Here is a 120756-nt window from a genome sequence, read left to right as displayed (position 1 = left end):
ACTCTTTGGAGTGTTTATATGGTATAAAGGAAGGAAGGAAAAAGAAAGAGAAAGAAGGAAGGGAGGGAGGGAGGGAGGGAAGGAAGGAGAGAGAGAGGGACATTTCTATGGTAATTCTTGGGGAGAGAAATGCATCTCTCAGGCAGGAATGCATCCTTTTGCTTTCCTTTGGAGTATAGATGGTGCTTCTGTTTTTAAATGCCTAGTTTCTGAATTGCCTTTACCAGGCTTCATTTGCCCTAATTTATCCTGCCTCATTTTTTTTCTAAAATGACTTTGATCCCTTGATCTTAAGGGAAGTAGAAGAATGACTATCTTCTGTATTAGTGTTAAGGTTGAGTTGAATGCCTAGCAGCTGTTTACCGTGCCTCATTTTCCCTAGCCTATCCACTACAGTATCATAAGGGAGCCTTTAGCTTGTCTCTTCCCTCGGCAAGGACTGCACCATCTGTTGTTGCTGCTATGGTTTCTTGTTGTACTAAAGATCCCAGCCCAGCTCTCACCTCCACACCCAGACCTTCCTATCTCATTTAGAGTATCACACCCCACTCAAAGCATCCTCTCCTGTAGTTCAGTTTTTATTATCTTCATTCCCTAAAAAGTGACCCACAAGCTGCATGGTAGCTCGTGCCTGTAATCCTAACAACTTTGGAGGCAGAGAATGATCATGGATTGAGAACAGTCTAGACAAAAAGTTCTTAAGACCCCATATCAAGGAACAAAAAACACTGGGCACAGTGCTGCTTGTCTGCCATCCCAGCTATTCGGGAGGCATAGAGAATTGTGGTCAGGCCTGGCATAAATTAGGTATTTGGAAAATACTTAAAGCAGAAAAGACCAGAGGTGTGGCTCAAGTGGTACAATATGTTTCCGACAAGCACAAACCCCAATACCACCAAGGAGGAGGAGGAGGAGGAAGATGAAAGAGAGAAAGAAAAAGGAAAGAGAGAGATAGGGGAAGGAAGGAGGGAGGGAAGGAGGGAAGGAAGGAAGGAAGGAAGGAAGGAAGGAAGGAAGGAAGGAAGGAAGGAAGGAAGGAAGGAAAGAGGGAGGGAGGGAAGGAAGGAAGGAAGGAAGGAAGGAAGGAAGGAAGGAAGGAAGGAAGGAAGGAAGGAAGGAAGGAAGGAAAGAGGGAGGGAGGGAGGGAGGGAAGGAAGGAAGGAAGGAAACAGAAAAGTAGGAAAGAGGAGGAGGAAGTGATTCATGAAATGTTTCCATTTTCTGTTTTCTCATTAAGGGCCAACCTCTTATTTCCTGATTAAGTATCCCAATAAGTGATTAAATTTTGATTCCAGGTTATTTGAATGCAAGGCCTTGTGCTTATATGACAAGTGCTCTACCATTTGAAACATACCTCCTGCCTTTTTGCTTTTTTTGTTTTTCAGATAATGTCTTTTGTTTCTGCCCAGGCTAGCCTTGAGTCTCAGTCCTTCCAGCTCTGCTCCTGCATGTAAGGTTTGCTTAAAGGAGACTGCCACATGGTTCAGGCAGAAGTTTACTGGGAGAACCAAATTTCCAGGCTGCACATTAGGGTAGAGTATAGCAGCTTGAACTAATGGTGGGGAGATTATATAGGGAAAGCAAGAAGGAGGCAAGATTCTACTAGCAAAGGCAAGAAGGAGGTGTGACTGGAGCAGATGAGAAAGTGACCTCAGAGCCTGGGAGACCTTCCACTGACTCACAGGTGCCAATGACTAGTGACCTGGAGGCTAAAGAGGGCCACGCGCAGTTTTGCATGGAGAGAGAACAAAGGCTTTGCTGTTCCAGGAAGGTTTCAAACAATGACCAGAGATTTCCAGGCACTAATCACAATGAGGGGGACAGAGGGTTGTGAATGTCCTGCAAATCTTGAAAATGTTAGTTGCTCTTCAAGCTGCCCTGGACATTGAAGGGAAAGGAGTGCCGGCCTTATCTTTGAAGGATTAACATACCTGCCTATGTGCAAAGCTGAGCAGGATTCTGACCCAAGGTAAAGGAGATGGATACAAAGTGAAGATGGAGATGCCACCTTTTCCTGCCTTAAGTTACCCATCCGTCACGCATCTGCAGGCCCAAGTGAAGATGCTATTAGCAACAGCAGCCTGGAGGCCCCCATTATATAAAATATAAGTGGTTTAACGTTAGCAAAGCACTTCCAACACTCCACACCACTCATAAGTCCTATATAAATGTGTCCTGTTATTCGTATTCTTGTTCCAAGTTACTTTCACTTCATCACAGGTCCTGCCAGAAGCATGACACTTTAGGAAATGAAATATTTCAGTGTCACAGAATCGGGCCTTTCAGAGCTAGAAAGGATTTTACAGACAATTTAGTCTAGCACTTTGGTGTTACAAATGACATGAATAAGCTCAGAGCAGTACACTCAAGGTCAACTAGCACAATCTGTGATGGCTGGGATGAGAATCTAGGCCAACACTCTTTCTCATGTGCCACTTTGCTCCACGCTTATCAAATCAAGTCCCCAGCACCAGTAGCCCAGCCAAACCAAGGCTTAAGCTGCAGTGAGCAAGCATGAGTACAGAAGGCAACACAGAAGCATATGGAAGGATCCAGACATTCCTTCTCCACCCCCACCCCCACCCTATCATGCCAATGTGTTTGGCTTTGGAAACTATGTCATAGACACAGATTCTTTAGCCTCACAGCCTCAAGAAGTACAACTCTGATTTATTATATAAACCTTCTTCCAGTTCTTCCTAGGATTCTGGTAGACTCCCTCCAATTCCTCCTAGGAAATCTCTTGCCAGGAAGAATCTATCTTTCCTGCTGAGCTCCCAGCTGCTGGTTCTTTTTGGCAGTTGGATGTTAATTTGTCATTGATCTTTGAATTCTGCTTTTTCAAACTGCTGGGATGAGAAAAAATGAAAAGCATTTCTCCTTTAGAGTGCTTTCTGTTCCAAAAATATGATATATATTGTTGTCATTATGTTTAATGTACTAGGTGAATTTCCTTTGGTGTACCCCCTGTGGTCAACGTATATGATTTTGGTACACTGGATATTGTATATATGCTTATCTGAACTAGGGAAGGGAAAGAAAAATGAAGGAAGGTGTAACAAATAAGACAAGAAATGTACTCACTACTTTATTATGTAACGGTACCCCCTCTGTAATCACCTTGTCAATAAAATTTAATTTAAAAAATAAATAAACAGATCAAAAAAAGAAAAGAAAAGAAAAGAAAAAAGCCTGATGTGGTGGACCACGCCTGTAAGGCCAGCTATATCAGCTACTCTAGAGGCCTTAAAAGAAGATGGAGGCCAGAGAAGAGCCCTGGGGGAGGGGAGGGAAGGGGAAGGGAAGGGGATGGATGTTCCATCTGAAAAACAACTAAAAACATAACAGGACAGGAGTGGGGTAACAGTGATAGAGTGCCTGCCTTACAAGTGGGAGGCCCTGAGTTTAAATCCCAGTACTTCCTCCCCAGAAATCCAAAACCTTCTCTTATTCATCCTTTCCTTCATTTTCCCACAGCCCTCACCCAAAGGGGATTTTTTATTTATTTTTTTGCCTGCTGGATGACAACACAGAGGTGTTACTGCCAGCTGTAACCAGCACAATGGTGATGGTCATAATTCTCATTTGAAAAAATATATATATATGCACATTATTGGAGATTGAACTTGAGCCACATTCCCAATCTTTTGCTTTCAATTTGTTTTTACAGACATAGTTGAGGTATAGATATAGTTGAAGCCCTCACCTGAACTTCCTGACCTTGCTTTTGCTTTAAGCCTGGTGAACTTGATATCAAATCAAACTAAACAACCTAATCATTTTTAGGAAGCCCTTCCCCCCACCCCACCCCCACCCCCCACCAAGGCAGTTCAGTCTTCGGCTCACAAAGGCCCTCCTCCTTTGTTCTTCATCCACTGGCTCAGGGCATACAGCTCTAGGATGTCGCCCTCTTCCCATAGATCCTGCAAGGCAGGCCACCTGCCCTCCTTCTCCTGGGATGGATGAGTAATAAGTGTACTCTTTTCCCCATTCCAGTCTACACTCCCCCCCCACACACACACACACTCATGCCACACCTGACCACAATTCCTCTAACTTAAATACCTCACCTTAGCAAATCCCAACATTGATATTTTGACAGTTTCTTCCCCAAGCTGGTTGTTAAACATTTACCGGCACTTGGCTGTTGCCTTTGAGCCTTAGTTACCATCCAGATAACAGGCTGGGAGGAGTACTCACCCAATACAGTTGGACTGAGCATGCAGTGAGCCCTTGTGCGTACAGGACCCAGGAAGCACCTGGCACAGACTGTTCCATGCTATTATTGCCATTATCTAGAACACTAGTGTCTCTGCTATGTCACCCTAAAATTCAGATTATAAAATGAATCCCCAATATGATAGAAGCACACCTGTAATCCCAGTTAATTGGGAGACAGATTTGGGGAGGACTGCTGTTCAAAACCAACACAGCAAAAAGCTTAACAGAACCCAATTTCAACCAATAAAAAGCTGGGCTTAATGGTCATCTCAGCTACTGGAGAAGGTTAAATGGAGATTATGGTTCAGGACATACTGGGCATAAATGAAAGACTTTATTTGAAAAATAATGAAAACAAAAGGACTGGGGACATGGATCCATTGGTAAAGTGACTGTCTCGCAAATATTCTCCATGAGTTCAAATCCTAGTAGTGCTTTAAAAAAAAACAAAGAGGTAGGGCTCTTGGGAAGTGGTTAGGCCACAAAGGCCTTCATCCTGAATGGGATTCTGCTTTTATAAAAGAGGCTGAGGGAGACAGAATCTGATGAAGTCTTGATCGTTGACTTTCCAGCTTCTAGAACTGCAAGCAGTACATTTCTATGTCATATCTATTCTATGGTGTTTTGTTATAGCAGCACAAATATACTAAGACACTTTCTAGCTGCTCACAATCAAATCCCATCACTCTTTCATTCCAGAACCATTATAACTGGTTCCATCATTCTAGGCAGATCACCTTACGTCAATTTTCCCACACTTTCTAGCTGTCTATGATCATTGCTCCCACACATAGCAATACTTAGCTTCTATTCTGAATCACAGATCCTGTGAACAAGACTCGGGAGGAGAGAGGCTATCCCTGTGAGGCAGAGAATTATCAAGTAAACCTTCACACCACTGCACCCCTTTCAGAAATGAATTTTATTCCTGTTGCCTCCACGGACCCTTTGCTCCCCTATAATTTGTTGTTCTCTACATGCCTCTGTTTATCCATCAGCAAAACATAAGTAGCTGCACCTGCATGTGCCTGAGCACAGGTGTGCACGGCCCTTCCCCATGTGGGGAGGGTCTCCATGTCCAGGGTGTCTCTCATTCAATCCTTGCAGATGCTCACTGGATGTGTGCTGCCTTTCTCCTTCCTGTCTGGGTGTCCACTTTACTTCCATTTGGCAGTGCTGAGGATGAAACCCAGGGCCGTTCACATGTTGGACAACTCTCCCCCAGCCTGACTTTTAGGCTTTGTTGTTTGTTTGTTCTTGTCCATCACTGTGATCAGCTTTTGACAGAAGAAAGGAAAACCAGTCACACTGAGGCTGCCCGCCCCCCAGGATGCAGGACACTGATGAGCTGTGTGGTGTACAAATTCTCGCTTCCTGTTGACCAGCTCTTGATTTGGTTGCTGGCTTTAGAAAAATCTGCTCTGCCATTTGGAAAGAGTGGTAAGAAGAAAAGAGAAACTAGTCCCTGCCCTAACTTCTAAAGTTTGCAGGGTTAATTATTGACAATGTGTGTGACAATTATTGACTGTGTGTATGTGTGTGTGTGTGTCTGTGCATGTGCATACATGTGCTATTGGAAGGAAGGGAGGGAGATTGTTTGTCCATTTATTCTTTCCAGTTCTTTCTCTCTACCCACACCTTCACCACAGATTGACCACTCCCCCCGACTTTCTCACAGAAGGATCTACTAACTTGATAATGTCCCCTAGCTAACCTGCTCCAAAAATAGACAAATCCCTCACCTCTTGGATCAGTGCAGCAAGGATTGGAAAATTTGAGAGAGAGCTTAATCAAGAAGCTGCAAGTCTGGGCTGGCATTTAACTGGTATCCTTCAGGATGATTGATCCCACTCGTGGCAAAGATATGGAGACACCCTGTATCTGATGGGATTCTATAGCCTGAGCTCCCTGGGAGAGGCCTCATCCACACAACACAAACTTCTAGAAGGCTGAAACCAGATGCAAAAAGCACGTTTCCAACTTCTAGATTGGGCTTTGCCGAGCTCGGGTCGCCTCCCCTGGCGCGAGGGGTCAGGCTCTACTGTAATCGCTCCCTTTCTCACCCTCTCCCCTGGTCACCCAACCCGCAGGTAAGGCTAGAGTGGAGTGGGGGGCTCAGGAAAGACCTCAGGTGCACGCAGCCGTACGAGATCGCTTTGCCTCCCTCCTTACCCTTGAAAAAAGCCACGCGTACGCGGATCTCGGAGATGCTTCAAGAGCAAATCTGATTTAATAAGGGAGTGGCTAGCAGTTGATATAGCAGGGGGTGACGAGAAAAGGGGGTGATCAGCCAAGAGCTGGCGATAGGCTGGCGAGCTTGTCATAGGACCCCCTCATGAGCTAACGTCACTTGATTAGCACCACCCCAGGGGGAAAGCCTGCGAGAATGGGGGGCACATGGGCAGGCGAGAAAGTTGGGGGGCTGGTTGCAAAGCCAGTTCTTCTGGTTCCAGACCCAGAGAATTGTGGCCTGCTTCCGCATTCCCCTAGGGCTGGGGGGAAGGGCGGCATCTCGGGAGCGCTCTCCTCTGCCCTTCCTCCTCAAGGCCAAAGCTGAACCCCAACAGGCTTTTTGCTAGCTAATTGGAATTAAGGGTTTCAAAGTTTTGTGTGTCCAGGCTGGCTTCAAACTGTGCTCAGCCTCCTGAATGGCTAAGGTGGCAGGTGTGAACCACCAGAGTCCAGCTTTATTATTCAAGTTCTTGAGGAACCACCACACTGATTTCACATTCTCACTCCGCATGTACAGAGTTCTAGTATCTCCATATCCACACTGACACTTGCTATTTCCTTTTTTGCTCTTCCTTCCTTCCTTCCTTTCTTCTTTCTTTCTTTCTTTCTTTTTTTTTTTTTTTTGACCAGTCCTGGGCCTTGGACTCAGGGCCTGAGCACCATCCCTGGCTTCTTCCCGCTCAAGGCTAGCACTCTGCCACCTGAGCCACAGCGCCCCCTCTGGCCGTTTTCCATATATGCGGTGCTGGGGAATCGAACCGAAAGCGTCATGTGTAGGAGGCAAGCACTCTTGCCACTAGGCCATATTCCCAGCCCCTACTTTCTTTCTTAATTTCTTAATTTCTTTTTCTTTCCTTCTTCTTCTTTTTCTTTTTTGCTGGCCGTGGGGCTTAAACTCTGTGCCTGGGCAATGTCTGTGAGCTTCTTTTGCTCAAGGCAAGCACTGTACCAATTGAGCCACAGATTCACTTCCAGCTTTTTTGAACAGTTTACTGTAGATAATGCATCTCACAGTTTCCTGCCCGATACTCTTTCAAATTAAAAAAAAAAATTCAGGTCATGAAATTCAAATCTAAGAAAGCTACTGAACAAGTAAGAGCAGTAAATGCATGAGATCTGTATCAGACCAGACCAGAAATCTTTAAAAGCCAAAAACAAAGGAAAATAAGCCAACACCATCACAGACCAAATAATAGATCACTCAATTCAAAGCCAGTTCTCCCAGGTCTGACCTAGGATGGTAAGTAGCTGGATATCCAAGCAATGGGGCAGCCACCCCCAACCTACCCACCCCACTGCCAGGGAGAGCATGAAACACAAATGATCTATTCAGCTGACCATATTTTATATACTTCTTTAGACTTTTTCCACTTAAACAACTTACAAAAAACTTCATTCACCACATGGCTGACCACTAAATTTGAATTTGTTCTAGGTCATGGAAAATAAGGAGTGGGTGGAGGAACCACTACAGTAGGTACAACTGGAAACATCACCTCAAATAACATGCATTCTGCTTCTCTTTTCAAGGTTTGAGGTATTATTTCAGACGTCATTCTGTTATAAGCCTAATATCATTCAGGATTCTGCACCCTGATGATCACTGTTAATACCAGAAAAATAAGACATCATTGATTTCAAGTGACAGAAATTGTATAGGGGAATATGTCACAATTCCACTTAGATTAACCAACCTAGGGAAAATGAACATGATGATGGCTTATATTCATGCTGGGTTTTGGAGCAATAAAATGTGAAGAGATGTGTGTCCCTTTAAACACTATTATCTCAAAGGCTACTTGGAAATCTTAATGACTGGGGAACATGCTATTTTGAATGATTCCCTGAGTACAACATCACCAGGCATGCAGAGAGGATGTGATTTCTGAAAATAACCTTGAGAGCTACCGCTGGTCAGAAGGACTGGAATCACACAGGAAAATGTGACTTTCCTCAAAAACCATGATCTGATGGAGGCAGGATAGATGAGGGAAAATGAGGACTAGTAAGCTTATAGCAAATACAGGAGCTATTCATTCATCTGCTTCCCTGAAGATTAAGGGATCAAAGTCATTTGGGGGAAAATGAGGCAGTATAAATTGAGCAAAATGAGGACTGGTAAAGGCAACTCAGAAACATGGTGTTTAGAAACACAGAAACTGTAACCCCTCTGTACATCACCTTGACAATAAAATTAAATAAAAACACAGAGGCACTATCTTCCCTTCAAAGAGAGAAGACAGGATACATTTATTCCTGAGAAATGCATTTCTCACCCCAAGAATTAACATTTGTTGGACACAATGTATGCCTTCCCAATGCTCCCCCTAAACTTAAGCAACCTCCTACCCAAAATGCAGATAACAGGACACCTTCCATATTTCAAGGATAAGCATGTGCTTTATGGCACGATGCATTCTTACCTGGAAGAAATGCCCCATACATCCAGGAACTCAGAAAGTGTAACACCAGGAGTGATTAGAGCAAGGATAAAACACCTACCTTTGTGTATCTTTAAAGTCAGACCTCTCTCTCTAACCCCCCCCCACACTTGAGAGGACCTACACTCTACTAGAGCATGCCCCTGACTTTCTGCTTGTCTTCTTTTTGTCTGTGTCTGCTTGCCTGCTTGCTTACTCACTCAATAAAGCTTCATCAAGTTTTCTTACCATTTTGACATGTCCAGAAATTCTTATTCGGGGATCAAACTCAGGGACCCTATCCCTAGTTTTAGATAGAAGCTTCACAAAGCTTCACCTGCATCCGGCGAAAATACTACAAATCGATACAAGTGCTATGCAAACTTTTCTGAAAGCAATTCCAAATGAAGAATTCTTAAAGTATTTTTAAGCAAAGGGGACTTTATCTGAAAGTTTGGAGGTGTCCCAGCTTGACCATGTTAAAGGAAAAACCTACAAGGTTAAACACTGCTATAAATATTTGAGGGGAACAAAACATAAAAGCATTGCTGGATATCTCTTAAGTAATTCTTTTTTCTTTCTTTCTTCCTCCCTTCCTTCCTTCCTTTCAGAGCCCTCCCAGGGGAGGACCCTACACATTCCTTCTTTCCTTCCTTTTTCTTCCTTCCTTCCTTCCTTTGTTCTTCCCTTCCTTCCTTCCTTCCTTCCTTCCTTCCTTCCTTCCTTCCTTCCTTCCTTTCTTTCTTTCTTTTTCTTTTCTTTCTTTCTTTCTTTCTTTCTTTCTTCCTTCCTTCCTTCCTTTCTTTCTTTCTCTTTCTTTTCTTTCTTTCTTTCTTTCTCTCTCTCTTTCTCTCTTTCTTTCTTTTGGTATTGAATGGTCTTGACCTCAGAGCCTGGGCACTCTCCCTTAGCTTGAACTCAGGGCCTGGGTGCTGCCCTTGAACTTTTTCACTTAAGATTGGTGCTCTACTACTTGATCCACAGCTCCACTTCTGCCTTTTTGGTGGTTACCAAAATAAGATGAAAGTCTTGTTGATTTTCTTGCCTGGAGTAGCCTTGAACAGTGATCCTCAGATCTCAGCCTCCTGAGTAGCTAGGATTACAGGTGTGAGTCACCAGTACCCAACCCAATAATTCTCTTGAAACTCAAACATAAATTGGACTCTCCCTGGCTCACACTTTGTGCTTAAATTTGCAGTTTTATGTGTGTGTGTGTGTGTGTGTGTGTGTGTGTGTGTGTGTGTGTGTTTGTATCATTTATAGGGCTTGAACTCTGGGCCAGGAAGCTGTCCCTAAGCTCTTCAAGGCTAGTGCTCTACCACTTGAGCCACAGCACCACTTCCATTTTCTGTAAGAATCTCATGGACTTCCTGCCCGGCTGGCTTTGAACCGTGAGTCTCAGATCTCAGCCTCTTGAGTAGCTAGGATTACAGGCATGAGCCACTGGCACCTGGCTGAACAGTATTTTTTTTTTTTACTATTTTAAATCCAAATCTAATATTAAGAACATCTTAAGTTCTCAGTAAAGACAGGCTTTTGGAGGAGATTGCTGTTGGGATCAGGCCTGCTCTGAGACCAGGCTACCTGAATCCCAACCCAGCTCCCACATTTTCTACTTGTATGATGCTCAAGTTACCTAACCTCTGGGTGACTTGGGACTGAAAGTCTTCTCCCTCCTCTCTCTTCATCTGAAATAGGGAAGCTAACAGTGCCTCCTCAAGGAGCACTGTGAACTGGACATTATCTATTTCCTTCATACTTGACCTTGAGCCGCAGTTAGGCAGTGACTTCCTTGTGCACAGGAGATAAAGGTCTTCCAGATCATGAATGTTGCTGTTTGGTCTGCTTCACTCACTTATAAATGTGTCTAGTCCTCAAGGACATTTGTAGTTTGCAAACTCTGCCTTACAATCAATCAGAGATCTGGTTCAACAGACACATTCAAAGGGAAGAATTTCCTCCCATCACAAAGGAAGTAATGGGCTCAAACATGTGTGCTTGTCCATCCAGAGCCATCTGCAGTGCACCATCTTGTCTGTGATTGTGGCCCATGGTAGGTCTGCCTGGGGAAAATGGCCCCTTCCCTTTGTTCACTCTCTGAGCGGATGAGCATGTGGGCCTCCCTAGAAGTCCCTGCCCAGCCTGTAACCCAGGTAACTGATTCCCCTGGGGACAGTGGGAGGGCCCCAGTTCTGAGGTCACTTCCTCATCTGCCCCAGCCATACCTCCTCCCTGTCCTCCCCATATAATCTCTCACCCCACTATAAGTTTGATCTCTGTTCACCTACAGCTGTTGCAGGCCAGCAGTTGGGTTCGAATAAACTCTTTCTGCCTGAACAACCATGTGGGGATCTCCTTTGTCCAATCCTTACAGCCCACAGCAAAGGGTCCTAGTAGTTTAGTGAATTATAGTGGAATCACAGACATTCACAAGGAATGCAGACCAGCAGAATAATCACTGTTTCTTTCATCTATTTTGTCCTTGCTGGGCATCCATCATCCTGAGAACAGCAGAAATAATTCAGAATGACCAACAGGAAAACAGTCACATCTCTTCCAATCTGCATTGTTTTTTCAAAATGTTTTTAATTATGAATTAAAGTGTGTACCAGGACTGGCTTGCACCATCTCAGTAGAGACATTCATCTGTTTCCCACTCTTTCTCTTGAGCTGGTGTCTGAGTGTTGAGGGTCACACTCTGGGGAGCCTGGCAGGAAAGGGAACCACAGATCTGAGATTGTAACACATATCTTTCAGGACTGTTCCAGGGTTGTTCATTCTATTCTCACTCTGTGCTTTCAATCAATTGTCCCTTGTCCTGGATTACTCAAGGTCTGGGAACTTCCCCTGACTGACCTTCTGAGTCCTTTGCCAGTTGTCTGGGTCTGAACTGCCCCACCTTGGAGCAAAGGGCAGCTCTGGACAGCTCACTTCCAGTCCTCTCTCACCCTTACACCATTGTTCCTCTGGGTCTCTGGGCTCCTCTTTGCATAGGGAGGCTCTGAGAGGGTCACTCCCCACCCCCACAGGGTCCTAAGTGAGGCCTTCATGTTTGCCTGACCCCCTCTCTTCCCTCATCACCTCCCACAGTCCCTGCAGTTAGACAGCAGCAGGTTCCCAGCCTCCACTCCTGCTACTTCACATCCTCCTCTCTCAGCAGCAAGGCTTGGGCCTATCATGGTGGGAAAGGGATGTCCTGGTTCAATGGAAGTCACTTGGAGCGGCGTCCTGTGAGGCTGGGTCTGGACTGTGTTGGGAGAGGTGACTCTTGTGTGTTTCCTGCAAGTCCTTACCTGGTCCTTGCCAAGAAGGCAAGGCTCCTGTCCCTGTCCCAGGTGACTCCTTGGGGAGCAGCCTGAAGGATGAGGTGACATCTGAAAAATGTCAAAGAGAACAGAACAGATGTGTTGCAGACAAGGTAGCCTTTCATCTTCCTTGGGTAAGATACAAACCATTCTCTCCTTAGTCCAAGCTGTCTGGAGCAACTGGTGAGTGAAGACCGCACACACGGGTGCAGGTTGTGGAGCAGAGCCTCCTGAAGCTTCCATGTTATTCTGCTAGCTCACATCAGCCTTTGCACATCATTAAAATTGTAGTGGAATTCTTCTCACTTGTATTGCATCCAGGTGCAGCTGCCCCGGACAAAAAAGTGTTCCTGTCTTGTTCTTTCTCCATCCATGGATTTCAAGTTTACTGTTGGTCTTGCATCCCACACTCTGATATATTCAGGAATAATTGTGAATTCATATTTCTTTTTCCTGACATCTCATTCTTCATAAATAAGGGCCAAGGTTTTTAAGAACAAGACCATATTAAACTAATGGAGTAAAATGATATAATAGTAAACAGAGATAAGCTGGAAATAAGATCAATTAATACCAAGAGAAAGCTCTTAGATATTAAGAATATGACAGGTGCTGGGCACTGGTGGCTCATGCTTGTAACCCTAGCTACTTAGGAAGCTGAGATCTGAGGATCACAATTTGAAGCCAGCCTTGGGAAGAAAGTCCATGACACTCTTATCTCTAATTAATCACCAAAAAAGCAGGACATGGAGCTGTGACTCAAGTGTAGAAGTGAAAAAGTTTGGGGGCTGCACCCAAGCCTTGAACTCAAGCCCCAATGCCAGCAATAAAACAGAAAGGCAAAAAGAAAGATATGAGCAGTGATTTGCATTGAAAATATTCCTGCATTGCAAATTTCCATGTTAATATAATCATGTTCATACTACTTTGGCAAAAAAAAAAAGATTTTAAAGTTACACAAGAGATGTCAGTTGTATATTACTGATGATGGCTGCAGTTTAGAGACAGGGCTTTAAAGCAACAAAATCCCAAATGCTTCCATTACAAAATCTGAGTCACCTCCTTTTCCAGAAACAGAAAATTATAAGTCAAGGAAGTGATGGCCCCCTGTAAACTTGACATTTCTAAGCTTCTCCTGTATCTATTTGGTGACTTAAAAACAGAGTTGGTTGTGGTACCATGTTGGCGTCTAACAATATCCCTAAAATTAGTATTCATATAATTAAATCACACACAAGATGAGCCATAAGAAGCCAGTTTCACATGTTGAGATCAGTCTTGGGCAAGCAGGAACATAGAAATGCTTACAAGAATTCCCCTTGGCTTCCTTCAAGCTTCATTCCAGCAAACAAATGCTTAGCCATCTGCTGACACTCAACTGTTACCTGAGTTGGAAGCTAGTTCCCAGACAGCCGGGCACCCTGAGCAGTCTGCGCCAGCCTAGGGTTCTGTCTCCTCTCCCAGGATTTTCTGTACTCAAGCCTTTCCAGAAACACAGAATCTCAGAGAGCAGTGTGTCAAAACCATATGAAATGTTAATATTTTAGCTGTTAGCAAATTCCTTGGACATCCTCCATGTAGTTGCTTAGAACATAATTTGAAGAAGTTACTAGCTTTTTATTATGTGTGAGATGTGAAGTCAGATCAAGCAGAAATTTGAAACTCTGGAAATGCAGAATGATTCTAGTAACACCTTGGAGGGGGAAAAAGTGTTTCTCATGAGAGACCTAAAGTTTATCCTCATTTAAATTTCTTATATCCAAGTACACACAACAATAAGTACCAAGATGCTCTAAAACAAACAAAACCTAAATGGGGTCCCCCCATTTAGATTTGAAATGGGAAGGGTTTTGAGAAGATACTATGAGAAAAGGACTCTGTGTTGTTTGAATCTTTATTGTCCTCCTAAAGGCCATGTGCTAAAAAGACTGGGACTCACTGGGAAGTAGGACTGTGATGTCCCTGAGTGGTGGACCTTTAAGGGGTGGAGCCTAGTGAAAGGTCTTAGATCTTTGGGGGCCTGGCTTTGAAGGGGATACTAGCATCCCAAGCCCTTCCTCTCTTTCACTTCTGGTCCATGAATTCACAGCTTGGTTCTGACTTCAGACCCCACCATGAAGTACTACCTTGCCATAGCCCCAAAGGCATCAGCCTCAACAGATCCCACACCAAAACCTCTGAAACTGAGCCCTTTCTTTTCTCCAGGTGATTGTCCCAGGTTACAGTAATAAAAAATTGACTACCACTGGGATCCTGCTTCTTTCAGGAACTGACAGCTGCTGTGGTCATGCAGAGGCCGCCCCAAATCAGCAGCCTGAATTCCAAGTCTTGTCCTTGGCTAGGGCAGCGGAAAGATTTTCTGTTGTAAAACTGCCAACACAAAGGCTTTCTACATAAATGAGTTTGTAACCACACCAGCAGAGGAAATAATAATAGTATCTGGGCAGAAAGAACGTTCTTCCAGTGCATAAAATCTGTATTCCACAGAACTGGCTGAACAGCTATGCAAGAGCACTTGTAAGGTTCAAATGAGCCTGAGGAAGTTGAGTGGCAGAGAAGAATATGGCCTCTATAGGCACATTGCCTGAATTAAAATCTTGCTGTAGGACAATTCCTTGTCCCAATTGTAAGCTTATAGAATGTCCCCTGGTCCCAGACCTAAGATCTGCCCTTGGCTGATGATACCTGAGGGGCAGGCGGAGCACCTCCCACCTTAGTTGCATGAAGGTATAAAGACCGCCCTGAGAGAGAGATCAGGCACCAATTCCTTTACTCCTCTATGGAACTTGGTGCTGGCAATAAACACTTTTGCTCTACGTGTGACTTCGCCTATGGTCTGTGGTTTTCTGGGATAATTTTCCTTTCGCCAATCAGTGCTGATGACTCGCCCCCCCTGCCCTCCCCCGCCCAGTCTGGGTAATGGCAGTGGAAAGCTCCACTTACTTTCTGTGTAAATAGAACAGTAGTACCCAAACTACATTGTATTGATTGCACTGTATGGTACTGAGGACAAGTGCTTGGAACAGAGCCTGCCTCCTAGAAAACATGCAGCACATGTTAGCTACAATGAATTTGACGTCAAATTTTTCCTCTTAATTGTGATTGCGGAGGAGGGACAATTGAGATCATGTGGCTCAGTAGAGGCGGGAAGCTGAGAAGTTTCCAGGGTATTGGCTAATGGAGTCTTCATCAAAGTCCCTGACCCATAAAGGACTTTTCAAACTGCCCATTGCTGGTCTTTGAGGTCCCTGGCTGTTCTGTGACTTCTATGACAGCCAGCCCAAGGTCCATGTGGTTGTGTTACCAAAGTTCTAGAGGACACACACTGGCCTGATGTTTGGGCCACAGTAGGATTTATATACTCACAGGAGGAACCACTGCTTACAGAATAAGTACTGATAGTACTGATCATAGTTCTAGAATGACTCAAAGGTTTCAGAACTTCAGCATGATAGACAATTTCATAGGCTATCAGGCCACTGTAAATTCATTCATGAAAGTAGAGTTCATATACCAAAGAAAGCCCTTTTACAAACATGAAGCTGAATCACCCACGGATATCCATGAACATTCACGAATTATCATAAAGTGAAGCAACCTGTGTAACCATCACCCTAAGACAAACAAATCACTCTGAGTATCTTAGGAATCCAACCCATCCTCATTTCTCTCCTCACCCAGCCACCTCCCTCTTCCTCCAATGTAAGCTGTCTGGATTTCCAACACCATAAATTGCTTTCCCATTCTCAAACCATATGTAAGTGGGATCCTAAAGAATAATGTCTTGGTTCTTCCATTTGATTTTAGAATTGAGGTCATCATGGGAGCTGTTAAATGTATGTGCTCTGAACATTCATTTCATTGTAATTTAGAGCCCTTATGTTTGTAGTTCCAGTGAGGAACTAGAGAAAAATGATGAATCAGAGGGTATGTGTATTGTCCGTAGCATTTCTACCAAAATGCACCCATTCACACCACACGTAAGAGTTCGGGTTGCTCTATACCCTCACCCTCATACATGTACCAGTCATTTTCTTTTTTTTTTTTTTTGCCAGTCCTGGGGCTTGAACTCAGGGCCTGAGTACTGTCCCTGGCTTCTTGCTCAAGGCTAGCACTCTGCCACTAGAGCCACAGCGCCACTTCTGGCCATTTTCTGTATATGTGGTGCTGGGGAATCGAACCCAGGGGCTCATGTATACGAGGCAAGCACTCTTGCCACTAGGCCATATCCCCAGCCCAGTCATTTTCTTTTTTAACTTTACCAGAAGGAAGGGAATTACTGGAGATCTCATTTGTATTTCTCAAATGTTTGGATCTTTAATTGGATTTTAAAAATGTTTCTATCAATTGAGATCATTATGTAATTTTTTTAAATGTTGCAAATAGATTGCATTTCTTTTCAGACATTAAGCCAGTGTTTCATTCTTGGGACAAAGCCAATTGATGATCTTTATGTACGTTTTTGCTTCAGATTTTTGCACTTATGTTTTCAAAAGAAATTGGCTCGTGAAATTCTTTCATGTAAAGTTTTTAGGTTATGCTGACATTCTCTAGAAAGTTTCCCATGTTAGTGATATCCTTTCACTAAATGTTTGGGAGAACTCTGGTGAGGCCATCTGGACTTGATGTTCTGCTTTATTTTGTCAGAAGCTTTGGTGTTAACTTTTTTTTTCTTTTTTTGGCCAGTCCTGGGCCTTGGACTCAGGGCCTGAGCACTGTCCCTGGCTTCCTTTTGCTCAAGGCTCAAGGCTCAAGGCTCAAGGCTCTGCCACTTGAGCCACAGCGCCACTTCTGGCCATTTTCTGTATATGTGGTGCTGGGGAATCGAACCCAGGGCCTCATGTATACGAAGCAAGCTCTCTTGCCACTAGACTATATCCCCAGCCCGGTGTTAACTTTTTATTAAGCAGTACAGAAAAACATACAGAAATTTGTCCAGTGCAATACATTTATTTTTCCAAACTTAATATAGTTGTGTGAACAAATTGAGCAACAGAACATTATCGGCAAGCCAGTGATTTAAATTTTTTTAAAAACTTTTCTATTTGTTTATCTTGATTTCTTTTTTACATACAAATTTTATTGCTTTTAAATGCAATGTATTTTTCTCTTCAATTTTTAAATTTTTAAGTATATTTTTGTTATCATTAAGTAGTTATACAAAGGAGTTAGCATTCAACAAATCAGCTCATGAATACAATGCAGCTGGATCCAATGTCATTCTTTCCATCATTGCCTCCCCCGCCTAACCCCTCCCTTCAACTTTCTTAATTTCTTAGGATAAGCATTGAATGTTATGACTAGTTATCTGAACTAATTAAGGGAATATGACTATAGGGTGATTAGGTAATATGAAGGCCTAGTTAAGAGAACTAGTTAAGGGGGCTCATGGAAAAAATGAGTAATGTGAACACAAACATCAGAATGACTAGTTAACATCAATACCTATCAATACTAATGTCAGAATGACTAACACCAGTAACCAGTTGAGATCAATGCCTAAGATTAATTAACATAGTCTTTAAGTGAGAGGACTAGGAGGAAGGACTAGTTATAAGAGGAATAGTTAAGAAAACTAGTTGAATGAAGATGAAGAGAACTAATTAAAGGAAAACAATTAGAGGGGACTAATTAAGGGAAAATGACTAGTTTATGTGAGAACAAATGTCAGAATGGCTAGTAAACAATGCCTAAAACAAAAGAATGCAAACATTAACATCAGAATGGTTAACATCAGAATGTATGTCAAAATGACTAGTTAACATCAGTACCTAAGACAAAAATTAGTTCACACCAGCATTTAGATGAACTAGTTCAAAGCCTAAAACAAAGGGACTAGTTAACAGGAATATTTAAATGGGTAGGTGACTAGTTAATGTGAACACAAACATCAGAATGGCTAGGTAACATCAGCACCTAAGACAAAATGAAAATCACTAGTTAATCTCAATGCCTAAGACAAAACTCTAGATAATATGCATCTTTAAGTGAAACTAGTTAAAAGGACTAGGTAATATGAAATAGTTAAGGGAAGAGGACTAGTTAAAAGGGTTTATTAGTTAACATGGTGACTGGTTAGTATGATTGCAAATGTCAGAGTAACTAGTTAATATCAGCACCTAAGATAAAGGAACTAGTTAACAGGCATTGTAAAAAATAGCATGAATCTTTGAGTGAGACTAGTTAATATAAAGTTGTATAGATGACTAGTTAACAGTTCTAGTTAGGGGAATATGACTAGCTAATGTGAACACAAACATTAGCCCATTAACACCTCTAATTTGTAAAGGGGTTAGTTAATATCAGCACTTACGTGAAAACTAGTTATCAATTCCCAAGATCTAGTTAACATGAGTCTCTGAGACTAGCTAAGAGATCTAGTTATAGGCAGTGACTAGTTAAGATTAATAGTTAATTAAATGTGAATAGTTTAGTGGGCTAGTTAGCAGCATACTAGTTAAGCTGGCTAGTTAAGGGTAAATTCTAGTTATGATGACTTTTTACGGTTAAGTGATTAGTTATAATGAACATGTCGAGGGAAATCATCTAGTTAAAGTGAACACACATGTCTGTACCAGTTAGCAGCACCTAAGACAAAATACGTAGCATCAGCACTTCCATCAAAGTTAACATCAATGCCTAAGATAAAAACTAGTTAACATGAATCTAAGTGAGATGACTAGCTAGTATGACATGTTTTGTTTTGTTTTGGGGGGCTTTATTTGGCCAGTCCTGGAGCTTGAATTCAGGACCTGAGCACTGTCCCCGGCTTCTTTCTGCTGAAGGCTAGCACTCTACCACTTGAGCCACAGCGCCACTTCTGGCTTTTTCTGTTTATGTGGTGCTGAGAAATCAAACCCAGACAAGCACTCTAACACTAGGCCACATTCCTAGCCCACTATGACATGTTAATAGAAAACAACTAGTTAAGGGTACTAGTGAAGGGATGAAAACTCAATTAACATGACTAGTTGATGGAAGTACTAGTTAAGATTACTTAAGGATAGACAACTGTTAATGACTAGAGGAAGATGACTAACATGAACACAACTGTCAGAACAACTATAGCGCCTCAGACAAAAGGACTAGTTAACACCAGCACTTACATGAAAACAACCAAGCAAGCAATCCACCAAGGAGCTACACCCAACCTTGGTTTTATCTTTATTAATTTTTATTAGCATCAATTTGTTGTACAAAGAGGTTTCATCATTCTTTCCTCCCTCCTTCCAAAACCAGTTTCAACAAGCTTTACTGTTCAATTTTCACACATGTACATAATATATTTTCTCCATATTCACCCTCTTTCACCTTCTGGTTCACTTTTAGTGCACCCACTAGTACCCACACCTCAAACAGGACATGTTCTCTTCCTAATTTATTTCTGTGAATGTGTATATTCATTGTTTGGACTTTACTGTGATATTTTACACCTGTATATACCATACTTGAATTATGATGCTCTTCTGATCCATCACTTTTCCCAATCCATTCCACAGTTACAGGGCATAGCTTGGCTAGAGAATAGTAAGTACTACAATAAACAGTTGTGCAGGTGCTCTGTGGTAGCCAGACCTACATTCTGTTGGATAAATTGCCCCAAAGTGGTATTGCTGGGGTCATAGTGTAGTTCTATGTTTAGTTTTTTCGAGATGGCTCCATACTTTAGTTGTGGTTGTATTAGTTTACACTTCCGCCAACAGTGTGTAAGAGTTCCTTTTGCCCCTGTCCCCCCTCCCGTCATTGAAAAGCATATTTTAAATTGAGCATGCTATAAGAATGTGCCTACTAACTTCTGGTTTTCATTGGTTGCTTTTCTTGATTTTCCAGCCTAACAATAATGCACCAATACATAATTTTATTTGTTTAACCTGTTGTTTTTTAGTTTCTTAAATTTATAGACGTACACAGATCACCCACAATTCAAAGCTGAGGCAAAAGCATAAGACTATCTGAAAACCAAACGGAAACACTAAAAAACTAACTAACCCTACCAAGGGTCTCCAATCCTGTCAAAAATCAGTAATAATAAAATAGTGGCAGAGCACTAACAAGTGCAAGGGCATGAATTCGATCTCCAGAACCAAAATAAATCAGAGCAAAGACAGCTGGGAAGATGAGCTCAGGACCTGGCAATTTGGAAACGACAGCTGCCCCCCCCCCCTACTCCCAATCTCCTAGGAAACTGCACAAAATTCATACTTCTTGCTCTTGGATGATCAGTTTTTACTTCAGCCTAACATATAAATAAGATAAAATGTCAATCTGCCCTAAATTTTCATGACATTATAGATCTTGAAGCCACCTACTACCATCTGACTGATTCACTGTATCTTAATTTTTAATTTCTGAGAGAATATGAAAGGTCAGCCCAGCCTGTACATAGAAGATCCTAATTTTACAATAAAGTTATGCCTGGATATGCCCACCTAACATTGAAAAATGCATTTTTCAAATCCAGTGAAAAAACATTTAATGGGACAATTTTTTCAAACATCACAGCTTAACCACAGAATGTCCTATCATGTATCTGTGTTCCATGTGCCTAATTCTTTGTCTGTTCTCTCAGGAGTATTGTCCCAAACCAAAATTCAAAACTGAAAGTGTGGTTCACACTAGATGCAAAGTGCTTTTGCACTAATAAGTCAAAAAATCCTAGGTAAAGCAGTCATAAATTGTATTACGTTCCAATGGCAGAGGCATATACCTCCAAACATGGGCAAGGGTTTTGAAATCAGGCAGCACATTCGCAAATAAATCTCAGCAGACACCAAGGATAATCACATCTAGCACTGCATGAGAAAATTTATGTCGCTGTCATTAGATTTTGTATTTTCTTCATCTGTTTTATGAAAGATAAATTACATCCCTGATTTAAATTTGAATGATTTTCATGGGTAAATTCTGCCTTATAGATGTACCATTCATGGATTCACAGAGAACTTATTTCTGATTCCAGGAAAGCAGTTAGGGTAGGGATGGCCACCTTAGTCCATACGAGATTAAATTGGTCCTGCAAGTTTCTAACTCATCCTTTCATTTTGTCCTTTCTCGTTTTTCTGGGGGCCTAACCGATTGTCTTTGGCAGGCTCTGGACTCTAGCACTGTCACCCCATCATAAGGATGCTTTCCAAAGTCTTCTGAGCTCCCCAGTCTGTGTTCACTTTCAGAATTGATAGTTGTTTACACCCCCTTCTCTCCCAACAGACACCATATGGTGAAGGGCACACACAGGAGATTCAGGCCGCCTTGGGCAGAGAAGCAAGCTTTCAGCCAACTTCGGGGCTACAGACAAAAGCTATAGACTTAAATACACCAAGGACTGAGGGAAGAGAGAGAGAAGTATATGTAATGATTAAATCCCAGCCATAGTTTTGGCCTGGTCCACCATTATTTCATTGTTGTCTGAGTTCATGGTAAAATCAGTGGAGTCCAGCAGGTTATCTGTCCTGAGGTTTTGATGATTCCCTTCCTTTGGAGGCAGTTTCATCTTCTGCCACACGATGATGTTCACTGCTGAGTCTTGTCCTTTCTGAAGGTCATTGTGACGGTGGGGCAGGGGGAGAGAGACTGGGCAAAGATACAAAATGCAGGCAGGGCTGTCTAGCTTTTGTTCTAATTTTAGTTGATGTTATGGGTTCATGTAAGTAGTCAGTGCTTTTCAGCAAAAGCAGCTTAAGTACTCTCCTAGCCAAGTTAACATGTTTGTATTCACGTGATACTTCCTTTGCCATCATGGTAAAGTGCACAGCACTGCTTGTCATTGAAGTGTTCATATCCGCAATGGGCCCATGGAATTACCGATCGTATTGTGTTCTTGCCATCCTCAAGTCTGGTTCAATAAGCTGTGGAATGGCTCTTTGAAAACAGAAAAGGTAGCAGTACTTTCCACATGCCAAGGCAAGATTGTCCAGAAAGCTATGTATGCTCTGAACAAGCATCCAATATATGAAGTCACTGGCAAAATTTTTGCTTCTTGTCCCAGTGATCATCTTTGTTTTCTTGGCCAAGAGATCTTGGTGTCTAAGGAAGGAATACTCCCACAAAGAGACCGAACAATGATTCTACTGACCTGGAAGTTCAGATTGCTTCTGACCATTCTAGACTCCTCACGCATCTCAACTGACCAAAAGCACGCTAAGCACTGTAAATATGCTACAGTGATGGATTGGTCAAGGGGAAATTGTATTCATCTTCCACATTGGAGCTAAGAGAATGTCTGGAACACAGGAAGTCCTTTAGGAAGGGTATTAATGACCTAGGACTAGGTCAATAGAAAATGGCTATAGCTCAACCCGGGCAAGATTACTAGGGGCCAATTCTCTTTAGGAATGAAGGTCTGAGTCACTCTAGCCATAAAAAAAACCATGGTGAGCTGATGAACTTGGAAAGGCAAAGGAAATGAGAATGAGAAAAGTAGTTATAAATACCAGCAACATGACCAGTTATAGTAATAAAAAATGCAATCATTACAAGCATTTTCCCCTTTTTTTTTTTTTTTGGCCAGTCCTGGGCCTTGGACTCAGGGCCTGAGCACTGTCCCTGGCTTCTTCCCGCTCAAGGCTAGCACTCTGCCACTTGAGCCACAGCGCCCCTTCTGGCCGTTTTCTGTATTTGTGGTGCTGGGGAATCGAACCTAGGGCCTCATGTATCCGAGGCAGGCACTCTTGCCACTAGGCTATATCCCCAGCCCCCATTTTCCCTTTTATCATAAATCATATACATGCCAGTTTCAGCCACTGAAGGCTGCTGTAACTAAATGCCATCACCTGTGTGCTTTATAAAGATCTCTCACAGTTGAGGAGGCTGAAACTCCAAGCCCTGACGGTCATGGTCAGCCTGCTGAGGACCCTCTTCCAGACCTCAGACTGCTGGGAGAGAGTTCTCTGGGCGTCTCTTTTTATAAAAGCACTAATCCTTCCAAGTAGACTCAAACTCTACGACTTGATTATCTTCCAAAGGCCCCATGTCTTGGACTATCACATAGTTAGAATTCCAATATATGAATTTGGGGGTGGTCCCATTCCGTCCATACATCATTCCCTGTACATATAAAATGTTTTCTTTTTCTTATGCCCTTGTCTTATATGTTGAATGTTATGTATTATTAATTTTATAACATACAATTTCAGCTGTAAGATTCCAAGAGGAGTACACATCCTTCCAATACTTTACCTTTTTTCTGTCAGAATTAATGTGGTTTTGGTTGCATACAGGGTAGTTGTGCCTGGTTAGGTGGCATTGTGACATTGCTATTGTCTTTATTTGGAAGGTAACTATGGTTTAAGATGTGCATGAGTGTAAAAAGTGGGCTTAGGATGGGTAACTTTATGTGTCAACTTAATTGGGCCAAAGAGTACCCAGCTTTTTAATACCAGAATAATTTCTGGGAGTCTGTGGGGTATGTTTTTGATTGAGACCGTTTGAATTAGCAGAATAAAAAAGACTGCATTCCCTAATGAGGATGGGCCTCATCAACTAAACGAAAGAGAAATGCTGAGTAAAAATGAACTCTTCATCTGCTTCACTTAGGTCTTCCCTTCCTGTTGGCTCTTGGACTGGGTCTTACACCACTGGCCTCCCCAATTCTCAAGCCTTTACACCTGTGTTGGAACACATCTACTCTACCCAAGTCTCAAGCTTGCTGGCTCCAGATCTTAGACTGCTTAGCCTACCACCAATTGCTAATAAGTCAATGTGTATATGCTCCCCCACTCCATGTGTACATGTTCCTCCACTCCATTCTGCCTCTCTAGAGAATCCAAACACACCCATCTTTCTTCCTCAGCAACCTTTGCACATCTTAAATGTGTTTTTCCAGGGCATAATAATCTACAGGTCTCTTCTATGAGTCTAAGGGTGTGGATCAGATCTCATTCTTAGACTTTAATATCATGCCTGGCACATAATATTCAATACTATGTGTTTGGCAAGTGCAACATAGCTCAAGCCAAGAACCATTGACATAAACCATTGACATATTGCATTCTCTAAACCTCATTTTCCTCCATGTCTTGAAAGGTGTTCAGTAGAATCAGTACAAAAGCACATTGCCGAACCACCTTCTTTTCTAAAAAAGAGCTAATCTCATTGGGCTACCCTCTTGGCTACATCTCTAAACTTATTATCGACTAGCTTGCTAGCCAGCCTTCAGGTACCAACTCTTAAAGCAAGATCCCTGAATGTGCACCTGTACAGATTCTTTATTTACCCCTAAAATCCCTTATTCTCAAAAGGGAGCCTTCAGATAGAGCTGAGTGGTGCCATTCTGGTCTAACATTTCTAACTGGATTCCAATGGATTTGACCTTTTCAGAGGTTCCTCCTCATTGTTCAGCCTGCTGACTTTTAATTTTCTCAGTCCCCTCTATGCATTGTTATAAACTTAAATGCTTCTTACAATTTGACATAGGAAGTTGGTTGACACAGTGATTACATGCAAAGTGTGAAAATGAACCTTGATGTGGAGAAATGCAGAATAGATTGTTAAAAAGCATGTATTATTTAACCCACTGATTCTAGTAGTAACTGTGACAGGATGACAACTTTTCCCTATTCCCCAGATGGAAAACACAAGGAAAGGAGCAAAAATGAGGAAGTGGCCATTTTAATATGTGAAGATAGTCTCAAACTTTTTAATGATTAAGTTCACTGTTAAAGAATACCAATACCAACCAAGTCTTTATCCTCACACATTTATCCTGTCATTTCTAGAAAATACTAGAATTACTGCCATAAAGTATGAAAGAAAAAAAATTCTTGAGCTTACTTCCCTATCACCAGATTTCATAATAGCCCATTTTCTTCTAATTTCAAAGAAATTTCTTTAAAATTAAACTTTGAATTTTCTTTAAGAGATTTACATTTTATGTGTTAAGATGTTCACTTAATTGCAATTGTCATTTTTTTTTTTGTTCATTAGTTTCCAATTCTTAGCATAGCTTGTTTGGCATGATTTCTAAGCAAGCACTTGTACATATGTAATTATTTCATTGTTTGGGTCGTTAAGGTGACTGGGAGAAATGCTAGGAACAAATTTAGGCAAAGGGAAACAAGTTTTCTGCTGAATGTGCCCAAAGTGGTATTTTCTGGCTATCACAGAGTTCCAAAGATCTGACTAACAAACACTAACTTTCTGAATACAGGTTACTTTTCACACAGAATTTGGAGGCAACCTTTAAAAAAATGACCTTAGTATGATAGTACATGCTGCAAGAACCATGAAGCGTATGTCCTGTCTTTAAGTACAGACATATGAAGAAAGAGGCTGTCTGGAAATAACTAGCCTTTCCTTTAGAGTAAACTCTAATTTTCTTCCTTTATAGGTATGTATGTCTGTAATACTCCTCGGCTGGGTTTTTGTCCTGGGCAGACACTGGGATTTATTCTCTCCCAGGTCTATCACTCCAATTCCACCGCTGGAAAACGTGCAGTTCCTGTTAATTTCCGTGTGAACAATACTGTCCAATAGAGCCTGTGCCATTTCCTATTACTGGAGAAGCATTCTTTTCTGCTGTTGGCCTCGCCCTAGGCGGAAAATGTCCCAAAGCCTTGTCCAAACCCCAGTCTCCTCCCTTTTCCTTCCCATCAATCAGTGGCTAAGCTTTTTCCTTTGTTTCCACTCCCCACTCACCATGTTCTCTCTTTCTGGGTATCTGGAAGACCAGTCATTTTCTGTTTGGGTTTTCTGCCAGTCCTGGAGCTTGAACTCAGGGTCTGAGCACTGTCCCTGGCTTCTTTTTGCTCAAGACTAGCACTCTACCACTTGAGCCACAGCGCCACTTTGCAGATTTTTCTATATATGTGGTGCTGAGGAATCAAACCCAGGGCTTCATGCATATGAGGCGAGCACTTTACCACTAGGCCATATTCCCAGCCACAAGACCAGTCATTTGTTGTTTCATCCTCATCTTTAGACCAAGTTAATATAGTGTTAATTACAATATTCATTTTCTTTATGTAGTTTTAAATTTTCAGTGGAAAATATAAAAAAAAACACAGGAGTGGTGGCACGCATGTGGGTATGTGTGCACACACACACACATCACTCACACACAAGGAATCTCAACCTTTGGGAGATAGAAACTAGAAGATAGTAGTTTCATGCCAGCCTGGCCTCCAAAATCAAGTCCTGCGGATGTAGCTCAGTGTTTTGAGTGCTTGCCAATCAAACTCAAGGGCAGTGGTTCAATTCAAAAGCTGAATCATTTTTTAAAATCACTATGAATGTATTTTGAAGAGAAAACTAAAGAAAACACAATTTACAAGTCAGTTCTGAAACCAAACACAAATACTTTATTTATGGGATATCATTTTACATCAATTCAATTAGAACCTAAAACCAGTTTGCTGTTCTCAAGTTAGGTGGCATAACAGTATTGTAATTAAGCTGGGAGTCACAGGACTTGCACACTTGTATGATGTAATGCAAATACTGACGACATGAAGCATTCACAGTCACAGGCTAGCTACTGCTCATGTAACAGTAACCCCCAATAGAAATCATTTTATGAAAAAAAGCAACCACATTTTGGTCTCATTTACAGATATTCTATACATTTATTATACAACATATGAAAGAATAAAGGATAAGGCTTACAGAGGTATTTTAGCTGTTGTAAGAATAAAAACCAAGGGCAAAAACTAACTTTTAAAGCTTCCTGTATATAAACTTCAAAAGCACTGTTAAAATAGAGACCAAGAAGAAACAGAAATCTGTTGTTTTTAAACCAGAACCTAGCTAGATTTGTCTGGTCAGGTTTATAAAAAAACCTAACTCCGAGTGCATGCTTCAAAAAAGGTGCACGCAACACTATAATGAGTGTTACAACAATGAATTTTCTGACCTATAGCAGCAGTGAACAGATAATGACAGGGTACTGCAATGGGAACTCAAATACAAGGAAGAGAAAAAGAGTGTAGACTCAGGTACTAAAGAACCAAGAAGGCACCCTCATTTATTTACCATTAGCCATGAAGAAGTGCTCAATTACTGTTTCATTTTGTGAAACTTGGCAACTTTTTTTTTTAAAAAGCCTTGTGTATTACTACTCTGACTCTTTAACTTCCCCTTAAAAAGAACTACATGAAATCAAGAAAACCAAGAGCAATCAGTAGTCACAGAGGTTTATTTTTCATGACAGTTTAGAGATTGAGTTTTCTAAATGCTAGAGTACTCCTTTGAAATACTGTCACATCATTTCTCTATCACCAAAATGTTCACTGTGGATAAAATGTGACCATTTGGTATTATTGTAACAATTTTTATTTTGAGATTAACTGTCTTTAGTGCTTAAAAATTCTCCATTCTAACATAACCATTAAGATAATTTCATCTATGATTAACTTTTGAGCTGGTCAAATTTAAGAACGGTTCTCTGTAGTGTGATTTTTAAATTTTAGTTTTTACAACTTTATTGAAGTGAATATCTGAAAATGAATCAATTCTCCAAAGACCAGCCCTGTCTTTGGCCTGACTGACACTGTCTCTGTCTCTGACTCTCTCTCCCTCTCTCTCTCACACACACACACACACACACACACACACACACGCACACACATACACGCACACACGCACGCATACGCACACACGCTGGAACCTTGCTTATACAGCAATTTCAGTGGCTGTAGCTTGCTTGTAACTTTTTATGTTCTGTCCAGATAGTTATGTATGTAAATTGGCATTAATTTGTAAGTTATAAGTGAGACAAACAAGGAATAATTAAGTATTCTTAGTTGCTACTGAGTTGTTGTTTTTTTTTTAAACTTCTGGTTCATTACACAGCAAACCAAACCTTATTACTTGGTAGAAAAAGGGAGAAGGTACGTTCTACCACGTCATGATTTTGTATATGCATTATACATATACAATTTCTGTCTTTGGTGGCTTAGTTGGGGAAAACACAGGAAAATCGGAACAGTATCTGCAAAGAACTGTAAAACAGTGGTCAAGAGTAGTGTTGTCTGTGTGCTTTACTCATTTAATGCCATATTAAATCTATAAGATCTTTTGGCCAATCATCCAAGCATCTTCCAATCCCTACATGCTCACGCATGGATCTTACACTTCGAGCATTTGCTTGTTCAAATGCACGATTAGCTGTTTGCTTGGTTAAATTATTAGACAGCGTGTTTCCACAAAACTTTAGGGACTGAGTTAGTTATTCAATAGCACCAGATAGTCAGGGTGAAAACATATCTCTATACATTTCTTCAAAAAAAGCAAGGCAAAAAAAAAAAAAAAAGACAAAATATAAGACTAAATATACCATCCTGTTTACTCTGACTTCCTCCTCCATATAAATAATGGCTATCACCTTTCTGTACAAATCACTCAAGATAACAACAAGAGGCCCCTCAAGGAAAGGTCCTAGTGTCTAATAGCGCAATGCTGGTGGTTTTGTGTCCACTGCCTGCAATGGACATGCTGCCAGGAAAAGCCTAGCATGAGAGAAAGAAACAAACATGGAACACAAAACACCTGTCAGAGTACAATTCTTTAAAAAAAAAAATTAGGAAATCAGACACCAAGAAAACTTAACTAATATTTAAGCCATAAGTAAAAGTGCTTTGCAGTTGTAAGCTGCTAGCTAACAGGCTCTCACGATGGGGCAAAATATATTTCACTTGGAATGAGCCAGGAAGCATCAGCTGACAAACACTGGCTAGAAGAATGTAAAGGAGGAGGGGGAAAAATCATTGAAGAAAGTTCATGAGAACTTTAAATTCCATCTTTTTTTTTTAAAAAAAAGGTGCATCTTAAATTTGTTCATTTGTACCTATATTCAAGCTTACAACAGTTTTAATATAAATCAAAACCCTATACCTTGCAGTTGGAAGTGATTTGTGGCATGTGACATGTCAAAATGATCAATTATCACTTTCACCATTTTAAAATGCTAATGTTGTCAAGTAAACCAAATAATATTTGGCATAGGCCACCTAAAACTTATGACTCCGATCTCCTTCGAGAAGTTGGCCTCTTACGCAGTAAGGTGAATTCTGGCAATGTTTGCCCACAGTAACAGGTGTTTTGTCTGGTTTCCTGAAATGCTACATTTGAGACCAAATGAAGTATAATTGGTTCCTTTGATAAAAGGGACTAAAAATATGCCACAAAATTATTTTTACAATACATTTTTGCAGAAATAATCTCTAGGTGAAGCTTTTTCATTTTATACACATATACAAAATTTAAACAGCAATATACACATAATCACAGTGAGGACGTTGGCAAATTCACCAATCTGTAGTGTAAATACAAACTGCAAAGCAGCCTTCCAAGAGAACAATGCTACACAGCAAGCAGAGCTGGCCCATTCGATAGCAAACACCAAAACACCCCTGCAAAAGGGAGACAGTGCAAGAAAAGCAGCATGCGCTTTGATACAAACAGCAATTTATGGCTAATGGGTGACATAATTGTGGTAACAGTGACTCTCTCGCTGCTATGCATAAAATCCTAGGACATCTGTTTGTCTTTATACCATTCCACAAATTCGTCCAACAAAACTGGCCCTGGAAAGAGACAGAGAGAGAGAAAAAACAAACAATATGGCTCAGAGCAGTGCCCTAGGAGGAGGATGTACAGTGCACAAGGATGGACCAACCATTCAGCACCCAGTACTTACATGCTCCATCTTCATCGTAGTTGCTGAGATCAAGAGTAATTGTTCTGCTGAACTCCAGCACATTGCACCACTGGTCTTTGTTTATGACTTTATATTTTGATTGCTGATAGAGGAAAAAATAATATGAATTATTGGCACTGAACAAATGGGATGGCTTCCGTTCCTACATGAAACAAATTAGTAAAGTTCACGTAAAGGTTAACTCTTACCACTCAATATCAATCTAGGAGGACTGATGAACAAGAGATGACAATTTCACTACAAAATCATGTTGAGGACTCAACCCAAGATGGTGAGCATGTCAAAGAAACACAACTGCATGTCCTCCTAAATGAAGTGTCTAAACTCTAGAGCCTTTGCATGTAAAAGGGAAGAGCTACTTACTTCCTAAGAAAGTTGCACAGATTAAGAGGAACCCCTGGCCTGATGAGCACTGCTCGCCGCCCAGCTGTTGGCCTGAGCATCAGGTAGCAGTGAGTCATTTGGTGAGAACTGGTATAAGTGCCACCAGGGGCTTCTGTGCAGGATGCGCTTGCCATTGAAGAAAACGAAAAATCCAAAGCTAGTGACTCAAGGCTTGAGTCAAATCATGAAAGAAAAGACATGAAGTGCTCTAGTCTTCTTATGCAAAAAATAAACTAATAATATTTTAGTATAGAATATACCACATAAAGATTGGAAACTAAAATCCAGAACCAACAATGTTTAAGTCCTTATCATATGAGGATTTAAAAATACATCACTGAACAATACATAAAATGCAAAGAATTGAGCCAAGGGTTTTGAGGACACAAACACAAGAGAGGCTGTAGTAAAAGGACTATTGTTATCTTCAGATAGAAGAAAAATGTGAAGTAGCATAAGAGCAAGCACAGGCTATACAGCTAATTTTCTAGGTAACTAAAAGAAATGACCAGTCTTGGAACAGCTGATGATGTTCCTAGAACTGTGCAACCTCAAGTTTCCCTACAGAATGTCTATAAGCTGAGGGACCTTCACTCTCAAGCTCAAATCCTGTTAAGTTAAGCTCACTAAGCAAGAACCCACTTCCAGTTCTATTCTAAATCCTACTGGCTTATCTTATGGAAGTGTCAGAGAAATTAGACTATATGTAGTTGACCATTATGTCAACAAGTATTTCTTACGTTAAAACTAGTTTTCATAACTTTCTTTTGGAGTTCCAGTAAATCATGTTGCAAGCAGTTTTTAATAACAGACTTCAGAGTAATACTAGTTTAGTTTTCCTGGACAATTAGATAAAGATATACTATTTCAAAAGGGAAGTTAAGGTTAGGGTAAGAGAACGCTTTTTTTCAAAGCTTCAATCCCACCCACCGCCTCCCCCCCACACCCCCACTCCAATCCTTGCCAGCAAAGAGCCTTTTCTAAAATGACTTCGGGAAGACAGCCAAGGGGATGCCATGAGACAACCCAAGTACTCAAACCCATATCAGATAGCTGCAGATCCTGCAGTAGGACCCTCTGAGGAAACCCGCAGCCCAAAATATTTGCTCAACAAGCAAGCAACAATTGAGAAAGTGCTCATCTCTTTCTAACCAGATCTGAAGACGATTTACACTGAAGGAAATATTGTCAGTTCACACGTAGGGTACCTTTACTGTTGTAAGCAGTCCCCAAATTATTTGGAGATAACAGTAGAGAAGAATAGATCATAAAGCTAATTTTAGGAATAAGACAGAGGGCTGGGTTTTAACCTTGGCTTATTAAAAGTGTGAATTCATCTGCAACCATAAAAGCAAGTAAACCTGTTTTCTATTGTTACAAAAAACAGGAAAGCTGAACAGACGTGAAGCTTTTAGAATGGGCTGGGAAAGGAAAGGAGACGAGGCTGTGGCTGTTCTGAGACACTGGGATGCCTGTGACATGCGCACACTCAGATGCAATCCAAGAGGACAGGTAGGTGCTGACTAATGAAAATTCCTATTTGCACAGAAGTACAACAAACAAGAGTTTCATGAAATGGTTAAATAAAATATATTTGGTAGTTCTAAACAAGCAAGCATACAATTGATAAAATAACAACTTGGTACCTCTAAGAACTGGTGAAAAACTGGAAAGAGGGGCCAGATTTTTCCTAATAACAGTCCCAACATGCATTTGGCAGTGTTTATGTCTAGGCTGCGCTGGTCCTTTTCCTGTTTAACAAACAAAAACAAGCATGAGCCAGATGTCTCCAAATAAGAAAATCTCAATAATTCAAGTTTGTATTTTACTTCAGTGAGAAATTAGTGAACTTCTCATTTACCTATACACCATAAAAACTCTGAATGGAAACTAAGGAAAGCAGGTAGTCGAACACAATGGAAGGCTTGGTTATTATCAGTAGAACATATTTTTATTTGCAAAAAATCCATATCATTTGAATGATTACCCTCCTCATGCAAAGTCAATTATATAACAGCAGTATCTACAATCATTTCATGAGTGAAATAATAACTTACAACTCACTAACTTCTTTCTTTCATATTTATGATCATTATTAAAATCAAGGTTGTTGATTCTAAAGCTCATTAACTGGAGTTTAAAGGTTTTGATTTTCATGCTTAAAAATCAGGTTTCCTTGATAAAACAGATCTTTCCAACTCTGCATTTTATAGAAGCTTTCTTGTACTGAGAACATTCTAGAACTGAAGTCAGCTCACAGTAAAGGTGGAGGCTGTAGAGATTTTCTGAGGTGTGTTTCCCCATCCACCTGCTATGGAAAGCAGGACATTCTCCTACATAGTCCCTCTAACCTCCGTTTGGCTGAGACATGGCTCTCAACACAATAGCCCTCACTAGTCACCAAGCAAAAGGACAAAAGGAAAGAGATAAACATTAAAAAACAGATAAGTTCATATATTTGTAATTAGAGATCTCAATTTCTCATTCCAAGTTTCCATTCTAGAGAACTACAAGTGGACAGTTTCAATGGAAAGCAATAAAGGGGTCTGGGACTACAGGAAGTAACCTTACACAATTAAAGCTAGCCTCTACGTGCTATCTCAACTACACTGGACATTTTCTGTATAAGTACCGCGCGCTGACCGATTGCGCTACTGGAGCTCCTACACTGGACATTTTCTACAGAGAGAGAAAGTGCATGGCCATCCAGTGTAGTGGATGCTGTCAGTGACTGACTTAGTCAGCCACAAATGCAAACACACACACCTCTGACTTTAACTGTGAAGGAAGTACTCTTTGGTGCACAATGAACTTCTACCCATAACATTATTTGTAAAAGATAAAGAATGCAGTACAGAAAATGTTAAGGTCCTACTCAACAACAGCATACAAAGGAGATGAAGATATAGGAACTTGCTGCTTACAGAAGATGTACAGAGGTCTATCTTTTGGTTGCAGTTATCACGCATAATAGCTATTTACAAACAGACCGGATGAAATGGTACCACGCCACCCCTCTGTTGGAAGCCTGATGGTGATGGGGGCGTCCCAATTCCACAATTTTTGAAAACTAGTGAGGCCTCCTTCCCACAGCACTCTCAGCCTGTTCCTTGGCCAGGCACATGAGCCTGCTATGCCTAGGTGGCACTCACTCCCAAGCAGAAAAGCACAGCAGAGAGGATACCGAGAGACTGCCTGCCCTTTAAGAGCCAAGCCTTGCTGCCTTCTAGTGCTACAGTGCTATGACTCTGGGATGCACAGTGCAAGCAAATGGAACACAACCTTTTGGCCTGTGACATGGGCAAAAGGCAACAGTCCATCATACCATAACGCAATCCACAAGAAAAACGAGGGAAGTGTTGAGAAACACATGCAGCACCACAGGGATGCCCCAAAGTCCATTTGTCAAACAAAAGCTCATGTGCTTCTAGACTGACAACACTGGTGGCTCTAAGGCATTTGCCTTTGCAGAGTTTCTAACCTCTCAAATGTCTAGTCTGGCTTTGATATATATATATATATATATATATATATATATATATATATATATATATATATATATATATATATATATTGTGCCTTCTTTCACCACCAATGCCTATTCTCCATCACAAAGGACATACACTAAAGTGACAAGAAAAGAAAAAAGATACAAAAGACCTGGACAGACTCTTCGTAACAATATAGTCATCCGACAAACCGATGATCATGAAGGGTTTCAACGCATTTGGCAGTGATGCCAAAACATGGAGAAAAGGCATCAGACTCACAGGACCGGAGGGCTGAACAGCACTCACTCACTCCTGCTCTGCAGGGTGCAGCCAGCAGCTTGAAATCACTAACACCATCTTCTGCCTAGCAAATAAGAGAGAGATATTATGGACGCACTCACAATCTGAACAGTGGCACCTCATGGACAACCAACAGTGCTTGTGGGTGGACTTGTGGCTAAGTACGAATAACCATTCCTAGAAACGCTCAAAATTCTAGGAACAACTTGGTGGACAGAACCCACAGCAAACAGTCAGAATCAAAATGGAGACCTCCGGGGGGTCTGACAACAATGAGCTTGACAGGCCTTCGAGGCAAAGGGGTTCCCAATTAAAAGTGGAATAAATGTCCCAGGATGCTATCAGGCATTTAAATACCATGAATAGTAAAGTAAAAAGAAATCACATGGACAAATGCAAGGAGTACAGCACAGACATCCAAAAGCTCTTTGCATTAAGAGTCACTAACAATCTTGTTACCGTCTGCTTATGGGCTGTGATGGAACAAGGGGGAGGACTAGAGGATTTTGCGTCCCAAGGTCAGACTCTATCTGTTCCAGAATTGAAGTACCTTGAGACAGCCTGCCACAAGACAACTGGCATCCTTAGAATGCTCATTGGGTCAAAGCAGAAGGAAATAGAAACTTTTCTCCCTACCTAGCTACCACTTGACCCAAAGTATAGACACATGTAATTCATAAAAGTTAAATTGTTAATATGAATAGAAAAACAATGTTGTCATTGTTCAAATACAAATAAAAAAGATATAGATGTGCTAATCCCTCACAATATCCAAGTGGACTCTATATCTTGTGGTCTTTATTAATTGCAGGTTAAAAACAGCAGTTGCAAGGTATTGGTCCTCTAATAGGACAGCTGCAAAACCAAAGGGTCTCATTCAAAATACTCTATAGTAGCCAGGTACTCGTGGCTGACACCTGTAATCCTAGCTACTCAGAGGGCTGAGATCTGAAGATCACAGTTCAAAGACACCTTGGACAGGAAAGAAAGTCCCTGAGACTTCTATCTCCAATTAGCCACCAGAAAACTGGAAGTGGGACTGTGGCTCAAAGTAGTAGAGCACTAGCCTTCAGCAAAAGTAATTCAGGGACAGTGCCCAGTTCACAGCCCACAACCACCACCACCACCAAAAACCTCTATAGCACATACTACACTACATATGGAGTAAATGCTAAGATACTAAATGCTGATAACAGCTAATGCAGAGAATAATTAAGTTTTATTAAGGACTGATTATAGAGTTTAAATATTAAAAGAAAACATGTCTTTGTTTACAAAAGGCCACCCCACTGTAAATTCTCCTTTAAGATTGTGATAATTAGCTGGGTGCTGGTGGCTCACACCTGTAATCCTAGCTACTCAGGAATCTGAGATCTGAGGATTGTGGTTCCAAGCTAGCCCAGGCAGGAAAGTCCATGAGACTCTTATCTCCACTTAACCACCAGAAAACCAGAAGTGGCACTGTGGCTCAAGTGGAAGAGTGCTAGCCTTGAGCACAAGAGCTCAGGGACAGTGCCCAGGCCCCGAGTTCAAGCCCTACAAGACACCCTCCCCCGCAAAAAAAAAAAAAAAAAAAAGAGATTGTGGCAATTAAGCAATTTTTTCTCTCAAGTGGCAAATGAACAAAGAAACTAAAACTGGAACAACACAGTTAAATGATAAATATCTACAGGTAAGCATGATGCTACAGAAATAAATCTTTAAATATTTAGGTATCCATGTCTGCTATATTTGAGACCACTATCTATTCAAGATAATCTTTCCCAAGTTTCATGGTTTTAATAGCTTGAAATTTAAGTCCATAAAGAAACATAAAAATAATGGGGGGGGGGGGACTTCAACAGAAAAAAATAATCCCAAGGCTTTCTGAGAAATGATTTATCAGCAAGCACAACTCCAAACATGAACAGTAGAAACCAAGTTAGAAACTGGTATGTGGAATTAGAAGGCCTTCAGACCTATGTGCACCATGGCATTCTTCTTTGAGACTACAGGGATTATAAAACACAGAGAAAATGCAGCTCATCTTGACATCATTACCTGAGGTAAAAAAGCACAGGGCTCTGAAGAATTCAAATCTTAATACTGTGGAGTCCAGGTTAGGAAACTGAAGTTACAGCAAATCAGATTCATACATGTTTTTAAAGTACATAGTAAAAAGCAAAAAGTTATGTATATAACTGTAACCTCTCTGTACATCACCTAGACAATAAAAAAAGCAAAAGTAATAAAATTCAAGTGGCTGCCATCTATCTTACTGAGAAAATATGAATCTAAAATAGTTATGCTCTTAGAAATATAAGCCAACATTAGTTTATAAATAAAAATGTTTTTACCAGGCATTAAGCTCCACTCTACATTTCTTTGAAGTAGGGAGAAAAAGATTGAGTGTGGTGGTGCCTATCAGTAATTCCGAATACTTGGGAGGCAAAGACTGAGAAAATGATAGGCCAGTGGAGGTAAAAATTAGCAAGAAATAGTGAGGTGTGATGACTCCCATTTATGAAGAAGTGTAAATAGCCAGGTCCCAGTCCACCTAGGCCTGGGCATAAAGGCATGATCCTATGCTAAAAATATTAAAGCAAAAAGGGCCTGGCACAACTCAAATGGTAGAGTGCCTACCTAGCAACTGCCAGGCCCTGATTTCAGCTCCCAATACCTCCTCTCCCTTAAACATTTTTTTTTAAAGGTAAACCATCAATACTGTTTTGTTTGCTCCACTCAATTTCTATTACTGAAAATAATTTGTGCTGAAATACAGACATCTAGGGAACATCAGTGAAAACTCAACAGCTCCTTCCACGTTTATGATTACCTTTTACAGAAAACTTACTCCAAGCCTATGTTTGAACTCATTTAAAAGAACATAGTTAGCGCCATCATCATGTAAAATGTATAAATAAGGATAGAGGCATAACAGTCAACAGATAATGGGTGGAGCTAGGCCTTGAACCAGGAAGTCTGATTCCTATCCTAAACTCTTTACTATAGTCCCACATTCCTTGGAAAGTAATGAGGAAAAAATCCAGTCTATGTGTCTCTGCAGTAGTTATTAAAAAGGAACCTACAGAATTACTCAGATTTTCTGGGCAATTCAGAGGGCCTTGTACATTATTCCCATTCTTGCCCTCATTCAGGTCTACCTTCTCTTTTCTTCGTAATGTACAATGAAATATGAGGGGGAAAATACGTGTGAGAAATTAACTCTGATTAGTGGAGGAAATGGATCCAATGCTGATATGAGATTTCAGTTAAATAACAGGAGAAATTCTGTTGAACACAAGAGCTGTGCAAAACTTTCCTTAGCAAGTCCTGTGAGAAATAATCATTTCTGGGCTGGGGATATGGCCTAGTGGCAAGAGTGCTTGCCTCATATACATGAGGCCCTAGGTTCAATTCCCCAGCACCACATATACAGAAAATGGCCAGAAGTGGCACTGTGGCTCAAGTGGCAGAGTGCTAGCCTTGAGCAAAAAGAAGCCAGGGACAGTGCTCAGACCCTGAGTTCAAGCCCCAGGACTGGCCAAAAAAAAAAAAAATCATCATTTCTACTTTAACAGCTGTTTTACTGGGAAGAAGATACGTTGGCTTTAGTTTGTGGGACCTCATAGAGGTTAAACAAAAGCAGTCAGTACCTACTATTGAAGTAGTAATAAATACACCAAGGTCCTGACTAGCTTGATCTGGTAACTAACTTGTCACAAGATCATGTCTCAATAAAAGAGTTCCTCCACTGACCATCCAATTCAACTGCTTTAAGGTGTCCTGAAGGAGTGAGAAAGCAAGCCACATCCTATTCCCTCAACACCTTTCATATCCTTCTCGGCTCACTTGGCCTCACTCCCTCTTACACTTAAGACCTCTTTTTCTCCACTTAGCACGTGCCCTTCATCATGCTCCTTTAGCCATTCCAGCTTGCTTCACTTCACAATCATCCCACCAGGGTTCTTTCAACTTTAATGCTGGGAGCGAGCAAACTTCTCATTTAAAATCTGTCTGCTTTTATTATCAGGCAGGACTGCACTTTAGAAACAAGCTCTACTGCTGTGGACAATAACAACATTGTGAATTCGTGGTGAATTCATGGTCTTACCTGGCCCTGGATGTGCTCCGTTAATCAGCACATCAACCAGGATTTACCCCCAAATGCCAACAGCCAACTTTCTCTATGACTATTACAGTGGCTTGCCCCTACTATCAAGAAGGTCAAAAATCAAATGCACTGATACGCACCATTCACAGGTTAAAATAAAAACACTCGAGTTTTTAATCTCACTCTCTTTACCCTATGTCTTGTGGTTCTCATTAGGACCTTTTCAAAAATCAAACCACGGCCAGACATAGTTGCATATGCTTTGTCCCTCAGCTACTCAGGAGTCTGAAGCAGGAGGCTCTCTAGAGTTTGAGAAAAGCCAGCAAGATGTCGCCTCAAAAAACAAAACAAAAAAAATAAATAAAAAACCAGAACCAATGAAAAATAACTGCTTAAAAGAACTCCATACAGTACCCTGTTTAAGTAATACATTAACAATTTACTCAGTGAAGAGAAATGAACTCTACACATAACTATAGGAAGACAAAGCTCCAACTGTAGGAAAGAACTACTGTAGGCACTTGAAAGTTTTACCCCTCTATGGTCCTCCAACAAAACCCCAGAGATGCTGACAGTTTTGAGCTGAGGCAGCACAGCTCTGTGGAGGCGGCTGGCCTGCATGTCACTGGCAGAGCTCACGCCCTTCGAAGCCATTTCCTCTAAGGCTCGACTTAATCATCTGTGCACAGACAGCACTGGGTGGACCAAGTGACTGCTAGGTTCCTTTTGGTTCTGAAGTGTCACAGTTCTATTACATCTATAAAACTATAAGTCAAATAAAAATTAGTAGAAAAAGAAAGTAAGCTTATAACTATTCCTTTTACCTGGTGGCAAGGCGATTCCTTCCACAGGACTGCAATTTCCGTGGAGAAACAATTATTTCTAGACACTCAATCACATGCTAGCATCGTATCATAGTTTTGTTTTCAGCGGGAACATATGAAACCATCACTATGAGTATTTAATAGCATATACCAACGTTGCTTCCAATACAAATTAAAGATATTAAAACTATCAGGAAGTTCAATTTTTACTGAAGCTGAGATTTTTTTTTTTTTTGGAATTTTTTTTTTTTTTTTGGCCAGTCCTGGGCCTTGGACTCAGGGCCTGAGCACTGTCCCTGGCTTCTTCCCGCTCAAGGCTAGCACTCTGCCACTTGAGCCACAGCGCCGCTTCTGGCCGTTTTCTGCATATGTGGTGCTGGGGAATCGAACCTAGGGCCTCGTGTATCCGAGGCAGGCACTCTTGCCACTAGGCTATATCCCTAGCCCCTGAAGCTGTGATTTTTAAAAGATCTGCTGTGTTAATTATAGTTTATGACACCTAGGATTCATTTTAATAGTAGTAAAAAGGGCTGGAAATGTGGCCTAGTAGTAGATTGCTTGCTTTGTATACATGAAGTCCTGGGTTGGATTCCTCAGCACCACATATACAGAAAGAGCCAGAAGTGGCACTGTGGCTCAAGTGGTAGAGTACTAGCCTTGAGCAAAAAGAAGCCAGGGACAGTACTCAGGCCCTGAGTTCAGTTAAAAAAAAAAAAAGTGAGGGGGAAAGAGATTAAGTTCTGCTTCCAATCAAGATCAAATTTCAGGGCTGGGCATATGGCCTACTGGCAAGAGTGCTTGACTCATATACATGAAACCCTGGGTTTGATTCCTCAGCACCACATACATAGAAAAGGCCAGAAGAGGTGCTGTGGCTCAAGTGGCAGAGTGCTAGCCCTGAGCAAAAAGAAGTCAGGGACAGTGCTCAGGCCCTGAGTCCAAGTGCCAGGACAAGAGAGAGGAGATAGGAGAGAGGAGAGAGGAAGAAAGGGAGAGAGGGAGAGAGGGGGAGAGAGAAATGGGGGGCGGGGAGAGAAAGGGGGGGGAGAGAGGGAGGGAGAGAGAGAGAGAGAGAGAGAGAGAGAGAGAATAAAGATCAGATTTCACGTTCCATATAAAAATAGCTAGATTCCTATACAATAGCACCTTATTTTGGGAAGGCAGACTTCAGACCATAGCAAAGGAAAGAGAAACCCTACCAGAGCCCACATATTTTCCTGAGTTAGAGAAAACAGCTTGGATTTCAAGGAGCCCAAGGAACGTACTCTAGAAGTCTGGAGGTCTCCAGAGCAGTTTCCCCAAGTCTTTGGTCAAGTACTGTTGTGAGCACATGTGAGAAGAAGCAACCTGAGTGTGGAAAAAGTTGTGTTACAACTGCATAGAGATTCCCAGGACCTACATGAGGTTGTACCCCAGCCAGTATTGAAAGATCTTATAATATACTGGGAATAAGGGAATTCCTCAAAAGAAAACTTCCTTACTAGTAAGGCTTAATCACTGCTTGACTAAAAGGCTGCTTTGGACCAGCCCTTTCAAAGGATGAACCTGATTACAAGCAAGTTAACTATTCACCAGAAAGAAAAATTAAATAGGAAATCTACGCAAAGGGTCAGAGTGTAGCTCAATGTCAGAACAGTTACCTAACATGAACAAGTCTCTGGATTCAATCTCTGTTACCACAAAAACACACATAAACAGAAGAAGAAAAAAGTCAACACTATTTAAAGTAAAAATAAAAAGAACACAGTGATCAATGAAGAATATCTAGCAATATCAAGAAAGGCAGCACATAATAAAGAGAAAAACCAACGAATAGAATGATACCCAGAAATGACAAATGATGGAACCAACAGGCAGGTTTTTAAACATTTAAAGCAAATATGTTCAAGGAGAGATAAGGAAATATGATCATGATCAGGGAAACTAAAGATATAAAAAGACTCAAATGAAACTTCAGAAGATGAAAAATGTAGTATCTGAAACAAAAAATATCCTTGTTATGATAAACAGATTAGACATTGCCAAGATTAGTACTGGAATAAAAAATTATGCAAAATAAACATAGAAGAGGAAAAAAAGAGTAAACATGGTACCAGTGGCTTACAGGACATATTAAGTAATCTAACATAAATATCTTATAGGTCAAGAAATAAGAGAACAGAAAATATTTAAAGAAGTGACAGTCTTAAAAGACTTCCCAACTACCAAGTCACAGATCCAAAAGCCTCAACTAGAATAAACATAAAAAAAACTCTCTGTGACTCCCCTATCAACTAACCTACAGTCTAATATCAGGAATCTGGTAGGGTGGGAGAAAACAGTAATTTTCAATGTACATTTGTGAAAATGGAACCAGGCAATATGAAGGGATGGGGAGTTGGGAGAGATAGGGGAAATGATAGAAGGGGTGACAATGAGCAAGATACACTGTACTCATAAATTGGTACGTTGAATTGAAACACCTCTGTATAACTATCTAAAGATAATAATCACAACACCATAATCTACCTTCTGAAATTCACTAGAAACAGAATGAATGCAGTCAGAAAACACCACAAAAAAGTAAAAAGGAAGGGGGGTATGAGGGACAAGAAACAGTACAAGAAATGTATCCAATGCCTACCTAACATATGAAACTGTAACCTCTCTGTACATCAGTTTGATAATAAAATTTTTGAATAAAAAAAAAGTAAAAAGGAATAAAGAGTGATACCAGACTTACCACCAGGAACTACAAAATACATGAAGACAACACTGAAAGAATAAAGTATTTATCTTTTTATCCAGAGAAGTATCTTGTCAACTGAGGCAAAAATAAATTTTTTAGAGAATTCATCACTTCTGTAAATTAAAGGAAATTTTTAGGCAGAAAGAAAATTAATACTAGTTAAAATCTATATTAACACAAGGGAAATAAAGAACAAAGAAATAGGGTATATTGGGCAATTACAACAGACATATTTGCTTCTTAAGAACAAAAATAATAATGTATTATGAGAGTTACAATGTAAGTAAAATGTTCACGACAGCATAAAAATATGGTAAAACAAAATGAAAATATATTGTTATATACTTGAAGTGGTTCAACATTATTGAAAAGAGATTGTGAAAATTTAAAAATGCATATCATGAAGCCTACATACAGTGATAATAAAATACAGAGATAATAAAATACAGATAGGAAAATAAGGCAGTCGTGGACATAAAATAATCATTCAAAAACCCTCAATGAAAAAGGCACAAAAAAGAAGGGAAAATAAACATCAACAACAAAAACAATGATTGATAAATATGGGAAACATAGCAAAAAAAGACATAAAACTTAAACTACATTAAATGTAGTTTTAGCAATCTCAAGACAGTTATTGTTAGATTCAATTATTTGCTGTCTATAAGACATTCTATACCTCACTTAAAAACCTATTTTGTTAATTTAAACAGCTGAATTCATGTAGTTACTTTTTTATGTATAATCTGTTAATGAATTCTTGAGTTTTATATCTGCTACAGTAAATTAAAGCATTGTGCAGTATTTATCAGTTAAAACAAAAAAGAAAGAAATTCACTTTAAGAAAAGAAATTCACTTTAGCAGTAGGGATATAACTCAGTGAATGCTGAAGTGCTAGGATAGCATATGCAAGGCACCAGGTTTGATCCTAAGCATGAATGACAGGGGGCAGGGGAGAAAAAAGGAGAGAGACAGAGAGATGAGAGAGAGAGAGAGAGAGAGAGAGAGAGAGAGAGAGAGAGAGAGAGAGAGAGAGAGAGAGAGATTGAATATCCACTTCAATTAAAAGACAGAGGTAAGTTAAAAGTGAAGGAAGGAAAGTAACATATCATGAAGATTTTAATCAAATAAAAGCTCGAGTGGCTAAATTTGTTTGTATCTTACAAAGTAGACTACAGAACAAAGAACCAGACATAAAGAGATATTATTACAATTTCATAAAGAAAAATGGTCAATTCATCCAGAGGACATAACAAGTAACAGTACTAAATACGTCTAAACTCAAGCTTCAAATTGCATGGAAAAAAAATGACAGAAGTGACAGAAGAAATAATTAAGTGCAAAGGAACTCAATGTTCTTTTAGTAATGAATGGAACGAATAGACCCTTGTTACTTTCTAATCAATAAAGATACAGAAGATCTGAACATCACTATCAGCCAACTGGACATATCCTTTTTAAGTACATGCCAAGTACTCATCACCGCAGATTATAAATTAAATAGACCAGGTTACACGGAATAGTCTCTGACCACAACAGAATTAAACTAGGATTTCCATAATGGAAAGATTATCTAGAAAAGAACATACTTCTAAATAACCAATGTGCTCATAAAAGAAATGACCGGGCAAGCTGGAATACATTTCTAACTGAAGATAAATACAAATACACCTTAAACCTTATGGGATAAAGCTAAGCCAAGCAAAGCAAATTTTTTTAAAAAGCTCCATTAAATTTTTCAATGCCAAAATTGCTCTGGTAATTAAACAGCAATTAAGTATGAGTGGTTGTTATTCACCAATACATAAACAGATTTAATTCACCAATATAGATTTAGTGAGATGCTCCTTGAAAGTGAAGAACTGTCCTGGTTGGTTTGGGTGCATAAAGACAGAAAAAAACACAATTTCTCAATTTACCAGAAAGATTAAGGGTTAAATTTAAGCTCTAAAACCCACGAAGAATTCAGGGCTGCATAGGCAGGGGCTACCTGGCTCCTCCACGAAGGCAGATCCAGGAGGCTGAATGGAAGTGGAAGGAAGTAACTCAACTCAATGCCTGAAGATGGATAGAGCTGTGGGTTCTGGGCATGACCAGAGGCAGAAAGCAGAAAGGCTGAAAAGGCCAAGGGCAGGCTGTCATCCACAGCTAATACAATTTCACCGCAACACAGATCTGTACAGGGAAACACTTTAGGACGGATTGTAAGGTCCTGGAGTACACTACTGACTTGTCTTGAAGTCAGCAGACCTTGGTTTGAATGCTAGTTGTACAAATGAGCTGCTTCCATTTTTCTCCTCTCTGAGCAGATAAAACCAGCCTTGACTATTCCTGAGAGCTGCTGTGAGGCAACTGGACTGCACACACCAGGAAATACTGTGCTAACACAGGCAGTGCTGTGGAAGGTACTGAGTGAAGGCTTTGAGGAGTTCATATGGGCTGAAGGAAGAGGGATGACACCCTGCTGACACGGATGTTGGATAAGAAGTGAAAGGATGTGGAAGTAAGGCTAATTTACTAGTGCTGGCCACACTAAAGCTACCAGCACAACCATGTTCACTGCAGCAATATTTACCATAGCTAAGATAAGGAACCAACCCAGATGCACCTCAGTAGATGAATGGATAAACAAAATGTGGTAAATATACACAATGGAATTTATACTTCCATCAGAAAGAATGACATTAGAAAAGAATGACATGCACTGTATATGATTTTGGTACACTGGATATTGTATATGTGCTTACCTGAACTAGGGAAGGAAAAAAAAAAATGAGGGAGGGTGTAACAAACATGAAATGTACTCACTACCTTATTATGTAACTGTACCCCCTCTGTAAATCACCTTGTCAATAAAAGTTAATTTAAAAAAATGACACGGAAAGACTTGGAAAAAATAATATTAAGCGAAGCAAGCCAGACCCAAAGAAACATAGGCTGCATTGTTTCCCTCATACTATAAGATGTCTATGGGGGCTGGGAATATGGCCTAGTGGCAAGAGTGCTTGCCTCCTACACATGATTCCCCAGCACCACATATATGGAAAATGGCCAGAAGGGGCGATGTGGCTCAGGTGGCAGAGTGCTAGCCTTGAGCAAAAAAGAAGCCAGGGACTGTGCTCAGGCCCTGAGTCCAAGGCCCAGGACTGGCCAAAAAAAATATATATGTCTATGATATTCTTAGCAGAGGATCACAATAGCTAGGTGCATATGACCACAGAAAATGAAGCTTATCAAGATGAGCTCCAAGAAATGGAAACAAGATATTTTTACAATGTACTGCTTGCAATTATTTCTTTTTTCTTTCTTTGGTTTAGGAGCCCAGTAGTCACTGTTTCAGATTTCTGTAGTCTTTCTTTGTCTTGTATATAAGTTTATCTGATTTGCCTAAGGGAAGGGGAACCAGGACAAAGGGTGAACCAAGGCAACAGTGACACTTACTAGACACTATGTTGGAAATGAACTTTACAATGCTTGGGGGGAGAGGAGTCAGGAGGCGGGGAAAGCAGGAAAAAATAAGGAAAGGTGTAATACTATTCAAAAACAATGTACTTATTACCTTATGTAACTGTGTAGCCCCTCTGTACATCACCTTTACAATTAAAAAAAGAAAAAAGAAAAGAGTGCTGGTTCAGAGAAACAAGGGCTACAATACTGGCAATGCTGCAGCACTGGTGCCAATGAGGAGGCCAAAGGAGCTCCTGTGAATTCAGCCAGAGCCTAACCCACAAAGGGTTGAAGCCAGGCAGGAGTAAAATGTACAGAGGACTTCAGGACAATTCTAGCATTGAGCAAGGAAGTCAGAAAAGAGCTGATTTTTATGTATAAACTATGATGTTCTAAAGGGACTTTTACTCATACTATATATAGCAAATATAACTTGGGAGGAAAAAAAATCTCATGTAATTAACAGAGGCACCCTTTTTTTTTTTTTGTCATTTAACTCCTTTACAATTATATAGGCAACTAGGCTAACAGTTTATCAGAATTTCACCTTCTTTTTTGTTTCTTTTTGTTTTTTGAGATAGAGTCTCACCATGTAGCCCCAAATCCTCCTGCCTCAGCCTCCTGAGTTCTGGCCTTACAGGTAGGCATTATCATGACTCAATACCTTACAATTTCCAGTATCGATACATTTCCACGCATGCTATGATTTTACTAGAAGGCTGTCACAATGAAAAGATGCACAAATGAGGGCACAACAGGAAAACACCTAATGTGTTATTGCAGACATCAGGATATACCATGAAATTGGTGCTAACCTGGCAAAGGCTAAAAAAAGTGGAAACCAGTTCTGCATGATGATCAGGAAGAAATAATAATTTTTCACAAAATCTCTGCTTAAAAATTTTAAAAAAATCTTTAAAAATGTAGCCTAACCAACTGAAAAAGCCTAGTTATTTGAATCCACTAGACACAGAGACATGACAAAAACATCATTGTGGAATAAATGGTAACTGTAAGAACTGTGGATATTTGAATGAATACAAGGCTGCAATGTCAACTGGAATCCTGGAATCCACTAATCTGTGGTAAGCAGGCTACAATCTAAGAGCTTTAATTCCCACCCCACCCCACTCCTCAGACCCCAAAGAACTACTATCACATACTTGAGTTTGACTCACTATGCAACAAACAGGAAACTAGCTTAGATTTGAAAGTCACATGATTTACAAATATATTAATAACACCCAAAGTAAAACTGGATTAGATATGAATGTTTAGCTTATTCAAGTACCTCAGAGGGTAAAGGTTTGTTGTTCTATGAGAAGGAAAAGCTTTCCAAATTGTCTAAGTAACATTTGAAACAGTGTTCAATACACACCTTCATAGTACTTCTTTCTAAGCTAATCTTAAGCTAGTAAATGTTTGTTACTATACTTTTGCTAACAAACAGAATTTTTACCCAGAACTAGTCAATTAGTTTTGAAAAGTATACATACAGAAATATTAACACCCTAGGAGCTTTTTTGAATTCTTTGTTGTGGCATGTGAAAACAAACCTCAAAAATGTAATAAACAGAGAGGCAGGAGAGGGAAACATCTGGATAGATTCCAGAAAACTTACCCGTGCAAAGTCAAACGCATATCTGTAAATAAGCTTAAAGTTTGTAGAATCATTTAATAATGATCTTAAGTAATCCAAAGTATTTCTGAGTTTTTCTGTTGTATCACATCTGGGAAAACAAAATAAAGGAAATTATAATATGGATTCATCTTTCATTTTTTAAAAGTTGGGACAATAATATAAAACACACACTAAAGGAAAGACTAAAAACCCTGAAGTTGGGAACTAGCCATAATGACCACTATTTACTATACTTATTCATACATTTTGAATGTCCAGACAAGTTGAAAGAAGAACACATATGCTCTCATTTACCTCCCCCATTCCTTTAGCAATGAACACTTCACACAACGTACCCCCCTTTTGGTGTAATACTGTAAAGTATTGTAAAGCAAACATGACAATTCACCCATACACTTTGATATTGTCATCATTCAATTTCCTACCAATGGTAACTTCCTTAAGTTAATACATAGTTCATATGCTCAGGTCTCATTCTCCAAATTTTCTTTATAACTACTGTCACATTTGAAGAGATCAGACCAGTTGTTTTTGGAGCATATCAATTTTTCAGATAATTTCCCATGGCTTTATGTAGGCTGAATACCACTGACAGAAACTTCTGGTAGAAAGTGTATTTTTCCAAGGGCACCCCAAGAAGAGGCTTATCTCATCAGTCTATCCCAATATTGCTATAAATTCATTTCTATAGCTAAAGTGGGTTTTCCTCTTTTCAAAGTAGCAACTAATCCTTGGGTTGATACTTTGAAACTTCAACAATATTTTGAACAATATTATGATTTTTAACTCTATTTTCCTTATGCCTCAACATTCTCACAAATAGGCTGAGCAAACAAGAGACAAGTGTGCCAATCTGAAAGGATGGTCCCCAGATTGTGACCCAGTGACACTGCACGAATGAAACTGCCTTGTGATTTTTGCCTGTGTTCCCCCACTGGCCCTCAATGAAGGCTCTGACTATGGGACAAAGCCACTCCTGACGGTATCTCCAACACAGCCCCTGTGCCCATCCCTGTCATCCCCTATTCCTCTCCTAAACAACTCTGGTAGAATGCAGAATGATCCATTTATAACATATCCATAGACAATTCCTGCCTAAATCAACCTATTATCTCTACCAGTGCAAAATGTCATTCCTTCCATCATTACTGTCTACATCTATTAAGAAGGGTCTGTACGGCTGGGGATATGGCCTAGTGGCAAGAGTGCCTGCCTTATATACATGAGGCCCTGGGTTCGATTCCCCAGCACCACATATACAGAAAATGGCCAGAAGTGGCGCTGTGGCTCAAGTGGCAGAGTGCTAGCCTTGAGCAAAAAGAAGCCAGGGACAGTGCTCAGGCCCTGAGTCCAAGCCCCAGGACTGGCCAAAAAAAAAAAAAGAAGAAGGGTCTGTATGCTATCCTTCGTATTTCCTGGGTTTAGGGTCCTTTTTTGTGCTTTGAATTCAGTACTATAATCCATTACTATATTCTTTTTCATGTACAAACGGTCCCAATTTGGGCAATGGCTCCAACATGCTTGTGACATGTCCACACCAGTGTCTGAGCACTTCCTTGCTTTCTGGCACTGGATGTTCCCACCTTGCTCTTTCCCAGTCCCATACTTGAAACCAGACCTTTCTCAGGAAGCCTTGGTGATGATAACCTATTTTTACCACTAAGTGACATTGTTGACTATTCATAAGAAGTAGACTAATTGGTTATTTTTACAAATTATTTTTGTTCAAAATATATAGCCTTTAAAAATGAGAACCTAGAGTTGTTTTCAACAGCATTACTGTATTTTTTTAGTACAAAAGTCGCTTGTGTTTCTCTGTAGAGCTCCTAGCTATATATTCTAAAAATAGGTAATATATTTAAGAAGCATTATCTAAATAAAGTTCACCTACCGTATGAACCAAAATGTAGATCATTAAGGGCACACTAATTTATTTCTAACAAATTTGCAAAAATTCTTTTTTTTTGTAAACTACAAAAAAGAACTGTAATCTCTCTATGAAGACAATAACCTAAAAACCAAAAATTAAGAGTAAATACTTAATTTTTATAGTAAAACAAATTACAATGTCCTTTATTTCTTGCTGACATTGGAATTCAATAGATTCATCCAACAGATTAAAACAAGACTATTTTAGAAACTAGAAAAGGCTTCTTTAAGGAACTGCCATGTTAACTGATGGTTGAAGATACGCAGGAAATAGAAAGTGCCTTTGAGGAGGTGAGATGGGCTCTCCATATATACGTACGGAACAGCCTGTGAAAAGGCTCCAATGGCAGGACAGCATGGCAGATCCAAACAATTATAAGAAAGCTATAGTGATAGTGAGTAGATCGGAGTAGAAATGAAATAAAGGAAGGCAGACAGGGTCAGAAAATAAAGGGTGTTATGACCCACTGTGAACCCAAATGAGTGGTAAAGAAGACTAGAAAAACAGGTAAGGCAGTCAGTGGAGGCAAATCTAAGGCAGAAATGACAGGATTTACGAAGGATTGTATATGTTAAATATTATGACATTAAAATACCTGAATGAACAATAACTTCTGATTAACTTAATAATGGAGAAGGTCAAAGAGGAAAAAAAAAAAAAAAACAACCAATTCTAAAGTGTGTAAAGTCCAAGTCCCTGGTCTCCAAAGAGAAGAAAGGTCAATTACCAAAGCCACCAGGAACTGGCTAGACTGGGGCTGGTGGAATAGTTTATCATGTACAATGAGAAAGGAAGAAGAACAATTGCTTGTTTCCATGGGTTTGCACAGGAACCTCTTGTGGAGTCAAGTACTACTCTGCTATAAGAAAACAAAACCAGTCTCCCACACTTTGGAGAAACCTGCCGTATCAGCAGGCTACAGGTGACACAAAAACCACACAAAAATTTAAAGATGTTATAAAAGAACTAAGACAACCTGTAACCACATGGCTGAAAAATCACAAGAGCATCAAGGAAATGAATCCAGTATTCAAGAATGCAGACTCCTGCATTCTTTCCATCATACTCCCTTCCTTTAGATGTTAAATGAGATACAACTTCCCATGGTTGGGAATTTGGTCCAAGAATAGAAGATAACTTTTTGATCAGAAAGGAATGTTCAAGATCACAAGAAGAAAGATACCCAGTTCCAACACCCTTTGGTTGTGCACACTTATCTAGACCCATGTCTCCATGTTTTTGAATAGTAACACCAAAACATCAAATGTAGTAAAATGCTAAGTTACAGATTAGCACCTGTAAGGGAAGGTTCAAACTGTAATCCTCTAGTTCAGAGGGCTTAAGTACTGATAGAGAACTTCCACTTGAGTCTTCTTCATTCTGATCATCTCTATGTCAGAGTGTGCTAGGGGCTGCTTCTTTTTCCCCTTTCTATTTCTCATTGCTCTTTCCTCTTTTGTTAAACAAATCTTTGCTGGCTACCTACTTTGTGAATTTCCTTGAAATTTTTCTCATCATGGACTTCTAAGAACCTATGGGTGGCTAGGAATGTGGCTTAGTGGTACAGTGCTTACCTAATGTGCGTGAAGCCCTGGGTTCAATTCCTTAGCACCACATAAACAGAAAAAAGCCACATGTGGCACTGGCTCAAGTGATAGAGTGCTAGCCTTGAGCAAAAAGAAGCCATGGACAGTGCTCAGGCCTTGAGTCCAAGTCCCAGGACTGGCAAAAAAGAAAAAAGAAAAGAACCTAGGGGTCTGTCGGTAATTGAGAAGTTCAGTAAGAACCTTTTCTCTGGGATTTTCCTCACTTCAAAATCTCTCAAACAATATTCCTATTCTTGAAAGACATTCAGAGCTCTTGCCCCAAATATGGGAGAAGAGGTCTCACACTTTAAATATAAAAGGTCCAAAGCAAAAATTTCACTTCATGTACCCAGTAGGGAAAATATTGTCAATAGAGAGTTGATCTACTTTCAAGGGGCCTCATCCTGCAGTACAGCCGTGACAAGTTACCTGCCTAGAACTTTTAGCTTGCTATCTAATGGCCACTCAACAAGGACATTCAAAGGGCAGCAGTTCCAGAAAAAGCCAGCAAAGAAGCAAGCTTGAGAAGTTTTTTGTTGTTGTTGTTGTTGTTTTTGGCCAGTACGGGGCCTTGGACTCAGGGCCTGAGCACTGTCCCTGGCTTCTTTTTGCTCAAGGCTAGCACTCGGCCACTTGAGCCACAGCGCCACTTCTGGCCATTTTCTATATATGTGGTGCTGGGGAATCGAACCCAGGGCCTCATGTATACAAGGCAAGCTCTCTCGCCACTAGGCCATATCCCCAGCCCAAGCTTGAGAAGTTTTTAAGCAGCAATTGAAGATTTTCTAGAAAGTAACTACATTTTCAGCTAAGTTTCCCCAAGTTTTTCTATGTCTCATGAGGCATAACAGTCAGAGACATCAGAGCATGACAGTGCCAGTTTCCCATGTGGGGTCATTTCCTGTTTAAGTAGTAGAGCCATGATAAGTTACCTGCCTACAACTTATAGCTTGCTATCTAATGGCCACTCAACAAGGACATTCAGAGGGCGGCAGTTCCAGAAAAAGCCACTAAAGAAGTAGGCTTGAGAAGTTGTTAAGCAGCAATTAAAGATTTTCTAGAAAGAAACTGCATTTTCAGCCAAGTTTCCCCAAGTTGTTCTGCGTCTCATGAGGCATAATAGTTACAGACATCAGAGAATGACAGTGCCAGTTTCCCATGAGGGGTCATTTCCTGTTTAAGTATCACTGCTGTAAAGGTCAAGTAGAAAGAGAAACATCAGGATAATCCTCAGATACCCCAAGATCAGGGCTGGGAATATGGCCTAGTGGCAAGAGTGCTTGCCTCCTATACAGGAGGCACCACATTTATAGAAAACAGCCAGAAGTGGCGCTGTGGCTCAAGTGGCACAGTGCTAGCTTTGAGCAAAAAGAAGCCAGGGACAGTGCTCAGGCCCTGAGTTCAAGCCCCAGGACTGGCAAAAAAAAAAAAAAAAAAGATACCACAAGGTCAGAGGTAGCTTTCCCTACTACCCCCCACAGGACCTGTGCTACTTCACTTAAACCCAACGCTATTTTTGCAGACCTCACCAGTATTATACAAAAATGGCTACAGTTCTAGGTCCTGGGTTGGAGAGGAAGCAATGGAACTGATTCTAAAACACAGGGGCTTTTTATTTCGAGCTCATTCCCACTGTAGAGTAACGACCTTTTTTAACAAAACCTATCATTTTAACCAAATGTACAGCAATAGTTGGAACCTCTATTGTGTCCCTCCCCACTGCCATTTATATGTTGCAATCCTAACCCCTAAAGGGATGAGGTTAAGAGATGGAACACTGTAAAGCTAACTAGTGGAATTAGTGCCCTTAAGAAAGAGGCTGAAGGGGCTGGGGATATAGCCTAGTGGCAAGAGTGCCTGCCTCGGATACACGAGGCCCTAGGTTCGATTCCCCAGCACCACATATACAGAAAACGGCCAGAAGCGGCGCTGTGGCTCAAGTGGCAGAGTGCTAGCCTTGAGCGGGAAGAAGCCAGGGACAGTGCTCAGGCCCTGAGTCCAAGGCCCAGGACTGGCCAAAAAAAAAAAAAAAAAAAGAAAGAGGCTGAAGGCACTTGTTTGTCCTCTCTATGGTGTAAGGACACATCCAGAGGTATTATCTTATGAAGCAGGCAAGCCCTTATGAGACACCAAAACTGCTGTGTCTTTATCTAGGAGCCTCCAGTGCTATGAGAAGCAAACTTCTATTGTTTGTAAACCATAGTCTATGGTGCTTTGATGAACTAAGACATAGACTACTGTAAAATGGAGGCTTTCTCATATATACATTTTTTTTTCATTCTTTTTTTTTTTTTTTTTGGCCAGTCCTGGGCCTTGGACTCCGGGCCTGAGCACTGTCCCTGGCTTCTTCCCGCTCAAGGCTAGCCCTCTGCCACTTGAGCCACAGCGCCACTTCTGGCCGTTTTCTGTATATGTGGTGCTGGGGAATCGAACCTAGGGCCTCGTGTATCCGAGGCAGGCACTCTTGCCACTAGGCTATATCCCCAGCCCCTCATATATACATTAACACCGGCTTGAGTCCAAAACATTTCATGTATCTAAAGCCAAACAATTGCCAAACAAACATAAAAAGGTCTAGGACAGACCTAACAGAGGATTGCAGTAGCTCAACAGCTATGTGCATGATTGTATAAGATGAGGCTGAGCAAGGTGAACTCCAAGAGAAGGAAACAGGAAGACTATTGTTGTCGTTACGTTTAATGTACTAGGTGAATTTCCTTTGGCATACCCTATGTGGTATATGATTTTGGTACTCTGGATATTGTATATATGCTTATCTGAACTAGGGAAGGGAAAGAAAAATGAGGGAGGGTGTAACAAATATGACAAGAAATGTACTCACTCACTACCTTATTATGTAACTGTACCCCCTCTGCACATCACCTTGTCAATAAAATTTAATAAAAAAAAAAGTGGGGCTAGGACAGGTCTTATATCAGGAAGAGGAATGGAAGATGGACAGGCTGAAGCAACAATTGTCAACAAACCTGTCAAACAAATATTTATACAGTTGTTGATATTCATATGCATTTGACTGGCATACATAGGACTGACAGGAGTCAACTGATGTGTGGATCCACTAGGCTTGATCTATCCCTTATTGTGTGTTCTTGTAGGCTTTACTACAGTTTGCAATGTGACCCACCTACATTCTGCTTTTGCTTATAAATAAAATAATGATAAAAGATTTACTATGTGATGAAAAAAAAAACGATTTCATGGACTAGATTTAATAAAATAAAAATGAGAAAAAGGAGAAAAAAATTGACAGGTCATTTTAAAAAGGCATACCTATTTTAGTACATATAAACAACTTTTCCTAAGATTTCTTTTGTATTAGATATACCTTACAAATATAGGATTTATTTGATTCAATTTAAAGAAAAGTGACTATTATCTTTGGATCTTTTACCTGAATGTTCCTAAACCCCTATTCTCCTATCAAACTTTGTCTTCTCTGTGGGTGTTGCTGCTCCAAGTTCTAGAACAAACTACAGCGTCATAACTAGCATTAAAGTATTTGCTGTATAACCAATCTATGGAGGCCAGATTAATGTTCTTAAAACTTGAGGTTGGACTATATTTGAACTATAAAGAACCTTAAAGGTTATTCAAGGATCATTTCTACTTCATTCATAAGGAAACTAGAGTCTCACAAAAAGAAAGCAGACCCCTCCCCCCCTTATAGTAGAGTAGATTTACCACTTGAATTTCAAGAACTAAGTGGGAGCCACCTGTGAGATTTCACCTGCCATCACTATGACATCACATGGCAGTTCCAAACAGAGCCTGATGGAGTGCCTGATTCCCTTAGAATGGAGATACCCACCTCTTCCAGGCAACGAGGGCCTCAAATACATGGGCAAGGGCAGGCTTGTGCAATTCTTTTGTAAAATGAATGCTAAGATGAACCTAAAGCTATACTCTCTAAATACAAATGAAAATGGTGGTGTCTCCTCTGAGGCTTTGAAATAAAATCATGACATAGCCACACTTCCTTTATCACAAAGATACTTAGAAAATAGTCACGGGATGTTCTATTCAGAAAGCAACATAGAAAGGCAGTGAGACTAACATTATAGACACAATTATAGAGTGCAGAGAATTTAACCCCAAAGTGCTAGAGCATTTTCTTCTGTAAATATTGTTAGAGGAAGAATGTGACTTAAGAATCAACTGATGATCTTGGGTTTTCTTCCCATCTCTGCCACTTTTACAAGTCATTAATTACCCTTTTAGGCCTCAACATCCTGACTTGTAAATTGTCCAAGATAAAGTCTGACCTATCCTTCACAAGGTATTTGTGAGGCCCAAATGGGAAACGAATGAAAAAGTTAGACAAACTCTTAAAGCACAATGAAATATACTAAAATTAATTTCCCTTATTCCTTTCTACCTTTTTAATGTAGCTATTAAGAATTTTTACATGTTACACATGAAGTTCACATCTATGAGAAATGATTAGCCTATTTTTACCATATAGACCTATTATAGAAGAATGCTAACTTCCTCTCTCCTCTCCTGCTCACCCTTCTCTCTCTCTCTCTCTCTCAACCATCACAGTTCTGAAAATGGGTGACCTAGGCCTAGGGTTCCCAGACCGTAACTCAAATATTTCCTTAGGTCCCAGAACAGGGGCAGCCTCACCCCACCCCACCCTAGGACTTACTGTAAAGAAGTCATTCCTTTCAGCCATTCCTGTAGTGTAAAGTAGCCCATATTTTGTGCATCCAATTTCCAAGCAAGGACAAGCATAACTACCTGTTTAAAAAAAAAATGACAAATCAAATTCCCTACAATTAAATACATCAATAGCTTGCCAAATGCTTCTGTTGCCAGTCATTTAGGCACTAAAACATGAACAGAGATCTTCAATAGTTAGCTCTATTTTGTTAAACATGGAAAAAAATTGATAATAGAGTACCCAGTTACAAGTTAAAATATTTTTATTTAAAAAATTTTTTCAAGGTCATTAGAAATTTTAAATTACATAGTTTTAAAGTTCTTGCTTATAACAGCAAACAGGCTTTGGCACTATCTCATTTTACCACTTGATTTTCAAATGTTAATGTATCTGAAATTGATTGACCGCATAACAGTTTACTTAGCAATACTCTTTCTTAGGGACAATATAAAATACAATGTCTATTGATGTCATATTGGAACTGAAGTACAATAATCCATACTTGGAACAATATTGTGAATTTGGTCTTTACCCGAGAACAATGTCAATAACAGCTGTATTTTATTGACTCCTGTTATCGGGGATGGTGAACTCTGCGCAGCCAGGTCTACCTTTTTTAGTTAAAATCAGAGTCAGCACATTGAGATACTTGAAATGCTCAGCGAATCCCTGGCTTCTTCCAGCCTCCTTCTGATCGCTCACGATCGTCTGACTTTGGGTCTGGGTTCTGATGCCTATACCTCTAATCATATACCATCGCTGTCCTCTGAGTGGAACCTCTAATCCCCATTAGGAACACTTCATTGCCACTGCAACAGCTCTACTGGAAAACACAGTCCCAGCTCCCAACAGAAAATTGCCTTCTGGAAGTCAATGAAATATCCTTTTCCTGTTCATGGACTACATCAGGTGAAAAGCTGATTTTGTTGGCCCAAATCTGCACCAAAGTGAGTAATTTATGAAAATACTTGAGTTGCCTTGAGTGCAATGGCTCAGGTCTGTAACCCCAGCTACTGAAGAGATTGAGATCATAAGGACCATGGTTCAAGGCCAGTCCAGGGAACCGAGGCCCATCCCAACCAATAAGAATCTGGACATAATGGCATATGCACATCATCCCAGCTCTGGAGGAATTATAAGGAGGCGGATGGTGGTCCAGACTGGGCCAGGCATAAATGTAATAAGACTCTTCAAAAAATGGCACTACAAAGAACTGTGAGTATGGCTCACGTGGCAAAGCACTAGCTTAGAGCAAGGTTCAGAGTTCCAACCCCAGTTCAGAAAAAAAAAAACAACTAAAAATGAAAAATTAATTTTTAAAATAAAGACTATTTTTTAAAAATCCACATAATGAGTAAAAGAGATTCTAAAGGCAATTTACAAAAATTATGAGTTTGGGTTACGATAAAGACAACAGAGGCACAGAAAAGCTGAGGGTAATAAGAGTTTAAAGTATACAGTCTAATTTCCCAGTTTCCTTTAAAAGCAAGATGCATACCATAAGCACTAATGTCTCAGAAAATCATTCATTTAGGATTTACAATTGTTAAATTGGAAGCTGGTAAAAATTAAATTGAATCATTTATGTGCAAAGGCATTTGTAGAAGTATAATTTTTCATTTTCGTATAAGAGATGTAGGAAAAGAAAAAATATACAATAGCATGACTAAGAATTATGCAGAAATAATTACATAAAGTAACCAAAACTTTCAAAGGAAAGACTTAGTGCTTTTATGTTGAAAAGCAATGACATTCTGAGTTAATTCAACTGGAATGAAAGATCTGGGGAAAATTCATGATAATGACAACCTACTCAAAGCCCTTATGAATAATTATTCAACATCTAGGACTCACTCTAATTTAGACAGAAATGACTACTCCAAGGCTCAAAGGTACACAGCATGCAGGGACTCAGTACCTTAGTTGATCTGTCATTGTAGATGCCCACATAACTTTTTAAACATCTAGTTTAATTAATCACTACACCTTTTAGATACAAGAAATCAAGCCGGTGGGGAGGGGAGAGACTACAGTTACACCACGCCACTTGCAAGAAAAAAAAAGTCTGCTTACAAATCAAACTAAAATTAGATCTTGGTGGTAAGTGGTCTCACAAAATACAGCATAGTTACTTGTTGATTTACATTACTAAGTTAAGGGAGACTTACATTTTCTGGTTCAACACCAATGTCTTCACAAAACTTCTCCATGCCTTCAGGACCCACAATATCATCAGTACCTGTGATGCAGTATAGCCTTTTAAGTTAAATCTGACCATGTCCATCATCACACTGTAGCAATATTATGCAAGTAAGGCTAAGGGCCTAACCCCCCACCCCCTTTTGGAAGGAAAAGTATAAATTGAAACATGTTGTGGAATTTTAAATTTTTGAGGAATTCTATTGTGTACTATCATTTGAATCAATGTGCCACACTATGTCCTTTGACTTTTGAAATATGGTACATGTTATTTATATTTAAAGAAAAGACTACTTAAGTTTAATTCCAGTTCTTTAAAGTGTCTTAGAAGAAAACTTTACTCTTATTGTGCTAATAATTTCAATACATTTTACATCTACATTGATAATTTTTAGAGACATAAAGAATCACATATCAGTGTCTATAAAATTACTTGGAAAATAATATAAATGCTTCTTTCACATAGGGAAAAAAATCAAGTATAATATAGTTAGTCTTCTGTATTTTTTGGCTCCACATCTGTGAATGCAAACAACTGAGGATCAAAAATATTTAGGGAAAAAAAATCCACAAAAACCTGTGTCTATAGCAACATGTACAGTCTATTTTTTTCTTACCCCTTAAGCAACATAAGATAACCACTCTTTACACAGCACATATATTATATTAGATATAAATAATCTAGAGATGATTTAAAGTACACTACAGGATTTCTTCCTAAACTATATTGCAAATACTTTACCATTTTACATGAGCATTATGAATTCTGGCACTCCCAGGGGTTCTAGCAGCCAATGTTTAACAAATACTTATAGGATATCTCCTAGGCATCTATCCTGAACAACAGGTCTCAGGATATCAAAAAGACATCTTTACATCCATGTTTATCACTGCACAATTCACAATAGCCAAAATATGGAAACAACCCAGAGGCCCCTCTACAGATGAATGGATCCAAAAAATGTGGTATCTATACACAATGTAATACTACATAGCGATTAGAAATGATAAAATATTGGTATTCGCAAGGAAATGGTCAGAACTTGAACAAATAATGCTGAGTGAGACAAGCCTAGAACACAGAAAACAAATGGGCATGATCTCCCTGATATATGACTGTTAAGGTTGGGGGGGAGGAGGGAACACTACAGACCAGGTCTGTGAAACAAAAAACTTCTTGTCAAATGGTATTTCCCACAGGTGTGGGTCAGCGACCTTATATTATGTAACTAAAACCAAACAACTACTAAACATAAAAAGGTCTAAAATAGACCTCTCAGTGGATCACAATAGCTCAAAAGCTATATATGTACGATCATATAAAACAAGGATAAACAAACTCCATTGTTGACGTTATATTTAAAGTTCTAAGTGAATTTCCTTTGGCATATGCCACGTGGCTGTATATGTTTTTGGTACACTGTGTATTGTACATATGCCTACCTGATCTAAGGAAGGGAAAGAAAAACAAGGATGTGAGATATCACAAGAAATGTACTCACTGCCCTATTATGTAACTGTACCCCTTTTGCACAACACCTTGTCAACAAAATTTAATTAATAAAAAAAAAAGAAAAAAAAAAGGTTCTTTAAGAACTCCTCACCCATACTGACTTCATGTTCCAAAGGTCACCCAGGCATTTCTCTTTAGCTTTTCAGAAATAATAAAGTAACAATCATTTCTTCTTCAATAGATTATCATTTTGCTTCCTACTTTCCAGTATTTATGCCAATTGTTTCTTTTTCCTATCTAAAAGCACTCGTTAGTAACTTCTATATTAAATAAGAAAAAAAAAAAAAGAATGAGAGCAACACCCTTCACTCACTCATGACCCAAATGGGAAGACATTTAGCAGTTTGTTGTTTCATGTACTGGCAATTTGGGACTTGAGAGTACACATAGCCACGTGTGTGTGCTCCTGTATGTATGGTACATACTATACTTTTTACACAAACTGTTCTCTCTCTCTCCCTCTCCCTCCCCCTCTCTGTCATGGAATTCAGGGCCTGGGCACTGTCCCTCAGCTTTTATGCTCAAGGCCAGCACTCTACCACTTGAGCCACAGCACCACTTCTGGCCTTTTCTGTTTATGTGGTGCTGAGGAATTAAACCCAGGGCTTAATGCATGCTAGGCAAGCACTCTGCCACTAAGCCACATTTCCAGTCCTGATTGTAAAATGCTCTTTTATTGCAATCTATTCTTTATTATTACCTTTAAGTATATGTACAAAGGGGTTTCAACATGTCCCTTTATACATAAAAGGCAGCTTGATCAACCTTTCATTTCCTGCTCCCTCATCAATCCCTTTCTCACCTGTCCCCTCAAGTTTCCTTGTCCCATTTTCCTGTATGTACAGTAAACATTATGACTGTATTTGCCTACCATTCCTCTCTCCATTAGTCCACTCTCTTCTCTTAGCCTCTACCTCCCTCCGACAAAACACGTTTCAGATTTCTGGTATTCATTTTGTTAAATTGTCTGTTAATTAATTGTTCAAAGGCTCCCAGCATGAAATTCACTCTGTGTATACCAGTCAGTATGATCATGTACATGTCACTGCAGCCTACTCTTTAACTTATTATGCCACTTGCATCTCCCCACCACTGCATCTGGCCTAGGTGTCTCCCCGCTTGCACCCTCCGGCCAGGATACGACTCACTTTTTCTGCTTATACTCATTATAGAGATGATGCATCTCAACTTACTAGCCTGTTAGCCACACTAGAAAAAGAAATCTGAACACAGTACAGTAAGCCTTTAGGAAAGATTTGTTGTGGCACACTGCAGTGATAATGCACCTGTTCCTTGATTTTTTTTCTTTCTGATGCACAGTGTCACTGTAGTACTATGTACATATATCTATGTGTATTATAAAAGAATATAATTTTAGGCTGTGGTTTGCCAAAAGCATATCTGGTCCCAAATATATTAAAGTATAGCTTAATAAACATTATTTTAAATCTACCTGTAATCCTGCCACCAAATACTTTTTTTCTCACCATCTTTCCATGTATACATTTAAATCTACCTAGAATCATCCTGTTTGATGGGATCTTGATTGTAGCTTACAGTAAATTTATCAACTTACCTATAAAATTAAATAATTTTTGTTAAGCAAGCCAGGAACATGCAAATGGCTAACACAAAGTGGTTGAAAATCACGATTTGAGATAAGTGATTCTTGAAAAATTCTATTTATGGTAATGTGGCTTAGTGGCAGAGTGCTTGCGAGTGCCTGTATTGCATACATGAAGCCCTGGGCTCGATTCCTCAGAACCACATAAACAGAAAAAGCCAGAAATGACGCTTTGGCTCAAGTGGTAGAGCACTAGCCTTGAGCAAAAGAAACTCAGGGACAGAGCCCCAGGCCCTGAGTTCAAGCCCCAGGACTGGCAAAAAAAAAAAAAAAAGGAACCAAAAAGTACTAACAAAAATTAAAAAAAATCTGAAAATAAAAATAATGCTCCTATTCTTCTGTTACCTTAAGTAGGTGCTTAGTCTAACTAAACATTTTTAATCTTTTGTCATGGCCCAAGACTCACACTAAGTTTCAATAATTACCTCAAGCTGCATCACTGAGGCAGATGGGGATTCCAGAGCTGCTCTGGGAATTGTTAAACTTAAGCTTTTAAACTTAATCTTCCTTCACCATCAGAACATTTTGGCACTTTTTGAAACTGAACATGCCTGATACATTACCACCTATTCCTGGACCCTAATCTCACTTTGATAAACCAAAAGATAATTCTGCTATGAACTTAACCCAAAGTACACTAAAGACTTATGCACAGTCAGGGTTTACAGAATTAACAAAATCAGTACTGGCACTTATATATTTGACTTTGCTTCTTACTCTTCGATATATTTCAAAAAGTAGAAAGTATCTTATAGTAATTCATATAAAACTGGTTATTTGTATTCCACTGAAAAACAATGAAATGTCAGTGTCAGATGAAAGTTTAACACACTGTTCCCCACCCTCGCCATTCCATCAAGTCACAGAGAAGAAATAAACTTAGAACCACAGAAAACAGAAGGAAGAGGTCCCCAGTAGAGATGGCTTATTCATCAAACTTCTAAAAATCAGATATGTGTTAACAGGATTTTTTTTAAGGTGAGGAGTTGACTGTACAAAGCAGTCACCAAGAAGCTGTGAGGAGCTGGGCTCAGGCTGTAGGAGAGGCTGGGTGAGGAACAGGTAGGAGAAGCAAAGGTTGAAGAGGTGAAGCAATCACACACAAGGCCCCTAGTGCCCACCAACTTCACTCCAGATGAGAATGTATGAAATCACCCTCCATCCTCAGCCCAAACCACGTGTCTTGCTCCTAGGGCCTGGTCAGCAGGCTCAGGCCTCAATGCAGCCTCCAGGTCTGCCCTGACAGAAGTGGCCAGCTGCACACCTTATTGGTTATTGTGGTTCTTCTCAGATTGTTCTTGAGCAATTTTGACCTACAATTTCAATTCAGGTGGCTAGGATATTCAAAGTAAAAATGGGTGCCAACTGGGGCTTTCTATTATTCCCAATTTGAAGCCATTTACAAACTACATGAAAAGAATGGAGAAAAAGGGCAGAAAAGTGGGGGCTGGAGAACAAAAATAAGAGACAGCCACATAAACTCCTTGCAGGGAAGAATTATAAACAATCACTCCGCAGGGACCCCAAGAAATCTAAATAACATTGACTTCATTTTTATTCACCAAATGTCACCTTTCTGAAGCCAAAGAAAAGCAAACAAAAAGCCAACTTACCTTGCTCTCTTTTTAAAGGAAACAGAACTTGACATTTATTTAACACAAAACCAAAACAGCTGTGGTACTATGGTTGGGTTTTCTGTTTAAACTTTTCTTTTTATAATTCAATATCAAAAAAATAAATGTAGGGCTGGGGATATAGCCTAGTGGCAAGAGTGCCTGCCTCGTATGCACGAGGCCCTAGGTTCGATTCCCCAGCACCACGTGTACAGAGAACGGCCAGAAGCAGCGCTGTGGCTCAAGGGGCAGAGTGCTAGCCTTGAGCGGGGGGAAGCCAGGGACGGTGCTCAGGCCCTGAGTCCAAGGCCCGGGACTGGCCAAAAAAAATAAATAAATAAAAAAATAAATGCAAACTAAGATAGGAAAGCAAAAGACTCCGATGATCAGTTAACAGGAATATGGAAAAACTCATTCAGCCCCTATTCCTGAACCCTTGGCAATATGTCAACCACTTTTACTAGGATTACCAAATACCTTCAAGAGATTCATGTTTTAATGAGACACATCAATGCCAATACCAATACCAATGTTTTGGTATCTATACCCTGTCAACAAAATCTAGTTGACACTAATCAAAGTAATGAGAAGTATCTACTAGGAAGATGCTGAGTAACCCAAAAATCCAAGAAAAAACAAAGGAGTCAGGACTGCATTTTCAAGTCCACCAATGAAAGAAAAAAACTCTTCTCCCAGCTTAAATCTGAAAAACTGAGAAAATTTAAACCACTCTAGACCATCCTTGTGACAAAAATGGCAAAGTTCTTATCAGAAAAGGGCAGAATGCCAGTATGCAGAAAATGGCCAGATCAGGCCACAGAAGAAAATCCTAACTTTTGTTACTCAATTATAGTGGATTGAAACAAGTTTTGAACAGAATTCTATGGGAGTACTGAGACTATAAAGCTAATTTAAAAATTTGAAAGATATAGTCATAAAAATAGTCATACTTTAATATATAATTACACGAAAAACACTTTATACAAGTTTTGTATTCATCAACAAATAATCAGTGAGAACTAATAGAACAATTATTGCCAGATGGAAAAGTAGTGAAAAGCATTCTAATAAAGGGACAACAAGCAATCTGTCTTATCCTGTAAGTAGCAGGAGCCAGGGATATTGTTAGGGAATGATAAGCACAGTCTGCTTACATAAGTTTTTTAAGACCAGAGACACCTGGGAACTGGGTCTAGAACAGACTATGACAGCAAAACTGGCTTAAAAGGTAGTTGAAACCATCAAGTTGACAGGCTGTAAGTTCAACTTGGTTAAGTTGATAGGGTCTGAAATATGGAGAGAAAAAAGTTCAAAGAACCAAAAGCCCAAACTTGATCTGAAAACGTTTTTCTCTTTTTGTATCATACACAGTCACAAGTAAGGCTTTGATTGCAGCATCGTATTATCCAATCAACTACATATATACAGCAAAACAGACTGAACTTAAGACATTTTAAAAGACAAAATCAACATTTTCTGTCAAATGATCCTTCAAAATATTCTTTAAATAAGAAATTCCATTATACAACATGAGTGTTTAAAGCAGTAAAGCTTTTTTTTTAACTTCAATGATTAAGCCAAATAATCACCCATTATCAGCATTCTAAATAGTCTTCCTAGCAATCCAAAATATTTCTCCCAAGTGCATTTCAACTTTTCAGTTTCCTTCTAGTGTTCTGAATTCTTTGGCTTAGCTGCTGGCTATAAATAGGACATTTAGAGATTCATTTCAACTATGTCCCTCCCTTCTGCTCTCCCCCTCCAACAGGACACAAACACATAAGGCAAGCATGCACTAAATCTGAAAAGTACACATTTTGAAGTTCCTTAATCTCCCTTAAGGATCAGTCTTACAGAATGTGAGTGATTACCTACCTGCATATTCATAGAACCACTCTAAGCACCTCTTACTTGAGAAGGCTTCTTCTTCAGTCTTTATTCTGGTTGAGTCATATTTTCTGTACATACTGTAAGTTGAAAAAGCAATTTTAAATTATTATACTCTTTTATCTAAATCAGACATCTATTCAATCCATGTTTTAAATTTATTTTAAATATTCTGGCTTCCTGCATTTGCAAGCTTCCACTTTTGTAACTGCAGCACTGAATGCAGTCATGTTGTCATAGAGTCTAAGGTTAAGGAAATGCTATTAAGTAACATAGATCTTTCCTTGATTAACAAATAATCAGTAAGAGCTAAACACAATAGTTATTCGATGCTAGCCAGAACTAACTACAAAATAATAGTCAAGATATGGCACAATGTCTAAGATGTTTTCTTCAATTAATGATCCTAAAAATCTCTTGGTCTTTTCAGTAAGTTCTCCTGACTTCTGTGTCTTACAAGTCGAGCACACAGCATAGTCTCAGAAACAATTCATCAATAGTAGGCAATCCAAGAGGACATTAAACAAGAAACATCAATTCATGTCCAGGCTTCCAAGAAAAAAATTAATTCAGTTGTATGGTTGACAGATAAAGTCTTTTAGATGGTTCCTTGATTCATATATTCCTTAAAGCCTCAGCAGAAATGATAGAAAACCTTGGTTCCTGCAGACAAAGCTGGAGGAATGACCCAGAAAGCACAACCACCCCCCAGCCCCCACCCCACCTCCACTCCCCCCAACTCACAGGATTCCTTAGCCCATAACCAGGTGCAGAGGAAAGATAGCTTTACCTTACATGGACTCAAGAGGAAGCCAGAGCTTTAAATTCATGATTCAGAAATAAAAATTACAATATGTATGTATACACATATATACACATATATACACATATATAAGTGCAGCTTTTATTTATATCATGTTTTTTAGTGATTTTTTTCTTTTTACTTATGACCTACACATACACTCAAGTATCTATGCATATCTTTGGTTACAGATCTTTGGTTTTATTGCTCACTCACAAATAGACACACACACACACACACAAAACAATGGTTAGAAGGGAGTGTTAAGTTATTGAAACTGGAAAACACAAAGTTTTATAAGTCTTCTATAAAAGGTTGACATACTACAAAAAATGAAGGTGGATATGGATGTTGCCTCAGGATTCAAACAGATAAGCTTTAACTCTGAGTCCAGATAGTCCTACGTTAGCTCAAAGCCTGTAAATTAGTCAACAACCTGAATTCTTTGTATGGCATTATAATATTTGAATTACCTACAAGTATTCCACATAAAAATGGACAAATATTACAGAGTAGAATTCATTCAGAAAATAAGAGAAGTGCTACTGATATATGCCATTACATAAATGAGCATGAGAAACACACTAAATTCAGAGACTAAATTCAAAGACTATATGAAATGGCATAAAGAAGTAGATTTGTGGTTGCCTAGGATTGGGAATAGAGATGGAAGAGAGAGATTTGGACATCAGGGGCGTGTGGGGGATGATGACATGTTCTAATGACTGGTTTACATGACAATCTGTACAGATGAAAATAAACAAATTTAAAAATCAACTTTATAATAGGTAAAGTTGTGCTTTAAAAATGACTAAAACTGCAATCCAACTGCTTGTTTTAAATCTGGCTTTATTATTCAAAATGATATTAGGTTGTGATACAAATTAGTGCTATATAGGCACAAAATGCTAAGTGACTATTAGAATTTAGCAATTCCTTGATGATAGTTCTCACCAGTAAGGAAGTATCAAGTAACCTGGTGCTTTGTGAAACTGAGTATTGCTGGCCTCAAAATCTTCAAAACTACTCTGTTCTTTAGGTAATGTTTTCTATTCTGAGATATGAAAAGTGACATTTATTTACATATATCAGAGTTCATCATCACTCTACTTTTCCAACTGAACTGGTGCAAATGAAGTATCATGGAAAGAAATCTCTTTGATTTAGAGATATGGGAATTCCAGGTCATTAATAAGATAATCCACTGAGCCAGAATGGGGAAAGTTGAAAAAGGCAGAAAAGATTCGGTTGTGATTAATTTATTGCTTTCAAAAGAAAAAATAATAATAATAATAATAAAAATCAGGTTGAAAAAATAAATATATGCCTAAAATAAATACTTAACAAGTCTCTGAAATTACCAAGATTAACCACTGTCAGAAAGATAAGTGTTTTAAACTATTGTCTTTCACAGTTTTTATCTGAGACTAAGCCTTAAGATGGCTGCTACTCTAGAAATGTAAAGCTCACAAGAAAAGCGGGTCTCTCAGCCCTGTGGCAACAGTTAATGAGTGAGACTCTGAAAGATCAGGAACCAGTTTTGTGCTCCTCACCACGCATAGACAGAAAGGCTGCAAAGAAATAAACTAACACTAACTAAGAGGATCAATGGATTAAGACTTTAATTTCTTTTTTTTTTCCTGGTATCAGGGTTTAAACTCAGTGTTTCCCACGCTTAGTTTGCTTCCTTGGCTGTGGCTCTACCACTTGAGCCACACCTACAGTCTGACACTTTGCTGGTTAACTGGAGAAAAATCTCACAGGCTTTTCTGGTTTCTAACTACAATCAACAAACCACCAAAGCCCAGCTCAAAACTTTTATTTTTAAGAACTCAAATTGTCTGTTATTTTTATTTCTTCTAAACCCAAACACAAATTAAGTATTATTTAATAATCACACTTTAAGAGACCCCCACTGAACCATGACAATACTCTCACTGCCAAATGCAGGCTAAGACTATGGCAGACATGCAAATCCTTCCACATGCCTATCATACAGTGTCTTGGTACCATACCTATCATGTCTGCTCTTCTTGGCAGATAAGTCATCTCCGGAGGCAGGTCTTCTCTTTTTCCTTGGTGGCATCGCTTTACTAAAGCAGTCTGAAGAACTGCAAGACCGCAGACTTCCTACAGAACAAATTCAAAGAAGCACAAAGTTAAGTCACACCCACCTAGTAACTCTTTGAACCAGTATCTATTAAATAAAGTTTCCACAGCTTGTATTGTAAGGGGCTTAGATGTTATGAGTAAATTCAGAGAGACAAGTTTTAGTTCCTCTCTGAAAAAGATGTCAGAGCCAAAAACATAAATCTAGCCATGAGGTGAACAAGTGACTACTTCCCACCATCCCAGATCAAGCAGAAATAGAAGCGATCGATTTCAATTCACTCTCCAAACATACTGAAAGAAATCACCTAAATTTTCTTTTGTCTTTCTTTCCAGTGTTTTTCCCCCTGATATCAATGTAACTGATTTTAGTACCCTGGATATTGTATGTATGTGTATTGGAACTAGGGAAGGGGAAGGAAATACCTAAATCGAGAGACAAAGAATAAGAAGACAAACCAATGCAACAGCAATACTTACAAAACTATATGGTGTAAACCAACTGTACAACTCATGGGAGGGAGTGGGGAGCGGGGTGAGGAGGTAACAAGTTGGATAAGAAATGTACACACTGCCTTATGTATGAAACTGTAACCCCTCTTTTCTGCTTCTCTTACATGTCAAAGTCCCTTCAAGAGAAATGGCTCTGTTCTTCTATCTATGCACTTCATGAAGGAAAGCCAGCTCAAGCAGTAATTGGAGCTGAAACCCAACAAGCACATCAGTCCCCACACACACACTTCAAGGGATATCCCAAACAGGATTTGCATTTGGGTAAGAAGTCTAACATGACTCAAACAAAATTTCCACAGTAACTTTTCTTCTTTCTGCCACTTGGAGAAAATTCTGACACTTTCACACAAGGTTTAATCAGGAAGCAGAACTCTCATTTAGCAAAAAGTATTAAAATTTCACGGGGCTGGGGATATAGCCTAGCGGCAAGAGTGCCTGCCTCGGATACACGAGGCCCTAGGTTCGATTCCCCAGCACCACATATACAGAAAACGGCCAGAAGCGGCGCTGTGGCTCAAGTGGCAGAGTGCTAGCCTTGAGCGGGAAGAAGCCAGGGACAGTGCTCAGGCCCTGAGTCCAAGGCCCACGACTGGCAAAAAAAAAAAAAAATTTCACAGCAGAAGATAACAATACTGACAATGTACTGAGAACTTAGAGCCCAGGCCCTCAGCCTGGCATGTACTAACTATGAAGCTCAAGGAAGGCTATGTAGGAAGAGAGCACTCTCCTCATGCGGCTAATACTGTAGGGGTAGCAAAAGGTAAGGCAAGGGACAAAACTGGGATTCAAGCCCAGAAGTTTGGCTTCAGACTCTCTTAAACTATTAAAAATTACAAGGTAATTATAAGATAATTCTAATTCCCATTTTGGCACATATGTTATCAGATATGTCATTTAGTTCTCACAATAACCCCAAATGACAAGCCAGGTAAAGCAATGATCTCTATGGAACAGAAGGGAAAAACTAAGGTTCAGCATTTGGGTGACTTGCCGAGGTCTGTGGGTCTCTGAAATGAGAAGTGGTGAATTCTGGGCCCCACACCATTCTTTCTTCCTTTAGTCCTTAGATGAAGGTCCTGGACTCTCAGGGAGCTGTGTGGACAGGAGACCTGCTGAGATTTGGTGACCCTCATTCAATGAGTGGGCTCCAACTCTTAAGCTAACTCTGTGGTCTAGGCAATCGCTAACCTAGTCCAAGCCTCCTGTTTACTCACTGCATATTAAGAATGGGAACAGTGGTCTCTCTCAGGATTTTCATGAAGAAAAACATCCATTCAGTAAATGCTTAAGTGTCAAATATATGACGACTTAGGTTCATGGAGGGAACCCAGGTGGTCCGGCAGTCCAGCCAGTTCTCAGCCACTATCTTCTGCCAATCTACAGGTGATGAAAACCCACTGAGAAGCACAGAAATGGGGAGTGTGGATATCCCAGGGATATCCCAAGGAAAGCTAGGCTCTCCTATGCTTTGTGATAGCCTAGAAGACAAAGGTGAAGAGAGTCTGGAAGACAGAGTGATCCATGGCCACACATAGGCCCATCAGGTCAAGGCACTAAGCAGTGAAGGACAGTATAGATGGGCAGGGGGTCAGAGGCCAGACTGAAGAAGACTGGGTGAATGTAAGACAAGGTGAAAATTGCGAAGTGGGAAGCTTAAAGGACATGTGTAAGGCAAGGCTCAAGTCTCAACCCTGCTAAGTGCAACAAACAGAACTAGAACCTGAATCTTAGAACCCATTTAGACTTCTGCCATTGTGCTAAATTCCCGGGATGATACACTTTACGGGGCACATCAGGCAAGAGCAGCACCCTTACAAACTGGGAAACCATGCAACTGGGCTCCTGCCCATAGCTTGTCCTAGACAACTCCCTCATTCCAGAAGCAGATCCCCACCAAGCCTAACAGATAGCCCCAGTCACCTTGCCTGAGGACCCAACTAGACTTTCCTTCCAAGTGTGAGACGACTGGGCTCTACAGACCCACACGTACTTCAGTATCTCCTAACCTTGGTGAGAACAAGAATGGGAAGAGAAGGAAAGAGCCAGACACATTGCTGTTCCCAACCCACATACCTCATTCATCTTCCCTGTGAAACCTGTTTACACACAACACTAAAAAGCACACTAAAAGCTCCCAAGACTTTCAACAGACAAGATTTATTCTTTGTCAATTAATGACTCAGGGAGGGGTTGCAGCATAAAAAAGTGGACCTCACCTAGTAGTGAAGCATGTGAAATGACAAGAAATGAATATGTCCCTTCCACCTGTAGCTGTTCTCCTTCCCTAAATGTGTATGTGTGAAGGAAAGACATCTTCCAACACCATCACAGTTTGGCCCTTCCCCCAAGTATTTGGCGAACACAAAGAAAACATACTCATTTCCCTAGTCCATAGGAAATGAACACTTTAAATTAATGTCTTCTCTAATAAAAAGTTAATTCACTAGCTCCTTTACCATCTGCTTTTTCATAAACACTGGTATATGACTTCCTTTCGCTAAATCCTACTTGTCAACAGTAGAATGTTTTTGTAAACACTAAAATGTCAAATAACCAATTTTCTCAGCTTTCTCTTGTTTTGCTTTTCTTATTGTTTCTTATTCTTTTCTTCTGTTAAAAGAGGAAAAATTTTCTTGTGTTTACGAAAAATTTAGTCATATTTGTGACCCTATTAGCCCAGTTTATCCTTTGGTTTATTCAAAACTTTTATCTACTAGCTAACGTGGCAGGATTTTCTTTTAGATCTTTCTCCTCTAAACCTTAGTCTGAGTGACTATTGCAGGGCCTTTTCACAAAGAAATCAATCATATGTAGCCAATGGCTCACATCTGTACTCCCACCTACTTAGGGGCTAAGAATGGAAGGATCTCAGTCGTCTCACAGAAAGGATAAGTTAAACTCAATACTGAGAAGTAAGTTTCCAAAGACCACAACTCTCCAGGCACAATCACCCTTGAGCCCAAAACAAGAGTAAAAAGTTTCAGGCTACCAAAAAGGCCATGTTGCTGGGCATCAGTGCCTCACGCCTATAATCTTAGCTACTTCAAAAGGCTGAGATTTAAGAATCACAGGTAAAAGCCAGCCTGGGCAAGAAAGTCCATGACACTCTTCTCTCCAATTAACTACAGAAAGGGTCAGAAATGGAGCTGTGGCTCATGTAGTAAAGTGTTAGCCTTAAACAAAAAATTCGGGACAGAGCCCAGGTCCTGAGTTCAAGGCCCAGGACCAGCACAATAAAGCAAAAATAAGAAGTAGTTCGTTTTACTGAACTACTTGCTTGCTTATGGGAAACTATTATTTTCTAAATGTAGAGGCATTTTTTGCTTGTTTTCCCTGAAATCCTGCTACTTAAGACAAATTTTCCTCCCCTTCATCTCTAAATAATTGACTTCTGATACTTGTCATCATTTAGATGGATTTTTTGTCCTGTTTTAGTCTTTTAAAACACTTATTCTATTTGCTATTTTTCTAACTGCTCAAAGTCATTCATTCTCTTTCTGTCAGTCAGTCTCCCTTCCACTTGTTCCTTTCCTCCTATACCCCACCCCCTTTTCCTTCCAAGATTTTTGGAGACGTGTTAGAGAAGGACTTGCAGTCTTCTGTAGAGGCTTGGTTCTTTCATGTGCACTAGTTACATAACAGAGCACAGACTCCTGGAAGAGACAGTCAAAGAAGTGCCTCAGTTGATTATGGCTTGTTCAGATTTTCAAACATTACTGATTTTACATGGCTTCATTGTTCAATTATACTCTGTTGAGTACAGGAATCATCAAGCAACACTATAACTAGACAGGGAATGGACTACATCTAACATTGTTTCAGAAAGAGAAATGTGTTTTCCCCTTATCTATTAAAACTGGCCCTGAAAGTTTCATTGCAGTATTACTGAAAACAGCTCAAAGCTGAGCATACAAATATGAAATACAAGGTTAGAGAAACATACTTTGATACACCCATGCACTACAAGCTTATTGAGCCAGCACAACCTGAGTGGTTCACATCCATAATCCCAGGTAACTTAGAAGGCAGACAGAAAGGATCACAGTCATGAGATCAAGGTCATGAGAACTCATTTCGACCCCAGCTGCCACTGTGCCACTGTGCGGTATTCCCAACCACATAGGAGGCCCAGACAGGGATGAGCGCAACTCCAGGCTAGCCCAAGGGCATAAGAGAAAAAAGTTGTGAGATTCCATTTCCACAGAAAAGGCTGGGCATAGTGGGGTGCAGCTGGCATCCCAGGCACAGCAGAAAGGATAAACAGGAGGACTGCAATCCAGGCCAGTCTAGGCAAAAAACCAAAATCTTAAAATACCAAGAACAAAAAACACTAGGAGTATGACTTAAGCAGTAAAGTTCCTACCTAGCAAGTACAAAGCCCTAAGTTCAAACCATAATACCACCAACAAACACTTTTAAAAGGGGAAAAAATTATGCAATCATTAAAGAAGAGAGGTTCTTCATAAGTGTGTTACTATGAAAAAAACCTCAGCACCACAAATACAGAAAAAGCCAGAAGTGGCGCTGTGAATCAAGTGGTAAGAGTGCTAGCCTTGAGCAAAAAGAAGCCAGGGACAGTGCTCGGGCCCTGAGTTCAAGCCCCAGGACTGGCAAAAAAAAATAAATAAAGAGTACAAGCTAGACAGAGGCCAGCTCCTTGGAGCTCTGTTTCAGACCTGCCTGCATGGCCAAACAACAGGCAGAAAAAGTGGGAATCCTTTCAAGGCTCTAGCAGGGTTAAGGGGACAACCCACCTGTACTTGCTGAGCTGTGGCCATGATTCAGGTGAGACTCTAAAAAGCATGTACATTCTTGCTGCACAACTAATCTATGTTTTCCAAAAACACTGTTATTTCGATCTCCATCTAATATTAATTTAAATAGATTGTGAAGCAATTTCCAGCAAATAGTATTTAATGAAGAAAGAGCCAGATGTCAGTGGCTCTGGCCTATAATCCTAGCTACTCAGGAGACTGAGATCTGAGGATCATAGTTGGAAGCTAGCCTGGGCAGTGAGACTCTTATCTCCAATTAAACACCAAAAAGCACAAGCCTTAAGCAAAGAAAAGCTCAGGAATAGCACTCAGACCTAGTTCAAGCTTCAGGACCTACACTCACACTAAAAAAAGATGTGGTATAATATTTTTATCATGGATTCTAAAACAAGCACACACAAATGTACACATATGCATAAAAATAACTGAAAGAACCAACTTGAAGTTACATACTAGATTAAGCAGTGGAGTTGGGAGACATGAAGAGATCCATCACCTTTCACTTACTTTTGTCAAAATTCTCCAATTAAGATTGCTATGGCCTGAATGTCTGTGTCCCTTCAAATTTCTTATGTTGAAATCAAATCCCCAAGGTATTGAAATAAAGAGGTGGTGGTTTTAGGAGTGGTAAGGCCAAGTGGGTAGAGCCCTTGTGATGGAGAAGAGTACTCTGACAAAATAAGCCTAAAGCAATGTCTACCTCAACCCTCCTTACCTCTGTGTGAGGATGATGCAAAAAGATGCTATCAAGGAGAAGGAGAAATAGGCCCTATCCAGGCACTGAATCTGCTGGTGCCTTAATCTTAGACTTCTTAGCTTCCAGAAATATGAGTCATATATTTTTCTTGTCAATAAGTTATTCAGGCTAAGGTTTTTTGTTACAATAGCCTAAACAGACTAAGATAAGCATAGATTCACATATTACTGAGGGAATTTTCAAATTTTAAAAAGATATTTCCATCTTTTTATTTTCTTTTTTTTGCTAGAGGTTTAGTAAGTACCAATCAGATGCCAATATATAAACATTGAACATTTTAGAGAAATGATTCTCAAAATGTGGTCTCCTACTAGGTCCTAGTAGCTTATGCCTGCTATTCTTGCTATTCAGGAGCCCGAGATCTGGGCTAGGAATATGGCCTAGTGGTAAAGTGCTCAGTACATGAAGCCCTGGGTTCGATTCCTCAGCACCACATATATAGAAATAGCCAGAAGTGGAGCTGTGGCTCAAGTGGTAGAGTGCTAGCCTTGAGCAATAAAAGAAGCCAGGGACAGTGCTCAGGCCCTGATTTCAAGCCCCAGGACTAGCAAAAAACAAAACAAAACAAAAGCGGCAGAGGTCTGGAGGATCAAGATTCCAGTCTGGCCTGGCAGAAAAGTTCTTGAAACTCCATCTTCAAAATAACCAGCAAAGGGGGCTGGGAATGTAGCTTAGCAGTAGAGTGCTTGCCTAGTATGCATGAAGCCCTGGGTTCAATTCCTCAGCACCACATAAACAGAAAAAGCCAGAAGTAGAGCTGTGGCTCAAGTGGTAGAGTACTAGCCTTGAGCAAAAAGAAGCCAGGGACAGTGCTCAGGCCCTGAGTTCAAGCCCCAGGACTGGCAAAAAAAAAAAATAATGATGATTATGATAACCAGCAAAAAGCCACAGTAAAATCATGGCTTAAATTGTGGTGTACCAGATGAGCAGGTAAGCTAAGCAATCATGAGGCTCTGCTTTCAAACCTCAGACTAGCAAAAAGAAAAAAAAAAAGGTCTCCACACCAGCAGCAGCGGCATCACCTGGGAGCCAGACAAACTCCAAGGACCTACCCTGAGTCGCTGTAGAAACTTTGTGGGTGGAGCCCAGCAACCTTTAAAACAAGCCCTTCAGGATGCTAGAATGTTCCCTAAACTTGCAGATGGACACGAATAGGGAATAACAAACATGTAACAAACCTGCCTTTGCTTTACCTGAATAATATCCTCAAGCAAGTAGCAATTTGCCAGTGGAGTACATATATGACAACACAGAGCTTTTGTGGTCAATATTTCTCTTTCTTTCATAGTTTTATGTTTTATATTTTGAAAAAAATTAATGTTAGCATTTATAGATACCTGTTTGGTGATCGTCTTGGCCAACGTCTTCTGTTAGATTCTGTAAGAAATATTTCCACATTATTAACCAAGAAATCACATGCCATATGGCAAGTTTTAAGATTCAGAATTTCATAAACAATTGCTAGTTCATCTATAACTCCATTTTTTTAAACTGAATACACTTGAACAAAATGACTAAGCAGGTGGTGGATTTATATTTTAAAAGGCTGACTTACTAGCTTGTTAAGGGTATGGTAGATCTTATGAATATTTGCCAGTGTTGAGAGATGAGAGTTCAGCTGAAAGTCTTCAAAAGAAACAGGAGAAAAGTCAGTATTACTTTCCAAATTTCAAAGACAACTAAAAATATATTTTTAAAACCCTCAAAAGTGAAGATAAACAAATGTTTTCTGACATCTCAATTAATTTGATACCTACAAATTTTAAAAGCCCAACCATGCAACTACTAAGCTATCTCTTAGAAATAAAATCTGACAATAAAGTCAAATTTCCAACCAAATGTTAATAGTGTCAAATGTTCTCAACAAAATTTTTATGTGATTCTAAGATAAAAGGAAAGTACTGTGGTAGCCGTAAAATCCCACTTGCAATAAACTTGAACTTAACAGCAAGATGTAAAAACTACAAACAAATTAAACAAGCCACACAAACAACAGAGATCAGATCTCAAGTGAGATGTTTTCGCTTTCCACTGCCATTTCCTAGAAATTCTGGTATATAGTAAGTAAGCTCCTGGCAAGAAAATAATAGAAAAGCATTGAAACAGTCAGCATTTCTTAAGATAGAGTTGTTTACGTTTATTTTGTAGTTGATTATACAGCAGAGTAAAACTGGACTCTTATCCCCCCTATTTCCCCCTACAATAACACAGATTAAACCACAAGTCATCCTTGAGCTCCAGGGTCCACAAGCATTGCAATAGTGAAGTGTGCCACAGAAGCAAGGCCTGTGCCACACTCCTAAAGAACCAGGCCCAGATCAAGGAGTGTACTTCATATCATCTCTAAACACTTCAGAGCTACACACAAAATCATGCAACAAAAAAAGGCAGATGATATTGCTCCATCCTGGAATCCTGTACAATTAAACCATAATAAGCTGATAGGCTTCTCTGCACTTCTCATTTCGAATGTTTTTATAAAACATGCCCACATACACATTAGCCTACACAAATGAGTTGGAGATTGGCAAATAATTTCAAATTTGAAAAGCCATCATTAGAAGTACTTTCATAGCACATACAAAGTTGTAATAGTTCCTTTCCTATCATTAAGTTACTATGAAAGAAATCTTAAAAAGATGTGGTAAGTCCCCAAGAGATGCCATTTTGGTTGGAAGGAAGAAAAGGAGCCCTTTTCCCGGAATACTTGGGAAACATGTACACATAAAAAATGCAAACGCCAGACCCAAAGATCAGATGCTACCAAGCAAGTTGTCTATGTTGGGGCCAGAATCTCTGAGCTGCCCCTCTGAATCTAGGAAGCAAAATTATCTTTCCTGCTAACTAGTTAGAAAAGTTTCCTTTCTCTTTAGATCTTGCTAAGAATCCAGTTCTTGGCAGGCCTGCAGGACAGAGTTCTGAATGACAACAGAGCCCCTAATGTTCATGTGCAGCAGCAGGAGCAGCAGGTTCTACATCTTGTATACTGGCTCTGGCCAGTCACAGCCACCTAGACCGGTCCCCCAAAAAACAGCACTTGTGACTAAGAGGCAGCCAGCACAGGACCTTAGACTCTAAACAGTTCTCAAATATAGCCACATGTTTACTATCTAGCATGTGAATAAGATTGCACAGAATCTACATCTTCCATCTTATTAGTATAATTACACAGGAAGGGTTCAGAATAGCATTCGGAGTGTGCAACTTTTGCAAGTTTATGTGTATACTTATTCAAGTTTACATTTAAGAAAAACAAATGAAAGGGTCTCTAAAGCTGGAAGTGCCACCCTTCTCTTGATCCTCTAGAACTGAAATAGCCAGCCAATAGCTACCAAGCCATAACCTCTCTGGTTCTCTCCATTTTAAAACAGGTAGAAAGGTAGGGTGGACTGGTGCCAGGAATAATGGTTACTGTTTGTAAGCCCCAGCACTCAGAGTCTGAGGCAAGAGGATGGCAAATTCAAGGCCAACCTGGGCAACTAGCAAGACCCTGACTCTACTAACAACAACAACAAAAAAAATCAGAAAGACAAATAGTACATTCTAATATCATCTTGAAATGTAAACCAAACTCTTGGGCTCCCTCCAAAATAACTCAACCAGGAAACTGGAAACTACAGATTTTCTTTTCAAGGAGGCCACACAGGAGGAAAGGGAGAAAGATGATACACAAAGTGAGGCACTTTGCTCCTCACACTGTGCTCATCATTTCACCTCCCCACCATTCTTTCAATTGTCAGAGTTCACAAAAAGACAAAACAAACAGGTCATTAAATCGTTCTCCTTCCATATAGGAATGTGGAAGTAGAAGAGATAAGAAATCAGATGCCCTTCATCTGAAATTTCAGGATTTATAAGAGTTGGACCCTTTCTACAATTCCAAACTTCATTCACCACATCATTCAACAAAACCTTACTTTTTACTCCAAGCATGCGCAAAGGAGCACTCACTCTTCCTGCCCAAACACGTTTATTTTGCAACCTGATTTTGGAGTCTTAACAGCTTGTTCAAATATCAAGTCTACCTGTTATTTAACCTAGATCTTAATTTCCTCATCTGTACCAGAACTGGGAATTATCCTTCATAATTTTGTTGTAAGGCTGAAAACAAGCCATCAAATACCTACCACAATTACTATTAAGCTATCAATTACTACTATATTTCTTTTATAGCATTCTTATGGAATAGTAATCTAAAACAATATCTATTTTTCATGTTTCCAGCTTAGGCTTTACCTCTAAGACTCCAACATATGATTAGTTCTATGACTCAGGCATGTGACCTGATTCATTTCTATAGCCTATGAGAGTACTGTTGTATTTATAGCCATCAGACATTTTTTTAATAATGACCACAGGTAATCTCAACACTGAAAAAAATGCAGGAATATTTTACTAGATTCTACCCATGAAGTTTCACTCCACTGAAGGCTACACAAAGGTTTCATTTCAATAAATCATACAGTGTATGTACTGTCCTTTCCAAATTAAACCCTATTAAGACCACCCCATCATCACCTTATCAAAAAAAAGAAATAGAGAAAGCAACCTAACCCATAAATTCATATGAAACAGCAAAAGACCTAGAATAGCCAAAGCAATTATAGGCAAAAAAAAAAAAGCAGTGCAGGAGGTAGCACAATACTAGACTTCAAGCTCTATTATAGAGCCATCATAACAAAAACAGCCTGGTATTGGTATAAAAACAGATCTGAAGACCAATGGAACAGAATTGAAGACCCAGAAATAAAACCACACTCTTACAGTCAGCTGATATTCGACAAAGGAGCTAAAGACATTCAATGGAATAAACACAGCCTCTTCAACTACTGGTGCTGGGAAAACTGGGCAGCCATATGTAGAAAACTCAAAGTAGACCCTAGCCTATCACCATGCACCAAGATCAACTCAAAATGGATCAAGGACTTCAACATCAGACCTGAATCCTTGAAACTACTGAAGGACAGAGTAGGAAAGACACTAGAACTTATAGGCACAGGAAGGAACTTCCTGAATAGAGTCCCAGGGGCACAACAGATAGGGGAGAGACTCCACAAATGGGACTACTACAAAATAAAAAGTTTGTGCACAGCTAAAGACATAGCCACCAAACTAGAAAGACAGCCAACCATATGAGAAAGGATCTTTACCAGCACAGCAACAAAGGCCTAATATCCATCATCAATAGAGAACTCAAAAAACTAAGCCCCTCCAAGCCCAATAAACCAATTAGGAAATGGGCAAAGGAGCTAAAGAGAGACTTCACAAGAGAAGAGATAAAACTGGCAAAGAAACATATGAGGAAATGTTCAACATCCCTGACAGTAAAGGAAATGCAAATAAAAACAACCCTGAGATACCACCTCCCTCCAGTTAAAATGGCCTATACTCTGAACTCAGGCAATAACAAATGCTTGATGGGGTGCGGGGAAAGAGAAATCCTTCTCCATTGTTGGTGGGAGTGCAAATTAGTACAACCACTTTGGAGAACAGTATGGGGGTTCTTCAAAAAGCTTAACACAGACCTATCCTATGACCCAGCCATACCACTCCTAGGCATCTATCCTGAACAACAGGTCTCAAGATATCAAAAAGACATCTGCACATCCATGTTTATCACTGCACAATTCACAATAGCCAAAATATGGAAACAACCCAAATGCCCCTCTATAGATGAATGGATCCAAAAAATATGGCACCTATGCACAATGGAATACTACATAGCGATTAGGAATGGTGAAATATTGTTATTCGCAGGGAAATGGTCAGAACTTGAACAAATACTGTTGAGTGATACAAGCCTAGAACACAGAAAACAAAGGGGCATGATCTCCCTGATATATGACTGTTAAGAAACCAGGCCTTCAAAACAAAAAAACTTCTTGTCAAATGGTATTTCCCACAGATTTGGGTCAACGACCTTATATTATGTAACTAAAACCAAACAACTATTCAACATATAAAGGTCAAAAACAGACCTCTCAGTGGATCACAATAGCTCAAAAGCTATGTATGTATGATTATATAAGACAAGAAGGATAAGCAAACTCTATTGTTGACGTTATATTTAAAGTCCTAGGTGAATTTCCTTTGCTGTATGCCACATGGCTACTGTATATGTTTTTTGTACACTGTGTATTGTATATATGTCTAACTGATCTAGGAAAGGGAAAGAAAAACAGAGTGTAAGATATCACAGGAAATGTACACACTGCCCTATTATGTAACTGTACCCCGTTTGTACAACACCTTGTCAAAAAAATTTAATTAAAATAAATTTAAAAAAATTAGAAACAAACAACCAGGACTGGAGGTGTGGCTCAAGCAGTACAGTGCAAGCCTAGAAAGCATAAGGCCTTGAGTTCAAGTTCTAGCACTACTCAAAAAAAAAGCACATATAAAAAAATCATGTCAAAGCAGAAAAAATATTTGATAAATTTTAATGTCCATTCTTCATTTAAAAAAGAAAACAGTAGTAGAAAATGTCCTTAACATGACCATAAGCATCTATAAAAAGCCTATAATTAACAATATACATAATGGTGAAGGACAGTGCTTTGTCTGGATGCAGGTTCCTTCATTCTCACCATTCTTATCCAACACTCTAGCTACTGAAATAACATGAGAAAGGGAAATAAAGGAAGAAATAGAACTGTTCCTATTTATAAATAACATGAACTGTTTATCATGTTATATTTGTCATGTTTGTAAATGTTACTTAAAAATAATACGATTCTATAGAAAGTACCATATGTACACACAAGCACACAGCAAAAAAAAAAAAGAAATGAAAACTGTAACATGAACAATCATTCTTTAATTTTATTAACATAAGCAGTTAAGATGATACAAACTGGGGGAGGGGGACACAAACATGGCATAAGAGAAATTCACAAACATTAACACATTGGATTTATGGTTCAGTGCTCAGGGCAAGTAATAGAACTTGAAATCTAAAATAGATTTCACTTCCTTAAGGCCTAGACATTAGGGGTAAAGAGCAAATCATTTACAGAGAATGTATCTAGGGAAGCATCAAAATCTCCAAAGGAGAAATGTGAGGTTGTCAACTTACTCCATCATCAAAGTAAAAGTGATAGTTGCACTGTGTCACAGGCACGCTCCTCTGTATTCCACACTAAAACCAACCATTAGCTCTGAAAAAGGGCAAAGCCTGCCTGATGGCTTGCTTCCTGAAATTATCTTCTTGGTATTCTTAAAACCATCAACAAATGCTAGTTGAGTATAAAAATTATCTAGTTCATTATGATTATTATTTGCAGTGACCCACACATTATCAAAGAAAAATAATGAACACCACTGAGATCAAAGTCATTACCCTAAACCATAGTAGCTATAGAATCCCATAATATAGGTAGTCAGATAAAGGTTAGTAATGAAGTGATTACGGGTAAGTTCAAACAATGACTGTCAAGCAAAAGAGTCAAATTTAAAAATCAACAGTCCTAATAACTGATTTCCCATATAAGAGTCAGAAACTAAACACATGAAGAGTAAAAGCTATCTTTTATACTCTAATAGTTACCTGAAAAATATAGCCAGGAGGCCTCAAAATAATAATTTTAAATGTATGTATGTCACAAATGAAGGAACACTAAAAGCTTAATGAAAGATATAAACATAAAGCCATTATGTAGCAAGCACTTCTCCCTTATTAAGCTACAAATAAATGCAGCTTCCTATGCTACCTACTCTGTGGTTCTTTTCAAACTCACAAAAGTAGTGAAGTAAAGGAAGAGAGTTAGGCAAATTTAGCAAGTGAGTCTGAAATTAACACCGGACAAGTAAACATGCTAGACATACTTGGCAAGAAACTGCTGAAAAAGAATGAGGAAGAATTTACAGGGTATTAATACATAGTATAAAGCAAAAGCAAAGGTTGGCAAGTCAGAGTAAATATTTTTTAGGCTTTCTGGATCTTTTTCATCTCTGTTCTACTATCCAGTCACTGTAGTTCAAGTGCAGCCAAAAACAATATACAAATAAACGAGAGTGGCTGCTTTCCAGTAAACTTTTATTGTAAAAACTAGGTGGGGAGGAATGTGACTTGCAGACCCATTTGTCATGCTGGTCACAAAGGTATAGTAATTATAACTGAGTATGGAATTATACAGTATTGTATATAAGATAAGTCAACAGGAATCGACAGACATGCCTATGCATATATGAAACTATATAATTAATATATGACAAGATAACATTTCAAATCAATAGAAAATTAGTAATTACTTAGTAATAAAGGGACAACTAGCTAGCATGTAAAACAATATAAAAAATTAATTTAGCTGCACTGAGCTTCCTGTTTTTTTGTGATCACTCCAAGTATACTTCCAACTTCAGAGCCATTGTATATGCTGTCCTCTTTGCCTGGAGCTCTTTCCCTCCAGTTAAGGACTTGTTATCACACTGCAGTGGGTTGCTACCTCATGACACTGAAAACTAGGATCCCTTCTGCACTCTTTACACATTACCATGCTCTGCTTTATGGCATCGGTGCCATGTATTTGTACTTCTGTCTGGCATTATACAATGTACTTATAAACCCCACAAAAGCTAGGGCCTTGGTCTTGCCTACTGCTATATCCCTAATATCAAGAACAGTACCTGGCACATATTAGGTGCTCAGTAAATAATCAGGTGCAGAAGTTCCAAAAGATCTTCGGATATGAGAAGTATCATGTTAAAGAACAGATTCAAAGGGCCTGTAAATTATGCTTGAGAGTTTAGAACAGATTGAGTGTCCTAAGAATATGCACTTTCAACCAGGCCACCAAAGTGTATACAAATTAACAGGCAAACATGGCATATTCAAGCACAGTCAAGCTCTACTCAATAGTAACTTATCTACCATTTTACACAGAATCAAGCAAGACTACAGCAGAAGTAAAGATGTTTTCCCATACTGAATGCACTGAGCTCCTGAGACCCTAGGAAGAGCCTGCTTGCTTGACCTCTGCACAACAGAACTCAGCCTGAGATGCACACCTGTGAGAAAGGTGTTATGGAGTGGACTACTTAGGGAGTTAGAAAGCTCACTCTTGGACAAGTGTGCAGCATGAATAACAGATCACTAGGATCTAAAGTGGCAATTTATGAAGACAGCTAGAGACAGACACTACTGAGATAGGAAATAATCAGGGCCTTGTAGTACATGATGCTTGTACAAGTGGAAAGAACCTGAGTACATTGAATTTACAGAAAATAGCCATTCACCTCGGGCAAATCCAACTTTATTCACTTGGCAAGCTAAAATAAAACAAAAAGGTGGGGAAGAGGGAAAAAAAATTCAATTGCCCCATTAACTGCCCTGTCCTACTTAATAAGCATGAGATGTGATACATGAATGGTAATGCACTCAAGTCTGAATTCCCACATGCCAATCACATTTTCTACATCAAACACTGTGTGAGACTAGTATTTAAAACACAGTACCAAAACACATGCCAGCTGCTTCAACTGGTGCTCAACTGTTCCAGCACTGGCAAAAGGAAACTAGTCTAAGAATCTCCAATGGGACTCTGCTATTATTCTAATAATATTTTTAATACAGGTACTACTCACCTTAGATGAAAACTTAAGAATCCATTCCTATATAAAATGTGACTGCAAGAAAAAATTAGATTGGATACGGGAGATGACAGGGAGAAAAGAGCTCACTGTTTCATTCCTCTCTTCATTTTACTAACTCAAGCAGGGTCAGTTAGCTGTGGCCAAGTTGGGAATAAGTACATCTTTTTAATTGCTAAGGCAAAACTACTTCTCCCAGTCCAACTTACTTCTAATAAAAGAAAGAAAAAAGGCATATCTATCTCCACACTCCATAACAGGAAAAAAAAGTAGTAGTATTTCCTACCCAAAGTTGTTAATAACCAAGTACATAAACTTAAATGAAGGTCTAATATTAGGAAAAATAAGCAGCTAACCCTAAAACAATCGAACAACTCTTTTCCTTTTTTGAAAAAAAGAAAAAGGGCCAGAAAAATAAGGTAAGAAAAAGAAATAAAGGGACTATTATTGTATGAGAATTCCTTTCTTCTCATCCCCAGCAGCACCTGGCGAGGTGCTCTCTCCTAACTAGGGTAAGATGGTATTTCGCTATGGTTTTGATTTTCATTTCCTTGATGACTAGTTTGATGAGTATTTTTCATAAGTTTCTTGGTCACTTGTATAACCTCACTGGAGAAATGTCTGGAGAAATGGGTTATTTGCCCATTTAAAAAAAAAAAAGTAGAAATGGAGCCACAATATTATTCAGCTGTCTCACTAGTTGATATATATCCAAAGGAATTGAAATCAGTATGTCAGAGACATGAATATTAGCATATTTAGTGCAATTACTATTTACAGTATTAAAACAACGTAATCTACCTAGGTGTTTATCAATCGATGAAGGGAAAGAAAATGTGGCATATATGTACAACGGGATATTATTCACTATAAAGAAAGAATGAAATTCTGTCCTTTTCACCAACATTCATGGAACTAATAAGTCAGTCACAGAAAAATACTGAATTTTTTTGTGTACATGTAAAAGCTACAAATTTATTTCAAAGTACGAATAGTTAGCAAAAGCCTGAAAAGGGTGAGAGGAGGCAAGAAGGGAGGGAGAGGAAAGCTGAAGAGTACAGGGTACAGCTAGATAGGTGTCTATTTATTCTCTGCCAAATTAGTCAAACTGCACAGTAAGTTGTTCAGCAATAAGAAAAAAGATGCAACCTGGTGGAGGTGGTTCATCCCTGTAATCCTAGCTACTCAGGAAGCTGGGATCTGAGAACCACAATTGGAAGCCAGCCAGGACAGGAAAGTTCATGAGACTCTTATCTCTAACCACCAATAAACCAAAAGTGAAGCTGTGGCCCAGGTGGTAGAGGCCTAGACTTGAGCAAAAAAAGCTCAAGGACAGTGTCTAGGCTGAATTCACACCCCAGGAGTGGCACAAGAAAAAAAAAAAAGATGTAAAGAAAAGATATATAACACCAGTGTTGTTTCCATTTCAAGTACACTTCATTCTTCTGGCCACTAAAGATTCACTGAAGTATTTTATTAAACTGCAGACTGTCCATCAGTAAGTAATATTTTCAGGTATAAACATTTTGAAATACTTAAAAAATGCTTTTCCATGACAATGAAAATGATTAAGTAACGTGTACTGGGTCAGGGTAGGATGAAGGGCAGAATCATGGCCATGTTGGTACCAAAAACTATAAAATTAGACAAAATTACAGGACATTAAAATCAGCAGTCACTCTGAATGAGTTTGGGACAGAACAAGAAGGAGGCAGTCTAGTGACACAGAGCTATGCCTCTCTGAAAATCAACACAGAATGCTTAGGGGAGCTCCAAGCCCCATGGGGTACACAGCTCATTCTCCTGACAAGCCAATTTGACTAAGTGTGTTGAAAATAGAAAAAGAATTCAGTGAAAGCTAAGAGGACTCTGTAGCTGAGTGTCACTGTTCCAGTTCACCTTGCTTCTTTCCTGAGGTCCAGACAAAGTAAAGATGAGACTATCGATGTGGAATACAAATTCCTGTCAACACCTCCAAAACAGATAATAACCTCTGACTTTCATCATGGAGATTCTGTATTTCATTCTGAGAGAAAAAGAAAAAGTCCTCGGGGCCGGGAATATGGCCTAGTGGCAAGAGCGCTTGCCTCATATACATGGAGCCCTGGGTTCAATTCCCCAGCACCACATATATACAAAAGGCCAGAAGTGGCGCTGTGGCTCAAGTGGCAGAGTGCACTTGAGCAAAAAGAAGCCAGAGACAGTGCTCAGGCCCTGAGTCTAAGGCCCAGGACTGGCAAAAAAGAAAAAGTCCTCAACAAGACCCCCACCACCACCACAGCCTGTCCCATTAGTTCAGTATTCTCTTCCTTGAATACACTAGTCAATCCTTTGAATTTACTGTGCCTTCTGCCTCAATGACCCTGTGCTCATAAGCACCAACAGCTGTCTTCCTTAATTATTTTTTTTCAAACCCCATCAGAGAGGTTGCCTGCGACCTTCCTATCCAAAGCAGTACCTTCATTCACACTAGACTTCAATTTGTTTCAGGACACTTACCACTTACTGATAGTACATTTTAACAGCTTTGTTGAAAACTCATATATATAATTCACTCAAGGTGTACAACGAATCCAATGGTTTCAACATATTAATTTACAATCTCATAAAACTTTCATCCTTAGCTGCTCCTCCTCATCACTCCTTTTACCACCCCCCTCTTCAACACTAGGCAACTACTTTTGATCTCTAGATTTGCCTGTTCTGCATAATTTTTTCTGGGGTCTTTCACAATTCTGACATCATACATATTATATACTTTTACATCTGTCATTCTCCCTACAGCCCATGCTCCAAGAGGCCAAGAACTTTTTTTGCTTTATTCACCACACTATCCCAATATATACAGTAGCTGAATTCCTCACAGCTGGCAGATATGAATAGAATACAGGGATTCAAGCTTTGAAAATAGTCTCTAGACTTAGCACATGGAGGTTAATAACATGGCCTCAGAGAAGATGCCAATGGCAGAATGAGGCAGAATAAACTAGGCTGAGTTGAAAACAGGAAATGAGGACATAGGGAGACCGGCCATGTACAGAAAATTTTCCAAAAATCTTGAACTTGATACTAGTATAGGTTGGAGGGTGGGCTGACTAAGATTTAATGATGGCAGGACATTTTAGGTCTGCTCAAGTCCCACCATACTAGATTGGCTTCATATCCCAGAATGTTATTGTAGCCAGTTGTTAAGATGTAGATCAGATCACAAATTAGCGATTAGTCCTGTATTTGAGCTCAAAGATATGCAGTACATGAGATTTTGAACCAAAAATGTGCTTTAAATTTTTTAAAAAGAATTCAAATGAGTTCTGCCTCAAAATGACTAGAATATAAAATATGTATCATAAAGTTAAGCCTACTTTTGTTTGAACTATAAAAAAGGAATATTTTAAGTCATCTACAGTATCAATTTACAACTGCACAGCAGTTAATAATTATTACTGTAGGACGTGGCACAGGCCATAATATACTCAATAAGCACAAATACATTCATATTTAAGACTAATTACTAATATACAGTGATTTGTAATGATGTACATACTCTAAGAATAGGAAAGCCCAAAACCTATTGGTACCAGTATCATAGTACATGGTGTTCACTGTCAGCAATAAGAATTCTTTTTTCTAACAGTGTCTACCTCATAAGAATACTGCAAAGCACCACACCAAGGTAGGCATCTTGTGAGCCCTCTCCCTCATGGCCCAAACCCAACTTAGCTTGCTGATGGCATATGAGAAGTACCGAGAGCTGGCAAAACCATCCAAATCAAGGCTCAATCCAGATAATTAAAGAAAAAATAGAAGTCAGCCAGTGTTCTCTTTCTTCCACCAGCCCCAGGTGATTCCAATGTGCTGTGTCCTGAACTGACATCCTGGATGCCAGCAACCAAGCCACTCCAATATCTCAACAGAGCCAGACTGGACTCTAACACAAGGGTACCCACTGGTGTGTGAAATACACATCAAGATCCAGAAACAGAAGTACAAGGCTGGAAAGTAGGGAAGAAGCAAAAGAAAAAAAAATGAAGGCAGCAAGGGAGGAAGATATTAAGTTCATTTGCTTTATCAATAAATACTTGTTATTGATGAGTCATAAAAGCCAAAAGTAGGGGTGGGGGTGTTTTAAGAAGAGGAAAAATAAAAAGGAAGCAGGTCACTCTAAGTGACCCTGTCGTCTTTGACTGAGGGCAATATCCAAAGTTAAAGCTTCCCAAGCACACTGCTGCTGGCGTTTTCCTCCCAACTCTCATAAAACCTAAAAAACAAGGCTGGGAGGAAGTAACCACTCCAAGAGCAGCCAGGTGCCATCCAGCACCCAACACGCTTTCCTGATGCTGTCATTTCCAAGGAGCCAGTCACTTCAGGATAGTTTAGCTGAATTCCCCATGAGACAGGTACAAAGGGCTCCAGATTCCTCCTCACACCACTGACCCACTAAGCACACAGACCCACTGGAGGTTTTCAGAGTGAAAAATCATTACTGTGTCTTAGGACACATGATACAAAGTTCCAGATTTGTTTAGAGGAAAGAACATCAGCTGCAGCCACAGAAAGGCCTGGGATGAAGTCCTAGCTCTGCGGTGCCCAAGCTGAGTGGCCCTGTACCATGTTAAACAACCCAACTCACTGTGCCTCAGTGTTCCCCCATCTGTACAACCAAAACAGGATCTTCTCCACAAGGTTACTGAGAGGGCTAAATAATGGTGTACAGGAGCCACTTAGTACAGTGCTGGCCCACACCACACATCAGTCTCAGTGAATTGCACTAGACTCCATTACTATAATGTAGAAGGGGCTTAAACTGAATCCTGAACAGTAAAGCAAGTCACAAGGGATAAGAAGGGGATGGATCTCTAAAACTATTAACTCAGTAACGACAGTACTTGGCCACTTTACTCAGATTATAAACGTGCCCCAAAGGAAAAAAGTTTTACAAAATGCTAAAAGAAAGTTGTAGTAGCTCTACTAAGAGGGGAACTTTATGTTTCCTAGCTTTTCTGCAGTGTCATTAGGTTATCACCTATATTTAAACGTTTTATTAAAAGTTTCATAAGGATTTCAGTATGCACCTATTTAAAATAAAGTTTGAAAAGATTGAACTACTTCATTGGCAAGTGCAGAAATATTTTTCTTTGTCACCATTCTCCAGTTGTCCCACTGAAACCAGTGATTCCACATCTACTGCCTTTGCCGACAAACCTGCAGAGTGGGGAGGGACGTAGAGCGGGAGCTAGCATTTTAGAAATCCTAGATTCTGATCTTGCTGAGTCCATTCTAGGGCTGAAAGAACCAAACAGCAATGGGAGATAACCTTATCAACTGCCCTTGCATCATCATTCAAAGACCAAGACCGTGTGCTCGATGGGTTATTCTAAGGAGAAAATTAAAAGCACAAACAAGACAGTGAGAACTACTTTCACTGCAGTGGATGGGCATGGAGCTCCTAGGGTCAGAATTAGCCATGATTTTGCACCTCAGCTTATTCAATCTGGGAAATGAAAGGAACAAGGCCTAACCTTCATTGAAGGAAGAAGTTGCATTAAGAAGGCAAAGCAACTATACCTATGTCCTTTTGTGTCTCTCCTTTCTCCCGCTCCACTGCCTTCCCTCTTCCAGCTCTTGCTTCCCTCCCACTCCTGTACCCATACTTCCCAGCCCCTGTACCTCACCTCCCCCAGCACTATAGCCCACCATATGCCCCTCAGGCTACCACAAGTCTCCCATGGTCGCCACTGTTTGCTCAGCTCAGAGCTCACCTCCTTCTCTTGCTTGTGCTTAGGTTCTTTTCTTCAAATTCCAAAAGCTAAACTCACACAACAACTGCTAACTCTTCCCTGAAGTCTAAATTCCCAAAGCATCTTAGGCTCCAATCTAATCCAACAGCCATCCCTCTTCTCACACTATACTTTGTTCCACAGCATGGAATTCACTGAGAAGGTGGTTCTGGAAACACAAGGGCTAGGCTCACTCTTATCTGTTACAGCAGTGTCTGGGCAACAAGAATGTATCAAATGTTTGTTGAATGGCTGAATGCAGGATTCTTTTCTTGTGATCTCTTGCTCTTTTAATTCCTTTACTTCTCAGGACCTCCTCCTCCTCCTTTCCTGAGTTGATTCTTTTCTCCAGCACACCTGTCTCTGCTGTTCCTCACACTCAGGGCAGCTCCCTGTTGAGCACTGGTGCCTTTGCATTGCTGTGCCCTCTGCCCAGAAGGGTCTTTTACTACCTCAGCTCTTAACTGAAATCCTTATCCATGAGGCCTTCCCTGTGCATATCATAGTGCCCCTGACACATGCAGGAGCAGCTGTGTACTCATCTCCTTCTCTGTTTTACTTTTCTCTACAGAACGTGTCACCACCCAGCATACTACAAGATTTACTTATTACTGGGCTTCTTTTCCTTACCAAAATGAAAACACTAAGAAACAGAACCTGAGTCACAGGAGGTGCTCGAACACTCAGTGACCAAACACTCAGTGACCAAACATTTATATGGCCCACCAGAGGTAGTTTTTAATGAGGAGTCTGAGTGAGAAGTAGTGGAGTGGGCTGGGGATATGGCCTAGTGGCAAGAGTGCCTGCCTCATATACATGAGGCCCTGGGTTCGATTCCCCAGCACCACATATACAGAAAATGGCCAGAAGTGGCGCTGTGGCTCAAGTGGCAGAGTGCTATCCTTGAGCAAAAAGAAGCCAGGGACAGTGCTCAGGCCCTGAGTCTAAGCCCCAGGACTGGCCAAAAAAAAAAGAAGTAGTGGAGTAACTCACCTACAATGACACAACTAAGATAGCAGAAAAAGGTGTGAATACAGACACTGTGACCCCAAGATCCACATTCAACAACTCTGCTTTCCTACCTCCCAACCTGACCCACAGAGCAATCAGAAAACACCATCATATCCACAGATGTGATTGCATATCTTTGGGTCATAGAGAAGCCATGTTAAAGGAAAACCTTCAACAAAGCAAGTCATCTAACTTAGCACAATTTATGTGGTGAAGTACTAATTATCAGTGTTTAAATCACACCTAACTTAATTACATACCAATTTTAATAAGCTCTTAAAAGAATTCAAGATATACGCATACCATTTTCTCCCTATACTTGGTTTCCTCAATTCCCATTTCCAAGACTTTCTTCACTAACAAATTACTTGATTACAGTGCCAGATAACAAGTTTACAGACACATACATACATGTAACACACATACACACTGTGCACATTTTACAGGGAAAAAAATAAATTTCGGCTGTCGACTTTTGGAACTCCAGTATTTTGGAACTCCAATATTTTAGAAACACGTGGTCAGTTAGAAAAACAAAAACTTGCCAGCAAACAAAATATTTCATATTACAAATGGAGAAGCTACATTTTGATAAACCAATTTAGCTGAAGTGGGATGCCATGGTGACCAGAGAGGGGCCAGGAGACAGGACACAAACAGAGAACAAGTGGCACCATTAAGCCAAGATGGTGCATGTTAAACCTAATATCCACCACATGGTCAATGCTAGAGAAAATAGGCTTTGCTAAATACCACGTGGTGTTCTTCTTTATTGGTTACCTACTTTAATAAACCTTACAGTAAATCATCAACTAACCCATCAACTATTATGGACAACAACCATGACAACCAAAAGAACACCCACCAACATATGCCAGGATGCCACACAGACAGGGTGGGACCTGGACACCAATAGCAGCACAACCACTGGTGCTGACCACCCTTCCAAAATAGCCCCCTAGGCCTCCACCTTCAGGATGACATTGGGGAGGAGAGGAGAGTGAGATCTGAGAGGCTTGGCCAGCTAAGGTAGAAATGCCCCCATCCCAATCAAGAGCCAAGGCCCTAGAAGGCTGACCATGCCACTACACACACAAATAAATGTGTCACCTCCTACTCTGTAACCCCTGCTGATACAAGCCAGCAAGTACTTACATTTTCCCAAACACTCATAAGAAAATAATCCTCAAAGATGGACTAAAAATATCATCTCGGGCTGGGAATATGGCCTAGTGGCAAGAGTGCTTGCCTCACATACATAAAGCCCTGGGTTCAATTCCCCAGCACCACATATATAGGAAATGGCCAAGAGTGGTGCTGTGGCTCAAGTGGCAGAGCGCTAGCCATGAGCAAAAAGAAGCCAGGGACAGTGCTCAGGCCCTCAGTCCAAGGCCCAGGACTGGCAAAAAAATAAATAAATAAAATAAAATCATCTCAAAGGTAATGGTAGATGGGGCAGGAAGGGTTTTTAGTCTTATCATTCAGTGGTTTATTCGGTATATACATTACTTTCAAAAAAAAATAAAAGCTTACCTTCCTAGGTTGAAAATAACCCATTAACAATGTCTCTAATTAAAAGAAAAACAGAAGGGGCTGGGGATATAGCCTAGTGGCAAGAGTGCCTGCCTCGGATACACGAGGCCCTAGGTTCGATTCCCCAGCACCACATATACAGAAAACGGCCAGAAGCGGCGCTGTGGCTCAAGTGGCAGAGTGCTAGCCTTGAGTGGGAAGAAGCCAGGGACAGTGCTCAGGCCCTGAGTCCAAGGCCCAGGACTGGCCAAAAAAAAAAAAAGAAAAACAGGCTGAGAAGGTGGCTTAGGGGTAGTGCTTGCCTTGCATACATGAAGCCCTGGGTTCGATTCTTCAGCACCACATACACAGAAAAGCCAGAAGTGGGCACTGTGGCTCAAGTGGTAGGATGCTAGCCTTGAGCAAAAAGAAGCCAGGGACAGTACCCAGGCCCTTAGTCCAAGCACTAAGACTGGCAAAGAAAAAAAGAAAGAAAACAATCCAAATCTGAAGCAGTACACATTCTATTAGAATCCTGAACACTACAGAAAAATAAAAGATCCTTTATATCTGAAACTTCCATGCAGTGGTAGTGAAAATACATGTTTCTATTTAAAATATATTTCAATGTTTTTTTCTTAAAACATTTTCAGATGCATATTCTGCTGAAAAGAATAATTCTCAAGAGGTACTTCTAACCTGAATTTCAAAATAAGGAGAACAAGCTATGGGAAACTATTAACACTGATTCAGACTGTTCAGCTACTATTATCAGCACTAATGTCAGATTCACTACAGATAACTTTATTCTGCAGATTTTATTTCCAACTTCTAATTGAAGAAACCCATTCAGTAATCTCACTAATACTGGTAATTTATGAAATGAATCCTTAGGGCCAAGACATAGACATAAGACAGAGAGAAAGGATAAATACACTGGTGAATGCAGAACCCTGACATGAGATCAGCAATCCATATGGACACTCCCACACTACCACCATTTAACCTCTTCACATCACATACATTCTCCAAGACTAATATCTACATGTAGGTTTTAATATATCAGTTGGTTTTCATCTAGCTTTCCAAAAGAAAAATTTTAGGGCAAAAAGAGCAAAGAAGTGAAAGTTTGTATTCCTTTAAAAAAAAAAAAAAAAGATAATGGAAAAGGAAGGAAGCATGCTGGACAGCAGCAAGGAGAACTAAATTGTCCAGATAATTCACTAACAACAACTAATGAGATTCAATACATATAGGAGCACCTATTCAAGGTATCATGCTAAGTAGGGCATGATCCAGATTTCATGGGGTTAATAATTGGAGAAAGGAGGAATAAGTAAACAAGCATCCACTGTTATGTAACATGAAACTGAGCAACAGAAGTTATCAGTACTTTAGAGATCTAGGGGAGGGAACAGAGACTAAGGGGTCTGGACAGGGAGCAGAGAATAGAAGCTCCACAGACAACATTAAGGCAGGTGGAGAGGAGTGGTCAAACAGAAGAAGCTGAGCCTCAGTACAGTTACTAGGCAACCTCACTGGACTTCTCTCTGCACATATTTAAATGAACATCCAAGTGTTCGTGGGTAAGTAGGGGAATCCTAAGAACAAAGATCATTCAATTGGTGATGGAGAAGACAAAAGTTGTACAGGATGAGCCTGGCACAAGGATTACTGGTTGTCACAACAAACGTCTAGGTCAGATTCAAGATGATGGCAATACATGCAGAAAGAGGGGACTGCTGTTGTTAGAAGAGACAGAGCCTCTCCCTCTCGCGACCAACCAGTGAGAGGATGAGAAAAATATCTAAGGTCCCAATAAGTTACTGCAATTTTATTAACCAAATGAACAAAATTAATCAGTCTTAGATTCCTCTTTAAATACCAGGAAGTTCAGAGCCCAATATATGGCTTATTTCCCTATGCTGCCAATCCAGAGCACTCTTCTCATCCTTTTGCTACTTTAGCAAAGGCCACATCCTACCATGAAAGCTGGAAATGCCAAACTTCTACTTGTTCAACTTTTCTTACAACCAGCAATGGCATGAGACTGACACTGAAAGAAAAGCCTCCAGGTGAGCCTCTGCAAAAGAGGACTTTCCGCTGAGAAGGACTTATAAAGAATTATGTCCCCTCCCTCTCTGCTTTCGATGTAGCCATGGTATCTAATGATGTCACAACCACAATATAAACATGAGGCAACAAGCCTGATGATCAAAAGCCAAAATATTAAGAATACAGAAAGAAAAATGTTCCTTAGTGACATAATTAAGTGACTCATCAGCCAATCTCTAAAGTTCCTGCCACTGGACAAGAATAGGCCCTATCACTTAAGTATTTTTAGTTGAGTAAAGTAAGAATACTCTACTAGTAGTAATATTATCACTATTAACAATATTTGCCAAAGGTACCCTAACTGACAGTAATATAATTTACCATTAGGTCAGTTTCTGTCATGCTGATTTTTATACTGCACAGTTAGCTGAGGTATTAGCCATTAACCATAAGCTAAAATTATTAGGATGATGACAATGATGGTGATGATTAAGATGAAAGCAACATGAAGAACACAGCTAAATTAATAAGAGCTGCTGTAAAGCAAAAAAGGAGATAATGTTAAGTAATGTTTGAAAACTGTGATCTAGCACCAGCAGAGGCACTTTTTGGAGGCCAGGAGCAGAGAACGAAAGAGAGTAAATGTACAGATGTCCCGAAGGTGAAGAGTATGATGCAGACTTTGCTCACTGGCACAACATGTTATGGACAAGATTACCTAAAAATCCTTCTCAACAAAACAGTCAAAGGTTCTAGATAAAATATACACATCTGTTCAAGGTATAGTTAAAATTCACAAGAACCTACAAGTCCAAACCAAAAATCCTAAAAACCAATGGAGAAAGTATGTATAAGCTGATAACTGTTGCAGCAGCCAAGGACTTTGGGGAAAGGGTAATGGCTGATATGTGTGAAAAGGACACTTACCCTTTGGGGTATAACAGAACAAAAGAAAGGGAAAATTATGACTAGCCTAATAATGTTTTCTTTAACTCTTGAAGGCAATTATAGCTCCTGTTTATTTTTCAACATCATTATTTTACTCTTTGTGAGAGCAATCTCAGGATATGTGCTTTTAAAAAAACGCCCATATTACATATTACAGAGGGTTTCTTGGACGTTCACCACAGGCTTGTAATCAAATATGATAGATACAAATTATTTCCTTTAAAAACCATACATTGACTAGCTTTTTAGATATTACAAAAAGAATCATTATGCAATATACTCATAATTAAAGTTTTCAAAACCACAGACTGGGGCTGGGGATATGGCCTAGTGGCGAGAGAGCTTGCCTCATATACATGAGGCCCTGGGTTCAATTCCCCAGCACCACATATACAGAAAACGGCCAGAAGTGGCGCTGTGGCTCAAGTGGCAGAGTGCTAGCCTTGAGCAAGAAAGGAAGCCAGGGACAGTGCCTAGGCCCTGAGTCCAAGGCCCAGGACTGGCCAAAAAAAACCAAAACAAAACAAAAAAAAACCACAGACTGCATTATAATTGAAATATGCTTCTAGTAACTATGCTGCTAACAGTTTCAGAATAACTGATACATCACATAAAAGGAATGTATCATCTCTGAGCTAATCTTATGGCCCTCTACATTACATTTGAGAGTTATTTACAGTAGACGGAAATGGCAATGGATGCGGCTGATAGAAGGGAATGCCAGGCACCAATGGCACCGATTCTAACCACTCAAGGAGGCTGAGATCTGAGGATCCTGGTTCAAGGCCATCCAAGGCAGGAAAATCTGTCAGATTCATCCCCAACAAATTTAAAAAAAATAAAAAAGCCAAAGAAGAGTGGTGGCTCAAGTGGGAGTGTGCTAACCATGAGCAAAGTAAGCTCAGGGGAAGCGCTAAGGCCTTGAGTTCAAGTCCCAGGACCGGCTTAAAAAAATAAAAAAAAATAAACCTGAAGGGAATACTAACAAGAAAAGGAAGTGCAGCCCACAGCTAAAAGCAAGCAATATTTCATTTCTTTCCACACCTCTATTTTCCTACTGGCTTTCTTAATGGGACAATTTTCATTCAAATTCTATTCAGAGGCTTCCATGATTCAATTCTCTTTAAAAAAAAAAAAAAGAAAGAAAGAAAGAAAGAAACTTCTTATTCTTGGCAATCTAAACAGCCCATGAAGTCCCAGCACATAGTTTTTATTATCTTCACAAAGGATACATTTGTCTCTGTGTGCCCCTATTTACAATAAGGCTGTACCGTTCAGCCTGGAGCTCCCCATACATTGGATTGGCACAGAATTTTGTGCTACTTCTTGAATATTTTTCGACAACCTACGTGCCACAAGGTTCGAGACTGAGCATTTACTCTGCAAGGCCACCAAATGCAGGGGGAAATAACTAACTCGGAGATGAAGAGCCCAAGTGTGGAAGGACGGGGCTTGGCCAGGCCTCTCCTTCGGACGCTGACACAGTCCCAGAGGACTGGGTCGCCTCCCGGGAGCCCGAGAATAATGCACGAGTTAGCAGGACAGGGAGGCTCCGAGGGGCGCGCTGCATTGTGGGACTCGTTTCCACAGTTACCCACGTGCATCCAACCCAACCGCGGCCCGGCGCGGCTCCGACTACAAGTCCCAGAATTCCACAAGCCTGCCTTTTTCCCCTTCACACCGGCGACTGGAGCCAGACCCTAAGGGAAACCCCTAAAGCGCCCTCCCCGCATTCTGGGAGGAGGTCTTGGCCTCCCGGGCACTACTGGGCCTCCAGCCCAACCCTCCCTACAGGGAAGCGAATCTCCAGGACAGATCCTCCACACCTGATGGGCAGAAATTAGACAACTGCGTCACAGACTGCCAAACCCACGGTTCGCCTGAGACCCTGACACCTCCCCTGCGCAAACCCCCCACCCACCCAACCTCCGGGGCCAGGGCTCTCTCCGGCTCCCGCCGCGGAAAATCCGCAGCCCGCGTCCCTGCCCCGCCTCCCAGTCCCGCAGCCCGCGCCCGGGTCAACACTGACCTCGCTTCCCGCCGCTCGGGGAGAGCTGCGGCCACAGCCAAGCTCCAAGCTCGGGACACCTCCCCCGTCCCCTTCGCCTCGGCCCCGCCCCCTCCCCTCCGCGCACCCCGGGGCCCGGGGCTGCCCCTTCCGCCGACCCAACCTCGACTGGGGAATCCACCTCCTCGCAAGCACAGACCAACACCTCCAGCCCGGCGCGGACGAGTGTGGGCTTGGCAGTGCCTCAGTCTCTCCCCACCTCCCCTTCCTCCCTAACTAGCTCTGCGCCCCCACCCCATCTCCGGCCCACACGCTACCACCTCCCACCTTCTCCCCTTGTCACCCTACCGTCCCAACACCTGTCCCCAACCCCTTCCAATTCCCCTCCTGTACCCTGGACTCCCCAACTAGTCCACCGCACCCCCATGCCCTCCACTACCTCACCCTCCCGTTACCTCGGCCCTGCCTCGCCCGCCCCACTGCCCCGGCTCGGCCGCTGCCCCGTTCCCGCACCCCATTGTTCCCCCCACCCGCGCCATCCACCCCTTCTTCCCATTGTCCCCGCCCCCGCGCTCGCTCCCCTCGCACTCACCCGCCTTCCTCACAGGGCCGCCCGCACCGCTTGCCCCTGCGCCCCGCGCTCTCGCTTCTCTCGCTTCCCTCCCTTCTCTCCCACTCCGGTGCCACAGCTGGCCCAGCTCGCCCGCGCCCGCAGCTGCCTCCACTTCCCTTCACCCCAGGCACTGGGGTCTGGGACCTTCATCGCACGTCCCGCCCCCTCCCCCCGGCACTGAAATGGAGCCCGTCCCCACCCCCCTCACCTCCGCCCTCTTTCCCCCACCCTCCCCCACGCCCGCCCGCAGCGTCACCACCCGCTCCGGCCCCGGAGGGGAAGGGGTGGCTCCCGGGCAGGGGTTCCCGGCTGGTTTCGGGACAGAAGGCGTGGGGCGGAGACAGCGGGAACCGAGGGGAGAGTGGAGGCCACCGCCCGGCCCGCTCGGCCTCCGCTACTCACTGACAGCGGCGGCATCCGAGTGCATTTTCGGGCAGCTCACACCCAGCTCGCCGCCCGGACTCCCGCGCTTGCCTCGCGGTTCCCCCACCGGCTCTCCGCACCTCAGCTCGGAGCAAGGACCGGCCGCCCACAGTTCCCGGACCGCCCATCTCGTTTATCTCATTGGCTGGAGCTCGTCCGAGGGACCGCCCCCTCTCGGCTCTCATTTGTGGAAAGGAGTGCCGGTAGCGCCGGTCTGGAACTAGCAACCAGGCCCCGCCCCCAGAGGTGCACGACGATTGGTTCTGATTCTTCGTCTTGGCCACGCCCCCGGCGGAGGCCACGCTCTCGAGCCGCAGGTTGGAGCCGGTTGCTGTCACTCATCCCCGGGGGTCCGAAAGCGCGTGTAGGGGCAAGACTGGGGAATTGGTCCACCTTGACCCTGAAGCCCCGCCCCGAGGCGCCTTGGATTGGTAGAGCTGGGGACCAACCGAGGGAGACGTGACAGCGTCCGAAACAAAGCACGCGAAATGCTGTCCGCAGGACGCGGGCCGGCGGACCAGCCCCGGGCCGCCGAGTCGTACTGCTCGGGGTAAAGAAATCGGCCCCTCCCTAGAGCTGGCGGGACGCACCTGGGTCTCCACCGACGGCCCCGTGTCTCCCCACCGCGAGCCCCGCACAGAGGCTCTGCGGAAGCCCCGTCCGCACCCAACTTGGACAGGGACGTCCCTGGCCAGCTGTTTCCTACTTGCAAGGAACTGGAAAAAGAATTGCTGCTCTTTATTTCTAGTAGATCCTCTAGTGGGAGACAATTCTGTTTCTCCTACTATCGGCTTAAATCTCCCCCATCCTATCTCTTCTCCCTCCTTTAGCAGCATAAACGGGCTGTTAAGGGACCGGGCGCTACAAGCCTTGTCCAGACAGGTCTTGCAGGCCTCCAAATAGCATAAAGCCCCCCCCCCCCCCCCAGGACTGTGCTCATCCAATAAAACCGAAGGCCACTGTTGCCCAGAAGCTGGGGGGCGGCGGGGGGGAGGTTTTAATAGAGATGAACACTGATCCTTAAGTTACCAAGGTGAAGAAATTGGCACCATTTTTATGAGTTCCTCCCTGCCTTTTTTACCAGTGTTTTAAACCAATACATTGAGATGATCACAGAGCGCACACACAAACACACACGCACACACACACACACACAGAGAAATTTTTAATCAGGGCATAAATGATACAATTAAAAGGCTATTTGAAAGCAGGTTAAGGCAGTAATGTCCTGCATTACCCCGGTTGTGATAGGCTTTATACCTCTTGACCCCTAATTCCTCTTCCTAATAAATTACAGTCTTGTAATTCTATCTCTATGGCGTCTTTATCAGCCAAACATTTATGAATCACTTGATCGAATCAAAAATCTCAGAACTGTACCTAAAGTAAACAGTGCAAGTATTCTCAAGACCAGAGCTTTTCCTAAACAAGAACCTTTCATAGAGCACACACCCCCTTTTTGGTAACTTTAACATGGTAATTTAAGGCCTACCCTTTCCTAGGTACCTCTGGAATCTGAGATGGCTTCCTTTATTAGGCAGATCTAAGAAGAAAGCCTGCTCTTACTCTGAGATCAAGATGCTCCTACACTCTTTATCTTGTTATGGGGTTCGAGGGAGGGGATAAACTATATTCCATGTCCCTCCAAGAGTCCACCACTCAGAGACAGCGCGAGCTGCCACCATGACCCTGAGCAGTCCTCAAATTAGGGTTTATAAAGGTAAAAGCATAGCACAGATACAGGAGGTTGACTCAGTGGTAAAGCAAGCAACAAACAAGTTGGGGTCAGGTTGACCTAATATACTCCCAACATTTCCTACCACGTTTCCCTAATCAAGATGGAGTCAGCTCTACAACATATCTCATTTTTATTTTCAACCCAAACTGCATCTAAGAAACAAAAATGTATTTTATACAAGTTTTTAATCTTTTGTATGTAGTATTTGTATATGTAATGACTGAGATTTTGTTACTTTTTATCACTGTGTCTCAGGATTGACACTATTTTCAAAGAACAAGGAAAAATACCTGCTTCTTGACACTCCTAAAGTAAGTCCAGTTTGCTTTAGTTAACCATTTTCTATATTGATTTACTAAAATGAAAGTTTATAATTGTATAATTGAGTTGTGAAGCATCTGCCAACTGCTTTTTCCCTCTGAGCACACCCTTGGCACATAAATGGTGTTCTTAAAACTATAGACTATGCCACCTTTGTTATTTATCAATAAACCTGTTAGTGGAGGACCTGCCAGCTGCTTTTTCCCTCAGTACTCCATTGGCACATAACTGGTTTCCTTAAAACTATATCGAATATACCACTTTCATTATTTCCCAGTACACCTGTCAGTTGGGTCAGTGTGATTATTTTTATGTGAACTACAGAGTAATTTACCTGGGTGGCTATAGTAGGTCTGCTACAGACAAAGCTCAATCTGCTGAGATCTCTGTCCCTCTTATTTTATGAATAATAAAACAAGTATAATAAAATGAATACATGATGCTCTACAAATCTTATCTAGTCATTGTAATAACCCACAAGATTATAAAGCTTCCAGGTCAGGAAACTTGTTATATTTAACTTTTTTCCCCCAAGTACAGCAGGCACTAATTCATTGTTCCTAAATGTGAACTGAAAGTTGCTTAAGGTGAGATTATATATCTGGTAGAAACTTTGGAGATTATTGCATCCAACTTCCTCATTTTAAGAAAATGAGACTTGAAGTTCAAAAGATTTAAATATATAATCCAAGTTACTTGGCTAGTTAATAACAAGGCAGTAATTAAAAACTCAGGGCCGGGAATGTGGCTCAGTGGTAGAGTGTTTGCCTAGCATCCATGAAGACCTGGATCCTATTCCTCAGTACCACAGAAACAGAAAAATCTGGAAGTGGCACTGGTAGAGCACTAGCCTTGAGTACAGATAGGCTCAGGGACAGAACCCACACCCTGACTTCCAGCCCAGGACTGACCAAAAAACAAAAAAAACCCTCAAGTTCCCAACTCTCCTGTCAATGCCTTGTCCACAGGACACATGGCCAAATATTACAAGCTCAAGTTCCAAATATAGCTAATATATTCCCCTTTCTGATTTGAAAGTTAACTAAATAAAAAGTTTTTGCTTCATATTTGGGATATGGCTTTTTTATGAAATTCCGTAAGGAAATTTTCCAACCTACTATTTAACTTTTTCTCACCAGAAACATTCTACTTTTGTGCATTTATAATAATGTTATATTTCTGTGAATTAATATTCAAATCCCAAAATGGTAAATTAATGATTGTCTTAGAATTGAGATGAGTAGAGATATTTGGAAATACAGCTACACCATTTCATTTCACTTGGTTAGTGCCTGAAGGCATATTGTTACCTGATAAGTTGGCAATTTTCTATGTTATTGATATCATGTGTGTGTGTGTGTGTGCATGCATGCGTGCATGCCTGTGTGCACATATCCTAGGGCTTTAACTCTGGGCCTAGGCACTGTTCCTGAGTTTCTTTTGCTCAAGGCTAATGAGTCTTACATAGTTTCCTGCCTTGGCTGGCTTCAAACTGAGATCCTCAGGTCTTAGCCTCCTAAGTAGCTAGGATTACAGGTATGAGCCACTGGCACCTGGCTATTAATTTTAATCAGACATACTTTGAAATAGTCTTAATCTAGATCAGAATTTTATATGGAAAATTCAAGTGCGGAAAAGAACAGCATGGTCAAGTAGTATTTGTTTCTAAGTCAGATATTTGTTTCTAAGAATATGACAATATATGGATATATGAGACAGAACAAAACTCCAAGCTGTGAGACCCTGAAAGGATTGGAAGGAAGGAAAGCCTCTTCCCAGAACACTGAGAATAGCTGAGAGTTTCCTGGAAAGGTCAGTCAATTCCAGCTCTAGGGGAACTCATACTTCCATCCTGGGAGCCTGAGGGTAGACTTAGGTTTATGCAAATTGCAAGCTGTTTACTGTTTAGCTCTCCTTCGCAGAATAAGGAGGTCACCTACTACTTGTATATAAAATGTTGTCACATCTAAGTTTGTACCTTATTTCCTTGCACAAGACCAATAAAAACCTTGGTTAAGGGCTGGGAATGGCCTAGTGGTAGAGTGCTTGCTTCATATATATGAAGCCCTGGGTTCAATTCCTCGGCACCACATATACAGAAAAGGCCAGAAGTGGCACTGTGGCTCAAGCGCTAGCTTTGAGCAAAAAGAAGCCAGGGACAATGCTCAGGCCCTAAGTTCAGGCCCAAGACTGGCAGAAAAAAAAAATAGATAGAGAAACCAGGCTTCTATTTGGCTTCAACTTCTAAACTCTCAGGTACCTTTTTGTATATGACTCTATTATGGAAAGAATGAATCAGAAAGGTTTCTTCCTGATTACAGATCCTTCTTTATCTATGCTTTTGATCTTATTTCAACAACAACTCTCTACTTTGTAGTTTCCTTTTAATTAGATTATTTATCCAGGGTAAGCAATGAGGCTTTGCTGAATATGATATTCTCTACTTTGATATTTCCTCTGAAAAGGAGCAACCCCTTCAGTCTTACTGGGATTAACTTTTTAACCAGTGAAGACTGTTATTTGGAAAATTGCTTATCTGTCTAGCTTTTCCTGACCAGGAATGTCACTGTAACATATGCTGCTTTTCATACATATACATAGAAAAGCAAAGAGCCATTTGCTAGCTGCTATGAGAATGACAAAAATTTTTATTTCACTTTTCAGAATCTGCTTCTAAATAGGTCACATGAGAAGGGTCAATGGGAAGAAACAGAGGTGAATGTTTCCCTCCTTGTCCAGCAAGGACATCCAAACCCCATGCTGGTCATAACGAATGACATATCATGGCTTTTTTTTTCCTGCCTGTCTCTGAGTCCAAAAACTGATATTTAAGCACAAGCACGTGACTTTCTAATCTTTCTAGCACAGGTAAATGTTATAGAATTGATAAATTACTCAAGTGGAGGCCTACTATAAGATCCACCCCGGGGGGCGGGGGGGAATCCATGCAGATGCCCCCCCACCGGTTTAAGTCTGCACCTAGTACTTGCTTTACCTACATAACTGGCACACCTGGAGGCAGTTACTGCCTCCTTCTCTGAGGTCACACCTGGCCATACCTCCTGCCTTTCCAACTCAACACGAATCCCTGCTCTCTTTTTTCTCTTTTACTCTCTCTTGCTCCCTTGCTCCTTTTCTCTCTTTCCTTTCCTCTCTTACTCTATTGCTCCTTTTCTCTTTTCCTTCACTTTCTCTTCTTCCTTCCCGTCTCCCTGTGCTTCCATCTTGTGTGGGCTGGCAATAAACTCCTTTCTCCTGAACCATGTAGCAGGTTCCCTTTCTGGCAAACCTTACAACCTACCAGGCATACTAATGGAACTCCTTTGTGAGGACCCAAGGGTGCGTGCGGGGGTGTTGGTCCTGGGACTTGAATTCAGGTCTTGGAAACTGTCCCTGAGCTTTTTTGCTGAGGGCTAGTGCTCTACCACTTGAATCATAGATTCATTGCTCTATTTCCAACTTTTTGGTGGTTAGAGATAAGAGTCTCATGAATTTCCTTCTCTGGGCTGCCTTCGAACCACTATCCTCAACACTCAGAATCTTGAGTAGCTAGGATTATAGGTAGGAGCCACTGGTGCCTTTATTGGAGCTATAATACATTCTCTAAATCACAAACAAATGTCAACCCGTTTGGAATTGACAGGAACCTTCTCTTGGCTGGGCTTTTAGCCTAGGAGTATTTTTGCCTCCCCCCCCCCCCCACCTTTTTTTTTTTTTCAAAATAGAGAAGATAATGAGCTCTACCACATGGGGATGTTAGGAGTGGTATAGAAAGCATTGAGTGAAGAGATTAGACTTCCTGGACCATAGTGATGTCTCATTAATCCCACAGAAATCATACAGCTATTAAATATACTTTTGCAGACACTCTCCTCTCATCATGTTCCACATCCCAACCAACTTGTCATCCCACATACTTCTTTTCCTCTAAACTAATCCTGGTGCTTTATGCTTTATGCTTCCTTTCTTCCCTGCTTCTAGAATTTAGTGACTTTATAAAGTTAGGATGCAAAAGTATCCTTCATCAGGACATGCCACTAAGGTGAAACTAGCCTAGCTTGAAGCTAGATGTACAACTGCATCTAATATTAACTTGGCAATACAATATTCAAACTCTTTGAACATTCCCTTAATGAGAATTGATTGACATTGGAAGTTTAGACAAAGATGAATTCCTGTGGCTCTCTCTGCACTCAGGTGGCTGAGGTAGGAAGATGGAGAGTTTGAAGCCAGCCTGGGCTACATAGTAAGACCCTATGTCAACTTGTCTGGGCTTCAGTTCCTTCAAAATAATACTTCAAGGGAGGAATAAGGGCCCAAAAGATAAAATATGTACAATCCTAAGAGTAAAAGAGGGGAATCTCAAGTGAATGTTTCAATTCAGTCATGGGACACTATTACATATTTCCTCCTGAGCCTAACACTGGTATAGTTGGCTAATTTTCCTATTTAGGAACAGGCTCAAGTAAAAATGAGTCTGTATTTTAATGTTCTAGATAACTGCTTCTTCTCTTATGAAGCAGCCATCTTAGGGATCCCTTAAAATTTTCCAATTAGACTTCACATCAGTATTTCAATTTTAATTTCATTTAGCAATGAACTTCTTTTTGCCTCTAGTAGCTACGAGGGAAATTTCATTGGTTTTAAATACTATTTCTAACTTCCATGATTTCTCAACATACAACTGCAAGGAAGCATTAATAAATCTTTCTTGCTAGTCCTTTTCTCCAACACAGACATAAGATGCATAAATTGACTCTTTTTCTTTTTACTCGGGGCTTTTTACTTTATGGAAATCACACCTGCTAGAGAATTAACAGCATTTGAATAAAAATGTATTCATTCATTACCACATGTTCTCTGTATTGGGGTTTTCCACCTTATTCCACATTGAGCTAATCAAGTCCTAATGATGCTGCATTTAATTCAATCTCAAAAGGTAGAATTTTCCAATTGAATCTAAACAATGCCTGCCCTTTATGGTGACTTCCATAAATATAGCATTGCTTCAATTACTTCAGCTAGCAGGAGATGGGCAGAAAGAATAAGCATTTTACTTGGACAATGGCTTCTGTGTATTGTCAGGCTCTTCATTTCTCCTGCCTTCTGAAGCCTGCTTTCATGAATACAATGTCTTTTTACCATCCCTCTCAGGGCACTACTGGAGACCCCATCCATCTCCAGATGCCAGTAGCTGCACGGCAGCCGAGCATCTCATTATCACGGAGTGGAGCATTCTGGGAGAGTGAATAGGGGAGACAGACAGCAGTAGGAACAAGGGGAGAGGAGGATAGGAGCCCTGAAAATTACATGCTCACTTCCTTGGTGGTGATAACATATTATGGAATCAAGAACTTCCTGTTTTAGAAAGCCATATTGATGAAAAAAGCTACTCCAAGCACCTAAGGAAAATGGACAGGTCCAAAGTTGAAAAAGAATCTAGAAGTGCATACATATGTGCCTATTCAAGCCTGTACATGCGCACATGCACACACACACATACACAACACACACACACACACACACACACACACACACACACACACACACACACCCCTAACTTATCCTAACATCAATGTTGACTTTATACTTTGCTCCCTAGTCAGGATAGGTTAAACAGTGCCCCGTCATTTGGAAGTCACTGAAGATTCATTGAAAAGATGAGTGTAATGGCACACATCTGATCTCCCAACACTCAGGAGGAAGATCATGAGTTTGTGGCCAGCCTGGGTTGTATACAATAAGTTCTGGGCAAGCCTGGGCTACATAGGGAGACCACATCTCGAAAAGAGAAAGAAAGAAGGAAGGAAGGAAGGAAGGAAGGAAGGAAGGAAGGAAGGAAGGAAGGAAGGAAGGAAGGAAGGGACAGACAAAACCAGACACTAGTGGCTCATGTCTAAATACTAGTCAGGAGGCCGAGATCTAAGGCTCACAGTTCAAAGCCTTTATCTCCAATTAACCACCAAAGAACAGTGACTCAAGTGGTAGAGCACCAGCCTTGAGCGAAAAAGCTAATGGACAGTTCCCAGGCTCTTAGTTCAAGTTCTAGTACTGGCAATATGCACACACACACACACACACACACACACACACACACACACACACACACAATAATAATAATAATAAAGAATCATTGAAAATGATAGTTCTATTATTCTTAATGTAGGGGTGGTTGGGTGGGCTGCCCCTGCCCATTCTACATTAAGAATTCCTGGATGGGACATTCAAGTTAACAGGTATTTCCATTTAAAATCCTGGGACTTTAGTGTCTAACAGTGGTTTCATAGGCATAAGATTTGTTCCTATGTCTGTTTATACCTGCGAGTCTGGCAAGAGAGCTAGTTCCAGACTATGGAACAGAGGTAGAGGAGGGAAGGCCAAACTTGTGGCCTGCACCTCTAGAGGACTGTGAAGGTATTGGTCTTGAAACCAAAGAAGAGATATGTTCTTTCTTAGCAGAGATGCCAAGAGTAAACTTCATCTCTTTCTAGATGTTTCTTCCAGTTCCGATGTGGGTCCTCCTCGAACCTGCTTTTCTGCTCAATGGCTGACCACAATCTCCTGCCTTCTCTTTCACTGAATGGTTTTGTGCCCTAATGCCTGAACACTTGAGCTCCAGAAAGGGCAATTCCCCCTGTGCCTTAAGCCTCCTGTTGTCCTACCTCTACCCCACACTGGTAAGTTATACTGGAAGTACAGCCCTGACCCCACAGCTGTTTCTGTTTTACTCTTTATCCCTCCAATTGAAAATCTTTTTTTTTTTTTTTTTTTGCCTTAAAACCCTGTCACCACCACTTTGGTCTGTTCAAAATCTTCATTCCCATTTCATGACTTTAGCTTTAGGCAATATCTACTGGAGACTCAAAATATTGACAAGCACTAAATTTCCACTCTGTACCAGCTGAAAACACAAGTTCCTTCTCAGGGGAATATGGCCTAGTGGCAAGAGTGCTTGCCTCCTATACATGAAGCCCTGGGTTTGATTCCCCAGCACCACATATATAGAAAATGGCCAGAAGTGGCGCTGTGGCTCAAGGGGCAGAGTGCTAGCCTTGAGCAAAAAGAAGCCAGGGACAGTGCTCAGGCCCTGAGTCCAAGGCCCAGGACTGGCAACAAAAACAAAAAAACAAAAAACAAGTTCCTTCTCAGCCCTTCTAATCATCCCAAGTGTGTACTTCTTTAAAAACTCATTTTACAGCCTGGCACCCATGGCTCATGCCTATGATCATAACTACCTTCAGGAGGCTGCGGTCTGAGGATACTGGCTTGAAGCCAGTTCAGGCTATGAGACTCATCTCTAACAAACTACCAAAAAGCCAAAGGCTGAGCTGTGGCTCAAGTGGTAGGGCACCAGCATTGAACTATAAATGCTAAGGAACAGCACCCAAGTCCCGCACAAAAACAAAAAATAGTTTTCAAGGTGAGGAGACTTAAGTACAATGGGTAAATAATTTTCCCAAGTTTGTGTGGAGCTGAGAATTAAATTCAAGCAGGCCTGCCTCAAATTTGTATTTTTTATATATTTTTGTATTATCAAACTGAATTACAGAGAGGTTACAGTTTCATACATTAGGCATTGAATATTTCTTGTACTGTTTGTTCAAATTTGTATTTTTAATCATTGTGCTGTATTGCTTGTTTGCTTACTCCAGGCCCTCTCCCCGACACACACTTCAAGTCCTTTCATACGTCTAGTTTTCTAACCTAGTAAGCAGCCCCACTTTGCACAGTCCTCGAGGCCTGCAAAAATCTGTTTTCTCTGCCCATCTTTAGTGTCAACATGAATCACAGTTTGTCCAGTTACAAAGGATGAGCCTTTAATCACTCTTCCTTGTTAAGCACACTAGAGGAACCAAACACAGGCTCACATACTGGACAGTGTGGTCACAGCCGGCGTGTATTTACAGGAAACCCCTGGCACAGCTCCGAGGTGCCCCTCTTGCTCACACTTTCCTGTCCCAGCTCCTTGCTGCAGTCACTCAGGGCCCTTGCTGTGGGACCTGGTGACCTGGCTTCACAGGTTAAGTCTGTCCCTGACTGTCCCCAACAGACTGCTCCCATTTACAGGCCTGTCCTCTGTGAGGGAAGGCAAACTGTATTGTGTGGTCCTAACTCTGTTCACAGGCTGCAGAAAACTGAAATAAACTTGAACCACATTCTTAAAGCAAACCACAGAGGGATAGCCAGAAGAACTGGAAGAGTGAATAGACAGGTGGCCAAGAGTTTTGTGTTTCCATGATCCTAAGAAAGCTTTGCCGAAGATTGCATGGGTAAGAGCCTTGTATTTTTTTTAATGTTTTAGATCTTTTAATATATCTCATTTATAATATCAAATAAAGAAGGTTAATTGTCAGACGAAAAATAAAGGAATAAATAATGCAGTGAGAATCCCAGCATTCAAGAGATTGAAGCGGAAAGACTAGCCTAATTACTTAGTGACACCATCTTAATATGAACATTGTTTTCTTTTCAAAGTAAAAGATTACACATATCAACCACATGTATACAAATACCAGAGTGAACATATTTTTCATTTACTTGGGAATTCTGTTTGTCTGCTATGTTCCAGAATACCTTCAAGTTAACCAATTGTCATGAACAATAGAGTACATGTGTGGTAATGAGCATAGATGTTCACATTTTTGCACAATTACAAACATACCAACACATGATCTAGATGTTGGATTTGTTTCATAACATTAAAGTACATATCACCAGAGATTTCATTAACGTTCGTACTATAAATGTCCATTATTGAAAAGTCACTTGACAAATCAGGTAAGTGAAAAGACTGTGGTATGGATGACAATGACTATTCCATCTTAGTGCCAACTACATGTCTTTATTTCTCAAACAGTAGATTAGAGGATTCATTGTGGACAGCACCACTGTTTTCACTTGGTATGATCCTTCCAGACCTTCCAGCCCTTACAGTATGCCTGACACTACAATTGTATATCTTTGTTTTAACTTTGTTTTATAAAACTTTAAAGTTGAAGCTCAATTATATTTTACCATTGACTATTTTCAAGCTTCATTATTGTTTTAAACAACTATTAATAATAGTACATTAGGAAGTTATATACCTGTTTTAGGTTGCAAATGTAGCTGTATATATTTTGTGAACTTTGGTAATTTTCTTAGCACATATTAGTTTTCTAAAATGGTTTTATTGCGATATTTCCATTTAGGCATACAAGTTACTCCTGAAATATTCACCCCTTTTTATTTCCCCTCATACCTTGTTTTTAAATAATTTCACAGGTTTCCTTTTCTAGCTTCATACTTGTCTGAAGAGTGCTTCTGTATTTATTCCCCATTCACTCTCTCTTTGATGCTTGTAGCCTCCCTCTAGTATCTACCACCAAACAAAATCCTTTATACTTTCTAGTCATTTGGTTTTGAGGCCCAGATTCTGCATGTTAGTGAGAACATGAGGTATCTTTTCCCTTGCACTTTCCTTGCACTTGTATTTTTTTAACATCTCAAAATGGAAATTGTTCTTTGCCTGCTTTCCTGAGCCACTTTGCTATTTAGATCTGGAATTGCTCCCACTCGTCCCCACCCCCAGCCCATGGGTGAAAGGCTTGGGATCCAAGAGTTGTTACTGCATGGTGGTAGAAACTTTGTGAGGTAGAGCCTAGAATGAGGTCTCTGAAGTTACTGGGGAAATGCCCTTAAAGGAGATGATAAAACCTCAGTTTCTGCCTGTCCTCATTTTCCTCCCTGGTTTGTCATGTTGGTGTTTCAGCACCTCCGAGTGCTCCCACCACAATGTACTGCCCCCCCCCCCCCCCCACACACACACCTTCCCCAGGCCCAGAACCATGGAGCTGATTGGCCATGGGCTGGAATCTCTGAAACTGTGGGCCAAAGTAAACCTTTTCTCTGTTATCTAATGTGTTCTCTTTTTTGTTTGTGGGTTTCTTTTTCTTTCTTATTTATTGTCAAAGTGATGTACAGAGAGGTTACAGTTTCATACATTAGGCCTTGGGTACATTTCTTGTACTGTTACCTCCTCCCTCAGGCCCCCCTCCCCCCCTTTCCCTCTCCCCCCATGAGTTGTTCAGTTGGTTTACACCAAATGGTTTTGCAAGTAATGCTTTTGGAGTCCTTTGTCTTTTTATCCTTTGCCTCTTGATTTTGATATTCCCTTCCACTTCCCTAGTTGTAATGCCAGTATATACAGTATCCAGGGTACTCAGATGAGATACAGTGATAGCGCGGGGACAACCACAGGAAGGGGATACAAGAGGATCATCAACAACAGAAGCTATGGTTTCACATGGCATGTTGAAAGTAATTACAACAGTGATATAACAGTCTTTTTTTCCCCCAACAGAAATCTGACTTATCTATACTCTTAGTACAGGTTACTAAAGCACAAGCATTTCTCCCCCAAGAGCCCTAGCACACAGACAGACCCTAGGTAAGCAGGGCCTGTTCTGACAAACATGCCCTTTATGGAGACTTACCTGTCCAATGCCTCATGCCCTCAGAGACTTGTGGATGACTGCCTTGCTGTTCTTGGATAAGCTGAATTGGGGGGAAAATAGAAATGAGTTAAGATATTGCTCCTTACCAAAAAATATCTGAGAAAGAAAAAGAGAAAGAGAACAATGGTTTGAAACCACCCCAGCCTGCTCCCAGCCAGCTTCGAAGTCCACCCCTGCCTCTTACAGCCCACCTCCATCAACTCTTTCTTGACTGAGGCTGCCCACAGTCATGTCTTTCTCCACGTGTCGCCTTCTGCACTGGAACAGAATTTGACAGCAGAACCAGAACCCTGGGACAAAAGGGAATGGAATGTTGAGGCTCAGATACCTCAGAGGTGAGCTCAGCAAGTTCTCTCACCTCATAGATGAGGAAACAAAGATCCAGAGGTGTTGGGGGAGGGGGAACTACCAGTAGCAGTTTCTGTGTAGCTTCCCATCTTTCACTGGAAAGGACTGTCTCTTCTTATGAATGGAATTGCTCATCCTATTTTTTTACCAAACGAAACTGTGACAGGGATCCTAATGAGGGATCCCTTCCTTCGTTTTCCTTTCACCAGTAAGACCATGGGCCTATCTGAGCCCACCGGCACCTTTTCCAGTCATTTTGTTTGTTTTTTGCCAGTCCTGGGCCTTGAACTCAGGGCCTGAGCACTGTCCCTGGCTTCTTTTTGCTCAAGGCTAGCACTCTGCCACTTGAGCCACAGCGCCACTTCCGGCTTTTTCTATATATGTGGTGCTGAGGAATTGAACCCAGGGTTTCATGTATATGAGGTGAGCACTCTACCACTAGGCCATATTCCCAGCCCTCCCAGTCATTTTAAAACAGAATTAAGGGGAGCCTTCCCTGCCTGTGGGCTCAAACAGAAACAATGGCTCTAACGTTACTGAAAAGGCCAGTCCTGGAGAAACAGTTAACAGGAGCATTTATTTGCTTGTTTATTCATTCATGAAACAACCATGAGTTATCAAAGGCCTTTGATGTGCCGCACACTGCTTTCAGCTCTAGGCATACCATATTGAGCCTGTACAGCCTGGTTACTGTCCTCCTCAGGCTATGCACGTGCAAGGAGATATTCCTTAAATCATGTAAGCAAAGTAAAGCTGCTATTTTTAGTAAGTAATGCATAGAAATGGTATGTGGTTTTTCCAAGAGCAAATTTTAAAGGTTCTGGATTAGCTTCTGTGTTTAACTGTATTTTTTTTTGTGTGTGTGTTTTCTTTTTTGGTACTGGGGATCAAACCCAGGACGTTGCACTTGCTAGGCAAGCACTTTGCCACTGAGCTACATCCCAGCCCAGCTTCTGTGTTTAGTTGCATCGTTTGTGTGCTACACAAAGGAACACAAGGTAAAAGGGAATTTGGACTCTGCTTACTTAGCCCTGAGCCTTGTTGTGAAGATATGTTTTCTCAGAGGAAGGGACGTTCTGGTCTTCGCCCATTGGAATTGAAATAGGTCACTCCTCTCTAATTTACCCTGAAGTGTAAAATAGACAGCTAAAATTCAAGATATAGATGGATGGTGAGAGAGGAGACTCGAAGGGGCTGACTGGAGCCACATGGGTAAGGAGTAGGAGATAAACTAAATGTCCAGAACAGGGCAAGCAGTGGCCTTGCCTTGAGGTCTCTCTAGTCTCTGATCAGTCCTTCCTGCGGCCTGCTCCGTCTCCTGCCTTTCCAGGGGACTGAAAGAATTGGGGTTAGAATAAGGGGAAGGGTAAAGTTTAGGGTGAAAAATGGAAGAATTACAAGTAAAGTAAACATTTTTCAGAAAAATAGAGCATTCATTTTAATTTTAGGATGCAATTATAATTAGGGCTTAGGTTACCATTAGTATTCCACTTAGATTTCGGAAAAAAAGGAAACATTTAGGGTATAACTGCAACTTATTTTAAGAAGTATGAGTTAAGTCAAAGTTAGGATGGATGAAAACTAATGTGTTTGTCTTAGTTTTAAAACTGGGATACTGGGGCTGGAGATATAGCCTAGTGGCAAGAGTGCCGGCCTCGGATACACGAGGCCCTAGGTTCGATTCCCCAGCACCACATATACAGAAAACGGCCAGAAGCGGCGCTGTGGCTCAAGTGGCGGAGTGCTAGCCTTGAGCGGGAAGAAGCCAGGGACAGTGCTCAGGCCCTAAGTCCAAGGCCCAGGACTGGCCAAAAAAAAAAACAACTGGGATATCATTAGGGTTAGGGTAAGGGTAACTTTTCCAGTTTGGGTTAGGGTTAGGATTAGAAGAAGGTAAAGTTTAGGATAAAACTGTATTATACATAAGAATTGCAAGTACAATAAATGTAAGACTGAAAGACAATAAAGTATTTTTTGTACAATTACAACTCAGGTCAACTATGGTTAGGATTAGAGTTCAGATTAGGGTTGCAGTTAGAATTACAGTTAAAAAAAATGGGTTAGTGGGCTGGGGATATGGCCTAGTGGCAAGAGTGCTTGCCTCATATACATGAGGCCTTGGGTTCAATTCCCCAGCACCACATATACAGAAAGTGGCCAGAAGTGGCGCTGTGGCTCAAGTGTCAGAGTGCTAGCCTTGAGCAAAAAGAAGCCAGGGACAGTGCTCAGGCCCTGAGTCCAAGCCCCAGGACTGGCAAAAAAAAAAAAAAAAATGTGTTAGTTTTCAGGTCAAATTGAACTTAATTTAAGAACTAGGAGTCTAGTACAAGTTAGAATCAATCTAAATATATTTTCTCCCTACTAGGATTTGGGGTTCATTAGAGTCAGCCATAGGTTTAGGGTTCCTCATAAGGTAAGGTTAAAGTCATGAACTGGGTAAGTTTTAATGCAAACTACAGCTTATGTTGGGATGGATGAGTGGAGTTAGTTAGCATGTATTTTTCTTACTATTAGTATTGGAATATAATACAAATTAAGGTTAGAATTAGGGCTATGTTTAGGGGTAGGGGTAGGTTTAGGAGAAATTCATATTTAAAGTTATAAAGAGACCTAATATTAGAATTACAAAGTGGAATAAAAGAATGAAAGTAAAACAGAGCATTTGTGTTAATTTTAGTATTCAGGCATACTTAAGGTTAAAGATAGCATTAGTGATCCAATAAGAGTAAGGATAATAGTTAAGAAAAGGATAAGATTTAGGGTAAAACTGCAATGTATTTTAAGAAGTATGAGCTAAATCAAAGTTAGGATGAGTGAAATTGTGTTTTCTTAAGGATTAAGGTATCAGTATTGCTAGAGAAAGGGTAAATTTTCTAGTTGGGGTTAGGTTACATCTGGAAAAGGTAAGATTTAGGGCAAAGCAACTACTTATTTTATGAAAGAATGAAAATTAGAGTATTTATTTGTTACTATTAGGTATGGTGAACAGTTAGGATTAGAATTAGGGCTAGGTCTATGGCCTGGGTTAGGGTTAGAGTTTCGGGAAAGGACAAAGTGAACAGTGACTGACTGTAACTTTTAGAATTACAAGCAGTGTGAAAGTTAACATTTTGATAGAATAGAACATTTGTATTCATTCTAGGAATGAGGTAGAATTAGAGCTAGAGTTCTCCTTAGTCTTACACTTAGGGTTAGGGTTCGGAGAATGGAAACGTTTAGGGTATAACTGCAACATATTTTAAGAAGTATGCATGAAAACCCACATGTTTAAAATTAGGGTACCAGTAGCTTTTGGGTAAGAATTAGTTTTCAAGTTAGGGTTAGAAAAGTCAGAGGTTTAGGGTAAAACTTCTTTATAAAGTAAGAATTACACTCAAAATAAATGTCTCCCAGTTATGGTTGGGGTCAGGATTAGGGTTCCATTTAGGGCTAGGCTTCTGAAATGGCTTAGCTTTTGGGTCAAACTGATACTTTTTTTTTCTTTTTTGAGCATCTGGTAGTCCAATAGAAGTTAGGATCAATGTAAACTAGCATATTTTTCATATCATTAGGATTTGCAGTTAATTAGGATTGGGATGACATTTAGGGTTCCCCTTAAGGTTCAAGTCAGGAAATAAATAAGGTTTAGGGTAAACCTGAAACTTATTTTATAGTGATGAGTAGAATTAGTTATAATGAATGAAATCTAGATTGAATTTTATTACTATTAGGATTGGAATATAACAAGGATTATAATTATAATTAAGGTTCTGGCCGGGATTAGGGCTAGAGTCAGGAAAAGTTAAGGTTTAACATGAAACTTCATGTTAGAATTGTAAGTGAAGTAAAAGTTAGAATGAGTGTGAAAGTGTGTTTCTGTTAATTTTAGGCTTCAGGTAGAATTAGATTTAATTTTAGCATTAGTTATCCAGTTATGGCTAGGGCCAGGGTTAGGCAAAGGGTAAGATTTAGGGTATAACTATAATGAATTTTAAGAAGTTTGAGACCAGTCCAAATTAGGATGGATGAAACCTAGTGTTACTTTTAGCATTGGGTTATCACTGGGGTTAGGGTAAGGGTTTTCCAGTTGGGGCTAGGAATATGGTAAGGAAAGGCTAAGGTAACGGGCAATACTGCAGTTTGTTTTACAAAGGACTAGTGGAATTGAAGTTAGGATAAATGAAAACTAGAGTATTTTTGTTACTATTAGGTATAGGATATAATTAGGATTACAGTTAAGGTTCGGTATGGAGTTAGAGCTATAGTTAAGAAAACAGTATAAAGTTTAGGGTGAAGCTGAAAGTCACGTTGAGAATTATACATGCAATCAAAATTTGGGTAAAATAGAGCACTCATGTTAATTCAATGATTCAGTTATAATTATGACTAAAGTTATCATTTGTATTCCCATTATGGTTATGGCTAGGTTTAAGAAAAAAGGAAATATTACAAACACATATACAAGCTTTGAGTCATACTTTCCATTAAGACAAAAATCATACGGTATGTGGGTGGTATTTTATTATAGTTATTTCAAAGTCATTTCTTTGTGAAGCTTATTTTATACTGGGAGCTATGGGAAACAAATGGAAATATGTAGGCAAATATATAATATTTTCTACATTGAACTGGATAATGATAACCTGATTTCTGATTTTTCAGGGAGTGGTAAAGCAGTGGTTTAAGCCGTGTTTTTAAGCGTGTTTAGGGGGCTGGGAATATGGCCTAGTGGCAAGAGAGCTTGCCTTGTATACATGAAGCCCTGGGTTTGATTCCCCAGCACAATATATATATATATATATATATATATATATATAAAACGGCCAGAAGTGGTACTGTGGCTCAAGTGGCAGAGTGCTAGCCTTGAGCAAAAGGAAGCCAAGGACAGTGCTCAGGCCCTGAGTTCAAGGCCCAGGACTGGCAAAAAAGGAAGGAAGGAAGGAAGGAAGGGAGGGAGGGAGGGAGGGAAGGAAGGAAGGAAGGAAGAAAGGAAGGGCTGGGAATAAGCCGCATTTAGGAAAGCTTCACTAAGTCTCCTATGTGACTAGAATGTCAGAGGAGCTTAAACCATGAGTCATGTGAATGAATATCAGTGGAACAATTGTGCTCTAGGCCGAAAGGCAAAGGGAACAGCAATAACAAACGCCCTGTGGCAGGAGACTCTGGGTTTTGTTTGAGTAACAGAAAGGAACCCAAAGTGGCTGAAGCCAAAGGAATTCAAGAAAGAAAGACAAGGTTGAGGTCAGAGAGTCAAGGTGGTAAGACTAGACAGATTTTTGTGACCATTTTGTACTCAAGCAGAACTGCCTATGAATACAGTCCACTCACACCAGGACAGAGCCAAAGGAGAGTTTATCACACCTATGGACAGCTCTTACGTAGGCTGCTTTGTTCCATTTCTCTCTGTGCTTGCCAATTGTGGGTTGAGATTTGAACGTTAAAGCATCAGAAACTTTATAAACAATGCAGTCAACCAGCGCTTCTTCTTTGACCTTGATAAACATGATGGGACTAAAGTTCCCATCACCATGTCATGAACCACAGTGAACAAAAGCAGTGACCCTGGCCATTTAATTTAACTACTAGTAGGAATATCAGAAAGACATACTGAAAGTTTTCAAATACTATACTTCTGTGGGTGTGTGTGGGTGTGGATGTGTTGCATAGCAATAAATTTCTCTGGTTCATTTTCTATAAGGCTTTACCAGCAGGCATAGATATAATATAGTTATCTCACCCATGAATTATTGTTATTATTGTTTATCTCACTATTCTGTTGCACCTCCTTATATGTGACATTGTATCTAGAATCTAAACATATTATTTTGGGGCGCATTATTCCCTTGAGGCACATCAACCAAGACATATTTCTTGGCTACTTATTCCACATGTTGTCAGCAGAGTACTGGAGCAGTTATTTCAGGAATTGAGGTACTAAAGCAATAACTCCCAACTCCATCATCTTAAGCAAGGTGAAATCTCACTGGATCCTGTGGCAAAATGATTGTGAACTCTGAAATGTCTCCCAGGGTATCTCTTAATATAGATTTAATTTCTTTCATTTTGTTCAGGATTTGAAGGTTATATTCAATCAAAGGATTCTTGTCTTCCATCAGCCCTGGAAATGTTCCTCTATTATCTCTCCTCCTTCCATTCTCCTTATTATTTGTTCCTGTGCAAATGCATAAGCTTCTAGACCTATCCACCATGGGTCTTAATTTTCCCTCCCTCATTGGCTCTGTTCAACTTTTTCCATTCCGGATAAACCTCTTCATTTGACCTCCCAGCCCACTAATGAAATCTTCACTTTTGCAATACAATCCATTTTTTGAGTTTGCTCCCGTTACTTTATGGATTTCATACCTTCTCATCTCTCCCTGACTCAGGTTCTGGCATGGAGCTTCTATACACTGAATATTTCTAGCCACCCCTCCCCTCAAACACATAAAGTGAAATTTTCACTTCCATGTAATGACACTAAGAGGTGAGGTCTTTGGCAGATGACTAAATAGTCATCCTCAGGAATGAGATTATTTCCCTTATAAAAGGGACTCCTGAGAGCTCCCCTGGTTTTTTCAACCCTATGAGGACACAGAAAGTGTACACTACATATGAACCAGGAAGCTGACCTTTCCAGATCATGAGTCTACTGGGATCTGGATCTTGAACTCCTGGCCTCCAGACAGTGAAATATATATACATTGTGCTGCTTATAAGCCACCCAGCCTCTGGTAGTTCCTTATGGTAGTCCAAAGAAACTATGACAAAATATAACCCTCTGTGTGATAGCATTAGAGGACAGGGCCTGTGAGCAGTAATTAGATGAGGTGATGAAGATGGGCACCTCATGATGGTATTGATGTCCCCAGAGGAAGAGAAAGGAAGACTAAATCTATCACATGAGGTCATAATGAGAAAGAAGCCATCTACAATCCAAGAAGAATACCCTCCCCAGGAACCAAATAGTATAGGAAATAAATATCTGTTGCTTAAGCCCAACAGTATATGGTTTTGATATATCATCCCAGGTGACTAAGCCAGTAGTAAAACTCTCCTGACTGCTCTCCCTCTGAGTCAGCCTCAAAGCATACTGCTGGTTGTAACTTCCATAAGCCAGTACCTAACCCTTCCTCAATGTGACACCCTTGAGGTAACTAGCTCTCTAGGCCAGTGCCTGAATTTCCTCGCATTGCAAACCCCACTCAGTGGATAAATCTTCTCCCCTCCATCTTTTTTACTCTACCTGAGAGCTGTGTGCTGTAATCCCCTGCTTATACCAGTCTTATTATATGTCTGTCTGTCAAGATCTTTTGTTCTATCCCTCTACAGACTGGTGACTTAGGAGAATTAATCTACAAAGATCCTTTTCCAGCATATTGTTCCATCTGGTGATGGTGCCTCTTGTCTCATCCACTCCCTTGGGATCTCTTCTTACCTGAAAAAGAGACTATCCCTGAGTTTGAGTAGAGCTTCAACTGATGGGAACAAAGCTACTCTAGGACTATTGAAACAATAATCATAGTAAATGGTCTTACCTGAAAGGGCATTGTCTGAAGCCCACACTCTGTTTCTTCTTTTATCCTCTTGGTAGGAACTCAGTCCTAAGATCATGCCTACCTGCAAGAGATGCAGGGAAGGATAATATTTTCTCTGGGTGTCTGTGTGTCTAGCTAGAGTTTAAAGGTTCTCACCCAGAAAAAAAAAAAAAGGAACAGAAACTGCAGAGGACAACTAGCTCTGACACACTGATGTGTCTCCATTGTGTTTCATATAACCAGGAAATCTATCACTAACAGCATGTTCAAAATTATTAACAATTTCAGAAACATGAGTTGAGTTCAGGGTCACCGGTGTTACTGCTTATTCTTTCTCCCTAGCACTCTGAAGAGTTTTCTTAAGAGGTAGTATTAAATTCAACAGTAGAAAAGCAGGTAAAATACACTGAAAAATCTATGCCTCAGTCTGCAATGAATTACTGCTGTTCAAACTGTGGCATTTTTCATTCTAACATTGTGATTTTGGTAAATCAGAATATATTAATGAGAAAGTGTCATGCATTTACCTTTGTGGCAATCATCTTGGCTCTTATGAAGAAAAAAGATTAAGAACTCTTACATCAAAGCTCTAAATGCTTAACAGCTCCAAAAAAAAAAATCTGTGATTCAGAAACCATAACTTATTTTGTGTAAGCCACTTGCAATCACATCACCTGGGAAGTGTCTCAATACACATTTCTTGCCTCACTTATAGTTTCAAAATTTCTAGATGTAAAGCCCAGAAATGCACCAGCTGCCCAGCTTTCTGGGCGATTCTTACACACAAAAGATTAGAGCACTTTCTGAAGAGTCTTAGTAAAAAGCTTTAGCCAACAAAGCTTTGGCCATCTAGCTTGCCCTACTGGTCAAAAAAGCCAGTGTGCCTCAGCGAAGTACAATGATTTCTAAAAGGGGAAAAGTTGTGGGGGGTCCTCTACTAGGTTTGCATAAAGACAATTTTCTAGGGTGCAGGAAAAATTAATTATTCAAATTTCTATTCTCTCCCATTGTAGCTCAGTATTTTGAATATCAGCTTTTGGATTGTGTTTATTGCAATGCTATTCAAAGGGTGTCCATGCGCACACACGTGTGTGTGTGTGTGTACATATATATAGAGAGTGTGTGTATGTTACTAATACCCATGAACACACTCAGCAGTGTACAGCTGCTAGGCTGAAGCATGTATAGCCTAAGTGAGGGCTCTCAATGCTTATTCTCTTGGAATAATCAGCAACATGACTTTTCTGGCATGTTTGACAACAATGTGATGTCCAATTGTTTCCATCTACAGTATTTTGAATCACTAGTATTTCTTTCTTCATCTTTTTTTGTTGTTGTCGGTTGTAGGGCTTGAACTTAGGACCTGGACACTGTCCCAGAGCTCTTTCACTCATCTGCCAGTTTTCTGGTGGTTAACTGGAGATGAGAGCCTCATGGACTTTCCTGCGTGGACTGGCGTCAAATGGTGATCCTCAGATCTCAGCTTCTAAGTAGCTAGGATTACAGGCGTGAGCCACCAGCACCTAGAGCTACTATTTTTTGTAGCTTGGAATTCTAGTGGAAAGCTATAGGCACCTTTGTTTTGTTTTGTTTGCCAGTCCTGGGGCCTGGCAAATTGAATTTAGGGCCTGAGCACTGTCCGTGGCTTCTTTTTGCTCAAGGCTAACGCTCTACCACTTGAGCCACAGCGCCACTTCTGGCTTTTTCTATATATGTGGTGCTGAGGAATTGAACCCAGGGCTTCATGTATACAAGGCAAGCACTCTACCACTAGGCCATATCCCCAGCCCTATAGGCACCTTTTGAAAAGGATATATGTGGAACAACTTTGTTCACTGCTCTCTCCATTTTCCCTTACCATCAAGGCTTCTCAATGTATAATATATCAATATGGTAAACTATTAGAGACTTATGTATGGCTTCCATACACTGACTGCTGATGTGTTTTGGAAATAATGAAACTACCCCAACAGGCTAAAGAACTTAGACTGTTGATGTTATTATGGGCTCCCCAGCTAGCCAAGAAAAGAACAAGTTTCTGCTTCAGGGTTCACAACGTGATTTGGGTGTTTATAAGCTCACTTAAGTCTCACAATGTGCAGATGGTGACATCTCACATTGCCCCCACACTCCAGAGTGGTGAAATATACCAAAGATGCCAGACTATCTCTGCCAACCCAGGATTACTTAGCAAAATGACAAAACAAGGGAAGAAAATTTGTGATTTAGTTTCAGATATTTGTTTGGGCCATCCATAAGTGAAAGCTTCTGAGTGTATCTCATAAGTATATTAATTAATTAGTATAGCATATGTCTATATATTATACTTATTAATACTTGTATATCTATATATAACACATATATAGATACAGATGGATACCCTTTAAATAGCACTGTTATAAACACAACCCAAAAGTTTACATTCAAAATACTAAGATACAATGGAATGGAGTAGTAATCCTAATAAATAATTTTTCCCACACTCTAGCAAATTGTCTTTATGCAAACCTAGCAGAGACACCCCACCGCCTTTTGCCATTTTAGAAACCATTGCACTGCCCTGAGGCACAATGGCTTTCCTGAGCAGTAGGGCAAGCTAGATGGCAAGCCAAAGAAATTCCCCAGACCTCAGCCACTGACAATAAGGGAAATAAGAGGACGTACAACATGGGCCTACCTCACCTTCCCACTGATCTCCACCCACAGTGCTCAGGCACTCTACCTTTCATTTGCAGCTGACTCTGCTCTTGTAATCTTTCCTCTATATTCACTTCTTCCCTTTATAATAACAGCTACCATCACTGCCAACTAATGCAATGGAGCACTCCTGTTGTTCCTTTTATGGAAATTCAAGCTGCTGTAAGTATGAGGCTGCTTGATAACCACAAAGCCAAAATGTGAATGCCAAGTGAATGAGGCTTTGATTGAACTTTAATTTTGTTGTAACTTTGAAGTCCTGGCTATGCATAAGAGATGTGCTGTTCAGCATGGCCACATTCAGAAGCAGTTGAAGGGGCATTTCCTCTGCTTACCTATGATATAGATTTGCAAGGAATTTTTCAGTGCTTTGGGCATTTTGTGGGGAAAAAAAATGAGACAGGTTTCTATGTAGCCAATAAAACAAACCCCAGTTCTTTGAAAGAGGAGAGAGAAGGTGTTTGAAAGGCTTTGACCATAAATTTAAATCTCAAGAGTATTCTAGCAATTGCAGCCCCCAATGACAAGAAAAAAAGGACAAGGTTACCATTCACCATTGCTTCAGTATAAGAAAAAGGAATATCATTTTAATATTTTGAGATAAAGGAAAATGGAAACATAGCTTCATAGTAAAGACAGTGCCTTCTGCCAGAGATAACCCAAGGATTTCCTGTGATAAAACCTAAGCAATAAAGAAAATGCGCTGTACTGGGAAGTGCTTTTCATTTCTAATGTGCAGAAAAACCGTGGTAAAACATGCTCTGGGTTTTGTTGGACAATGTCTCAATTTAAAAAACAAGATTAATAAAAACTGATTAGTAGTGGCCAACAAAATGATTGGCTTCTATTTATTTCTTCATCGCAGTCACTTATTTCCTAAGTTCCCCAACCCATTAATCTCAAATAAACATTACTTTTTTCCCTTATTTACCCAGAACTCAAGATAACCTTCACCAGCACTTCACACTAAAGACAGC

The 120756-nt window shown here is 40.5% G+C and overlaps 1 protein-coding gene across 4 annotated transcripts; it reads right to left on the bottom strand.

Moving 5' to 3' along the window:
• Positions 1 to 28925: 28925 nt before the first annotated feature.
• On the bottom strand, positions 28926 to 96766 carry Dcun1d4 (defective in cullin neddylation 1 domain containing 4). Of its 4 annotated transcripts, none has more exons than XM_048363953.1 (11): positions 96645 to 96766; positions 74286 to 74356; positions 74068 to 74107; positions 66592 to 66706; positions 63763 to 63854; positions 57107 to 57177; positions 54924 to 55015; positions 46718 to 46826; positions 31859 to 31963; positions 29808 to 29910; positions 28926 to 29694 (listed from the first exon to the last, which is right to left on the bottom strand). In XM_048363953.1, the coding sequence occupies exons 1-11, from the start codon at positions 96667 to 96669 to the stop codon at positions 29639 to 29641; spliced, it is 879 nt and encodes a 292-aa protein (XP_048219910.1). In that variant the 5' UTR covers positions 96670 to 96766; the 3' UTR covers positions 28926 to 29638. The 4 variants fall into 4 exon arrangements, with proteins under 4 accessions (XP_048219910.1, XP_048219913.1, XP_048219912.1 ...); XM_048363956.1 differs by lacking the exon at positions 96645 to 96766 and adding an exon at positions 96222 to 96353; XM_048363955.1 differs by lacking the exon at positions 31859 to 31963.
• Positions 96767 to 120756: the final 23990 nt, after the last annotated feature.

Source organism: Perognathus longimembris, chromosome 16, assembly GCF_023159225.1.
Source record: "Perognathus longimembris pacificus isolate PPM17 chromosome 16, ASM2315922v1, whole genome shotgun sequence".
Classification (NCBI taxonomy): domain Eukaryota; kingdom Metazoa; phylum Chordata; class Mammalia; order Rodentia; family Heteromyidae; genus Perognathus; species Perognathus longimembris.
The sequence above is the reverse complement of the archived record's forward strand: the minus strand, read 5'-3'. Positions and strand labels throughout refer to the sequence as shown.

Bases quoted from the DNA above. Each gene is read 5' to 3' on its own strand.
- Dcun1d4 (XM_048363953.1), bottom strand. From the start codon at position 96,669: ATGCACTCGGATGCCGCCGCTGTCA. The intron at 31,964-46,717 runs GTAAGTTTTCTG...TTTGTTAAACAG, and splicing joins ATGCGTTTGACTTTGCACGG to GAAAAGGACCAGCGCAGCCT. The intron at 29,695-29,807 runs GTAAGTACTGGG...GTCTCTTTCCAG, and splicing joins CTACGATGAAGATGGAGCAT to GGCCAGTTTTGTTGGACGAA.